Source organism: Manis pentadactyla, chromosome 3 (genome assembly GCF_030020395.1).
Source record: "Manis pentadactyla isolate mManPen7 chromosome 3, mManPen7.hap1, whole genome shotgun sequence".
Taxonomy (NCBI): Eukaryota; Metazoa; Chordata; class Mammalia; order Pholidota; family Manidae; genus Manis; species Manis pentadactyla.
This window is the reverse complement of record NC_080021.1, coordinates 40,053,715-40,197,893: the sequence shown is the minus strand read 5'-3', so window position 1 is coordinate 40,197,893 and position 144,179 is coordinate 40,053,715. Positions and strand designations below refer to the sequence as shown.

The 144,179-nt window shown below is 37.9% G+C and overlaps 4 protein-coding genes and 1 long non-coding RNA gene across 5 annotated transcripts in view; 2 read left to right on the top strand and 3 right to left on the bottom strand.

The window, feature by feature from the left end:
* The window catches only part of RGS22 (regulator of G protein signaling 22), a 168,083-nt gene extending 120,618 nt beyond the window's left edge, over positions 1 to 47,465 (bottom strand). The window contains exons 1-6 of the mRNA XM_057497863.1: positions 47,393 to 47,465; positions 46,887 to 46,915; positions 24,974 to 25,036; positions 14,562 to 14,783; positions 5,633 to 5,718; positions 4,539 to 4,707 (exon numbers count right to left, since the gene is read on the bottom strand). Coding sequence (XP_057353846.1) covers positions 4,539 to 4,707; positions 5,633 to 5,718; positions 14,562 to 14,783; positions 24,974 to 25,036; positions 46,887 to 46,915; positions 47,393 to 47,417 — 594 coding nt within the window. The 5' untranslated portion in view covers positions 47,418 to 47,465. The remainder of the gene's footprint in view (positions 1 to 4,538; positions 4,708 to 5,632; positions 5,719 to 14,561; positions 14,784 to 24,973; positions 25,037 to 46,886; positions 46,916 to 47,392) is intronic.
* A 16,464-nt stretch (positions 47,466 to 63,929) lies between these two features.
* Positions 63,930 to 74,869, bottom strand: FBXO43 (F-box protein 43). The gene is given in 6 exon segments (XM_057499429.1): positions 63,930 to 64,417; positions 64,523 to 64,726; positions 67,947 to 68,049; positions 70,475 to 71,945; positions 74,786 to 74,851; positions 74,854 to 74,869. Coding segments are annotated over 6 exon segments (2,109 nt in total). The 3' UTR covers positions 63,930 to 64,168.
* A 4,547-nt stretch (positions 74,870 to 79,416) lies between these two features.
* Positions 79,417 to 81,431, top strand: POLR2K (RNA polymerase II, I and III subunit K). Its single transcript, XM_036876286.2, has 4 exons — positions 79,417 to 79,480; positions 80,124 to 80,193; positions 80,520 to 80,612; positions 81,255 to 81,431. Exons 2-4 carry the CDS (start codon positions 80,133 to 80,135, stop codon positions 81,275 to 81,277), a joined length of 177 nt encoding a protein of 58 aa, XP_036732181.1. The 5' UTR covers positions 79,417 to 79,480; positions 80,124 to 80,132; the 3' UTR covers positions 81,278 to 81,431.
* A 2,978-nt stretch (positions 81,432 to 84,409) lies between these two features.
* Positions 84,410 to 140,632, top strand: SPAG1 (sperm associated antigen 1). The gene is made up of 19 exons (XM_036876285.2): positions 84,410 to 84,505; positions 88,048 to 88,189; positions 89,912 to 90,071; positions 93,971 to 94,096; positions 96,851 to 96,915; positions 97,395 to 97,501; positions 98,068 to 98,173; positions 102,998 to 103,128; positions 105,903 to 106,009; positions 109,073 to 109,223; positions 117,875 to 118,252; positions 118,638 to 118,737; positions 123,403 to 123,555; positions 127,629 to 127,795; positions 130,633 to 130,765; positions 132,703 to 132,829; positions 138,569 to 138,733; positions 139,714 to 140,085; positions 140,189 to 140,632. Exons 2-19 carry the CDS (start codon positions 88,050 to 88,052, stop codon positions 140,318 to 140,320), a joined length of 2,820 nt encoding a protein of 939 aa, XP_036732180.2. The 5' UTR covers positions 84,410 to 84,505; positions 88,048 to 88,049; the 3' UTR covers positions 140,321 to 140,632.
* LOC130682851 (uncharacterized) lies at positions 103,007 to 105,746 on the bottom strand. The gene is made up of 3 exons (XR_008996231.1): positions 105,576 to 105,746; positions 103,456 to 103,562; positions 103,007 to 103,113 (listed from the first exon to the last, which is right to left on the bottom strand). It is a non-coding gene; the product is annotated as an uncharacterized LOC130682851 (long non-coding RNA).
* Positions 140,633 to 144,179: the final 3,547 nt, after the last annotated feature.

Genomic DNA, 144,179 nt, shown 5'->3' with positions numbered 1-144,179 from the left:
GACAGAAAATAATTAAGGACACAGAGGGACTGAACAACACATTAGAACAGATGGACCTAACAGACATCTACAGAGCACTCCACCCAAAAACACCAGGATACACATTCTTCTCAAGTGCACATGGAACATTTTCCAAAATAGATTACATACTAGAGCACAAAAAGAGGCTCAGCAAATTGAAAGACTGAAATTGTATCAACCAACTTTCTAGATCACAAAGGTATGAAGCTAGAAATAAATTGTACAAAGAAAACAAAAAGGCTCACAAACACATGGAGGCTTAACAACATACTCCTAAATAATCAATGGATCAATGGAAAAATTAAAACAGAGATTCAGCAATAGATGGAGACAAATGAAAAAACAGCTGAATGCCCCAAATTCTGTGGGACGCAGCGAAGTCAGTTCTAAGAGGAAAGTATATAGTGATTCAGGGTTATTTAAAGAAGAAAGAACAAACCCAAATGAACAGACTAAATTCACAATTAATGAAAGTGGAAAAGAAGAACAAATGAGGACCAAACTCAGCAGAAAGAGGGACAAAATAAATATTAGAGCAGAAATAAATAAAATTGAGAAGAATAAAAAATAGAAAAAAATTAATGAAACCAAGAGTTGGTTCTTTGAGAAAAGAAACAAAATAGATAAACCCCTAGTCAGACTTATCAAGAAAAAAAGAGTCTACACACACAAACAGAATCAGAAATGAGACAAGAAAATCACTACAGACACCACATAAATACAAAGAATTATTAGAAAATACTATGAAAAATTATATGCTAACAAATTGGATAACCTAGAAGAAATGGGAATCAGTAATCAAAAAACTACCCAAGAACAGAACTCCAGATCAGATAGCTTCACCACTGAATTTCATGAAACATTTAGAGAAGACCTAATACCCATCCTCCTTAAAGTTTTCCAAAAAGTAGAAGAGGAGTGAATACTTCCAAAATCATTCTATGAAGCCAGCATCGCTCTACTACCAAAACCAGGCAAGGATACCACAAAAAAAGAAAATTGCAGACCAATATCCCTGAAGAACATAAATGCAAAAATACTCAACAAAATATTAGCAAGCCAAATTCAAAAATACATCAAAAAGATCATACATCATGATCAAGTGGGATTCATTCCAGGGATTCAGGATGGTACAATATTCAAAAACCCATCAACATCATCCACTACATCAATAAAAAGAAGGACAAAAATCACATGATCATCTCCATAGATGCTGAAAAAGCATTTGACAAATTCAACACCCAATCATGAGAAAAACTCTCAATATGGGTATAGATGGCAAGTACCTCAACATAATAAAGGCTATATATAACAAATACACAGCCAACATTATACTTAAGAGTGAAAAACTGAAAGATTTTCCTCTAAGATCGGGAACAAGACAAGGATACCCACTCTCACCACTTTAATTCAACATAGTACTGGAGGTCCTAGCCACGGTAATCAGACAACACAAAGAAATAAAAGGTATTCAGATTGGTAAGGAAGAAGTCAAACTGTCCCTGTTTGCAGATGACATGATATTGTACATAAAAGCCCTAAAGAACCCACTCCAAAACTACTAGAACTAATATCTGTATTCAGCAAAGTTGCAGGATACAAAATTAATACACAGATATCTGTTGCATTCCTATACACTAATGATGCACTAGCAGAAAGAGAAAGCAGGAAAACAACTCCATTCACAGTGAAAAAAGAATAAAATACCTAGGAATAAACCTAACCAAGAAAGTGAAAGACTTATACCATGAAAACTACAAGACACTCCTGAGAGAAATTAAAGAGGGTGCTAATAAATGGAAATACATCCCATGCTCTTGGGTAGGAAGAATTAATATTGTCAAAATGGCCATCCTGCCTAAAGCAATCTACAGGTTCAATGCAATCCCTATCAAAATACCAACAGAGTTTTTCAGTGAACTAGAACAAATAGTTTTAAATTAATATGGCACCACAAAGACCCCTTATAACCAAAGCAATCCTGAGAAGGAAGAATAAAGCTGGGTGGATTACACTCCCCAACTTCAAGCTCTACCACAAAGCCACAGTAATCAAGACAATGTGGTACTGGCACAAGAACAGAGCCATAGATCAGTGAGATAGAACAGACAGGCCAGATATAAGCACACATGTATATGGCCAATTAATATATGATAAAGGAGCCATGGACATACAAGGAAGAAATGACAGCCTCTTCAAAAACTAGTGTTGGCAAAACTGGATAGCTACATGTAAAAGAATGAAACTGGATTATTTTCTAACTCCATACACAAAAGTAAACTCAAAATGGATCAAAGACCTGAATGTAAATCATGAAACCATAAATCTTAGAAGAAAACATAGGCAACACTCTCTTGAATATAAACACGAGCAACTTTTTCATGAACACACCTCCTCAGGCAAGGGAAACAAAAGCAAAAATTAACAAGTGGGACTACATCAAACTAAAAAGCTTCTGGAGAGCAAAGGACACCATCAGTAAAACAAAAAGGCATCCTAGAGTATGGGAGAATATATTCATAAATGACTCATCTGAAAAGGGGTCAACATTCAAAATACATAAAGAGCTCACATGCCTCAACACCCAAAAAGCAAATAACCCTATTAAAAAATGGGCAGAGTATCCGAACAGACACTTCTCCAAAGAAGAAATTCAGATGGCCAACAGGCACATGAAAGATGTTCCACATTGCTAATCATCACAGAAATGCAAATTAAAAATGAGATATCACCTCACACCAGTAAGGATGGCCACCATCCAAAAGAGAAACAACAACAAATGTTGGCGAGAATGCGGAGAAAGGGGAACCCTCCTACACTGCTGGTGGGAATGTAAATTAATTTAACCATTGTGGAAAGCAATATGGAGGTTCCTCAAAAAACTAAAAATAGAAATACCATTTGACCCAGAAATTCCACTCCAAGGAATCTACCCAAAGAATAGGATCACAGATCCAAAAAGACATATGCACCCCTGTTCATCACAGCACTATTTACAATAGTCAAGACATGGAAGCAACCTAAGTGTCCATCAGTAGATGAATGGATAAAGAAGATGTGGTACATATATACAATGGAATATTACTGAGCCATAAGAATAAAACAAATTCTACCATTTGCAACAACATGGATGGTGCTAGAGGGTATTATGCTCAGTGAAATAAGCCAGAGAAAGACAAGTACCAAATGATTTCACTCATCTGTTGAGTATAACAACAAAGCAAAACTGAAGGAACAAAACAGCAGGAGACTCACAGAACCCAAAAACGGACTAGTGGTTATGAAAGGGAAAGGGAAAGGGGTTGGGGAGGGTGAGTGGGAAGGGAGGGATAAGAGGATTGAAAGGTATTATTATTAGCGCACACATAATATAGGGGAGGCACAGGGAAGGAAGTATAGCACAGAGAAGACAAGTAGTGACTCTATAGCATTTTACAATGCTGATGGACAGTGACTGTAATGGGGTATGTGGTGAGGACTTGATAATATGGGGGAATGTAGTAACCAGAATGTTGCTCTTGTGAAACTTGAGCATAAGATTGTATGTATTATCAATGATACTGTAATAAAAAAAATAGTTGTAAGAGAGAAGAAAATGTGCTTTCAGTACATCCCTAAGCATTTTCAGTAGAAATAATGTAATGGGAATAATTTAAAACATTTTTTTGCCAAATATTACTGATAGAAATACCAAACTACAAAATTAAATAGGAGCTACACATGAGAAAAATATTTACATAAGATAGGGTAAGTCTATCCATTTCAACAGAGACGGCAAACAGTCTTCCTCTTGTATGATATCTTTGATCAACTGAAGTGCCTGCCTAGATGGCTGTGTTGAAAAGAATTTGGAGCCAAGTTCCTAACTCAGCAGGAAAATTGCCATGATTGATTAGCAATGTCCGGCATGAATGGAAATTGGGGGAACAGCAACATATGGGCCACATACTTGCAACTCCTGGTTTTGTACAAAACTGTGTATTGGAAATGTGTTCCTCGAAAGAAGATCTGATAACTGGAGGCCAAAGATGAAACAACAGTTTTCACTACAACACAACTCTCCAAAATATCTGATTCTCTTCAAATGTACTCACACAATCCAACACGTCTCCAGTCACTGAGGACGAACTTATCTCATAACAAACAGTAATGCATTTTACTTCTGAGGAATAACACTGGCAACAGGGAGGAAAAGATCCAATTTGTCATCATTTTGTACAAAAATTATTGAATCTAAATAATGAACAATTAAACTATGGAGAGAATTCAAGTCACCTTGCTTCCCAGGTGACACTGATTATGTTCTTCAATCTTGTATCTGTTCCTTCATACACATGAGAAAATAATTCTAATTGCATCTCAGGTGAAAAAATGCACAGCAAATGAGCCAGCATATATTCACAAGAGAAGTATTTGAAATAATGTTCCCTATTCAAGTGGCACAAATGAAATTCATGTCCCAAAAATGAGAAGTTCCACTGAAGTGCGAAGTCAGAAAGAAAGGCTTATACTTTTACCTCGCCAAGAGAAACGTAGAACTTCTTCATAATTGCAACATTGTCTTCTTCAATGGCAGGAGGTGCTGGACTGGGTGGTTTTCTCAGGACCCAGGGAGTAAAATCTGAACCTAGAGTGATATTCATGCCTGATCCGCTCCATCTTACCTGTGAGACCAATTTGGCTAACCTGCATTTTAGAAATCATACAAACTTGAAATAAGTTTCAAATATAGTAGATTTCAGAAAAAAAAAACTATAATTTTATTTATGTATTCAAGATAATGTCCCCTCCTGATGCTGCAGGATCATTCTCTTAGGATCTGCTAAAATTAATGGCTTATTCATAGAATTAATAATTAATAATTAGTTTTAACTTATTTTATATTGATTTTTAATGGTTGTTTTAAACAAACATCAGATTTTAGTAAAATTTCAGAATGCATAAGCACTTAAACTTTAAAAGCCAGGAACATTTTGTTTTGTTTTGTTTTTATATTCTACAAATAAGTGAAATATGGGGGAGGGGTGGGGGTGAGTGGGTGGAGAGGGAGAGGGTGAAGGGGATAAAAGGAGCACAAAAATTCTCAATCATACTATAAGTTGGCCCCGGAGACAATAGTACAGGTTGGAGAATATAGTTAATGAATCTGTAACATCTTCCTATGTTGACAGATAGAAACTGCACTAGTGGGGGTGAGGATTTAATAACATGCGTAACTGCTGAACCACTGTTGTATATTTGAAACCAATATAAGATTATATATCAATGGTATGTCAATAAACAACAACAACAAAAAGCCAGGGAGCATAAAAGATAAACTTGTCCTTAGCACCGACTTAAATACCATTATCACAAGTAGATAATTTTTAAAACATAATGATTTAAGAAGCACAACTGAAGTACATTTATTAGGTATTGTTTCTGTGAAATATCTTTGGAAAAGTTATATGATTTTTACCAATGCTCTATTACTCTTATACAAATGGGGTATAAATTCAAATAAGTTTAACAGTATACAATTTTATTAATAAAGTACAGAAAAACGATTTTTGGTGAAAAAAAGTAGGCACTTAAAATTAGGTAAATACATATATTGATGGGACTACAATACCTGTATTCTAAGTAGCAATCACTTTCCAGAAATGCTGGAAGTCTTTCCTTTTTGATCCACTGAATACCTTGTTTACGACTGAGACACTATTAGAGGACAAGTGAAGAACAAAGAGCATAAAAGAAAATCACCTGTAAGAACAATTAAGCCTTAATGCATCCCTAATGACCTCTAGCTATTACCAGGAGCTATGCCTCTTTTACCTGCACAAGAGAGCACTAGCTAGAACTCTGAGTCACAAATTTGAAGACACTTCTTGCCTTCTGGTACTTCTTAATTCTCTCAACAACCCTGCATCAACCATTATCTCCATTTTACAGATTAAACAAACTGAAGGAGTGTGAGAAAAAAGTCAGTCTCAGTGTCTTTGCAGTTAACAAACTGGTTAAAAATAATCACAAACAGAAAAAGAACTAACTGGAACACTTTGTAAGGCCACTGTGGTCACTGCAGGCCCCTTGCCTTTTGAATTTAAGAAAATTTTGTTATATATTCTATTCTGGGAATACCAAATTTTTTTTTTTTTTGTGAGGGCATCTCTCATATTTATTGATCAAATGGTTGTTAACAACAATAAAATTCTGTATAGGGGAGTCAATGCTCAATGCACAATCATTAATCCACCCCAAGCCTAATTTTCGTCAGTCTCCAATCTTCTGAGGCATAACAAACAAGTTCTTACATGTAGAACAAATTCTTACATAATGAATAAGTTACATAGTGAACAGTACAAGGGCAGTCATCACAGAAACTTTCGGTTTTACTCATGCATTATGAACTCTAAACAGTCAGTTCAAATATGAATACTCATTTGGTTTTTATACTTGATTTATATGTGGATACCACAGGGAATACCAAATTTAACAAGAAAGATAAGACCCTGCCTTTAAGGAGTTTAATGATAATTCAAAAAACAATAATAATGTGCTGTAAGTGCCATTAATTCAGGCTTCTATAGGAGGTCACATGGGCACTAAAACCAGCAAAGGTTTCCCACAGAACATGCCGCTCACTCTGACCTGAAGCACAATTCGCTAGGTTGATGAGGGGATCAGTGAAGGAAACAAAGGTAACTCAGTACAACTAGATCACAGGGTGAGATTTGAGACCTGGAATCTCAGTGTCTCCAGGCTGAAGAAGGCTGCAGAAGTAGGCAGGGGCCTGATTATTAATAGTCTTTTAAATAACATGAAAGAGTTTAGATTTTATCTTGGGATTGTGAGGGCCATATAAAATTACGGAAGAGTCACTAAGTTGCTATTCAGCCTAAAATATTTGTTCACTAATGTTCTGTCTTGTTTTATATTCAGTTTTTCCAGAATGCTAAAGAATGCGAGCAACCTTGGACACTAAATAAATGCTACTGATAAGTAAAACAACCAATACAGTAAACATCTCAGCGAGGCTAACGGGTCTGCATTCATGCGGTTTCCACTGATTATCTACAGGGGCTGCAGTTGTGCTGTGTGAGATTAGTGTCTGTCCGACCACTGCTGACACCAGTGAGGGGGCCAAAGGCTCAAGGAGCAGTGCTGTCCAACTCATGTTCCTGAGGCAGCACCTGTGGTCAGCATTGCTTACGTGTGTCATGAAGTTATTCAGCTCCCCAGGACTGGAAAACTGAACAAACAATGGTTTCCTCCTGTTCAGCCAAAAACACCCATTTGACTTCACAAAGATTACCTTCTGGGTAACGAAAGAACAGAAACCTTGGAAACAGCAGTCTCATTGCTTACCATTGAGATGAAGGACATTTGCATGATATAGTTAGGAAGACTCCACACATGGCTCCACATATGCTACACATGGACAACCACTCAGGACTCAAGTTCTCACTAGCAGTGCATTCAGTGTATCACAGAAAGACACCAAACTATATGTAAAGATCAAATAAACCTTGAGGAATCTAACAAAGATGTCAGACTAGTCAGTTTATACAAAATCATTTGCCTAATCCTCTTTTGAATGTTTCTGCACCTATCTGACCTAAAAATTAAGTGAACTAAAAAGTTTAAAAGGAACTAAATCAAAATTGAAGAAAAGTCTTCAAATTGCCAAAAAATCTCAAGGTGTTTACAAGTAACTGAAATATATAAAAGACCAAAAAGATACAGAACAATTCTGTCAACCATAAAATTATAACTTAACAATGATAAGAAATACAAAAATAAGGTAAAATTATTGAATCCTTAAAATAAATAAACAACAAAAAGAAAGAAAAGCTGGTTAAGAAACAAAAAGAGATAACCAGAAGGTTGGAGGAAACTGGCTGTAGTTACATCATTTCCAGAACTATTTCCAAGTAGCCATACACAAGCTCTCTAAAATGCCTAAAGAATTAAATTAATAAAAATCATATTTAGATGTATGAGGCAACCAAAGAAAGCATGGCTATCTGCCAAGGGACCTTTTTTTTGTTTAGTCAGATTTATCAAGGTATACATTACATACAGTAAAATCTATTCTTTTTAGTATACAGTTCTACAACTTTTGACAAAAATAGTCATATAACCTTGACTACAACCAGGATATCGAATAGTTTCAACACTCCCAAACTTCCTCATGTCATTTTGTAGTTACTGACTCCCTCTAACCCAGGCCCTGGCAACCACTGATTGGTTTTCCACCTCCACAGCTTTGCCTTTTCGAGAATGTCATGTAAATGGAATCAGTACAGTACATAGCTTTTGACTCTGGCTTCTTTCATTTCACATAACACATTTGAGATTGATCTACATTCTTTCCATGGATCACTAGTTCATTCCTCTTCTTTGCTGAGTAGTGTACTCCACTATATAGATTATCCGCAGTACTTATCTGTTCCCTTGTTAAAGGAAAGTTGGATTGCTCCTAGCTTTTGGTGATTGTAAATAAAGCAACCTCAGACATTCACATACAGGTTTCTGTGTGAGCAGAACTCTTCATTTCTCTTGGGTAATATTCAAAATAGGAGAGATGGGTAGTATGCTATATGTTTAACTTAGAACTGCCAAACTGTTTTCAAAAATGGAATTCTCACCAATATGTGTTTCAGTTGTTTTGCATCCTGGCTAGCATTTTGTAATGTCAGTGTTTGTTTTACAATATTTTACTTGTTGTAATAGTATGTAGAAATAGTTCATTGTGATTTTTGTGTATGTGTGCATACACACTTTTTTTTTAATAACAGCTTTATCAAGATGTAAATACTTTCTATACAAGTCACCCATTTAAAGTGCATAACCCAATAGTTTTTAGTATATTTATAAGCCATCACCACAAATTTAGAGCATTTTCATCACTCTCCCAAAAAAACCTATACTCATTAGCAATTACTCCGTTCACTCCAGCTCCTCCACCTCCCTGCCCCCCAGCACTGAGTGCATTTCCCTTATGATTATCTTTTCATATACATATTGCTCATTTGTACATCTTCTCTGGAGAAATGTCTATTTAGATCCTTTGTCCATTTTTTAAATTCTATTGTCTTTTTATTTTGAGTTGTAAGAGTTCTTTGTACAATCTAGATACAAGTCTTTATTTTGAGTTGTAAGAGTTCTTTGTACAATCTAGATACAAGTCCTCATGATATTCATATGATTTGCAATTATTTTCTCCCATTCAGTGGGTTATATTTTTACTTTCTTGGTGTGTCCTTTGGAGCATAAAAATTTTTAATTTTATCTTTTTTTTCTTTTGTTGTTTGTGCTTTTGGTGTCCTATCTTAAAAACCAATGCCTATACAAGGTTATAAAGATTTATGTCTATGTTTTCCTCTAAAAGATGATGTTTATCTATTTTTTTGCATGCTGGATTCAATTTGCTTACTTTTTTGAGGATTTTTGTATTTATGGCTCAGGGATATAATTCATAGGTTTTTCTTTTCCTTGAAATTTCTTTATATAGTATTGGTATCTGAAAAATGCTGACATCATAAAACGAGTTGGAAATTGATCCCTCTTCTTTGTTTTTTTTTTGTGGGGGGAAGTTTTCATAAATTTAGTATTACTTAATCTCTAAATATTTGATAGAATTCAACAGTAAAGTCATTTAGGCCTGGAGTTTTCTTTCTGGGAATAGTTTTCTTTAAGACATTTTTTAGAGAAGTTTTAGGTTTACAAAATTGAGAAGGAGGTAGAGATTTCCCATATATTCCTGCCCCCACATATGTATAACCCCCATTATCAACATCACTCACCAGAATGGTACATCTTTTACCAAGGATGAACCTACGTTGACACATGACAATCACCTAATATCCATTGTTTATCTTAGGGTTCACTTTTGCTGTTGTACATTCTATAGAATTGGACAAATGTAGAATGATATATATCCATCATTATAATATCATAACAAAATATTTTCACTAACCTAAAAATCCTCTGTGCTCTGCTTAGTCATCATCTGCTCCCTGCACCCCTGGCAACCAGATTTCTTTATTATCTCCATAGTTTTGCCTTTCTTCATAATGTCATATAGTTGGAATCATACAGTATGTAGCCTTTTTCAGATTGCCTTCTTTCACTTAGTAATATGTATTAAAGTTTCCTCCATGTCTTTTCATGGCTTGAAACTCATCTCTTTTTACCACTTTATAATATTCCACTTATGGACGTACACAGTTAATTTATCCACTTACCTATGGAGGACATCTTAGTTACTTCCAAGTTTTGGCAATTATTAATAAAGCTGCTATAAAATTCATCAGCAGGTATTCATGTGGACATAAATTTTTAACTCCTCTGGTTAAATACAAAGGAATACAATTACTGGATCACATGGTAAGAGTATGTTTAGTTTTGTTAAGAAACCACCAAACTTCCAAAGTGGCTGTACCATTTTGTATTACACCAGCAATATACATGAATTTCTGTTGCTCTGCATCCTCATTAACATTTGGTGTTGTCAGTTTTCTGGATTTTGGCCATTCTAATATGTGCGTGGTGGTATCTCAATGTTGTTTAATTTGCATTTCCTTGATGACATATAATGTAGAGCATTTTTTATATGCTTATTTGCCATCTCTGTAACTTCTGTGGTGAGGTATCTGTTAAGGTTTTTGACCCATTTTTAAAATCAGGTTGGTTGTTTTCTTATTGTTGAGTTTGAAGAGATTTTTTTATATTTTTAATGACAGATCTTTGTCAGATGGGTCTCTTGCAAATATTTTCTTCAAGTCTGTGGCTTGTCTTCTAATTATATTGATGCTGTCTTTTGTAGAACAAAAGGTTTTAATTTTAATTAAGTCCAACTTATCAATGATTTCTTTCATGGATCTCTTTGGCCATATCCAAGGTCATCTAGGTTTTCTCCTTTGTTATCACCTAGGAGTCTCAGAGTCTGTGTTTTACATTGAGGACTATGATCCATTTTTTGTTAAGTTTTCTGAAGGGTTTAAGATCTGTGTATATCTAGTTGTTCCAGCACCATTTGTTGAAGTGACTATCTTTGTTCTATTGATTGCCTTGGCTCATTTTCCAAAGATCAACTGACTGTATTTATGGGGGTCTATTTCTGGGATCTCTATTCTGTTCCATTGATCTATTTGTCTATTCTTTCACCAGTACCACACTGTATTCATTATTGTAGCTTGGCAGTAAGACTTGAAGTTGGGTAGCATCAGTCCTCCAACTCTTTTGACTCTCCACAGAAACTTTAGAATCAGTTTGGGGTTTTTGATTTTGCTGGGATTTTGATTGGGACTGCATTACATCTACAGTGCAAGTTGAAAAGAAGTGATATCTTGACAATATTGAGTCTTCCTGTCCATGAACATAGAATATCTCTATTTGGTTCTTTCATTTCATTCATCAAAGTTTTCTAGTTTTCCTCATATAGATCTAGTACATGTTTTATTAGATTTATACTTAAGTATTTTATTTATGAGTGTGCTAATGGTAATATGTTTACTATTATGGTGAATGGTATTACTATGATAAATAGTATTGGGTTTTAAATTTAAAATTCCACATGTACATTATTAGTATATAGAAAAGCAACTGACTGTATATTAACCTTATATCCGATGATCTTGCTATAATTGCTGATTAGTTATGGATTTTTTTGTCAATTCCTTCAGATTTTCTATATCAATGATCAAGCCATCAGTAAACTAACACAGCTGTATGTCTTCCTTCCCAATCTGGATAACTTATATTTCCTTTTCTTGCCTTATTACATTAGCAAGGACTTAGTAATTAAGATGTTGAAAATGAGTGGGGAGAGGGGATGTCCTTGCTTTGTAATCTGGTGAGAAAACTTGAGTTTCTCATCATTATGAAGAGAATCATTATGAGAAATCAGGAGATTTTTAACTATGAATCCAATTTCTTTAATAAATTTAGGACTATTCAGATTACCTATATCCTCTTAAGTGAGCACTGGTAATTTGTGTCTTTTAAGGAATATGTCCATTTCACTTGAGTTGTTGAGTTTATGGACATAAAGTTATTTGTTTAATTCCCTATTTTCCTTTGAATGTCTGTAGTACCTGTAGTGATGTCCCCACCCTTGTGATATTAATTTATATCTTCTCTTATTATTTTCCTCATCACTCTGCCTAAAAGTTTATAAATTTCATCAGTTTTTTCCAAAGAATTAACCTTTATTTTCATGGATTTTCTCTAATTTTTCTGTCTTTAATTCATTAATATTTTCTAATATAAACATTTAATGCTATAAATTTATCTCCAAGGACTTATTTAGCCACATCCCACACATTTTGTTATGTTGTGCTTTTTTATTCAATTCAACCCTATTTCTTATTTCCCTGGGGACTTACTCTTTGACTTATGGGCTATTTAAAAGTGTATTGTTTAGTTAATTAAATATTTGGGAATTTTCCAGATATCTCTGTGTTACTAACTATAGTTTAACTTTGTTATGTTCAAAGAACATATTTTGCATGATTTCAAATATTTTAAATTTGTTGTATGGCCCAGATTCTGGTCTATTCTGGTAAATATTTCAAGTGTACTTGAAAAAGAGTATGTACTCTGCAGCTGTGGGGAGAAGTGTTCTATAAACATTAATTAGATTGACGTGGTTGCTAGTGTTGTCTAGATCTGTATCCCTACAGATCTTCTGTGTACTTTCTCTATCGATTACTGGGAAAATAATGTTTAAGTCTCCAACTATTACTGTGGATTTGTCTATTTCATCTTTCAGTGTTATCAGCTTTTGTTTCATTTTTATGAAGCTCTTTTGTTAGGTGCATACTTATGGTACACTTTCTTAGGGAGTTGATCCTTTTATCATTATGTAATGTCCTTCTTTATCCATAGCAAGATTCTTTGTTCTGAAGTCTATTTTGTCTGACATTAATATAGTCACTGTAGCTTTCTTTAAATTATTAATTGTACGGCTATCTTTTCTCATTCTTTTACTTTTTAACCTATTTATGTGTCATGTGTTATATTTGAGGTGGGTTACCTATAGACAGCAAATTGTATCTTTCCTTTTTATCCCATCTGACTCTGACATTTCCTTGGCATGGTTAGGCCATTTAAATTTAATGCAATGATTTAAGTATATTAATGTGCTACTAACTACTGACATGGTATGTTTAGAATCTGCTATCTTGTTTTCTCTTTGTTCCATATATTCTTTGTTCCATTTTATCCTTATTTTCTGTCTGTTTTGGTTTCGATACTTTCTTATTTCTTTTTATCTTATCTATTATTGTTTATACTTCTTTTTTAAAAGATATCTAAATTGCTACCTTACAGTTTACAATATGTGTACTTCATGAATCACAGTCTACCTTCAAATATATGAAATAAGGTCACATAGGTCTTTTTGAGAAACTTGTGTAAAAACACACAACTCAAGAATCTCCTTGTATAGAAATATCAAATCATTATGTTATACACCTGTAACTAATATATTGTTGTATGTCAACTATACCTTAATAAAAAAGAAGCTCCTAAATATCTTTTAACACTAAAGAAATAGGTTATAAAGGCTCCCATGAAATAAAAAATGTCTATTCACTGAGGGACATGAATAAACAAATAAATATCACTGTCATACTGAGCAAAAATTTTTCTATTTAACAATTTATATGGTGTTATGAAGTTCACAATATATTTCCTTAACTTCAAAATAATGCTGTAACTTAGTTACTATTACTATTTTAGCATTTATAGATGCTATTATTATTATTGCTAATGTGCCTAATTTGATGGAAGTAAACAAGAAAGATAGAAATACATTTGAATTTAGTTAAGAACTGAAGAACTTTCAGGTTGAAAAAGAGCTCAGTCTTGAGTGTTAGACATATTTGAGCCTAATTCTATCAGATTTTTTAATTCAATGGAGAACAGTGTTGTCAAACATGTATTATTATCTTCATTTGATCCACATAACAAACCTAAGTAGCAGGCAGTGAAGCATCCTTTGACAGACAATGAATATAAGTTCATCAAAGTTACCTGTTCAAGAACACAAACCTAGTATAAGTTGAAGAGCCAATATTAGAACCCTTTTTTTTTAACCTTATGCTCAGGAGACAAAATCCAAAAGCTGGGAGTAGAATTTGAGGCTAAGGAGGTCAATGTGACTTGAGGGTGGGAAATCTCAATTTCCAACTTTTCACTAAGCTAGAACCCAAATAAAAATAAATTCATTGTATACCCACATTTTCTAGAATGCATCTAAACTGTAAAGGACACACATATTTTTACTGCTCCACATTAACCTGATATTCTAAATATTCAAAGCAAATTACATGAACCTGTTCATACTGATAATTAAACATCAACCAAACTGCTAGACTAAATTGGACATTCAATATGAGCAAGATGATAGAGCAACTAACAACTACTACGTGTAAGTCCAAAAAAAATTTAATAAATATAGTTATACTTCAGAAAGGGAAGCCCAAGGAACATCATGCTGATCTCACCACATGTTTTATCTATTTAGCAAGATATACTCAAATATACTTTACCATGATGTTGTAGTTGACACTAATGGTCTCATCTTCATAGAGGACATTCAATTGCATAGGTTTAACATCATTCTTTCCTTTTCTTACAACATCATAGATGGGATTTCGAGGTTGCTGCTTTTGTAGAATTTTTTTCAGTTGCATTTCCAGGAGTTGAGGAGCATTGTTAACTACTTCAAAAACTGCAGAATCCACATTAAATCTAATTGCCTCTGAAAAGGTCTGCAAGAAAAAATTGTGGAAATATGTTTAAAATTTTTAAAAACTAGAAGCTCACTATCTGCAAAAAAGACTTGATTCTTACATAAATGCACACACACACACACAAAATTTTGTGTTCTTAATCGTCACCTCTTCCCCTCTTCCCTGTTGAGAGCCTGGGAAGTAAGGCAACCTACAAGTAAGGCAACCCACTGAACCGCTCGCTCCTTCCCAATGTACGTATGCCATAAGTGTCAGGGTATATTGTGGCAGAAATTTACTTTTGCATAAACACCTTATCTCTGTGCTTCATTAGAACTGGAGAAAAATACACACCTGATCTCTATTATTTTCTTAGAAAGGAGTGGATTACTAGGGAAGAATGAATAAAGGAAGAAGAAATAACACTCCTGTTATCTCTTTCAGCCCCAGGAGGCATGAAAGCTAAGGTCTCCCTTGCCCAACAGGAGAAAACTAAGTACAATGTGTTCTTCATTTAAGTCCATTTCAATACAATTCTTCTCACTATGACAAAAAAAAAAGAGTGAAAGACAATAGCATTTCTGAGCTTTTCTCAATAATTGCTAAATCCTGCAACCTTTATTTAAAGTCAGTCAGTTAATATACAGCAGTCAGGAGTCTTGAGTTGAATGCCAACTTGCCAGTAAGTAGCTCTGTGACTGGATAAATCACTGAACATGTTTGGGGCCTCCATCTCCATAACAAGTAAATGGTAGTTTGGCTATGTCTTTCCCCATTTTGCCCTACAAATCTAGAATCAGGTTTTCAGAATATTAATTTATTTTAGGATACCTTAAGTGAACTGCCTACTCATGTAGATATATATATATTTTTAGCCAGACATTAAACCCTTCCCTTTGGATCAGTAAGTATATTAGGAAGAGCAACAATTATTTCCAGTTTTACTTTTTAAGAAAATATTGCTAAATCTACTATAGTTAAAATTTAACAAATGGCAGGATGACATAAAATTGGAGTTGGAAACATATATATTGTGTGTGTATACATACATGATTTTTAATGTCAGATAATAACACATATCTGAAGTCTGATCATCTCCCCTTTGAAGGATTTAAAGTGCAGGGACAATAGAGTTCAATATGAATGTCAGTCCACAGGCCAGAGTGCCTCAGGGCTAAGATTTCCCCTCAAAAGTGACAAGTATAGCTCAATGGGTAAGTAGCAATTAGCAGTAAACTGTATATGATATTTTTTAAATAAATATGTTTCATTGGTTGTCCAATGAATCTGTCTTTCAAATATGAGACTTTCAAACAGGTGCCACTTACCTAAATATCTATTATTAACTTTGAGTTATGCTATCACTAGACTAAACAGATAAATAAGCCTGCTATCAGAGACCAGATTTGTCTTGTTGGAGAAAGGAACCAAATTAAAGTTAGTTTAATGGACATCAAATACTAACTGGGGTGGGAGAAATGGAGCAGCATAATATGAAAGGCCATCTGGAACGTATTTCTTCTGGTCTGAGTATCCACAGAACAAAAGAACAAGCCTGACCTTTATTTGTTGTTTTCCTGTCTTTTCTTTTTCTTTTTCTCCTACCCTCATACTTGGTAGCCAGAGAAACACAAAGCTGTGATCCTCCAAAATTAGTTAGTTAGTTCTATGGACAAATGAAGTATTTACTGCTAATCAAGTAAAAAATGTTCACATAAAAAAAATTTAGAGGGACTGTGACACTCTGAGACCCTCAGTAGGCAATCTTACTTAGTAATAGTTAAGGTACAGTTGGTAAAGTGACAGGAATGATAAGAACTATTGTTTACTGAACATCTACCAAGTGCCAAGCATATGTTTAAAGGCACTATTTTGAATCCTTACACATTCCTGAGATAGCTTTTTACAGAAAATGGATGCTGAGGATACTTATGTGATGGGCCCTTGACTCAGAGCTATAAAGTGCTAGACCAGGGCAATAGAAACAAGTCTATCTGGTCCCAAAGATAGCACATTATCCCTTCTTTACCATATTACCTCACATATGATAAAATTAGCATGTACTGACCACCTTCTACATTCCAGGTGCTGTGTTAAGTAATAATCCTATGAAGTTATTGGAACTGGGATTCAAGCCCAAGGTGTTTTGATTTCCAAAGTCTGTGCTCTGGTCTTATCAGTCAAGGCACAGAACCATGAAGCAGTCTGGTGTATGTGGGTAATTTTAAGCAGTCCAATGAAGTTAGAATATAACTAGAATATAGTTTAAGGAACAGAGGAAAGATGGGAGGTAGATGAGGTACACAGGACCAGATCATGGAAGGCCCTGCATGATATTTTAAGAAGCATGGGTTTATCTTGATCCTCTGAAAAATAGGGTGGAATGGGAAAATCCTAAGTAGGGGAGTTACAAAGTCCATGACTGTTTCTCCAAAAGAGGAGTCTATATCTTCTGCTCTCTAATGAGGTCTACACAATTCACAGTAGAATGAATGTCACAAACTCAGTCATTTATTGAATAACTATTTGAGTCTTTATTAAATGAGATATATCATAGTAGATAAAATATTGCTACACTAAGTGAGCCAATCCAAAGCACCCTCCACGAAGCCCCAACTGAAAGGAATGAGATAAAGATCCAACAACAGAGTATGCTAATCTAACGGAAGACAGATATGCAAGTACACGGGAACAATAAAGGCTCGTCCTCTAAGGAGAATGGACCCTACAGTCAGGACATAGGTGAACTCCTACTTAGTCAAAATTATCCACTGAAATCCTTAAAAACACCCACAAAGTACAACATTGTCCTATCTCTCAAGAGGATGATCAGTTTTTCCTCTGGCATTGAATTGGGTTACTGATTCTTCAGTTAGGGACCAGATGAAGTGGTGTTTAAACCTCATGTTATACAAGAAATGTAAGGTTAGCACTAGTCACCCTCAGCATGATAAAATGACTCACTCTGAGAGGCAAGGAGGATGAGCCCCACTGGGGGAATGGCAAATTCTCATCTCCCATCTCATGACCTCCCCCAGGATGTTCATCGGTTAGCATTGTATGTTTATGGATTGGTACAACACACAAAATTATCCTCTCTCTTTAAATCACCCTGGCTCCCTATACAGAGCACGAATAACCCATTTTAAGTACTAATGTGTGTATATTGCAACTTGACTTTAACACGTCATAACCACAATAAAAATATGTACAAAGTACAGTGATGGAACAGAAGGATTCATTAACTATCTTCAGGAAATTAAGGAAGTTGTACAGATGAAGTTGGTTTTGAAGAATGAACTGGCGTTCTCATCAGGTACACAACGGAGAGAAGGGAACTCGGCAAAAGAAAGAGCAAGTGCATCAAGACACATGAGCACCTTTATATGCAGCTTGACATTTGCAAGAGTTTGCCAGCGTTTGACATTGCATAGGTTTAATATTCAAAGGGAGAATAATAGATATAAGCCTGGAGAGAAAGGCAGAGGATGAGTTAATCAAGGATTTTGTACTCTGTGTGGTAACTCTCCAGTTACTCTCTCCAGTCTCTGGCTCTCAGCCTGTGGTGCCGGGACCAGCAGCCCCAGCAGCCCCTAGGAACCCATCAGCGACGCAGACTCTTGGGAAACGCCCCAGAATCAGAACCTCAGGGGGATCGGGCCAGTGTTCTGTGCATTAACAAGCCCTCTGGTGATTCCAAAACATGCTCAAGTTTGAGAATCACTGCTTCAGAATCTTGGGGAGCCGCTGAAGAGGTTTTAGCTGGAGAGAGACAGAACCCTGGTTAAGCCAAACATCGCTGCCCACGTTCTGATGCTGCTTCACGCTGACTTCCGTGTCCTCATATATACACGGAGGGGGTGGCCGTCTGCGTCTACACACAGGGGAAAGACCTCTGGCCTTTGTTACACAAATTTCTGTTGTTTGCTTCAAAAGAATCTCTCCCATACACCAATTCCTTTGTTTTTACCATTTCTAAGCTTATCTACAACCCCCTGAAAGTTAGTTTAGTAGTATGTGATGATAAAAGACACACTAAACAGGGAGAGATAGATGCAAAAGATGTAGGAAGTCTTTCCCCCAGAGAGCTAAGTAGGTTGATTTAGAGAACACTCAGCTTTTAATCATATGACAGGAAAAATCTTCAGTTTGAGCCTCAAATCCAATCCTCTGCAAGCTGTTAGACTGCTCTTTCCCTTACTTAATTTTTTTATTTCAAGGGTATCATTTTCCAAATGTTCTAAAATGAATTGACCCGAAAGTGGTGAAAGCTAACTTTGTAGTACCAGTTGTCCATGTGTGAAAAATTTTTTCACAGAAAAGCAAGTGCATGAAAATATTTTTACCACAATAAATTGCTGGTTCCACATTTCTTTGAAAAGAGGAGGAAAAAATAAACCTGTGAATAATTAGTGATGTGCTTAAAATGCCAGCCCAGCACCACTGAAACATACTGGGTGCCAAATTATTTAGCTGAACAGTATTTAAATTAAAAACTAATGAGTAGGTTAATTTAATACATGATCATCTCTGCTCCAACTCTGTCTCTACTAATTGAGCTCCAAAGCTATACTTTAAACATACATCCTAGTCAGTGAATGAAAAACATCTGAGTACTTGAATATAACAAGTCAGTTACCAATAACTTTTTAATCTAAGTTTTATTGTCATTTTAGATGTTTAACCATAAACTATTTACTGGACATATTCACCAACAGGATGGAAGGAATAATGTACCATGTGAAGTGCTCAGAAAATATCCTTAGCTAGTGAGAGGACTTATAGTAGGTAATTTGAGTTTTATGTCTGAGCTACAAGTCTTATCAAAACACCCATAAGCATAACACTGGAATTAACAGTACTAACTAGAGGTCAATCAATGCCTTGAAAAATCAATCTCTGAGTATTTAAATTTTGGCAGGGGAAGACCCAAGACCTTCATTCCCCTTCATCCCACTCATTCCCCAAATCTATATTGTCTTCTTTCTTTCTTCCTCTCTCTCTCCCATTACCCGACAATCCATCTAACATATAACTCTTTCATAAAGCTGCAAGAAATTATAATAGTTTACAGATTTTAAAAAAGTGTGGAGAATCAGTCCAAAAAAAGAAGTTATGGTAAAATTCCAAAGGCACATAGCTAAGCATGGTCTGGCAAACATATGACATACCTATTCTTGCAAGGAGGGTATAGAAAAGGCCACCCCTTCAGCTTCTGCAAACCATAAATGTCACAAACATTCTAAACCACCCACAGAGAACCAACCTAAATCTGTATGTGGGCTCATCTACTCAGTCCCACAACAGTCACTGAGGATAAAACAGAAAACAAAACCAAAAGGAAAAAAAATGTTTTCACACTATAGCACAGAAGAAAACTTAATAAGCAAACACTTGTCCATAAAGAGTTGACAGCAAAAAAAACCCTCCCAGACACCAAATGAAAACAATATCTGAATGTGAACCTGGCACCAGAACAAACAGAATAAAGTTATGAAAGCTGGGATTTGGAAAGTGCCATAATCATTTATAATACCAGCAACTGTCCTGGATTCCCCTCATCAAAAAATAACATGGAGACAGGCTACCAGCCATCAATTTCTGGATTTTACAGTGTGTCCCAAGGGTGTAATGGTGTAATGGAAAGAGTGCAGGAGCCAGAAAGCCTGATTCCTAGGCCCATTTCTGCCACAATCATTTTGGGAACTTGGGCATGTCTCTGTGGACATGGAAGAAGTGTCAGAAGTCTCAGAAACCTAGAGGACTTAAGAGTGCTTTTAGATGGAGCATATTATTATTATTTTTTTTTTAGATAATTATTTTTTATTGAAGGGTAGTTGACACACAGTATTACATTAGTTTCAGGTGTACAACACAGTGATTCAACATTTATATACATGATAATTCTAGGTACCAGCTATCACCATACCAAGTTGTTACAATATTTTGACTATATTCCTTATGCTATACATTACATCCCAGTTACTTATTTATTTTACAATTGGAAGTGTGTGTGTGTGTGTGTATATATATATATATTTTTTTTGTGTGTGTGTGTGTGAGGGCATCTCTCATATTTATTGATCAAATGGTTGTTAACAATAAAATTCTGTATAGGGGGGTCAATGCTCAATGCACAATCATTAATCCACCCCAAACCTAATTTTCATCAGTCTCCAATCTTCTGAAGCATAACGAACAAGTTCTTACATGGAGAACAAATTCTTACATAGTGAACAAATTACATGGTGAACATTACAAGGGCAGTCTAGATGGAGCATATTATATATCTACATTCTTGGGGTTTTTTTTGGTGGGGAGGTGAATGGAAAGGGTAGAGAAGGTGAGGCAGAAGAAAAGTTTAGGAGGTTTATTTATTTCAAGGATCTTACATGGAAGATGTGGAAATAAAAAGTCATCCTCAAGAAGCTTTGAGAGATACAAAAGAAAGGGACCTATCCTTGCCCCAGGAAATTTGCAATGTAGCTCTTGAGATCAACAGAGAAGGAATTAAATTTTCTTTAGTTGGAAAAGTCTAATATCCCACCCAATATATATTTCCCCTATAAAATATTCTCTAAAATGACTCCCCCTATACCTGAATATCTCCAATCACAGTTTACACCTTCACAAACCTGCCCTATTCTATTGTTAGAAAACTAACTTTAATAGAGTTTCTTCTAGTGAGTGAAAATCAATTTCCTCTTAAATGCTGGCCCTCATTCTGCCCCGTGGCTTCAAAGAATATGTTAACCCATCTTCCTCAATCAGCTCTTCAAATATTTGGAAAGAGCTGGTCCATTCCAGCCCTTCTACTCATTCCCCAGACAGGTTCAATACCCACACTTTTTAAAACCCTTCCTCATCTGACGTGATTTCCAGAGCATTAGTTGGCTGAGTTTCCTCAAGTCTGGTTTGGCAAAGCAATTCTTAACATATGGCATCAAGAATGGAACACACTATTTCAAATGTGGTCTGACAATTCAATACAATTCAAAAAACATTTATTGAGTGCCTTCTATGCTCTAGACTAATATTTTCCTTGATTTTAATTATACTTCTATGAATGCACCCTAAAAATATTTTAGCTTTGTTTAACCCCATTTCAGACTACCATGACAAATATGAGACCAGATTCTGTTATCCAAATGATCAGTTTATTCCTCTGCTGCCAGTTTTATAATCATTCCAGTTTAGGACAAGTTTCTGAGCTACGTGGACCTGGGTGGACCCTGTCATTTCTAGCTGAGTGACCTTAAGCTGGAAAAACACTGGTTCACTTGACAACATTTCATCCAAGTTCTTGGTAAAAATAATTTTTCAAAGTCAAAGCCATGATGTGTTTGTGTGGTACAAAAGATTAGCCTCTACACTGACAATAACCCACTGATCTAACTAAAGAGTGATTGCCCCTCATGTTTTAGGAATGGAAGACAAGATGACCTAGTTAGTGAAGGAAAAGGAAAAGCACTAATTCTGGGCCAGGCATTTAATATACATTATCTCATTTCATAACAATTTTGTATGAAAATGAGGAATTAATTAATTAATTAATGGGCTTAAGATCACATAGATCATGAGTAGAGGAGCTGGGCTCAGACACAGTTCAGTCTCATTACTGTCACTAGCCATTACACTGGGAAATGTGCAGAGAAAGAATACGTGTAGTCAAGGTGGGTGGGGAGGGTTTGGGGAGGCAGGAAAGACTATGCAGGGTGACACAAGAAATAGGAAGCTGGAGATAAAGCTAGGAAGGTTAGGTTGGGGCCAAATTGCAAAGGGTTTGGAATTTCGTACTAAGGAATGTGAATTTCAATCTAAAGGCTATTAAGAGTCAACCCCTACCAGCTATGGTTAGTGAACCCTATCAAATATCTGAAAACTAATTTCATAAAGATAAGGGCTTTGGAGACCAATAAAGCAGCTTAAGTGGAGAATGTGTTGGGTGCATTGTTTTAACCAGGGTTGGGATGGAAGGCTTAAATCAGAGAGAAAGTGATACAAATATTTCAGGGAAGAGCACTTCAGGCTGAAAGGCTTTGAACAAACTTGGCATATTCATGCTTAAGAAACATGAAGAAACCGGTTAGGCTAGAAAATAATTAATGAAGAAAGAGGTATAGGAAATAAAGACTGAGCGATAGCAAAATCCAGATCACATAGGATTTTGGATTTGATTCTTAAGTGTAATGAGAAGTCCCTGGACAGGATTTTGAGCTAGAAGTAACATGATTCAAATTATTATTATTATTATTATTACTATTACTTTTGAAATTATAATAATACATTAAATCTATGGTTCCCCAAAATACCAATTCATAACTATCCAAAAAAAGATTAGTTTGGCACACTTATTCTCAGCGAGCCCATGCTGGCTTCTAATTCTTAGCTAAGTCCTCATAAACTAAACATTAGTAATCTGTTTTAGAATTTTGCCAAGAACTTAGTTTGAGAATTCATCATTCCTTCTCCTTCCTACCTCCCAAATTTTTTTGGAAACCTGTGACAATATTTTCCCTTCTCCCATTTTGGGGTGTGAAGCTTGGGTAGTTAGTAAGAATACAGTATGGTACCAAATGTAGAGGCAAAGGAGCTAAAAAAAAACCCAAAAACAAAAAACAGAGAAAAATGAGAAAGAATATAAAAGTAGAATTTAAAGACAGAAAAGAGGGCAGATTCGGTTCCAGTGGGCACAGGAGACACATGAAAGGGTCAAACTGCAGGTATCTGCTCAGGTGGGATGAATATAGGACTGCAGGGAGTTAAACAGAAATCACACTGGCTTTTTACCGAGGGTCTTGCTGGAAAGAAAACACACAAAAATGTAACATCTACTCTGACTGGATAGCAGGACTATGGCTGAATTTTTCTCACATTTTAGTAAATTTTCTATGCTATTGTTATATTACTTCTAAAATTAAAAATTAAAATTAAAAAAAAGAAAGTTAGGCAGGGAAATTTATTTTCTGGAGCAAGTAAAAGTCAAGATAATGACAAATCTTAAAACAATGAAATATAAATCTTGAGAAACTGCAATCAGACCCCAATATAAAGATCTTTCTTTTTAAAAAGTCATGAAAACATACTTCTCTTGAAGGAAGAAAAGAGAAGGCAGAGCCTACAGGGAAGACTACATAATCTGGAAGAGCAAGATTCTGACAATTTTGTGATACTGCTCAGTTTTTTATAACATACAAGTGGATGGAGAAAGTTGAAGAGACAGATCAAACGAGAACCTACTGGTTTCTATAATATCCTGTAATGTTGCTCAGGCCTGTTAACTGGAAAGCGAGAGAGTAGTTTGGCCTCTCAACTTGACCCCCACAATGGTCCCAAAGACCTAGCTATGCCAAATGGAGGAAAGAGCACAAATTCTTTTGGATAAAGGAAAATATCACAAAACAACAAAATGCATACACAGATACATACATACAAACACTAATCTAGGCAAGAAAGTACAACTAGTACTTTCCTTTCCAAAGACATTTTCAGGGGTTAGGCTTTGCGAGATTTCACATTTTATGATCCACTCCCTTTAACAATACTTGTGACTTTTTTTTATATTCCAAATTTTTCCTGGTAAACATGGTGATGAAAAAAGTTTTCAGATTTTCATAACAATAATGAAAACTTCTTCTTCTCTTTCTTTTCTGATAAACTTTCATTCCTGATAAACTTTATTTACATACAACAGTATAAGTGCTTTTATGCACCCCCATATCAGTTACTGCAGTCTAAGGCTGAAAAGCTATCATTTGGCATCCACCTGTCTTATTTACTATTGACATAAAACTGTAGCTGATTTAAACACAAATTCCACTTTAGTATCTGTCCAATGGGATGACAGTAATTGCCTAGAGGCAAAAAATGTAGTTTCTTAAAATTCTTGTCATTCTATCCGTATCACCTCTGCTCAGACTGAAGTGATGCCAAATACAACTGTATCAGGTTTTTTAGAGAATGCTTTTGATGGTGGAAAAATCCCAGCTTTCTTTTTTTTCCCTTTTGTTTTTATTGTGCTATAACTTACCCAGCTTTTTTCAATATGAGTAATTCCTAAATATGACTCAAATGCAAAGGATTAACTCCATAAAAAGACATAAACTTTATCTAAATGCTTTAATTAATATTTTTAAAATATTATTTCTAATTAATTTGTCTCACAGGATAATTCTATGATTATAATATTTTGCTTTACTAATATATTTCATAGAACATAATATACTCACTGGAAGGCTTAGGAATTCATTAAAGTAGTCCACAAGGAAACCATCTGTTGCCAAAGAATCTTCCTGCAAAAATATAAATACAATATTGCTCTAAGATGTCTTAAAACATGTCAATATTATTCTCTAATTCTGCTACCTATAGATTACAATGTAGATTTTCAGCTCTCAATTAGTGAACAGTAAATCCTCTATAAATAGAACACAGTGCTATAATCTCTGGAAGGAAGAAATAAGAAAATAGGAATGGAACGTACTCTTAAAGGACCCTGTTATTGCACTTAGCTGGAAAACAGAACACATGAAAATATAGCATAACACTTAAATGACACATCAGTAAATATAACATACTACACATGGTAAACTTCCCAAAGCCTTACATGCATATATTTCATAAAAATAAAGGCAGAGTCAAAAAGGACATAATGAGTGTTTGGGGTTAAAATGAAATTCAAAATGTCAATTTCTTCAATTGCCTAATGGAAGTGATAAACTAAATAAAATATTATATTTCCTGTGCTTCAGAATGAGATAGTTTTAATAATGTGGGTCCTGCTTAACTTTTGCGTGAAAAAACTTTGACAATGTATGTGTTCTAAGCACAAAGATTGTATATATTTTTTCCATGACTATTTTAACCACCAACATAGTCACTTTTTAAATCGTCAGAATTGGAAAGCCACTGCCAAAAACAAATTCTCTCTTCCAAATAAAGCACCTTATTTTATTAGTAATTGTTTCCATTATGTCAAAAGCACATCGCAGAATACTCTGTTGTATAGTACATGTGTTTATTTTGTTATTCATAATTATATTTCAATTTTGCAAATCCAAAATGAAAGTTGACAATACGACACAATGCTATTATTTCCACATGGCTGATTCTTTTCTTATATCGGCCAAGTTTTAAAAATTTGTTAAAGTACAATGTTGAACTATAAGGAAGATACAATAGTATGTTAATACCTACTTTGGAAAATAGATTTTCAGGGTAACGTCTTTAAGTAATTGCAGTACTGGAATAGAGTTATAAACAATCATCTATAGAATTTTTTCAAGGAACTTATTAAAACTATGAACTGAATAAAACAACAATAAACTAAGGATTTTGCTTCCTAAAAATCTAAAGTGATTAAAACAACTTAGGCACTCATAAATCTACTATCTTCCTAGTGGCACCTCAGTAATATATTTGCAAACAAAGTTCTGACTGGCAAACGTCTAATAGAGCAGAACAAGGCAGATTACATTTGGTGGGCTGTATATTAAAATTACTTTAACTTTCTGAAGTGAACTACCTAGTTTCTGTTAGCTCTTAGGAGAAATCAACTGAATTCAATAAATACTTTAAGGATCTCCTAGGTAGAAGGCACTGTGCTACAATATGGGTGGCCAAATTTTGTACTACTAGGCACAGCTGGGAAGGGTATTTTAATTAGTAACAGTAGTAGATCAGCTCAGTTACCCTCAGAAAGTATAGTACCCTTGTTAGTTTTTCTAAAATAGGCATTTCATGTTTAAGTTTTAGCTATATAACAGAATGTATATTTCATAGAATCAGGTGGACTTTAAGTATTGGCTAGAATTTGGCTAGCCAAATTGCCAGGAATTTCTAATCTTCAGATTCATATATCTATTTCCAGATGCCTCACACTTCTGAGACTCTAACTTAATGCTTTCCAAGCTATCTGTGATGAAGCACCTGGTTTGTTTTTCTCCCCTAATCCATTTCAGACACACAAATTTTGCAACATACAATAAAGATGAATTACTAGAAAATGAAATAAAAGATATACATAATACAAGCCCAATTTTTTCATTATTAAATTAAAGAGATATAAACATACAGTCAAATTACCATAAGGTTTCTAAATGCTTTCTCTTGATTTCTGAACTCATCTTGATGCGGACTGATAAGAGTCTCAGGCAGCACCAGTCCACAGACCCTGACTGAGCAGTACTGCCCCAATCCCCTGGTGAGCAGTTTGCTTTCAGCCCCTTTCAGGCCTTCCTGAAATCCAACCACACTGATGGGGCCATTTCTGTGGCATTTAGTCACAGCCTCAGGTTTTGCATTTAAAACCATGGAAACGCAAAGTATTGTTCATATGCATCAAAATCTGTATTTCTTTTCTGAAATTGTATCTTAATTTCTACCAATATTAAACATCAGGGGCTTCTGCTTATATTAGGGCAGTTGCCAATGGAAATAAGCATAATCCCCAAGTACCATCTACTCAAGCCTCTTGTCACATTGTAATGGAAAGGACTACACATCTCTAAGTAAATGATCACATTTTCCCACTGCAGTTTCTAAACCAATGTGGTAGGATTCAGATATCCTGTCATATCAATAACAGTCTTGTGAACCAGTGAGGATCTGATAACCCCTTTACTCTCAAAACACTTAAAAAAATTTTTAAGCCTTGATCTGAAGAAGCAGCTCAATTATTCTAATAAGTTTTCACAACCCAGTCACCTAACTGTATTAAAATGAGTGAAGTCCCCATATTCTGGTTTTCCAAATAACCAGTAAAACTGGTGATGGCTAATAGTACAATCAAGAAGAAAATTGAGTTAGAATCAGTTCCTCCATTACATCATTCCATGAACCTGACTGCAAAATTTGTAATACAGATTCTCTGCTGAATGATGCAATGGAAGGTAGGAACATTTTTTCAAAATTCAACACACTCGTGAAACCTATTTTTTCATGTATTACAGGTGTACCATCTGTGAAAGTAAAGTCAGCTTTTCTGTTTTGAGTCCAGACTTCTCAAATTTCCTCCTGAAAGAGGGTTAAGCAAAATAGTTTACTTGGATTTGCTAATTACAGTAGGTAAAAAAAACTTGCTTAAAAAAATATAGTGCAGCACACTCAAAGCAGATAAACTGCCATTACTTCACAACTCTAAAAGATGCAAGATACACAAAGACCTTATAAACAAGGAAGATGAAATAAAATAAAGGCAAAAAGTATAGTCCAAGAAAGAATATAATGCATGCCATAAAAAAATTACAGTATTAAACATTTCCTCCCAAAAGAAGGAAATATATCATTTGGTAGGAAGAATCAGAAGAGACTCAAGTGAGGAAAATGGCATTTGAAATGCACTTCAAATAACTTCACATTTATATTTAGGCATATACCAAAGAGAGGAAATAATGCAGAGTACAGAGAGAAATACATGAGCAAAGAAAGGTTGGAAAGCAAAACACAGTAAAGGTTATCAGTTAGCTAATGGAACAGCTAGACAAATAATCCAACTTTCCAACTTCCTTTCAAGCCATTCACACATTAAGCCTAAGTCATTTGTCTAATATCCAATGCAGAATCCTAAACTTTAGGCTGGGGATGCTATCACCAATCACAGGATAGACATACCACTCAGGAGTCCCCCTTTATCCAAGGGGAACAGGTTCCAAATCCCCAGTGGATACCTGAAACCTTGAATAGTACTGAACCCTATATATACTATGTTTTTTCCTATATATACCTACCTATAATAAAGCTTGATTACAAATTAGGCACAGTAAGAGACTGACAGCAATAATAAAATAAAACAATTATAACATACTGGTAATAAAAGTTATGTAAATATGATCTCTTTCTCTGAAAATATATTGTACTGTACTCACCCTTCTTTGGTGATGATGTACGATGATAAAATGCCTATCTGATAAGGAAGTGAGGTGAATGATGTAGGCATTATGATGTAGCCTTAGGCTTCTACTAACCTTCTGACAGTACATCAGAAGGAGGATCATCTACTTCCAGACTTAAGTTGACTACACACAAATTAAACTGCAGAAAGCAAAACTGAGGATAAGGGGGGAACTATTGTTATTTCCAAAACTGTGTCTATTGAGATGGACCTAGTTTTGCTGCTTCTTCCTAAAGTACATATGAATTTTTCCTTTTTCCATTCTAAACAAGTCAATCACTAGACCAGAGCTTCCCACCAGGTGTGCAATGACATGCAATGTGGTGGACAGATGATGGAATTCAGTGGGTCAGTGAAGTGGACCTCCTTGGCCCTCAAGGCACTAGGCAGAGCCAGGGATGACTAGAGCTTCCAGGAGGGTGACCTCTGGTTGTGAGTAATTTGTTGGGGGCCCTCACATCCCTCTCCCTGGAGAAGGTGATTCATGAACCACATCCCACACCCACAACACCTCTGTAAGACTGAGCACAGCCAAGTTGTTGCTCTAGCCTCTGGACATGAATTTATTAGTTAGCTACAGAGCATACCACTGTCCTGTGAAACCACCAGGGGAGTTTCTGTTTGAGATGTCCAAGAATACAGTGCACAGCCAAAGGTGCTGACAGTTTGGAAGAAAGGGAGAGAGGAGATCCTGGAAGGCTACACATGATGGCCCCAATCTTTGCCTTCATAAATATAAGATATTTCTATCTACTGGAAACTTATGTATCCTTATAGTAGTATCTAAGCTAGATACAAGGTGATCACTCAAAACATGTATGCATATACTACAATATAGTTTCATTATTTTGAAATATTTGATATGAAACATTTAATTGATTTCTAAATACACTCATTTACCTAAAATTTTTTAAAATTATATTTGTCATGAAAAACAGAATGAACTATTAAATTAAAATTTTTATTTCAACTCTTGCAATTTGGAACAGTTGTAAAAATCAGTCTAAAAATTTTTGACATTTATTGGATGATACAGTTTCTCACCAATAGAGGCTATTCAAGAACTTTAAGACATCATCATGATGGATTAAAGATGGTGGCGTGAGAGGAGAGACAGAGGCTTCCTCCTAAAACTGGATACAATTAGAAAATTTAATTGGCGCAACTAATCCTGAGAGAGCAACAGGAAAGAAGACGGCGTCAGACTGCACACACCGGGAGAAAAGAGCAGACCTCAGCGAACGGGGTAACGTACCAGAGCTGTGGCTCCGCGGGACCCGAGCCCCTCCCCCACCCCAGCTTGCCAGTGGGAGGAAGACAAACGGAGCAGGGAGGGAGTGGAAGGCTTGGGACTGCTGAATACCTAGCTCCGGGGAACTGCTCTGGGAGCACAAACCTACATTTCATGGTGCTTTCATGAGACTCGCATGGAAAGTTAATACAGGCAAAGTTCCTGGGGAGACTGGGATTCCAGCTGCTTGTGGAAAGCAGGGATCCATATCTGGCTGCTCTGGGACAAAAACTTATACCTGTGTGACCGGCCCACTGGCTCAGGCAGTGGAGACAGGCACAGGAGCCAGGAGGCAGGGAACAGCTCCTTCCTCCCCGCAGGCACCAGTACCGCTCCCCTGCGACCCCCGACATTGCTTCAGGGGCTCAGCAGCTCCAGTATAGAGCTTCTGGACACTAGAGGGCACCATATACAAACATGAAACGCCAAAGGAACCTTGTCCAGAGTAAAATTGTTAATACAACTCCTGAGAAAGATTTAAATGATATGGACCTCATGACTCTTCCTGAAAGGGAGTTCAAAATAAAAATTATCAACATCCTAATGGAGGTACAAGAGACATCCAAGAACTCAGGAAGGAATTCAGGTCAGAGATCCAATCGTTAAAGAACACAATGGAGGGTATTAAAAGCAGGTTGGATACGGTGGAGGAGACAATAAATGAAATAGAAACTAGAGAAGAGGAATACAAAGAAGCTGAGGCACAGAGAGAAAAAAAAAGACATCATCATAAAAAAGTCCTGATTAGGTACTACCTAGAGTCAACATCAAGCATAAACTTGATATTAAAAAGTTATACTCATCCAAAAAAGAAATTAAAAAAATAATTCCATTTATAATAGCATTGAATATAACAACTTTACGAAGGTGGCAAAGGCTTGTAGAAATTTTGTGAAAGAAATTAGAGAAGACATAAATGGAAGACATACCATATTCATGGATTGAAACAATACTGTTACAATAACAATATTACCCAAAGGAATCTATAGACTTAAAATCTCCACCAAAATACCGGTAATATTTTTTTTTTGCAGAAATAGAAAAACTCATCCTAAAATTCATATGGAAGCTAGAGGGACCTCGAATAGCCAAAATGATGTTGAAAAAGAACAAAGTTGGAGAACTCATATATTGTAATTTTAAAACTTACTACAAAACTATAGAAATCAAAACAGTGTGGTACTGGCATAAAAACATACATACAAACTACTGGAATAGAAAAAAAGTGCAGAAATAAATCCCCTCATATATGACCAAATGATTTTCAGCAAGAATGCAAGACCATTCAGTGGGGAAATGACACTTTCAATTAATGAAAAAGAAATATCCACATGCAAAAGTATGTAGTTGGACCCTTACCTTATACCATCTACAAAAATTAACTTAAAATGGATCAGAGGCCCAAATGTCAGAGCTAAGCTATAGAAGAAAACATAAGGATAAATATTCATGACCTTGTATGTGGCAACAGTCTTAGATATGACATCAAAAGCATGAGCAACGAAAGAAAAAATAAATTGGTCTTTATGAAAATTAAAAGCTTTTGTGTATCAAAGGAATATATTAAGAAAGTGAAAAGACAACCTACAGATTGTGAGAAAATATTTGCAAATCATGTATCTGATAAGTAAGGAAAAGATAAACCCAAATTTTTCAAATAAGAAAGGGCCTCAATAGACATTTCTCCAAAGAAGATATACATGTGGTCAATAAGCACATGAAAAGATGCTCAACATCACTAGCAACAAGAGAAATGTAAATAAAAATCACAATGAGGTATCACTTTGGATCTACTAGGATGACTACAATTTTTAAAAAAATGGAAAGTACCAAGTGTTGGTGAGGATGTGGGGAAATTGGAACACTGTACATTGCTGGTGGGAATGAAAAATAGTGTAACTGCTATGGAACACAGTATGGCAGTTCCTCAAAAAATTAAACATATAATTTTCATATGATCCAAAATTTCACCATGGGTATATGGCCAAAAGAGATGAAAGGAGGGACCTGATCAGATTTTTGTACACCCAAGGTCACAGAAGCCTTATTCACAATAGCAAAAAGGTGGGAACCCAGATGTCCATTGATGTTCGAAAGGATAAACAAAATACGATATGTACAAACATAGAATATTATTCAGCCTTAAAAAGGAATGAAATTCTGATACATGCAATAACATGGATGGTCCTTGAAAATGCTATGCTAAGTGAAAGAAGCCAGACACAAAAGGACAAATAATGGATGAGTCCACTTTCATGAGGTACCTAGAGTACTTAAATCCATAAAGACATTAAGTGGAATAATGAATAATGGTAACCAGAAGCTGGTGGCAGGATTAGGCAAATTTAATTTTATGTATATTTTACCACAATAAAAAAGTATGTATATACCAGAATCATGCAACATGTATGAATCTCAAAAACATTATGAGATTCCAGCATGAGTATGATTCCATTTAAATGACATTAAATCTATAATCTATGTTACTAATCTATGGTGAAAAATAGGACAGTAGTTGTCTTTGGGAATGAGGGCAAGGATAACTGGGAAGAGGCTGGGGGATTGGATTACACAGTGGATACATTTGTCAAAATTCATCAAATAATGCTCTTAAATTTCTTTTTCAATGTGCATAAATTTTATATCAACAAAACAACCACAAACTGATAATTAACACTAGTTTCTGATATTCATGCTTAGAAATGTTTAGGAGAGATGTGTATCTTATCAATGTCTGAAACTTACTTTAAATGCATAAAAAATTGATTGATGGATGGCAAATGGGCGGGACAAAAACATGAAAAAGCAAATGTAGCAAAATGTTAATATTTGTGAAATAATACAGGTGTTTGCTATAAAATTATTTTAACTTCTTTATATGTTTAAATTTTATCATAATAAAATGGGTGTTTATTTATGTACAATGAAACAATATTAAGTTTCTCAGCACCTTGTGGATCGGCTTCTTAGCTTCCTCCATACTAAATGACAGATCCCCAATCACTATCATCACCTTTTGTAGCAATTCCTGGTCACCTGGTCATCTTCTGACCACTACCCTGAAATCCTATCCATTAAAGGTAAGCCCCCTGGTACCTCTGCCTCACCTCCTGTCCATAACATGCCAAATCTCACCTTTACAAATCCTCCTTACCCACACTACACTATGGATCAGTCTTCCTACCACACCTCAATTAATACAAGAGCCAACTCTCCTCCAATCCCCAATCCTTTTCTTCCACAAAAAGGGCTTATCATGAATGCAATCTGGCTCCTGCCCAGCTTTCTTGAAGGGCCCCCACCCATAAGATGGCGAACTTCCTGCTTCCTTCCGAGTCCTCGGTTCCCGCCGGCGCCACCTGAAGCCCAATCACCTCTCCCCCCTCCCAATCCCAGCACCTAGCCAATAGCCACCAGACCCATAGAAGTAACACCACAATCACCCCATGCCCCTTCCTATATAACCCAGCACCTTTCCCTAATAAAGCGGAATTCTCCGGTGAATTGCTGCTGTGTGTCGCTCCTTTCCTTTCATTGGTGCCGAAACCCGGTAGACGGGACACCCCAACTGGGCCCCGTCTTCCCCCGACACCAGCAGCAGCTTGCCCTCATCCTCTTTTTTCTGGGGCTGGCTCATCACACTCACCACTCCTCTCTGGCCTTTGGGTAAGTTTTCCCCCGGAGTGGGCCACTCTTCAGCGCCATTGACCGTGATCGTCCGGCAAGGCCTTGACGCTAGGGGACAAGGAGGGAACTCTCCCTGCCTTAGGCCTTCACAGCTGCGGCGGACCCTCAGGCCCCTCCTCCAACAGCCATAAACAAGGTGACTCCTTTGCGGATGAGAACGCTCCCTTCCCCCCCCCTCCATTCTTACTGCTGAAAATTCCTAGTACTAGGTACTCGTGACTCCGGCACTCTGCCTTCTTAGAGTAGTCCGGGTGACGACCCACACTTCCTAAGAAACCGACTCGTATACGAGTTTCCGCAGACCCCCAAGGATCATCGGGGACGCCCTGGTCTCCTTGCGGTCTGCTCCCAGTCCGAGGATCTCCGTTCGTCTTCCCCTGTTTGTCTCCTTCTCTGTCCTTTAGCCATGGGAGCCTCCTCATTCCTCCCTGAAAGTTCAATTCTTGAATGCCTGCTCAAGCATCTAACTACCCTCTCCCTGACACCTGATATAAAACCAAAACTTCCCCGTAAATACTGCTCCCAAGATTGGCCGACATACCCCCTAGACAATAACAACCAATGGCCCGCAGGGGGAACTCTTGATCCTAACATCACTCATGATCTCTTTAACTACTGCCAGCGCCTGAAAAAATGGAAGGAGATTCCCTACACCGAAGCTTTCTGCCTCCTAGCTCAAAATCCCAGCCTCTGCACCACCTGTTCCCCGTCCCAAGTTCTCCTAGCCTGCAAGCCGTCTCCCTCCCCTCCACACACTCCCAGTCCCTCTTCGATTACCTTTGACCCAGCTGACAAACCTCCGCTACACAGGCTTCCCCCTTCAGCCCCTCCCCCCCTACAACCCCTCCCCCCTCTTCTGCCGTCGCCGCAGCCTCCCCCTCCTCTCCTACAACAGCCCCTCCCCCTTCCTCCACCACCGCCACCTTCACCGCCACCTCCACCCCCGCAGAAGCCTCCCGTTCACTCCCTTCCCCTCCTCTCCAATAGCCCCTCCCCCTTCCTCCACCACCATCTACTCCCCCACCTCACCCCCTCCGCCTTCGTCCCCCTCACCTTCCCCCCCCTGCAGATCGAGCCTGAGCCTTTCAGCCACCCTCTAACTAAGTCCCAGGAGCCTCCTCCATCTTTGCCCCCATCACCTGTTTCTTCCCCACAGACTGAGCCAGAACCCTTCAGTCCCCCTCAGACTCGGTCCCGAGGGCCTCCCAAAATTATCGCCCCCCTCCGGGAGGTAGCAGGATCCAAAGGCATCGTGTGCGTTCACGTCCCTTTCTCCTTAGGAGATTTAGCCCAACTTGAGAAATGCCTAGGTTCCTTTTCCACTGATCCCACGACATATATCAGGGAGTTTCAATGGACCCTCCAGTCATACAGCCTCACACATCATGACATTTTCATGCTCCTGGCCAATACCCTCCTTCCTGAAGAGCGTAGACGAGTTTGGGACTTTGCCCAAACGCACGCCACCAAAACCCACAGGACTGACCCCACCCATCCCCCTGGCCCCACCACTGCCCCGAACAAGACCCACACTGGGATTATAACACCGCCGTGGGTCTCCGCTCTCAAGATATTTTCGCCTCCTGCTTAATAGCAGGTCTGAAAAAGGCAGCTCGTAAAGTAGTCAATTTTCAAAACCTCCAAGACATAATTCAAAGGAGGGAGGAAACTCCCTCTGAGTTCTTAGACAGACTCACTCAAGCCCTATTACAGTATACCAGCCTGGATCCAGAAATGCCTGACGGGAGACATGTCCTTATGACGTACTTCCTAGCTCAAAGCTACCCCGACATTAAAGCTAAACTCAAAAAGTTAGAACAGGGCCCCGCTACCCCACAGACTGAGATCCTAACAGTGGCCTTTAAAGTCTTCCATAACTGGGATGAGGAGAAAGAACGCCGTAAACAAAAGGCTGATCAGGCCAATTTCCAAATGTTGGCCCAGCTGATAAAACCAAAACCTGGGCGCCCTTCTACAAACAAGCCCCCCACAGGAGCTTGTTTCAAGTGCGGACAAGAAGGACATTGGTCAAGGGCGTGCCCCTCCCCCAGATCTCCTACCACCCCATGCCCCAGATGCCACAAAAAGGGCCACTGGGGGTCTGATTGCCCAGCCACCCGAAGGGGAGGCTGGACGAACAACCCCCATCCTAAGCCCACCGTAGTGGGGCTGGCAGAAGAAGATTGACGAGGCCCGGGGGCTTCTCGCCCAACCATTTCCATCACCAAACAGGAGCCCAGGGTTACTTAAATAGTAGACGGTCACCCCATCTCCTTCCTCCTAGATACAGGAACCACCTTCTCAGTCTTGCAAGAATACCGGGGCCCTACCACGCCTGCCATTACTCCTATAGTCGGGGTAGGAGGTAAACAGATTTTCCCATTAACACCCCCCCCTTTTATGCACAATCCAGGACAATCCCATACCTTTCACCCACTCCTTCCTGGTTATGCCCCAGTGTCCCATCCCCTCACTAGGACGGGACATCCTTTCTCTCCTCCATGTTTCCATAACTATATCCACTCCCACAGCCCCCAGTACTCCCTAATGGCCCTCATAGCCGACAACCCCCCTCTACCAATGAAAGCTCCAGTTCTGCCCTCATATACCCTATAAATCCCAAAGTTTGGGACATTACAAGCCCCTCCGTGGCTCTATGTCCTCCTGCCTCTATCAAATTATGTGACCCCTCTCAGTATATCTGTCAGGCCCAATACCCCCTAACCACTTCAGCCCTCATAGGCCTTCAACCCATCATTCAAGATCTTTTAAACAAAAATTAGGTCAGACCCACTCACTCCCCATTTAATACCCCCATATTAGCTGTTAAAAAAACCAACGGATCTTTCCGCCTTGTCCAAGACCTTCGCCTCATCAACATGGCCATCGTCTCTATCCATCCCTTAGTCCCAAATCCATACACCCTTTTATCGCAGATCCCTGCCTCGGCCTCCCACTTCTCAGTCCTAGATCTCAAGGATGCATTTTTTTCTATCCCTCTGGACCCCTCCTCCCAAGATTTTTTCGCCTTCACCTGGACGGACCCATACACAAGACATTCTGAACAACTCACTTGGACAGTTTTGCCACAAGGCTTCCGAGATAGTCCCCATATTTTTGGACAGGTCCTAGCTTAGGACCTCAAACAGTTTCATCATGATCACTCCGAGCCCACCTTATTACAATATGTGGACGATCTTCTACTCTGCAGTCCCTCGTGGGAACAGTCTCAACTTGACACTGCCTCCCTACTTAACCTTCTAGCTTCCAGAGGTTACTGGGTATCCCCCGTCAAAGCTCAAATCTCTTCCACTTCTGTCACTTACCTCGGATTCCTTCTATCTCAACAAAGAAAGTCCATTACCTTAGACAGAAAATGGCTCCTCTTTGACCTGCCCGTTCCCAAAACCAAGACAGAAATCCTTTCCTTTCTAGACCTGGCTGGGTATTTTAGAGTGTGGATCCCTAACTTCTCCCTGTTGGCAAGACCCCATACGACCTCAGCAAGGGCCCCCCTGAAGAACTATTATCCTCCTCACCCCGACACTCCTTCATTAAGCTCCGTCGAGCCCTTGTGGAAGCCCCAGCTCTCCATCTTCCTGATTTGTTGAAGCCCTTCTCAATATACATTCATGAGAAGTCCAGTCAAGCTCTAGGAGTCCTAGGCCAACATTATGGCCCATCCTTTGCCCCAGTAGCTTATCTTTCCAAGCAATTAGACCCCACAGTTCGGGGATGGGCCCCCTGCCTATGGGCATTAGCCGCTGGACAGCTCTTGCAGAAGGAAGCTCATAAACTGACATTCGGGGCGCCCCTTACCATTCTGTCCCCACATCACCTAAAGGATCTCTTAACCTACAAAAGTTTACAGACTCTCCCTCCCTCCAGACTCCTGACCTTACTGTCCTCTTTCCTCCAAAATCCAGACATTTCTTTCCTCCCCTGCCCGCCCCTGAATCCGGCCACTCTTCTTCCTCTACCCTAGTCTCCTCATACTCCCTCGCATGATTGCCTAGAAGCCCTTCACAACTTCCTTCTGTGCCACTCCAAGATCTCCGAAGGAGCCCTCTCACACTCCGACCTCATCTGGTTTACTGATGGGTCCTCCTTTAAACATGAGGGCACCCATTACGCAGGATACACAGTAGTCTCCCTCGAAGACGTCATCAAGGCACGAGCCCTACCCCCTGGTACAACCAATCAACAGGCCGAACTCATTGCGGCCACCAGAGCTTGCACTCTGGCCTGGGACACGTCTCTCACACTGTACACTGACTCCAAATACGTATTCCACATTCTCTTGTCTCACGTGGCAGTATGGAAAGAATGAGGCCTCCTCACCACAAAAGGAAATTCCATCACTAATTCAGCCTTAATTACTAAACTTCTAGAGGCTTCACAACTCCCACACCGAATGGGCATAGTCCACTGCAAATCACATCAAAAGGACAACTCCCCCATTACAAGAGGTAACAATAAAGCTGACAGAGTAGCCCAGTCGATTGCCCTATCAGAAGAAGCATCAGACAGCGATCTGTCTGCCCCTGCGGTTTTAGCCTTATCACAAGACACCCTCTGTTCCCAGGACAAAGATTCTCTCTTCCGCCTCTTACATGATCTGTTCCATCCTAGCCCCCAATCCTTAATCCATTTTTTACAATCCTTTTTTTCTCTCTCTCTTGAAGACAAAACCCTACTTGACCAAATCACCCACAGGTGCACCATTTGCCAACGCACTAACCCTAATACGCCCCTCAAGGCCCGACCCTTCCCGGCTCATCAAGCAAGGGGTAATGTCCCCACCGCAGATTGGCAAATAGACTTCACTAACATGCCCCCCGTACGGCGTACCAGATACCTACTCGTGTTAGTAGACACATTTTCAGGATGGGTCGAGGCTTTCCCCACCACTAACAAACGAGCATCCGCAGTTGCCTCTATCCTCCTCACCCAGATCTTTCCTAGGTTCGGATGCCCACTTCCCTCCAATCAGATAACGGCCCTGAGTTCACTGCCCAAATCATTCAGAACCTCTCCAAGTCGCTCTCACTCCCCTGGCATCTACACTGTCCTTATCGACCACAGGATTCGGGAAAAGTAGAAAGAGCCAATAGGACTCTAAAAGACATCCTGACCAAACTATCTCTAGAACTACACCTTGACTGGGTTCGCTTACTTCCCTTAGCTCTACTCCACATTCGGGCCCTCCCAAAAACACCTTCCTTCTTGTCACCCTTTGAGATCATGTATGGCCGCCCAATTCTACCCCCAGGGCTCCCTTCCCACAAAGGACCGTTTCCTCCCAGTATGGCCCTTCCGCTACTCTCTCTCCTCCGCACCGAATTGTGGAGGTATCAGGATTGGCTCCTTCCTGATCCATCCGCCCCCCAAAATCCTCCTGTCTTACAGCCCAGCCAACTAGTGTTTTATAAGCCGCCAGAGGATCGGCCCTCTCTCACCCCAAAATGGGAAGGTCCACACTCAGTTATTCTCTACACCCCCTCGGCCGCCAAGCTCTTACTGCCTGATAACTCTGTCACCCCTTGGATTCATATCTCCAGGTTGAAACCAAACACCCAGAACCCACCTCCTCTGGACACTCAAGACCCATAGGTCACAATCCAGAGTCCTTCAGATACAGCCCAAGACGCTATCTACTCTACCACGCCTCATCCCTCTGATCCCTTGAAACTCCGTATCTCCCGTTCACCCCCTTTGCCATCCATACCCGAAGCATGACTTTTTCCTCCTTTACTGCTCTCTCGCTTTTTTTTCTCATTCCTATTGTCTTCCCCGCCACCCTAGCCTCCTTTGTATGGCGATTCAAAGTCAGACAGACTTACACACAGCATCAAACGAAAGTTACTACCCTCATTGCCACATCAGACTGCCCTCTGAAAGGCTGCTCTGAGCCTTTATACCTCCACTTTCCTCCCTCCACCGAAGTGTTCACTAGCAGCTACCTTTATTCTCCCTACCTCTGCTTCCTCTATGACCAAAAACAAGCCTATTGCAGGTGATGGCCAGACACCTACGGGGGATTCCCTACAGGTCTTGCATCATTCACTACATGGGTAACTCCCGGTACCCACAGTATTACTCCTCCAACCGTTTCATAAAATATCCCAACAGCTCATTCTCCTTATCAATCCCAGATCCCTGGAACTCTCAATGGGCCACCGGAGTCACAGCCTCAGTTTACTATGGGGGGTCCTTGACCCCCCATGGTACCCTTCATATCTCTCAAGAGTATGTTCCCTCTCATTCCCAGATCTCTCAAGTTGCATCAGACACCGGACATTCCGAAAAAGTCATTGTCCAAACTCTTGATGGCGCCTCTTCATCTTCTTACCCCCGCTCCTACTCTTGGTTACAGCTCATTCAAGACACCACCATCTTTCTCAACCACACCCTCAACACCGCCAATTGTTTCTTGTGCACATCACTACAGCACCCACTGCTGGCCGCCGTACCCCTTAATATTTCCAACTACTCCTTCCATGCAGAAGGACAACCCTTCCGTCCCCTGGCAGACATACCCCTATGGGAACCAGAATATGCAGATAATCTCACCATCCACCACTGTGTAGGCCAAACCCCTCCCCCCTCCAGTGCACTTCACTGTCTCTCTATCTACACCCCTACCTCCGGCTCTAAGACTTTTACGCAACCAGGTCACTTCTTTTGGTGTAATGGCAGTCTTTTCAACTCACTGCCTCCCAACTACAATATACCCTGCATTCTCATCACTCTAATCCCACAGCTTACACTTTACAGCATGGCAGAATTTCTTGAGCTCCAACCTCCCTTGCCCTCGCACACAAAAAGGGCTGCTTTCCTTCCCATCATGGTCGGTATCTCTTTGACCACCTCAGCCATTGGGACAGGGTTTTCGGGAGGAGCCTTGGGTCACTCTCTATGGGCAATTAGAGATCTCAACGCCAAACTTGAGGGAGCCCTGACATCCACTGCTGATTCCCTGGCCTCTCTCCACAGACAGGTCACTTCGCTAGCTAAGGTCACCCTTCAAAACCGGCAGGCCTTAGATCTGCTTACAGCCAAGAAGGGCGGCACCTGCATCTTCCTTCGAGAGGAGTGCTGCTATTACATCAACGAATCTGGCATTGTAGAAACTGACATTACCAAACTCACCGACCTTGCCTCCAGCCTCCACTCTGCTTCCAATTCCAACCCATTCTCTTCAATACTAACAAACCCCTTCCTCACCTGGCTGTGGCCCATTGCAGCCCCATAATAATCATTCTTTTCGCCTGTCTCTTCTTGCCTTGTATAGTAAAGTTTATCAAATCCCAAGTCGGTAAAATCTCCAATCAAACTTTCAACCAGCTTTTACTCAGGAACTACCAGCTTTTAGCTACAGAAGATCCCTCACCCTCATGTAACCTCCTCACCACACGCTGAGATGGACCCCTCTCTCCGCTGGAAACTGTTCCTGGAAACAATGGCCGCAGACGCCTGGCTTCTGGCACCCGTATCCTCTTGGCACCATTGGAATCAACAAGTCCTCGACCTATGGTTACAGGGAACCTTCACTGATTTCCAACCTGAAGAAGTCCACATCTACTCGTCCTTACTGTGGGGAGTCCTATCAACCCTTTCCTCCCAGTCCTCAAGCCCTCACTCCCTTCTCCGCCCCCATTCAGCAGGAAGCAGTTAGAGAGAAAGCAATGTCCACAACCCCATAGAGGAGAAAGGGGGGAATGAAGGGCCCCCACCCATAAGATGGCAAACCTCCTGCTTCTCTTCCGAGTCCTCGGTTCCCGCCGGCGCCACCTGAAGCCCAATCACCTCTCTTCCCACTCCCAATCCCAGCACCTAGCCAATAGCCACCAGCCCCATAGAAGTAACACCACAATCACCCCATGCCCCTTCCTATATAACCAGCACCTTTCCCTAATAAAGCGGAATTCTCCGGTGAACTGCTGCTGTGTGTCGCTACTTTCCTTTCATTTCTAACCTCATACTACCATGCTCCAGTCAGGGCAATTTTCTAAAGTTCAGCACTTTTGCACATGCTGATTATTCTACCTGGAAAATCTTTTCTCCCCTTATTCACCCACCTATCCTTTTCCTTCCCCTAAAGTCTGGAGTATGGTCAGCTATGTTTCCTTATCATAACCTTTCACACTTCATATGATAACTGTCTATTTACATGTCTCACCCACTGGATTATGAACTTCTGGAGAAAAAAAGATGATTTCATATTCATTTTTTAAAATTCCAAATGCCTTTGGATAATAGATGCTTACAACATTTTTGTTGAATGAATGCTTTAATGATTACACTGAGGGCATGAAACCTGAAAAGGCTGATAACCTAATAAAGACTTTAATAAAACAATACTAATAAAATAAAAAGGAGAGATATTGCTAAAAGAGGAAAACAGAAAAAGAGAACACGAGATGAAACAAGCTCCACAAAGTGTCTCATTGAAAATACATCTTGCTTAGATCAAAGGCATTTGGGAAATTTAAGAGCCAAAAGCCCGTTTGTCAGACCTGCACAGGTTCACAAAATTGTATCGCATTCTGAATATAGTCTGTGAAGGAGGGAGAACATGAGAGTGACCCCTGCAATGAAGAGCAGAAGTGTGAAGTCTCTTCCAGTCCCAAGGGTTATCATGTATTACAATCGGCATCTACCCAGCGGTGCATTTCCATTTGACTTCTGTTCTCACCCTCCCTCTCTCCTGAAGGAAACTCTCAAAGGCCCAGGGAAAGTAAAGCAATCTCCCAACTCCCTTTCATCCAGTCAGACTCTCTAATTATACCTACTTGGCTTCAGTCACTTCATTTGGCCAAATAGCCTAAGGCTTTCTCCCTGAACAAAGGTTCTTACAACCTGATATTCTAACTTAAAAGAGAGAGTATCTCACTCTCTTTTTCACCTTTTTCTCATTCTACATCTTAACTATGGGTAAAAGCTTCTCTAAGCCTAATGCACTTTGGTTCAAAGCTAAAAATTCACACTTAAATATAAACCACTTAAACTCTTTTTTTTTGTTGTTTCACATTAAAGGTCATCTCTCCGATCAAAAGGTATCCTATTTGAGGGAATAGTGATGGACAATGTGTGTCCCCAGTAGTACATAATACAGCATATCCTTAGCTCTGAACCCTTTTAAGAAAAGGAATGGAACGGGGGAAAGTAGGAATGGTGCTTGCATCTACCTGCTCCTGCCCTCCACCATTTTCCATATACTGCACTCAGTATGACACCCGAGTGTACTCTCACAGTTCATCCAATCCAATTCATGTGCAGTTGGCCATATTTACAATTTGAAAAAATAAACACCAAGTGGTCATTAATTTTCATGTAATTAGATAGTCTTGTTCATGAGGACTGACGGAAATGGATCTTTCTGCATATTATGTTAGAATAACAGGAATATCCTCATGCTTGGGAAATGCTCTGTGAGCATTATAATTTCATTCTATCTTTACAAATAACAGAGTATGGATTTGAACAGACTAATGACTATCATTTTAAACAAGGAAAATACAATAAATGCTCCTTGGAGCCACTTTCTCCTAATTTGATCGTAAAAATAAAGGGCACCTGCTTTTTTAATTTTTTTCTTCTTAATATGGCATCTGCTTTTAAAGTTAATGAAACTGTAGATTTTAGATATCAGAAAGCCTACAACAAAATAGACCATTATACTACAAAATTTTTACTCTACAAGACTGTTTTTGAGGCATGACATACCTATTTGCATAGTTTCAATTTTCAAGGCAGAAGAAAAAAATGATTATTTTGGATTTAAGAGTCAAGCATTCTTTAATACTAATTTATTTGCTATTTTAAAGTTTAAAAGTATTTAGGAGTCACTTTCACTTGAAACCTTTTCTCAGTTTATAACACTAACACATAATCAAATCCCAACATATCATAAAACAGTCTGAACTTGACAATTCTTGCTATGATAGATTTACATTTGAGTTTTTATGCAATGTCCTAGACAACTAATATTTTATTCAAAATTAGTTATTCTCTCCTTTGAGGATGAAGACCCCAGGTAAAGTTAAAATACTGCCAAAATCCATGATAGCATTGTACTTTTTAGATGATTGATTGAGAAAATATAACATGAAAAAAGTTCCTATGAATATGGGAGCACTTTATATTAGTATGACTCTGCTGCCAATGATGGACAACCAAAACAACACTATTTTTAAAGAAGTTTATTTCTTTCATGTATTCATAAGCAGTTCAGGATTGGCATTGTGGCTTCCTAAATATCAGCAGCCCAGACTGTTTTGATCTTGGGATTCTGCTGTCCTTAAGATGCCATTTCTACCTCACTATCCAAGATGTCTGCTTCAGCTCCAGCATCACATCCTAATTCCAGCCAGCAGGAAAGAAAAAAAAGGCACATACTCTTCCTCAACACATATAAGTAACTGAGTCAGTATGACCTAGGTTCTAACTGTGGCTTGACCAGTTACTAGCTGTGTGACCTAGGGGTCAGTTATTTAACCTCTGGAAACATCAGCTTTCCAGAAGTAGGACAATACTTGGTCTACAATTGGCCAGAATTTGGTTACATGACCACATTGAGTTGCAAGGGAGACTAGAAAATGTCTTTATTCTGGAGAGCAATGTGTCTAATACATATTGTGGAAAAGAGTAGGATCGATTGGGGGGAACTGGAGATCCATGCCACACACTTTTTCCTGAGAATATTAATGAGAAAAAAATACTTTTATACTTGTGAAGAACAGAGGTAAATACATGTGTAAGACACAAATTATTTAATCTACAAATAATGCTTGGTGAGCATGTGAATCAGAGGAGCTGGTCACAAATTGGTCTCTACTGAAAGCTGCAGAGAGCAAAGGATGCAAAGGCAGTCTGGATGATTTGGGGTTGGAAAGGTTTCATGGAGGAGATGAGCTGAGCCTTGAAGAATGTACAAGATTGTGAAAGAGATGGGGGAGGGCAACTGAGACAAAACTCAACAGCAAAGGCAAGGAGGCAAGCGGGACAGTTTAGCTGGAGCAGAAGGCATGTGGAAGTACTTTATAAACCCAAAACAGTATGAACATTGTCTTTATCACACAGAAGGCATTGAGAGGTAAGGTTAAAGAATGTTGAAAAGATACCGAAAATATTTTGAATGCTAAAGTGGGGGGTCGCATTTGACATTCTGGCTCGGCCAGGTTACTAGATGTGTGGCCTCAGATGTTAGTTAACCTCTGGGAACTTCAGCTTCCTCGTGTGTGAAACAGGGGGAGGGGAGACAGGGCGGATAATAACCACCCAATAGAGTTGGTTTGAGGTTAAAGACGGCACGAAGTCAGCAATCAATAAATAGGAAGATTAATAAAAGATTAGAGCATTCGAGTAACATGGTAGTTTTTTAAAGCATTAATGACAATCTGATAGTCAGTGTATGAGTAATAGGAAACGGAAAATCTAAAGGCAGACACAGCAGAACAATAGCACCCAGCACAACTGATGCACAGGAGTTTGCACTTTATGTTTTAGGCAAAGAAAAACAGGAGTTGACAGAGGGAATATTGGAGGCAGTGACATCAGTTAAGATGACTGCCAAAGTCCAGGTCCAGAGATGAGAGCCTTAAATTAGACAGTAGCTGTGAGGATGGAGAAAAGAATTTAACTATAAAAAGAACTTGGCAAAAGACTGCAGGAGGGAGGTGAAGAAAAGGGAAAAAGGGTTCTGGCTTGGGTAACTGAATGGCCAGTGGCACCATGAACCAAAACAAGAAAAAAGAAGAAAAACTTGTGTATATGTGTGTGTGCGTGTGTGCCTTTAAGTTCAATTTAGACTGTTGAAGTGATGCAGGGACATCCACATGACAAAGGTGCCTAATAAGTGGATATAGCCCTATGGCATCAGAAAAGGTGTCTGACTAGTGGTGTGTGGATTCGGAAGTCCTGTGAAATGAGAATAGCTGAAACAGTAGGAGGAGCAAAGGAGCTCACCCAGAGAAAGCCTGTAGAACAGAATCCTGAATAAGGCCAACACTTTTGTGAGCAAAGAAAAACAGAAGCCAAAAAAGGGTACATAAAAATGAGATGGGAGAACTGGGAGAGAGTGGTATCAAAGAAACCAAGGGACTGAGGAGTGGCCAATACAGTCTCCAAACTGTTATGAGTTCCCAGACACTTGCACAGACCTGAAGACGTTAGCCGACTGCTCAAATGTTAAGGATAATGTTGTTGACTGCTCTTCAGAGAGTTTTTACTGGAACTTTATGAGAAAGCTGGCTTCAGCGATGTGGGCCTCCTCCTGGAATGAAGAACTGTCAGGAAGCAGTTTAAAGGAGGTTGCCACTACACAAAATTATATAAGGCAAGAAGAAGATGGATGGAGGTTCTGACATGTTCTTTGTGCCCCTATCTTGATCTCTCTCTCTCAGTAGTAGACCAAAGGTCTGGAAGGGTGAAAATGGAAGCTGCTGGCAGTGCAACCTTAGCCTTCTCTCACAGCCCCTGCTAGACTGAACTTTTTGAGACTTATCATCATGCACTGCACATATAGCAGCATTCTTGTTTGTTGAATAAAAAGCCAAAAACAAATAAGAGAACTGGCCAACAAGAGATGAAGTGCTGGAAAACAGAAGCAAACAATACCAAGAAGTGGTCAGAGTTAGAATCAAACTCAGACCTTAGGAATTAAGCTGTGCTACCTCGTAAGTAACTATTTAAACCTCAGGCACGTTCCTTAAATACACATAATGTATGTTCATGGTGCCACTGGTCATTTAGGAATGACAACAGAACCCACCCTAAATAATACGCACTCACCTAAATGACAATGTTTATAACATTCATGGCAAAGTACTAATCATTACTTAACTCCCCAGAAGTATGACCTGAAAACAACATTTACTACATTTTAAAAGGAATTATAACTATATTATTAACCAATGCCATCTACTAATGTTTACTGCAACCAGGAACTGCACAGCCACACCACAATAAACAATAAACCATGGAGATAAAACCTCCTTTTCATGGAGTCATTAGAGTTTATAAAGCAATTAAATGAGGTCATTCATGTAAAAGAATTCTAACAGTGAATAGCATCCACCATGAAAATCAACTGGTCCCTTCTTAAAAATGTACCTGTTAAAGAATGTAAAAACGTCTTGTACTCAGCACCATTATTACTAAGCCAAAGCTTCTATTATACTCGTTTGGCAAAAAGGAGAAAATACATAGCTTTTTGCTATTCTTAAAAAGCCAAGGGAAAAAAATAAGTAGCCCTCTAAATTGTACTTACAAATTCTTCTTCTGTAATAGCTGGTGGCTCTGAAACAAGATAAAATAGTACATTATCTCACTCAGATCTGATTTTCTCTTAAAGTAAATGAAATAATTTGAGACAGCATCTAGCCCTGCTTTATACATGGGCAAGCTCAGTAAAATATTGGCCCTCTGTTCATTTGCTGCACACAGATTGAATTTTAATTTGTAATTCAAGGTGGAAGTGGGGAGGAACGGCCCCTGGAATCCAGCTTCGTCACTAATTCACCGTGACCCAGGAGTTAACCTTAACAGACGGAGGCTTTCGTATTCCAGGTGCAAAACGGGAAATTAAGCAAGATAAAATAAGCCCGTGCTAACAAGGCAATGTAAATGGAGGGCGGAGCCGCTGAAATTCGTAAGAAAACGCTTTGAGCCGGCGGTGGGGCCAGTTTTTCGACTGTCTGGAAGAGCGGCCGCCAGGCGGGGGGAAGTTAAGTCCCGCGGCGGTGGCGGCGCAAGCTGCCCGCCCGGCCCACCTACCCGCGGTGAGCCGCAGCTCGGGCATGGCGCCGCCGGGACCCGCGCCCGGCGTCCGCGCGCGCCCTCGGGGCCCCAGCGCGCGGGCCTGGGCTGCGCCGGCGTGGGTGACCTCGCCGCGCCCAGTTGCTATGGAGCTCGGACAATGGGGGCGCAGGCGGCTGGCGGTTCCGGGCCTGCGCGCGGCGCCCGAAGCCAGGGCGGGCCGGCGCCTTTGCGGGCTTCTGCGCGGAGGACGTCACACGGGGAGACCCGGCCTCACCTAGACCCGGGCGGGCGCCGCCGTCGAGACTGGGAGACCACGCGAACTCCGACCCCGGCGCGGCCACCGCGGAGGGCCCTGCAGTCGCGCGTGCCCCTCAGGCGCCGAACTAGCCGGGGACCCGGTACAGTGGTAGCCGTGGCCCAGGCCTCTTCTCCCAAAACAAGACCGAGCCGCACTGTCCAGGACGTGTGATGTCCCGGAGCAGGAGACCCGCTGACCCGTGGGTGCAGAAAAGGGGCTCAGCCGGGCTGGTCCCGAGAGAAGAGGCTGAGAGTGATAACGGAGGGTGCATCCAGGCACAGCTCTTGAGCTCATTCCCTGTTGTCTGAAACGCCTGTATAGAAAGTTAAATACTCATGTGCTTTAGAAACCAGATCTTCCCCACATTTTTGCTCCAAAAGGTTAGGACTAGTGTCTTTTCAGGATATATCTAAGCTTTAAAAATTACCTGAGAACTCTGTTGAGGAGACAGTATATCGAGGGTGCTCACAGTCTGTGTTTTGGAAAGTTATTATAGAAAAGTATAAGTAAAAAGTGAAATTTGAAAGAAGAAATATGATAGTTCTAATATATATATATATATAATTTTTTTTGAAAAGTCACGGCCAACTCAAATTTCCAGCACAAACCCCTCTCTCCAGGGTGAGAACCCTAAATACAGTTCCTTCTGTACACAGCAGGAGCTCTTCTTTACTTTCAAACTAAAATGCCCAAAAGGAAATGTACATTTTCCCACTTCTTATTTTCAAATTTTATCTTCCTACATAAATCCCACATTCAGTAAGTGGGTACCTTCATCCAGGTTTCTGACTCAAGCCAGAAACCCCATATTCAGTTAAGCTCAAGTTCCTGCAAATTCTATCTTAAAGTATTTCTGGAATCTGAAATCATCTCTCCACTCCCACTAACAACCACAGCCTTTGCACGGGCTCCCATGTAAACTGTTGTAAAAACTTTTCCTAATTTGTCCCTCTTCAAGTCTTTGCTTCCAGTGGAGTTCCCCTTAAATCCAGTCTCCATGGTGAAAGCAAAACTATCTAAATGCAAATCTGACCTCCTTAAAACCTTCAGTAGCTCCACTTTTGCCTCCTACAGTGTGGGGGGATGCTGTAAGGCAGGCCAGGGACTTGCAGTGCGAAGGCTTATGCAAGCGAGGAGTAAGACAATGGGTGCTTGTATTGCAAAGAACAATAACACCTGCATCAATATATTGCCTTTTCAATATTACATGGACAAAGACAAAAACAGAGGGCCAAATGAAGTAAAGGAAGAGTAGTAGAAGAGAACAAAAAGGGGAGGTGTGAGAAACGAAATCCCTTGTAAGGACTCCAGCTTTTGTCCTGAGTGAAATGGAAACCATAGTTTTGAACAGAGAGGTAGCACGATTGTGCTTTTATTTGAAAAGGATCACTCTGGGTGCTGAATAGAAAATGTGGTTGGGCACAGATAGCAGCAGGCAAGAGCTGACGGTGGCTCAGACTAGGGGGGTAGCAGTAACAAGTTTGAGAAAGATTCCCATTCTGCATATATTTTAAAGGTAGAACCAAGATTTCCCGAGAAGTTGGATGTGGGAATGAAACAAAGATTTTGGCATGAGCAACTGGAAGGATGGAGTTGCCATCATCATAGATGGGGAAAGCTCTGAGTTTAAGAAGTCTAGTAGCCATCCAAGTGAAGATTTTGAGATTGCAGTTGATATAGGAGCCTGGAATTTGGGAGATGTAAATTTGAGAGTCGACATATAAACGGGGTTTTCAGGTGTTGTCTTATGCTGTTTCTACTTCCATGGAAGCTTTTCTGACTTGTATCAGGCTCAATGTTCTCATTCTTCAATACTCAACTTGAATTGCTTTCACTTGTCTCTTCTCTTGCTCTTGTATACTTGGTACAAACTTGTATCTTAAAACCACATTAATATTAAAATAATCTGTACAGGGAGGTGCACCTTCTACTTTCAGTGCCACCCACCAGACAGTAACCTCCTGGAAGGAGACTGAAGGAGATATATCTTGTTTTATCCCCCAACCCCACCTGCAGCACTCCCTACTGAGAGCCTGCCACTGCATACTTATTGCAATATCTTCTCTCCATTGCAATCATTCTGCACTGTGCCCTGCTCGCAGAAAATATTTATTTATCCCTGTTTTAGATAACTATACCAATGAGAAGCTAATAGGTTGTTTTAACATTAACGTTTGTTTTAACACTTATTGCACACTTACTATGGGCCTCTAACAATAACCCTAAGAGATTGGTATTATTATTTTCAAAAATTTAGGAAACTGAGACTTAAGAGAGGTGAGATAATTTGCTCAAAGACAAACAACTGAAAGTGTTGAAGCCACAGTTGACCCAGGTCTGTCTGATCCAAAAAGACTACTCTTTAACAACCATGCTTCGCAGTGCTTTCCTCTAAAAATAATCTCATGAGATTTAAAAACAGCACAAGAACCACAAAGACTGTAACTTGAACCCAAATACAAAGGTTATAAGCTAATGTTTTGGTGATTTTTTTGGTAAATTTTATTGAAACACAATTCATATATCATACACTTCACCTAAAGTGTATGATTCAGTAGTGTTTAGTATATTCAGAGGTCTGCAACTACCACCAGAATCAATTTTAGAACACTTGTATCACCTCAAAGAAACCCTATACACTTTAGCCATCATTCCTGATGATCCCCTCACCCATGCCAAGCAACCACTAACCTATTTTTGCCTCTATAGTTGTCTATTCTGGAGACTTCATACAAATGAAATCACACCATCTGTTGTTTTTTTGTGACTGGCTTCTTTCACTTAATGTTTTTAAGATTTATTTACCCACGTTGTAACATGAATCAGTACCTCATTCCTTTTTATTCCTGAATAATACTCCATTGTATGGTTATACCATGATTTGTTTGTTAATAGACATTTGAGTCATTTCTGCTTTTGGCTATTACAAATAATGCTGCTATGAACATTCATGTACAATTTTTTTGTTTGGGTATATTTTTTCATTTCTCTTGGATATATACTTAGGAGTGGAATTTCTGGGTCAAAAGGTAATCCTATATTTGTTTGGCAACTCTGTTTAACTTTTTGAGGAACTGCCAGACTGTTTTCCAAGTTGGGTGACCCACTTTATATCACCGCCAGCAGCAGATGAATATTCTGATTTCACCACATCCTCTTATCACTTTAATTATAGCCATCCTACTGAATGAAGTGGTTATCTCTTTGGGGTTTTTGATTTGCATTACCCTGATGACCAGATATTATTTAAAACATTTTATTCTGTCTCTGACCTCCAAACTTCCTAGTTTTTTCAAAAAGGCCTTTTTCTACAACTATTCTATATCCTTGTTGAAAAGCAATACAGTTCAAAACCAGAAGTTTATAATGGGAGATATATCTACGTAAATGGAATTAAGTTTCTGTTTATTCTCTTCTGATTCTGGACATATTGTTGGGAAACACATTGGAGGATGTGTTTGAGATGGCCTTACTTAAATACAGACTTTGTAGTACACCTGCAGTTCAATTTGGGGAAATATGGAAAGCATCTCAGACAGTCTCTCTGCAAAACTGCTAAAACTGTGAAATAATGAGCAGCTAACACAAGCATGGAACAGGTCAGAAGTGACATCATGTTAAGAAAAGTGTTATCATGTAAAATGATAGGTTGATGAAGAAAAATGATCAAGTTTCATACATGAGCCCCAAACCAAGGCTGACCTGAACTGCAAGGATTAATTTGCATTAGGGATAATCTGTAGCCAGTCAGAGTGAGAAGATGTAGGGGGTTATTTAATGATTCTCCTAAGGACTTCTGGAAACACCGGCTAATACATGTATGTGTATGTGTATTTATCTCCTTGACAATCAAGAGGAAAATTTCAGGCATCCTACTTGTTTAATGATTTTAAAATGCCAGTCCTTCCTTGATTTTGGTGTGATAAAGTCCAAGTTAAGCCCAGTTCTAAATCTTTTTGAGAAGAACGGCACCAAAGGTTGAAATTCATATCATCGTGATTTTAATTTTTGATGGTAATGGGATACTTTATATGGCTGAGAGTCTAAATATACAAATGGACAATGGATAGACCATATACAATAGAACTCTGACTCATAACCTCTGCAGCAGTCCACTTTGGAAAATCTCTGTGGCAAGAGACCCAGAATAATCAGGACTTAGTAACCAGCAGTTTCCCTATTTTTGTCCCAACTCAGGGTCAACCAGAGGAGCCAAATATGCTTTCCAAACCAATTACATAAATGCCTGCTAGATTCTGGGTAGCCTGCTTCCAGCTTCCCATGCCCACAACCTCCAAGTAGAGCATACCTGAAGGCTTCCCTTTCCCACTATATAGCTTTCCAACTCTCTTGCCAGCCTGAGTCTGTGAATAAATAGTCTTTGCTTGTTCTTATTTGGGTTGCTTTCATTTATTTCCACATAGCTAAACTATATTTTTAGTTTTTATACATGAGTGAATCAGAATGACAAGACAGCGCAGAATGTTTTTCCTAGAAGCTGGATGGCAACTCAGCATCTAATAATGTATGATACCAACTCCCTTCCAGTCCATGAGGTAACTGCAGCTGTGGCAAGGAGATCAGAAACCTAAGTTTATAAAATGTATATTCTATCTCAGGTCTCTTTTAGATAATCATTTTCTTTCCTTTTTGTGAAATTACATATCTTATCTATTTTGGGTAACAACTACACATCCGTATCACATTTAACTAGAAAACATCATTTTTTTTCTATTTCCTAACTTAACAGTTCATAATTTTTTGAAGAAGGAACATAATTAGTTTAATACATTCATTAGGCAATTTCTTAACTTATCCAAGATAACTACCATCTGGACCTTCTGGTTTAAATTTATTCTAATTGTCAATAAATTCCATTACATTACTTTGTTTCTTGCACAAACTGATGAGATAATTCAATTTTTAACCCTCTACTAGTTAAAGTTTTAAAACCTTAATACAGGCATACCTTGGAGATACTGTGGGTTCAGTTCCAGACCACTGAAGTGAAGCAAATATCAAACTAAAGTGAGTCAAATGAATTTTTTTGTTTCCCAGTGCATATAAACATTACATTTACACTTGTCTTGCCAATGGGTTTCAGCCCCGGGCAAGTTCACTATGAATTCAATGTGACCAAAGAAATGACAATAGGATGTTCTTGGGGTGAAAGGTTTATACCCAACTTTATTTCCACGGCGGCAGGTCAATCACTAGAATCCTGTTCACTCAGAGCAAGTCTGCATGCAGCAAGCCGGTCTCTGCCTCTGGGCCTTTCTGCCCACACAGCCGTCCTCTGGGCCTCTGTCCTCTGCTCTGCTCTCCTGCAGCTGTGCCACCATGTCGCCCAGAGCACTGGGCAGGGCTCTTCATTTAGAGTCAATAATGACATATTGTCCACACATGTGTAGTGAGCTAGCCAACCAGGGCCCAGGTGAGAATCCTGGCCACAGGAACCTTCATTTCACCCAGACACTACAATCTATTAAGTGTGCAATATCATTATGTCTAATAAAACAATGTGTGTATCTTAATTTAAAAATACTTTATGACTAAAAAATGCTATCCATTATCTGGGCTTTGATTGAATGTAGTCTTTTTGCTGACGGAGGGCTTTGCCTTTTTGATGGCTTCTGACTGATCAGGATGGTGGTCACTAAAGACTGAGGTGGCTATAGAAATTTCTCAAAATAGGACAGTGAAGTTTGCTGCATCAGTTGTTTCTTCCTAAGGCAAATGATTTATCCATAGCATGTGATACAGTCTGATAATGTTTTACTTACAGAACTTCTTCCAATCAATCCTCTTAAACTCTGCCACTGCTTCACCAAAGTTCATGTAATGTTTTAAATCCTTTGGTGTCATTTCAACAATCTTCACAGCATCTTCCACCAGTAGATTCCATCTCAAGAAACCACTTTCTTTATTATCCTTTCTTTATATAAAAAGCAACTCATCTGTTCATGTTTTATTCATGAGATTGCAGCAATTCAGTCACATCTTCAGACTCTGCTTCTAATTCTAGAACTTGTGCTATTTCCACCACAGCTGCAGTTACTTCCTCCACAGAAGTCTTGAACCCCTTCAAGTCATCCATGAGGGTTGGACTCATCTTCTTCAAAACTCCAGTTAATGTTGATATTTTGACCTCTTCCCATGAATCATAAACATTCTTAATGGCATCTAGAGTGGGGAATCCTTTCCAGGAGGTTTTCAATTGACTTTACCCAGATGCATCAGAGGAATCACTATTATGGCAGTTTTAGTCTTATGAAATGTATTTCTTAAATAAGACTTGAAAGTTGAGATTACTCCTTGATCCATGGACTACAGAATGTAGTAGGCATAAAAACAACATTGTACATCTCCATCAGAGCTCTTGAGTGACCAGTTACATTGTCAAAGAGCAGTAATATTTTGAAAGGAATCTTGTTTCTGAGCAGTAGGTCTCAATGGTGGGCTTAAGTATTCAGTAAACCATGTTGTATACAGATGTACTTTCATCTAGGGTTGTGTTCTGTTTATAGAGCACAGGCAGAGTAGATTTAGCATGTTTCTTAAGGGCCCTCAGATTTTTAGAATGGTAAATGAGCATTGGCTTCAACTTAAAACCACAAGTTTCATTAGCCACTAACAAAAGCCCACCCTTTGATACCCACTGACTTCTCGTCTCTAGCTATGAAAGTCCTAGTGACATCTTCTTCCAATATAAAGCTGTTTCATCTACATTCAAAATCTGTTTAGTGTAGCAACATTTATTAATGATCTTAGTAGGTCTTCTGGATAAATTGTTGCAGCTTCTACAACAGCAGTTGCTGCTTCACTTTTATACTATGGAGAAGCTTCTTTCCTTAAACCTCCTGAACCACCCTCTGCTAACTTCCAACCTTTCCTCTGCAGCTTCCTCACCTCTCTCAGCCTTCACAGAATCAAAGAGTTGGGGCCTTGCTCTGGATTAGGCTTTGGCTTCAGGGAATGTTGTAGTTGGTTTGATCTTCAGTCCAGACCACTAAAATTTTCTCTGTATCAGAAATAAGGCTGGTTCCCTTATCATTTGTGTGCTCACTGGAGTAGCACTTTTCATTTCCTTCAAAAACTTTTTCTTTGTATTCACAACTTGGTTAACTTTTTGGCACAAGAAGCCAAACTTTCAGCCTGTCTTGGCTGTTAACATGCTTTCCTCACTAAACTTAATCATTTCTACCTTTTGATTTAAAATGAGAGATGTGCAGCTCTTTCTTTCACTTGAAGACTTAGAGGCCATTGAAAATTGGCCTGATTTCAATATCGCCGTGTCTCAAGGAATAGGAAGGCCCAAGGAAAGGGCGAGAGACACGGGATGGCCAGTCAGTGGAGCAGTCAGGACACATTTATCAACTAGGATCACCATCTTAAATGGGTTTATGGTGCCCCAAAACAACTGCAATAGCAACAGCACAGATCACTGATCACAGATTACCACAACGAATGTAATAATGAAAGGTTTGAAATATTGCAAGAATTACCAAAATATTACACAAAGACACAAAGTGAGCAAATTCTGTTGGGAAAATGGCGATAAAAGACTTGGTTTATGCAGGGTTGCCACAAACCTTCAGTTTGTAAAAAATGCAATATCTGTGAAGCACACAATAAAATGAAACACAATAAAATGACGTATGCCTTACTATTCTAGGATTTGTAATTTTTTCCAGAATACATTATTTTCTTCTTCTCCTTCTCTTTTTTTCTAATGACTTTGAGTTCTAAGGGATTTTTTTTTTCTGTGTTGGTCTCTCATGTAGCCCCAGCACCTAGACCAAAGCCTGGCATGATACAGTAAATGCTCAATACATACATGTTAAATGAATGAAGTATGTTTTATGAAGAAATAAAACAAGATGCTGCTACACACCTTTTCAAATGACCAAAATATGGAGCACTGACACCACCAAATGGTGACAAGGATATAGAACAACAGAAACTCATTCATTGCTGGTGAGAATGCAAAGTGCTACAGCTACTTTAGAAAACAGTTTAGTGGTTTCTTACAAAATGAAACATACTCTTAGCATACAATCTAGCAATTATGCTCCTTGGTATTTATCCATATAAAAACACACACATGGGTGTTTATAGCACCCGTATTAATAATTGCCAAAACTTGGAAGAAACTAAGATGCTGTTCAGTAGATGAATGGATAAACTATGTTATATCCAGACAATGGAATAGTATTCAGTGCTAAAAAACAATGAGCTATCAAGGTTACTGAAAGACCTAGAGGAAACATAAATGCATATTACTAAGTGAAAAATCAATCTGAAAAAGACTGTACACTCTATGATTCCAACTATACGACATCACGTAAAAGACAAAACTATGGAGACAGTAAAAAGTTCAGGTGTCACCAAGGGTTGGGAAGTGGGGGAGGGACAAATAGGTGGAGCACAGAGGATGTTTAGGGCAGTGATATTTCTCTCTTTGACACTGTAATGGTGAAACATATCATTAGACATTTATCCAAACCCCCCGAATATACAACTTCAAGAGTAAGCCCTAAGGTAAACTAGGGACTTTGGGTGATTGTGGTGTGTCAATGTATTTTCATCAGTTGTAACAAATGTATCACTCTAGTGGGCATGTTGATAAAAGGGTGGCTAGGCAAGTGTGGGGACAAAGAATATGTAGGAAATCTTTGCTGCAAACTTGGAACTGCTCTACAAAAAATTAAACCTTTAAAAAAAAGGTTATAAAAGAACATTAGATCACTTAATTTTTAATCCCCCAATCAGGTATCAGTGGTCAGAGAAAGAACAAGTCCAACAGTTTGAATTTTCCGTCTCCTTACCTGAAGCCAAACCAACAGCAAGTGACTCTAGTAAACCAGGGAGCAGTGGAACCAGCGCTCTGCTGCTCCAGGAGACGTGCACTACTCAGGGCAGTGTGAGCAGGCAGAAAGCCAAGACTGGAGTCAAACAGCCACGTTTTAACCCCAGCCCTAAATTCACTAGTGTGACACAAAACACATTTTTAAGCTCCTCAAAGCCTTATCTAGGGGGAAAAAATACAAATAATAATGGTACCACCCTCATAATATTGCTGTTAAAATGAGATAATGTCTTTAAGATACATAGTTCACTTCCTAGCCTAGCCAAATTAAAAATTAGATACCCACAATAAGGATCGATACCTATTTTAAATTGGGGTCACTGCCTCAGGATTCAACAGCCCTTTTAGTCACCATTCACTGTGTCTCTATGACTATAGCAGCTGACACTTGAGTACCAGGCAGAGGCAAGAAAGAACAGTCCCTGCCCTTGGGATATTTACGCTCATGAAATAATTTTAGAGCACTGACAAAGTAACTTGAAAATGAATGCAAATTATCCTCTGTATAAGGAGAGAGACAGAAATGTACATTTCCCTGGTCCAGCAAATAGTAAGGAAAAAAGAGATCTTTCATGTCAGCAGTCTTGACACTACCTCATTTTTCACAGTGACACAGAATTGTTTGACTTGCCCCCTCTCTCTGCCCCCATTATGCCCCATGTATACCTGATCCCTATAATAGCAGGGGATAGGAAGAGGTAGTTGGGAAGGCTTTGGTAAACAATGAATTTCTGTTCAATGCTTAGACTAATTACTGGGGACACAGACACAAGTCAGAGGAATTCACTGTCTAATGAGGAAAACATAAACGTTCTGATACATGCTGTAGTAACCCAGGTCAAAGAGTGACATAACCAGTCTGGGTGAGGAGAATGGTGATCAGGCCAGTGTCCACCAAGCAGTCTTAAAGGCAAGGAAGAGAATGACAATCCAAGGGAGAAAGCAGCTTTGGCAAAATCCAAGTAGTGGAAGGGTTGGAACAAAGGGAGTATGAAGCTGGTGGCCCCTAAATTTTAGCTCTCTCGAAAGCAAATAACTACATTTGAAGTTCCCTATAATAGCAGCTGAAAATGTAAGGAAAGTTGAGATTTGGGTAAAATTGATATCATATGACAACCAAGTATTATTAATTCAGCAATTCAATTAGTTAGGATTTTAAACTAATGAAGGACACACTGAGATTTTTACTTCAGTAAGATCGTCTAGATCATAATTTATTCTTTACCCCTGACTTTATTATTAAAATATTTATTTTAACTATATAAGACTATTCAGCTTTTTTTAAGTGGCCCTCAAATAAACTTCAAGCATTTATATTCACCAAAAGGCATGAAACCATTCAAGAAATAAAATTACATCCAGTTATAAGATTAACAAGTTCTGAGGTTCTAATCTATAGCGTGGTGATTATAGCTAATAATATTGTATTACATACTTCAAAGTTGCTAACCAAATAGATATTAAATGTTCTTATTACCAAAAAAAAGATGGTAATTATGTGATGGGATAGAGGTGTTAGCTAATACTATGGGGGTAATCATTTTATAATACAGAAGTGTATCGAATCAACAGGTTGTACACCTTAAACTTACACAATGTTATATGTCGTTTATTTCTCAATTAAGCTGGAAAAAAAAGAAAAATACTTTTCTTTTTTTAATACTATGTCTGGAACATATATTTCCCTCTTTTGAATACCAGCACAAAAAAATACACAAAAAAGTTAATATCTTTGCCATCCTAGCACATAAAAATTTGAATGTCATATTACTTTGTGCATGTAGTTATATGCCACTTAATCATTAAGTGATGTGTATTTCACCTTTAAAGGCCAATATTCTCTGCCCCTAAATGCCTAACATAAGTAATATACACACACATACATATTTTCATTGTCATTCAATAATATTCACCATATTATATAATTCATACTATATCACATGACAAGATTAATTCAGCCTTTCAATAAATACTTGCTGTATCATCAGTCATGCACAAGACACTGCTAAATGAGGTAGAGAGGTAAATAAAACAGTTCTGCTCTTAAGGAAATTAGTAATGGTTGAAGACAAAAAGTTTAATACAAGTAAGACATGCCAGAAAAACGAGAAAGGTATAAATAAACACTAGATTCAAAGTCAGCAAAAATTTCATCTTGTTGGGGAGATCAGAAAATGACTCATGAAAACAAACTAAGGATTAGCTGGATTTGATAGGATTTAGTATGGCAAGAGAGAAAGGAAGTGGGAGAAAGTACTGGGGAAGTTTAGAAAACAGCAAGGAATCTAGTTTGGCTGGAACAAAGTATACAGAGTGGAATGGTAGGAGAGATTGTTAGAAAGTTAGGACCATTAAGATATCCTAAATTCTGCTACATTTTTAATAGGAAGCATCATAACTGGAGCCACATTTTAGTTCAAAATACCTGGTAATGGATACTTAGGACAGATTCAGATGAGGAAAAAGTAAAAGCAATGAGACCTGTTAGGAGACATTTTCAGAATCTAGGCAGGATGTAATTAGGACCAGCCACCACCTTTCTGCAGAAATGAAAATGCCACAGGGAAATAATTGGCAGCATGCCACCACCATTCATAACCAGCCCTCACCTCTACATTTCTACTGCTCCTTCCACTCTTCTGGCTTCTCAGTCCATGAGTCCTGGATGAGGGAGCCAGGAGGGAGAGCCGTTGTGCAAGTAAACACAGATGGCCAAGGCAAAGACCCGGCCACCAACAAGGTGTTCTGTTAAAAGTCATGCCAGAAAACAGTGCACTCTTGCAAGCCAGCTAAAATATTTTAATAAGCAATTCTGAGTAATAACTATTATTGAAATGTGTTCTATATACATTTTAAAAACTAAGTCAAGGAACATTTCCCCTATCTGGCAATGTCACAGTACATCAATGTCAAATATATAAAAGCCAAATTTATGTTTTTGAAGGATAGCCAAAATCACCATAAATGAGTCTTTGGTGCCTCCTTGTGGAATGTTTAATGTGAGCTTTGAAATATTTGCCCTCCTCCACACAGAAACAATAATAGGTATTTCCATGTGTGAAGACATTTTTTTAAAAGCATTTTCTATATGTTACACTATTTTTAAGAGACACAGTTTAAAATAAAGCCATTTTTATTTAATAAATGCAAACACTGCTTAATAAAGCAAACAAGGAACTTAAAGAGATCAAATGTTTAAAATGTTCAGTAAATTTTTGTGTCATAAATTTACAACAATTGAACTTTGTGTCATAAGTTAAGCAAAGGTAATGGAAAGAATTAGCTTTACACAGTGGTAAGTATCAAAGGTATTTTCTCAACAGCCCTTACATCCTTAAATTATTGGTGAGAAATCTGTAAGACTTTATTAAGTACTTAAATTTTATTAAGAATAAATTTAAATATCCATAATTGTGCTCATAAAAATGCTACTATAAAATGATCAGATAACTCTTAAAGTGTTCTCTTTATATTACTTATCATAAGTTTCTGACCATTTCTTTTCAAACTAGGGAGTCAGAAATAGGAAATACCTGTCCATCCTAGAAACAAGTATAAGTCAAATACAAAGAATATTCCTGCTTATTAGCTAGCAAGGCTGTCAAGGGAGAAGACCATAGGAAGAAAAGATAGCGGTTCTTATCCTAAAGCAATACAAGGTAAAGCATTTATTGGTCTTCCCTAGAATTAACACTCATTCTTGTCCTTATATCCTTATTAAGAATGAATCAATAAAAAAATAAAATGCCAAATTTAATCATCCCTCTTGTTTTGGAATCTTCTTGGAAACAGAGTAGACCCATCAGTACATGTCCAGTGAACTTCTTCTTATGACTTTTTCTCACCAATAATCAAAACCTGTTAAGAATGTAATTAGTAATTGCTAGAATGTGGTAATTTTCTTGTTTTCATTCCCTGAAGTCTTAAATTACAAAGACCTTGGAACTGGAGTAGTGGCCTTTGTATTAACTAGCCTCTCAGGTAATAGTACATTTATGCAATTCATTTAGTTTTTCAAATGATAAGTTTAAGCCACGCTTGAGCTAAAGAAGGTTGTAATTAGGCAGAATTGTTCTAAATTAGAATTATTTTTTTCCTTCTATACCAATAGATTTTTCTTAAATGACAAAACAATCTCTCATTTACGACATGGTAATTAATTATATGCATATTCAACTTAACAACAGGAGCTCTGCAAAGTTTTGTCATGTACAAATGGCAGACTACCCCTGCTAGAATCCTGGCTCCCCTAATGTGTTGTCTGTATGATCCTCAATTATTTAACCTGATTCTTGGTTTCCAGACATATAAAATAATAATTGCCTTATAGTGTCACTGTAAGGAATAAATTCAGTAATACATGTAAAGGACTTAGAACAGTGATGATATGTAGTAAATGCTCAATTTATGATGGCTAAACTCTTTTTTCAACCAGACATTTTTTACAAGCAAGGTAAAGGTTGACTTTATAGTTTCATTCTGCATATATGCTATGCCCACAAGTGCTATTTCACTTTATTCTATTTACATTTAGCCAAGTGTGTAGTAACAGAAATTAGTGTAACCTTTAAGAGTTTCAAGAGTGATTTTACAATACATCACCTCTTTTAATTTCTCTTATCGATAAAAGAAATAGGCTCAGAATCACTAAGTGACTTGCAGGGGCACAAGTAGTCAATAAATCAGGATACCAGTCCTGGCTTTTTGACTACTAGCTTAGCACTCTTTCCATTACACTCTACCTATATGTAGGAAGAATTAGATTAAAAGAATGAGTAAACCACACAAATCCACTGATTACATGTTGGAAGCAATTTAAGCAATCGTTTTTTAAAAAGGAAAAAAAAGGAATCATTTAGACCCCACTTTTTGTGTAATGAAGCACTAATTACTGAAATCAAACACTAATAAATTAGCAAGTTGTTAGAATTTTAGTGGTTTACTTGGATAAAAATTACTAGTAGCACTAAAAAAATCTACTCATTTAATAAATATTTATTGACCACTCTCTACTTGCCTGGCACTAGGCTATGTACTGGAGATACAATGGTATTCAAATCAAACATGATATATTCCAAGCGTTGATAGAGCTTATAGTTTCATGGGGGGAAAAAACTAAACAAGCAATTTAAATCAAGTGAACTAAATAGATATAGACTCATAAATACAGAAGACAAACTGATGGTTGCCATAGCGTAGGGGGCTGAAGGGATGGGCAAAATACGTGAAGGGGATGAAAGAGGTATAAACTTCCAGTTATAAATAAATGAGTCGGGGATGGAAAGTACAGCATAAGGAATATAGTCAATTATATGAGCCTACAGCTAGGGGAAGTGTTCCAGTCAGTTACTGTAATACATAATAATTTACAATAATTAAGATAATGTTGATTATTTTCTGGTAAGCTAGAGCCTTTGTTTAATAAAGTTGTTCATGAATACTGTATGACTTTCTTTCAGTTGTTCTACACCTAAACCCATCATAAATACAAAACCTACTAACAAGCTTACCTTTCGAATTCCTACTCTGATCTTTTTTCTTAAAAGTTATATTAAAAATTATTAAAATATGTGGCATTAAGTCTTTATCCTATTTCACTCATAACTACTTGATCATAATACTCGAATTCCAGTTAAAACCAGAAAAATAAAAAATTTGAACTACCATTGTTAACAGAACCTGTAGTAAAGAAGAATACATGCAGATTTCTGACTTCAAAAATTAATGTAGTAAAATTTGCTTTTTCACCATCAGAATGAACTAAAATATTATATGCTACAAGATGACATATGTGATCACACTGAGAGGGTGGTGGACTGCAATACATAAGACAGTAACAAAGTGCCTCATAATGAATTGGGAACAGGATTCCAGATTCCTACATTGCACTACTGACAATTTCATGTGAAAAGACATAAAAGAAACGCTTATTTTTCCTTTTCCATTATTATGTAATAAAATAAAAACTCTTAAGATATTGGGATATGTGAACATCTAAAATTATATAGAAGAGATAATCTTGCATTTCATTAAAAAAAACATATTATGGAGTTTGATCTGTGATTTTTTTAAGACCTAAAATGTCACTTCTAGAATGTCATTTAGGCCAGGCAGAAATCAAGAATATAAAACAGCAAGTGTTCATATGATAGAAGAAGATATGATTCGACCTGAGTCACAGAAAGAGAGGCCAAAGTAGTTCAGATTAAATCAAAGAGTTGACTTCATAAATTAAGAGAATCAAGACTGGAAATAAATATCCTAAAACAAGGAAACTTCTCAGATAGAGAAAAAAAAGTTAAGCCTTAACTATACAACACTAATAAGTATATTGATCCTGATATAGAAGATAACCCAGGAAATTAAATATTGAGAACTTAACTTGGTTAGAATCAAACCAGAAAATGTGATACAAAATGTATGGACTGTGTAACTTACTAAACACAACTAACAATTTACTCATATTTATATTTAGCCTACAAAAATTCTTTGTGTGATTAGAAAGATATAGGTAAAATTTAATATTTAGCAGTTAATCAAAAATTTTTAGTGAGTTAAATGACAAATTAAAATTTAGGGCAGATTTTTCTAAAAACATCTATATCTAATTCACACTTTAAATTATCTTATTAAAATAATGCATGAAAAGAGCTACATTTTAAAATCTAAGTGTATAGTGTGTATTTAGCCATATACACACATCAGTTACCTAAACACAGACAAAGAAATTATGAAACTATCTTCAAATTTTCCCCTGGTTTAGTAATTTGTCCAACAATAGAACTCATCTCTTTCTTGCTGCTGTTCTATAAAACACATCACCTCAAATCATTTTTGGAAGGAGGTACATTATAAATACTTTAGTAAATTTTCTTACTAAAAAACCAATCTTTTCCAACCAGCCCAAATTTATCACAGTACTGATACCAAGGCAGGATTAAACAAACAAAATCTTTGACTCTAGTTCTGGAATTTTAAAAAGTATTTATATGAAATGTGTGACTTATAAGGGTTTATTAACTAAGACTCCATTGTGAATAACCACATATATCTAATAATTTACTTTTTATGCTTCTTAGTTATCAATATTAAGTAATTTCATTTAACCAGAAATCTTCCCAAATATGACACTCACTAACCTAAAGAAAGATTGAAATTGTAGAATTCAATAGAATTTCTGAAAACATTTTATTTGTATTTCATTTCAGTCAAATACTCATTTTCTGAATTTATAAGGCCATCTGACCCAAATTCAAAATTTCAATATTATTTGGAAACTTTAAAAAAAGTGACTGAAAGAACATTTCAACACATAGTGATGAAATGCACAATTTTTAAATGTTACATGAAACAGTTAAATACATATATATATATAAAACATTGAAAATTCTTTATTTAAAAACACTAAGTTATTAAAATGGGTAAAAGTGACATAGTAAAATATTCTCAAAACTCACCACTTTAAAGAAAACATACAATGACATGGATTATATTTACAAAATAGGAAATAAATCATCATCTGTCATTAATGGGAAAATCTGCATGCTTTCAAAATATTCATAATTTTAAGTCAGACAAAAAAATGTTACTTAGAGGGAATGCTTCTTTTATACTTAAAGTCTCTTTAGAGGCGTTTTAAATTCTGCTTACTCCTGGCACTTCCTGGAAGAGCATCTTTTCTATTCCTTGGCTTTGCTGCTCCTCTACTACATTCTTCAGACCCATGATAAGCACATAAACATAACACACAAAAGTCAAAACCACAGGCTGTGCGGCTACAAAGTCCCCTTTTCTTATATGGCTGGTACTTAGCAGGGGATTGGCACCTTGGGCAAGGTTTTAAAGCTTCATCAATAAAAAGTGTTTTGGCGACCTGCAGTGAAAGCATACACACTAAATCTTCCAGTATCATATAGAGAATCGCTTTATTTCAATGTCCATAAATATTTATTTCTAATAACTTATGATAAATACTCACCTTAACATATTCTTCCTGTTTACTATGTAAGTGAGTAACAGAAGAGCTTGTTATAGGTGTCAAAACTTCTCCCCAAGGAGAAAATGTTGAAACTTGTTCTTTCTGAAAACCTGGTGTTCTAGCCTGAGCTTGTACAGATCTTAAGGCTGATCGATTTAAAAGATGGAGCCGAGTGGCAGCATCCTCAACATTTAATATAGCCCCCTGTGGCAAAAGATAAGAGGGGTCAATACTATAATATCAGAAGTTCTAGGACAGCTTTCTGATGTACATATATTTAAATGTTTGGCAGTGATTTCACACTCACTAGAATTTTCTCCCCAAAGTATTCCATTTTAGAAAAAAAATCATGTCATCTAACATTTAAAAGTCAAAGAAATACAAAAAAATTAAAATAATAAATGCTAGCTTTAAGTTTCCATGATTATTTTTCTGTGTAAGCTGTGGGGTCAGCAAACTTTTCCTGAAAAGGACTAGATAGTATATATTTTACACTGTGTAGGCCAGATGATCACAGCTGCTAAACTGTCAAAAGCAGCTGTAGAGATACATAAATTGAAGAGCAGGACTGTGTTCCCATGAAACTTACTTTAAAAACATAGGTGGTAGACCAGACTGGGCCCACAGACCAGAGTTTGGCAACCCCTGTTTTAACCCAACATCTAAGAAGAGGTGAATCTTCCTAAAGTTTGCTATGGGATATCATGGAATTCTTTGAGGGGTTCTTACCTTAGCCACATGTCCGAAGAAAAATGGGCCTGGTTAGACCAGGAAATCCAACTTGTTTGGTTGTTTTTTGCAATACTTGTAAATATTTGATTCATTTTTACACTTAGCTCTGATATTTTAAAAGGAGAAAAAAATGTATCTCTTATCTGAACTAGATTTTCACATTACTCAAATATTCAGCCAAAAAATATTTTCAATAAGTAATTCTTAGAGCCTTCTGTTAGGTTAGTAATAGAAAAATATAGTGTTCTTTTTTTTTTTTTTAACAAGTTGGCACTCTTAATCAATCATCAAAATAAAATGTACTAAGGGTAATTTCCTCATGTGTCTCTATTTTTCTCTCCCTTGATAGTTTCTCTTTGCCATAATTTGCTCCTAACAGTGGAGAGAGTTAAAACATAAGAAATTACAGTAGGATAAGGACAGGTAATAAGGTTAGTTGGTCATGAAAAATTCCAAGATTAACATTTTAACAACATATGCATAAGTGTAGCAGATGTATTCAGAAATTAAAATTCTCAATGTATTCAGAAACAAGAATAAATATAGTTGAACTTTTTCAAGGATTCAGCACATCTTGTATATTACATGATTTGCAGCCTAGGCCACAAGCACATGACAAAAGCGCACACTAAAATTTCGATGTATTTTGATGCAGTTGGTTACAGAGAGATTTTGCATCCACCAAAAAAATGAATACAGGTATGTTGTTGAAGCAAATTTCAGCCACAGAAGAAACATTCATTCATTTAACAAATATCTGCAGAACACCTAAAAGTGCCAAGTGAATGAAACGGTCTTATCCCTGTTTGCCTGGAGCATAAAATGTGCGCTACCACCTCTAAACAATAAGAGGCAAAGCAGTAAACAGAGGTACAAGTTTGTTAACGCCAACAATTTTCAAACCTAGTCATCATTATGTTATACCAGATAGTATTTCAATGTGAGGGTAGAGTCACTAGATGGTTGTTTATTTCCATGATATTAGAAAACAGTGAAGAATGTAATAAATCGAGAAATTCAGTGGAAAAGGTGTAGTATCCCAATTCTAATGCTCATTCTCATTGCTGCAAAGCGAAAAGATAAACTGAAATCCTAGTACACACAGCTGGTGTGTGCCTTTGTATTTTCACATGTAAGTGGCTTTCAGTGGGGTTATACAAAGGGGAGGAAAACCATCAAATGACTTTGTTTCATAATTTTCTCTTTTGGTTAATGATACACATTAGGATAGTCAGGCAGAAAGCAGCCAGTCCATGTCAGAATAGGAGGGCAAAGGGCACTAGGAAGATGTCTCTGAGGAAAAGAAGGAACTGGTAGAATACCTGAGTTGCTTGGACTTACACAGAGGAGATTTCCAGTTCTGGTAGATAATAGGAGATGAATCAGGGATCTGTATAGAGAAACACTAAGCAAAAAAGAGAAAGAAACTGGGCAATTATTAACTCTGGAAAAAAAAGTTATTTCAGAAAAAAAGTATAATCATAGTGTACTACATGTTACAGCTGTCAGAAAGTCATAGTCATCTCAACATAGTCTTAATAAGTCAGCACCTATTCTGCTCATTCCCAAGTGATGATGTGGTTATATTCATAAGAAAGGAATTCAGAGAGACAGGTAGGTAGACAGGTCCTGGTAATAGTGGTGAGACGCTAGAGAACAAATTTAATATCTCTTGAGGAAAAAAAAGTCAATAAAGAGTAGTAAAGGCATGCTATTTAGAAACATGGAACTAAATATCAGAAGGAACAACTAAGGAGTGGAGGGTGATTGCCTTGATGAGGCATGAATCAGATTAGGCAGGGATAGGGCAGGAAAATATGTGTTTTGCTACAAGCCTCATAGTCCAATTTTACTTTTGTAACCATGTACTTGTTTTACTTAGGAAAAAAAAAATTTAAAGCAAACCAAAATAAGAAAACAGTTCAAAGAAGGAAAAAAACTATAGTCCCTTAGAAACCAAGTTAAAAAAAAAGTTGTGACCAGGAAATGAAGGCAGAATATTTTATCTAGAACTACCTGAAGCGTCAAACACAACCACATGTTTCTTCCTTACAGGATATAAGGAGTGCGTGGAGCTAAACTGAAGTTTAATATTAATAGGTGCTTGGTTAAAACTTGTTTTTTAAGTCTGTCCTCAGCCTGTAGGGCAGAATTCTAAAAAAGAAGTTAGGAAGGCAATATCTTTACTATTTTAAGCTCCCAGGGCCAGCAGCTGCAGTAAGTAGCCAGGAGCAAACTAACTGAGTGTCCCCTAACACACGTGCATTGTAATCACCTATTTACCTGCATCACCAACAGGGTATGAGCTCCAAGAAAGCAGGGACCATGCTCAGAAATGTTCACCATTGTAATCTGCGCAACTGGCATGTAATATCCATGCAAAGACTGGATAGAAAATTATATATAAAGATATCTAATGATGACTACAATCCAGCATATCATTGTTATTCAAATATTGCTAACAGCACATATACTTAAATGACGACAAAACCTAACAAGATCGTCTTGATCCTCTATTATACTCTACTTACTGACTGAATACAGATGGAGTTTGGGAAAAATAAAGAGTGTGTGAGTGAATGCTAAATGGGAAAGGTTAAAAGATAGCAGGAAAACCAAATTAGGTTGCCCAACAATATGGGATTATTAGATATCAATACAAATCCATTTTAGAAACTATTATAAACATTACCTCAGATTCTGTTTTCAGTTGTGCGATGTAAAATTTCCTCCTCTGATTTGCTTTTTTATCTTGAACAATAATTTCACGCCAATTTCTGCTCACTTTCCAAACACTGTAACAAAAAGATCAGTCCTTATGTTGCATATGTTGCACAAGCTTAACATTTTTCACATATGGCAAGTAATAAGAAAAACTTGTTTTACAGAGTTTTGGAAAGTAAATTCAAACTTAAAATTTACATTAAAATGGCTTACAAGATATACATAGTTGTTTCACATCATTTCACCATATTAAAGAATTCTCATTAAAATACTAAACATATGCCAGCATTATATTAATAGATTATTATTTTTACATGGTTAAGGGAAAAAAAAGAGTTTCATTATTAAGCCTATTTGAGTCCATTGGGAAACTAGTTAAGAGAATTTAACTTCAAATGTGACACTAAAATTAAAAATTTGGAACTGACATACAGCAAATAATTATCATCTATAGTACAAAAGGTTTCTATCAATTTCACCTATTAATGTACTTAACAAATCTGTCACTTTGATTAAACAAACATAAGAACCATCAGTCCTTCACTGGAAGTACTAAGTGCTAAATAATAAATATTATTATGGGTAGGGCTACAAAGTTCCTATTTTATAAGCCTAAGTTTATGAGAATGAAGCAGCTAAAGAAAAATGTACAGTGATTGCTTATTTACCAATAACTTTGACAAAGAAAAAGTTATCCTTGAACTGTTAATCTAGTCTTTTTTTTTGTTACTCTAACTTATCACTCAAAGGGAGTAAGAACAGCTGGGGGGGGGGGGAAACAAGTCACCTATGAAGGGCGTCAGGTAATACTGATTCTTCCAGCCACCACGGCTGCTTCGGTTGCCACTGCCTCTCCCTAAGCCTTTAATGAGACTGGTGGAGAAAGTCACCCATTAATGGGAAAGAAATGAATTATATAAATGGGTGTTTGCCACAGCTATTTCAACTGATTCCAATCTCTCACATTACCAAGAATAAACACTGTTAACCTTACACATGCATTCTCCAGTACAAATATAATTTGGAGGGCTGGGCAGAAGAGGTAATTATTGGAAGATGACTGAAGATGAACTGTTCCCACAGGTGAGCACCCAAAAGTATTACCAAAGTTTTTATTTTAACTGGTCTGTATCTAAACACCCCAGCATACAAAAATAAAATTCCTATATCTCAGCCATCTCCTTAATTTAAAAAAAATCTATCTCATTTGAACATTTCTTAAAGGCACATACATACACATACATTTGAACATTTCTTAAAGGCACATGCCCAAATAGGACAATAAATTTATTTATTGTCCTTTTTGGGTCACACCAAATACATTCCCAATCAAGCCTATTTGGAAAGGCTTTAAGGCTTAATAAGAGTTTTTGGAAAATACTGGATTAGAAATCAGAGGGCTCACTGTACACCTGAATTTATTCCCACCTATCTCCTTGAGTGACTGTTGGCAGGTCACTTAACTTCTCTGCGAGCTTAGTTTCCTCACTGAAAATACGTGACTAGACTAGATATCTCAGAAGATTTTCAGATATGAGATTCTACAATTCTCTACAATAGCATATAAGTAATTTATCTGAGAAAGGTGAAGAAGAGCTTTAAAAGACGTAGTGACCATAAAACAGCAAAGACTCTATGAACCAAACTCTTAACATATCCCTGTGGAAGAAGAGGTTCACTAACTCTCCTGCATGTCCTCCACCAGCTATCACCTTGCAGAAATCCTTTTCCACATGGCTCCCCTCATTCCTGGTTACAGCATTCCCAAAGGTCTTGTCTTCTGTAAGTCCAGTAACTCCCCCAGAATTGCCAGTATAAACACAGTCTCACTTTTGTCTTTGTAACCCTAGCTCCCACCTTTGAAACTCCTAAATGTCTGACTTAGTGTCTCTTTGATTATGTAGCAGCACTCAAAATACTGAAATCTCTGTTAACACAAATTCTTCAGTTTCTAATTCCCTGAAATTCCCAAAAGTAACTTCCACTGTTGTGTTAATAATGAAAATGAAATAATCCATATTCTCTTGGTCTCTGGAAAGACCAAACCTAAAATGAAAGCTAACTATTGTTCTTGGAATCTAGAATTTAAATAACTAAATGGTGTCTTTCACATGTTGTCATTTATTAGTCACCATAATGCTTTACATTATTTATGATCAAGTGTCGTAGCTTTCATACAATTTTTGTGTAATAAAGCTTGCCATCTTGCGAATTTAAAATTCAACTTATAGAAACTGTCTTCCCAAATAACAGTGACATGACTTCATCCAGAAGACCATGTTGTTGCTTCTAAAGCAAGCTTTTAAGTAGAAGGAACTAAGCTAGTAAGCTCTATTGAAGTTCACTAAACTACCCTTGATGAAGTGTTAGACAACCAAAGACAGAGGTAATAATAATTTAAAAAAAAACAGGATGATTATTTAACTCATGGAAAAGTTTTCCAACTAAAAAAAGTGATAAAAGGCAGTTTTATTTAGGAAAAAGATTATTTCTTACCTGCATAGGCTTTCTGCAGTCAAGGAATCTAAAACCATAGCAAGAACATGCCTTAAATTTCTGTATTTTAATTCTGTTAAGATGTCCAATTTTTCTAGACCCATTTTCTTACCAATCAGTCCTGCAAGTACATACTGCAGTACAGCTATCTTCCCCCCATCCCTTTCTTCTGATAATTCACGTGACCCATTTTGCTGGAATCTTTTCCTTTTGTTCTTCAAAAAGAGCTCATGTACTAATTGCAAGGCTGGGGTCTTTGATAAATTTTCAAAGCTTAAAATCAAGTTCCCACTCTTATCATCACTGCTTGGCTGACTCTCTGAAATGTCTGAAGCAGCTGCTGGTGTTGTTTCAGAACCAGAGTGGATCTGCTTTTCCTCTTCTGTCTCAGATTGTGAGCCTTGCTCCCGAAGGGTAGACAGTCTTCTCAACCTTCCAAGACGTCTTGACTTTTTGTCCCCCATTTTGAGAGTTCCTTTGTGTTTCTGAAGTAGTTCTTGAAAAGAACCCTCCTGGTCAGATGAGGACTCTTCTGATTTATCCAAGCAAAGTGAGTTAAAACCACTGTCTTCAGGTGTTGAAATACAGCCTCTCACTTCAGTTGAAGGAGAAAACCTTTGACTTGCTTTAAATTTAATGTTTGCCACAAGATTACTTACTGGGGTCACAAATATGTCATCTGTTTCACATGTTGTTCCACAAACAGAGGAGCGCAGAAGTTCAGGATATGTATTTTCATCGTTAACACACAGACTGCTGTCGGTGAGGTCAAATGGGATAGAGTCTTTAAAACTATCCCCCTGAATTGGAGATATGCATTCAACCTCAAATAGGCTGCAGTCATCTTTGGAATCATCAATTGTGGAAGCCTTTTGTTGAGAAAAATTGAGTCTCAATTTTTGACTACTGGAAGTTGATTCTTCTGTTTTCAAAGTACTAGAAACTAAAGGACTAAAATTATTTTGTCTTGGAAAACATGAGGCACCACTTGGAATATTTTTTTCTAAGTTGAGAACTTGGCTTTTACTATTTTCTAGAGAACTCTTTTGTGATTCAAGATCCCCCTTTAGAAGAGAGAAAGATATGTCCAACCTTCTGCGCAGTAAAAACTTGTTTCCACTGACTTTAGGAGTTTCACAAAGTTCTGGGGTTTTATCTTTTTCCTTCCTGGGGAAGACAAACCTCTTTTCTTGAGTGGGAGACTCTACAGGATGTATTAAGCCCGGACTTGAGGGTTTAGAATGCTCATGGATTAATGTGGGGTCTTTTTCTTTCTTTCCCAAAAATTCTTTATCTGTATTATCAAAGCTGCAAGATTTTAACATCTCACTGTAGCCACTATCTTGAAATGATGATGTGGAACAAAAACCTCTGAAGCTGGAGTACTTGAAACTGATAGTAGGAGAGTCCACCTCATTTCCTGCTCCAGAGTGACCTTGACCTGAATGTCTTTCTGACATCTTCAAAATCTCTGTTTCTACAAAGTGAAAACAGAGTTTATTCTCCTTTTGAAATGAGTAGCCTGGAAGCTTACACCAAAATACATTATTTGTCATGAATACAAATAATAATAATAATGGAGAATTTTATGGCAGTAAAAAACAAATCTAATACTCATATATCTTATTTAAACACAAGTTTAATGAGTATCTACTCATATGTATCTTACTTAAAACAACTTTGACATAAAAACCAAAACTTTCAGGTTATAAATATTCACAGATTATTTGGCCAAGCATACTCTAAGTACCATGCACAAATATTTTTACAGTACACTTGAGAAAAAATTTGGCAATATCACTTTAAGATGATTTTATTACTTTATGATTTTTAACAGCACCTAAAATATATAATTTTAGTTTTAATATTTTAGCTTATTTGTGGTAGCCTACATCTAGTCAGTTGGGTATCTTCCTGCAAAGTTCTGGGATATTAAAAAACTTGCTTAAAAAATATATACTAATTTCTAAACATGTCTTTGCAAATGAGTGTCAATGAGTGCTGTACTAGATTTAACTGCAATGGCTAAGCAACTCCACAATCATGTATTCACACTTTGTAACACAGGTATGTCTCAGAAATCCAGTCTCCATGACCATTCAAAAGGTCCAGATTCCCAAACTTGTATACCTTTGCAAAGACTCTTTGGCTCAATGATTAATTACTAACGTATTCTTCTTGAACTAACCAAAATGAACCATTGCCCCACAGATACAGTGCCATTTCCCGTTTGGCATGTTATGCTCATTCATGTGTCATCTAATATTTTGAGACATGAGGTCCGGTTAGAGGCTTGAATCCACAGATACAGGCAACTGTTTGTGGGAAACTCACCCTTTATAAAATTCTTGGAATTGCAAAAAGAGAATTCAACTACATAAAGATGAAATATTTCTCAGCAACTGTATTTGTAAGGAATGATAGGAGAGACTTTACTTCTTAACCTTTTTAAAAGTATCATCACATTCCTTCTTTTTAGAAACAATACTTAAATATGAGAAGAAAGTTACTGTAATTTCTGACATTTCTCCAGATTATTCAAAGGATAATAAGAAAACTGTCATTGTTTCAAAGTTTTCTCCAGACTGAATGCACAATTCTCTATTAAAAGATTCCATGATATATTTTAATTGACTATATAAAGTAGTATATTTACACACAAGTTATATCAGTTAAATATATGAGTGAATAAGCTTTTAAAAAAATGAATTTCTAGTCTACAAAATGAAATAGTTTCTCTCTGGTATAATCATCATTAGAAGATCATTATTACTTGTTTTTCCAACTTTAAACCTATATTCCATCCTGGTAAATATCACACATGTTCTTTTCTAGATTCCTTCGGATTGTGAGAATTACTGCTGTCTTCTGTACATGCTTATCAAACAAGATTATCAAACTCTGCTTTCTATAATTTGTGTTAGATTTTAAAACATTTTTTTATTTCAAAATTTGAGTTAATATGATATGATGAGTTTTCACATTACACCTCCACCCGTGAATGTTTCTCCCTCTCTTAGAATCATTCTATTCAGTAACAGTTTTCACTCCGTTATTTGGTAAAATTAAGTCAAGGCAGCCTTTTTAAAAGTTAAAACAAATGTAACTATTCTGCTACTTCACCACTAGATGTCTCATCATGCGAGATTTTGGGAAAAGCAAATTGTTAGAAGTGGGGATGCAGATACCATCCTCTACCCGCTAAAAACAACAGGCCACTTGTTATAAACATTCAAAAAAGTTGCTAATTTTCTTCTGTTCATCTACACATAGGAAGCTGACCCAGCATGCTTTCTTGCTGTCATTATGTTTATCTACTACCCCAAGAAATTGGGGTCAAACTTGATTCTTCGAAACTTAATTTTTTAATTATTTAAAATTATTCATGCAATATCATGGAGTGACCATTGACATATATAATTTTACTGATTCAAAAGTTCACTGATTAATATACAAGCCTCCTTGAAAACCAGGCTCCTGATAAAGGGTTGAGAACACTTATCTTTATAGTGCTCTTAAAAAAAAAAAAGGTGAAGAGGTGGAGAAAAGGGAATGTAAACTGGTGCAGCCACTACAGAAAACAGTAGGGAGGTCCCTCAAAAAATTAAAAATAGAACTATCACATGATGCAGCAATTCCACTTGTGGGTATTTAAAGAAAATGAAAAAACTAATTGGAAAAGATGCATGTACCTCTATGTTCATTGCAGCATTATTTACAATAACTAAGATATGGAAGCAACCTAAGTGTCCATCAATAGATGAATGGATAAAGAAGACAAAGTACATGTATATAATGGAATATTTCTCAGCCATAAAAAGTATGAAATCTTGCCACTCATGACAACATGGATGGACCTAGAGGGTACTATGCTAAATGGAATTAGTCAGAGAAAGACAAATACCATACGATTTCACTTATATGTGGAATCTAAGGAACAAAACAAATGAGCAAACAGAAACAAACTCTAAATATGGGGGAAAAAAGTGGTGAATGGCAAAGGAAAGGGGGATAAAGGATGGGCAAAATAGGTGAAGGGTTTTAAGATAAAAGCTATATCTCATAAAATAAGTATTGGAATATAGTCCATGATCTTGTAATAATTATGTATTGTAACAGGTGGTAAGTAGACCTATGTGGGTGATCATTTTCTAATTTAAAAAAATATCAAGTCACTATCTTGCACACCTGAAACTCATATAATATTGTATGTCAATTATAATTCAATAAAAAAGCACTTGTCAAATCAGAGAATGACTTAAACTCTATTAAAACCTTATTTCCTCCATTGGTTAAAGTGGAAAATCTTACCATAAGTAGATCTTGAGCTCTTAGACGTCAAAGTTATGTAGGCTTCCAAACAAGAAAATCTCTCACTTTGCCTTTAAAATTCATGCCAAAGTAAAACCACTTAAAAAGAAAATTTCAGTTTTAACAATTGAAACGGGCAGCAACACAATGCTAAAATTTCAAGGGAACGTCAGGTACACGCCGTGGGGATTATTTCTAAAACTTGGAAAGGCCTAAATCATTTTTAATTTCCTTCGGGCTTTCTTGACAACAGTAATTTTAATTTCTCATTTCCTCCAGCTAGTCGTGGAAATGAGGAAACTTCCCAAATTCGGGTTTTTGAAGATGCTCGGTCAACGCGGCGCGGTCATGTACTCCGTCCGCCGAGGTGCTCTCAGAGGGCGGGTGGCTAACGGTCTCACCAGGGCGTCGTGCGGCCCGCTCGCCCCGGACCTTCCCAAGGCCAGGCTGGCTCGGCCGCCGGGGCCCAGGGCCCAGAAAGCCACCGAGAGGCCGAGGGTGCTGGGTGGGCGTCGCCCGGGGCGCGGCGCGCGTTGAAGTGAACGGCCTCTTGGAGCCTCCAGTCCCGGCACCTGGCAAGCTAAACGGGCGCGGGGCCGGCACCCACCTGGGCCCCGCTCCCGCCCACCTCAAGATCAGAGCGCGGCCGCACCGTCGGGGCGGCGGGAGGGGGAGAGGCCGCCGCGGCTGTGCTCCCGGGAGGAGCCCCGTCTTCGCCCCCAGGGAGGCCCGGCTATGGCAACCCGCACGCCCCGTGCGCGTGGGGCCGCCGCGTTTCCCTCCTTCGGTTTGAACTGCCCGCCCTGAGCAACCGCTCGGCGCCGCCCCGCCCCGCGCCGCGCCTTCCTCCGGCTCCGCGGCGCCCCCGCCGGCCGCCCCGCGCCCCGCAAGCCCCGGGCGTCGCCTTCGCCCTGGAGGTCTGGCCTCCTTTTCTCAGCCTTCCCCCCATCCAACGCGCCGCCTGGCCCTTCTTGGTTCACAGGCTCTTCCTCTCCCCAGTCTCACTTTGGGAAGCATTGTATAGAAATGCGAATAGGTCCTACTGTGGAATGCCACTTAAAATGTAGGGGAATATTCACTGGAAAATGTTTCCCAAGATAATCAAGTGTAAAAAGCAGGTTACAAGCCAAATGACGCCTTTTAGGTTAGAAGTATGGAATACACCGCATAAAGTCTGAAAAGTGTGACTAACTTGGTTACTGTATCTCTAGACGGGATTGTGCTTGGTTTTTAGGCATATAAAGGCATCTAAAAATAGATGTGTTATTTTATTTACGGCACCTAATATGCCAGGCTCCATCCTTTAGCTCTTGGCAACTTCTTCCCACTCTCCTTTTTCTGGGTCTTTTCCTCTGCCCCTTCCCTAGATGAGTCGTCCTACTTCAGCACCTGTCTTACTTTTCTCTTCTGTGCTTACATAATTCTCATTCAGAGCTTCAGCTATTACTTTTCAGCCAGTAAGAGCAGCTACCACTGCTCTCCTCTGACGGGACATTTCTCCATCTGGATGCCCCTTAGTCTTCCAAATGCCATACATCCAAAATCACAATCACTAACAATGATTAAACTCTATGTACCAATCACTGGCTAAGTACTGGGAATACAAAGATGAGTAAAACACGGTTTCTGCGCTTATGGGGTTCACTGGTATTAGTGTTATAATAGAAGAGCAGTAGTCACACAAAGGAAAGAGGGATCAACTAATTCTATGGGAGAAGAAGGGGCAGAGCTAACTTCATTAAAAGCGTGACTTGAGGTGGATTTTGAAGGACAAGTGGCAGTTTAAAAGGCAAACAGCAGATGCTCTCAATCTCAAAACAAAATGTGCAAGAGCAGAACAATGAAACACTTGGGCACGTTAGAGAAACTAATTTGTTGTAGCTGGAAACTACTTGTTTGAGGAAAAGGGCAAAACCTTGAGAAGGGGAAGAAGCGAAGTCATGGAGAGTTTGGGGTACATGTTAAGAGTATGAAGTTTATCCTCTAGGCAGACAGCAGCATTTTAGAAAGACCACTCTGGTGGTAGAATGGAGGACAGAAGGAAGAGAGGCGAGGGTAGGTGCAAGGAAGTGACTTAGGAAGCCATGGCATTGTTCTGGAAGAGAGTCGGGGTGGAGAAGAACCTGAACTCCACATATTCAGTTGGCAGAATCAGTCTCTGGAGCAGGGGGTGAGGGAGTGAATAGTACAAGGCTGGGAGAATATAAGATTAATTTACTCTAAGATTTGAGGAAACCTGTAGGACTTAAGGAATTGGTGAATTACACAATCTTAAAGACAGCACCTATCTGAAGCCTCCAGCACACCCCCAGATAGAGTAGTGCCTTCTCTAGTTCAACAAATCTCTGTTGCAGTCATTTTGCCCTTCCCCACCCAGCCCTGGAAATCCTGCTTTTTTTGCTTATTTTCTTCACATAATATATCACCTTCTAAAATACCATATTATTTACTTATTCTTTAATGTCTGCTCCCCAGTCCCACTGTAATGTAAACAGGGTAGGGAATTTTGCCTATGGTTAAATAATCCACATGTCCCCAAACACCATTTAAACATTGCCCTTTCCTCTCTTTCCCTAATTTATTTTTCCTTGGATATTTATTACAACTGAAAAGTAGAAGAGCATATTATAGCTCCCTTCTATAATTCAAAGAAAAATTTACCACCTTCCACCCCCAAATGGGCAAAAAGACACCTAGTCAGATGGGCTTGTCGTGGCTTTACTCACATACACCAAAAATAAGCCAGTGAGCCATATTTTCTTATTCTTTACCCACCACAGTCTTTGGCCCTTTTGCTTTCCTTTCTGGATTGGGTGTTATCCCATTGCTGATCTCAGAATTCTTTTGGGGACCATCTTGTAAAACATATTAGAAGACTTTTCCAATCACCATGACATTCAAGCTATGCAGATATCCTTAAATGAATATGATCAAGAAAAAAAGGAAAACAGATTCAGAAGGAAAACAGCATCTCCATGGCTATGAGGAGTTAAAAACACTAGTATCCAAGATGGAAAAATAATCACGAGGGGTAATGCAGTGATGTCTGGCACATAGTAAGTGCTCTAGAAAAGTTAGCTGTTACCCTTTAAGGTCATCCCTAGTTATCCTAAAATTATGGGTTGCTGTGGATAGAAAAAAAAGGGTGTTGAATTGGTAACTAGCATTAACATGAACTCTTGTTGAAATTCTGGATCTTCTTGCTATCACTTGTCATTACCCTACCCCTCTGTAGGGCCCCAAGATCCATTTATATTCTACATGTGTTGATCCATTCTTATCTCCACAGACTGTGTAATGTGCCAGATTTCATCTTGATACCTCAACCGGAGAGTCAGTCTCCAGGACAGTTTGCAAAGATTAAAGTTACACTCTCTGGATCACTTCATCATCTTTCTTATGATAACAATGGTTTAATCTAGTATTTCTTGTAGGAAAGCTTATTTTGACTGTTCTATTGGAGACTTCTCATTGGTTGAGAGGAGAGGCACTTTGTAAGAGAGCTGATGGTTAAAATATTTATGCTCTATGTCAGCGTGTTTTGGAAGAAAAAGCAGGAAACTCTGTCATGTTTCCCTGGAAATTTAAAAATTGGCATCTAGGAAGACTGGGATAAAGTTAAAATCTATCAAGCTAGTTTGTGGAGATGCAACCAGTTGGCACTCCTGGAAGTGAAAGGTGAAGCTCAAAGTTCTCAAGTTGCTGGATGGAACACTGGAAAGCAGTTTGGCCTGCTTACGAAGAAACCAAAGACATTGTGCATATTGGGGAGAAATAAACCTGCTTCTCCTGGGGAAAAATAAACCTGCTTCTCCCCTTAATTGTAATAATTATTAACGCTTTGTTATTTTCTAGATTTTAATAACCTCATTTTCCTCTCCCTCCTTCTGATGGAAGTAAAATACCTGTTGTGAAAGAAGCAAACGAATGTAAATGTTGTGAGCCCAGCTGATACTAATGTCACAGAAATTTTGATCTTCGAAGAACACATCTCCACGGGACAGGTCGTTTTGTTCTTCTAGGGAGGAATACAAGGGACAGAAGGAGGGACAGTGGAAAGCTACAGCTATAAATACCCTTTAGTTTTAAGTGAGAGTAATTGTAGCTCCCCTAACGCCCGCCTTTGCTTTAAAACGAGTAAAAGAAGTGGGCAATTGGGACGACAAGAGGTATGAAGGGTCGTAAAGCGATAATGAAATCATGCTCAGGGTAAGGGCCGGGTGCTCACTCCTCCAGCACAGATATCAAACGACTTGAAAAACCTAATCTGAAGACAGCCTTTCAACTTTTAAATCAGTGGTCGAGTCACTTCTTGCATGATCCTCGATGTAACGGTTTAGCCTAGGATTCCTCGGGCACTTGCCATTTGTTTCCCTTGTAACCTTCTGCCGTCCTGGAGAAGTGTTTTCTACTACCTTCATGAGTCAGAAAAACAAGCCTCCCTGGACTTGAGGAACTGTTTGAATGCTTTGCTTTCCTGAATAAAGGGAAATAATTGAGGACGAAACAAGGACTTTTCTCCAGTTCTAATACACAAAAGCCCCGTACTTTTGTGCGCTCGTGCGCAATCCGGGTACGTGGGGCACACCGGGGATGGAAGGGGCGGAGACTCCACCGTGCGTCATATGCTAGAGCCGGAAGTTGGTTGAGACGCGGCGACAGCCATAATCTGGAAGCGCGAGTAATTTTGTTCTGGTGTGTGAGTAGGGAATTTGGCGGGTTGGCTCTTGGGGTGGGTAGCTGGAACAAAACTGAAAAGACACTTGGGGTTTAAAAGGTCCGGGGTGGAGTTAGAGTTGGGAGAAGCTGGGAATAGAGTTAATGCTGTTGTCTTTTGCGTCATTTCTTTGTTTGGCTGTTAAGCTATTGGGAGTTACTTAAGTATTCTTCCCTTATTTCGGTTCTCATGTCCCCCTGTTGAGAGAGAAATTTTTGGCCACTCTCTGCCAAAGTCTGGAGAAATAGAACTTGAGTTAAATGAGAACACGAACTTTACAGTCAGATCTGAATCCCTCTGCCTCTTAACAGTTGTTGAATCCTGTGCAAATTCTCTGAAGCCTCGGCTTCTTCATGTCTAAAATAAGAGTCATACTTTCTAGGATTGTTGTAAAGATTATAATGAAATAACATGAGTAAAATATTTTATTGTGTTCAGTTTCGGTGTAAGTGCTCAACATGTGATTCTCTCCCCACCCACTCTTTTAAGCCTACCAGTAGGGGTTGAAAAAGTACAGATGGCAATTGGAACCCTTTTAGCTTTGCCTGAGAAAAATGAGGGCTGGTTGAATTTGTGAGGAGCCCGTTTTGAGATATTCAGTATTTCAGTCTGTGATTTCAGAGCCTAATAATGGACACCCAGAAGGACGTTCAGCCCCCAAAGCAGCAGCCAATGATATATATATGTGGAGGTAAGAGTAGCACTTACATAAGAGTATTTTACTTATTTTTTTTTAATTATCACATTTACCTTTGTCTTAAATGAGTCAATCACCGTTGAAGTTATAAAGCAGAACACATTGGCAACTATTAAAAAATCCTCTTATTTTCATTTTTACATCCTAGAAAAAATGCATTGCCCACAACTCTTCTTTCCCTCTTAATATATTATTAATAAAAACATACCCTCGAGATTGAGTATATTGTAGTGCTTTGGGCAAAAAAATATGGCTAAGATAATTTGCTTGTATGTAGTATTTTCCTTTTAGACATTGAATAAGCATGTTTTCTTTTCTAGAATGTCACACAGAAAATGAAATAAAATCCAGGGATCCAATCAGATGCAGAGAATGTGGATATAGAATAATGTACAAGAAAAGGACTAAAAGATGTATCCTTTTAACTATGCTTTCTAAATATGAAGTAGGAGGAAATGAAGAATAATGCCTGGGTTGATAGTGAAAGACTAGTTTCTGATAAAAATGGTTATAACTTTTGGATTACTTAAAAAAAAAAGGTATGATTAGCATTTTCATGGACCAGTATGTCAGTGTATAGGTGTATACTAAATAATCTTAATACTAATTTATTTTGGTTCTCATAAGTCTATTTTCAGGGATTCTGTAATTAAGTACTCATTCTTGAGCTTGTGTTTATGGATAAACTAAACTATGCAAGGAAAAATACAAATAGTGTGTATGTATGCTACCAAATAGAAAAAGTGAGTATTCACATTAGCCAAAAGACTAAGGTTTACTAACAATATTTTTTAAATTAATAAGTTACCACCTTTAACATTGTTATAGTGTTTTTTGGTGTGTTGGTCTTTGTATAATGGAAAGGGAACTAATAAAAACTCAAATAGTTTTTTCTTATTTCATACCCAACTGTCATAGTAACTAGTGAATTCCATTCTTTCTGTGGATTTTAGATTAAATAAACTAGCTTATTACAAAGAGAAAGTGATTTGGAAGTGTTAAATATTTTATATAATTTTAAAATACTTTTTTGTCCTTAATGTCATTTAATACAGTGGTGGTTTTTGATGCTCGATGAAAGATGGAATTAAGAAGAATATCTTCGTTTGCATTTGCTGTTAATGTGTAGCTTTTGATTGGTGTACTTAATGAATGCAACTGTATGCATATGATTTCATATTGTATTTAGGTATCTATTAATAGTTTATATAAAGAAATTATTTTTTGTTCAACTACAGGATTTATAATTTAATTTTATTGTATATGTAATCTGACACACAGAGAAGGTTAAAAGTGCTTCCCTGAACCACCCTTTTAAGCAAAAACTAGAATCATCTGGGACCCTTGTTAAAATTGAGTTTTTAGGGCCCTCTTCAGGTCTGATTAAGTTAAGTTCCTTGGAAATCATTGTTTTTTGTCACCAACTGTAAACTTCAACATCATTTTGTATAGATTATACTAGTGCACTGTCAGTGTACATACATTTTTTGAGTTGTGCTTTTCATTTGTTAGTTGGCATAGTCGTTTTTGTATTTTATATAATGCTGGATTATTTTTGAAATCTTGGGCAAGGAAGAAAAACTGTAATGGTTGTTTTCTATAAGGCAAAATCAAGCCCAAGTAAAGTGAATAAGGCAGACTGTTAAGGCTGGGCAGTTTCTCAGGTATAATTGTTCATTAACATATAAAATTCTGTTTTCAGGATACACACTGAATTATTGGATAAATGTTTAAAACTTTTGCCTTGATCTTAGGGTTATGGATACTCAGATACTCCATCTGTTCCAGGTTTCCATTATTATGGAATGACATGTCGGCCTCCCTAATTTGTTTTGAAGGTTACATATATTCCAGCTTTATTAGTAGCTGTTGTGTCTCTGACATTCAAAAACATTATGCTATTTTTTTTAAAAACCTGTATTTCTACTACCATCCTTGAATACTAAGTTCTATAAATTTATTACATGCTGTATAAAGTACTACCATGCTCAAATTCTTAAAGAGTGTTCTCTTGGTCCCGGTTTTCCTTTAGCTGTGGCGTTCATTTTTAAATTCTGCTACATTCTTCTTGATCTTGTCCTTCTTAGACAAAATAGTACCAATAAATATATCTTTTATGATAGCCCTCTAAACAAGCCCCAGCACATTGGATAATGTTGCTCATACCTGTCTAATTTCATCATAGGTCCTCTGCATATCAGTGGTTTATTGATATTGTTATTTGGTTAACTAAACAGTGGTTTAATGGAAAAAGAATTATCACTAGAACTCAAGACTACAATTTCAGTCATTCACTTAGCTGTTTCCCTTTCATCTGTAAAATGGAAGTAGTTTTACCTCTTGCCTACCTGAACAGTTTTAAGTAAAAATAGTAGAATAGATATAAAATTGCTTTAAAAAGACTCTTTTGAATAGTGTTTGCTAAATACAAAAATCATTAAATCTGAGCTTAAAGTTAACATATAAGTTATTTCTTAGTAAACTTCTTACCAATGATTATGGACTTGCAAGTCCATGAGCAAAGCATAGAAATTTGTTCAGATCTAGCCCTGCTATTCAATAAATAGCCGGTTCACTTCATTTGTTTAAAGTTCAGCTTCATTTTCAAAGTGGAAGAATGAATGATTGTCAGTACAGTGCTTCGAGACACTCAAACTATCTTCAGAGATAGAGGTTAAGAAAGTTTCAAAAATAGTAGATGAAATCAATTGACCAATCTTAAGAATAAAACATCGTGTAAGGTGAGAAAGTGTAAACTGGGAAGATGTAAAAACAAGGTGCCTCTTCACATACACAAATACATGCATATCCCCACCCCTCCTAGAATAAGTTGTGTGTAGAAAATTAGTCAAGAGGGAGTGACTACTTGAGCTGAAGGTTAAGAGGGAACCTGCCACAGTAGGACAGGGGAATGGAGCATTCCTGAAGTAGAGGAAAACAGTGTAAAGGCTCTGGGTAGAAAATAAGCTTGCCTTATTTGCACTTCAGAATAATCCCTGTGACTCAAACTTTAAGATAGGCAGAGGCCAGCTCACTTGGGGCCTTGTGATGGGAGTAAGCAGGAGAGTGACAGGTTTAAAACTTGAAAGATTACTCAGGCTGTTCTGTGAGAATGGACAATACAGGGATAGGTGACAAGGGGAAGCCAGTTAGGCTACCTGTAATAGTTCAGGCTAATAATAATTGTGTCGGCTACACTTGACGTTGAATTATCGCAAGTTGCTTTTTATCCTTCTTGTTTATTCAGCATAAATATTAATGTTCATAATGATAACCAGAAAGAAAATTAAGTGTGAGTGGGAAAAAACATGTGGAATTACAACCATTTCCCTAAATAGTGAAGGATTTCTTCCTATGCTGAAAGTAAAATGATGTGAAGTTACAGTAGGCTGAGGATGTTAGACTTAAGACCTAATTGAATGAAGTTTGCCCCATAAAAAGAGTTTAGTAAAGCAGCCTAAGGATTACTCTAAAGTTTGTATCTGTGACTGTAAATATGCAAGTTCAACATTCTCTAGCACTGGCAAAGGAAATAATATAATCAGTCGTAATTTGAGCATTAGAATATTTGCCACTATAGGTGCCCGCTAATGGATTGTAGGTCTGTAATTTAAGTGCAAAGAAGAGAGAAATACACTTATTGAACTCCGGTTATGTGTCAGGCACTGTGTTAGGGGCTTTGTTTTCTATTCTAACTAGTCTGAAATTATAAAGCTGAAATGCATTTCCCCACAAATGATCTCTACTGTTTTATTCATCTGAACTGTATTATGTCTTACTCGCCTTTGTATCCCAGCGCCCGGTACAGTGTCTGACTCATTATCAGGGCTCAGAAAATGTTGAATGCATAAAAAGGAAGATGGAATCTTTCATTTACTCTCTTGTTTATAGGGGAAGAAGTAAATCTAGGTTGCGATGTAGATATCATGAATGTTTCATTATGTTTCTATAAGTAGAAATAGTTGCCAGTTTACCTAACGGGAGTACAGCGATCCAGAACAGTAATAGCATTTTAAGTCAATGTAAAATGGATTAAAATGCAAAGGAGAAGAAAAGGGACACGCACTTTTCCACCCCTATTTATCCCGTAATGGTCTTCTGTCAGGGTGAAGCTGGGGCTGTACGGCCAATCAGCGGGGTGGCAGGTTGAGGACTAGCCAATCATCCCGCAGAGGCCCTAAGCCCTGCCCCCGGGAGTCAGCTGGTTGGTGCCCAGGCGGGCTCTAGGCCCTCCTGCACTGGTGGCGCCGCGGGGGAGGTGAGCCGCGGCCGGGTGCTTCTTGCAGCTCGGGGTCTTGGAGCCAAGGTGAGTACTCGGCGGCTGCGAATAAACTGCATTTCCCCCATCGCTGCCCCTCCCTGCGGAAGCCAGGGTGAAAGTCCGACCCCGAAGATTCGAGTGAGGGAGTGCGGTGTTGGATGAACATGTCTCTTGGAGGAAACAAACGGGGGACTTTTTGTTTCTCGCTAACGGTGGCGGATGTCGAGGCGGGGCAGCAACAAGGAGTTCCCGGAGTCCGCTGGCAGCAGCCAGTCCTGGTGACTAAAGCCGGGGGGTGGAGAGCAATTTCAGAGGGTCCTAAAGTGCTGCCTGACCGTTGTGGGTTGGCTGTAGGTCTCGCGTCTCCCGGCCAGTCCCTGACCCCCCCGCGCTCTCTAGCCGCGCTGTACATAGAAACCGTTGCTACGTCTGGAGGATGCCGTTTCCTTTCGGTTTCCGGCTGCAGGGGGCGCTCGGCCCCGTGGTTGCTAGAAAGAATATGCCTAGGTGGAAGAAAACAGGTTTTCCAGTTACTAGGCCATCGTAGTTTACATTAGGAATAATGGAAAATGGATGTGGATTAGGATGATGGATAATGAATTGAATCCAACCAGGACCAAAGGTTTTCCTAATCAAAGAAATTGTGAATAGATGTGGAAGGGTTCTAAAGAGCAAATAAAGTATGTAATTTTTTATAACTTGAGAATTAATATTTAGTGGTCTTCAGAATGTGTATCCTGCCCTCCCCACCAAAATGGTAGTTTTAAAAAGGATTCTCACAGAAATGTTAAAACAGTGTTCAGCATGAAATTAGTTTGATCAGGTAAGAGATGGCTCTACTATTTCAAATGTTTTTCACTACATTTGATTAAAGTCATCAAATTTCAGGGGTTGCAAGATAACCTCAATTCGAGGTAGTCTATTTTAATCCCATTAGATGCTTAAATTTCTACCATCAAAGATCCTCCAGCTCTTTGGGAAAACTCTCCTAAGGCAACCCATTCTATTCTGGGCAGCATTAATAATTTAAAAGTTCATCTTGCTTTCCTATAACTTCTATCCTTAAGGGCTATTCTTGTGTTGGGAGACATTCTTCATACTGGGCCCTGACAGTATGGTGTGAAAGCCACAATCTCATTTCTCAGCTGGATCTCATCTGATAGCTGATGAGCAGTCATCTCTAGTCTACATTCAAGTCAAAGCCAGCAGCAATATGGAGGAGAAGCTGACAGAGCTGTCTTTTTCTGCAGAGGTCTGATTTATGACCAGGCTCCCAGAGGGTGGGCATGCTGAATACACCCATTGCTTCTAATGAATTAGACCCATTGCTACTTCGTTTTAAAATTTATAACCCAGTATGTTTTATTGCAGTGGTCTTTTGAAAACTTTGGCCCACAATAAATGTATTTTACTTTGCAACATGTGCATTTATGTACACACATTTGTAATTTCTGTTTATGACATAAAATGAAAGTTTTTATAAAATTTATTTACTGGTATGTATCATGTAGTCAGTTTTCTGTTGTTCTATCTCATAAAACAATGCTGACTACAACTCTCTAAATTGATACAATGGGTTGCCACCTGCAATTTGAAAAGCCTGGGTATGATAGTTAAGTATATCGGTTCTGTATTGCCTACTGAGATTCAAATCCTCAGTTTGCTGTGTAAGGGCTGTATGACCTTGAGCAGTTTACTTACCTGAAACATCAACTTCTTCATCTGTAAAATGGGAGAAGTTATTAATATTCTTAGTGGTTTTAAAGATAATGTGAAATAATCCATGGTGCTTAGTAATTAAGCTCCATATATGTTAATTGTTTTAATGCTCTTTACTTAAAACCTACCTGGTTCACTATTTGAAGAATTAAATGAGTTAATATATGTAAAGTACTCAGAGCAGTACCCAGCACACATTAAGAACTATGTAACTATTAACTTTGTGTTGCTGTTATTTTTGTCATGAGCAGCTGTATCATTAGCACAAAAATGTCCATGGCCTTTGTGTTCCCATTTCTCTTCAACAAGTGTTTCTTAAGGAATATAAAGCATTATTTATTATGTTATCATTATATTATGAATATATGAAGGTGACTAAAGTAAAATCTCTTATAATCTAGAAGGGAAGACAAATGTAATTAAGAATATGTGAAATGAGGGAGGTACTTTGCAGAGTGCTGTTCATGTTACCAGGCTGAGATGCTGTTTTTTCCCAGGATCATGTCTCAGAGGTGATGAAGAATGAAGCCACCGAAGACTGAGTGAAAAAAAATAAAGCTCCTACTACTCAGGAGGGGCTCCAAGGGTGGATGCTGTCAGGACTGTGGTGTCTAGGGTTTATATTGCCTCCTGACAGAAGGAAGTCCCACCCTCCCTGGACCAAATAGATAACTTGATTGGCTGAGAGTACATTGCTTCATTTGCATAGGGCATAACCAGTCAGAGCTGAGGTCTATCTAAGTGTACTTTTGAATGGCTGAGTTTGATTGGAGCTTTTTGAGACTTGCAAGGGCCCTGAAGCTTCTTGGAACTTACAAAGGTCTTGAAGCGTCTTGAAACTTACAAGGGCCCTGAAACTTACAGAGGCCCTGAACACTATCTGCCTGCCTTCCTCTATCACCTGCCTCATTAGGACACACAGATCTGGGAGCTGTTTAATGATGTGCATGGGCAGCAGGGAATGTAAGGAAGCAGGGAATGGGGAAGAGAGTGATGTTAAGAATTACAGAGAGGATGTTTGTGCTAAATCAAGCATAGTTGGGATGTTAACAAAACAGCTAAGGGAGAAGAAAGTCATTCAGGTCATTTAAATCCACATTAAAAGATATCTTAAAAAGCAGTTTGAGCACAGAAAGGGATCAGAATATGCCATTTCAAATAGGCCATCTTAGCACCAGTGGAAGATTAACAAATAATAATTCTCTGCCCTCTCCACTTTCTGCTTAAAATCAGGACATAAATTTCCCTTTGTGAAGGTGTCCCCTCCTCTCTCCTACTACCAGGAAAACAACCCTTATCCTTCAATGAGTCTGCATAAACAAATCTTACTAACATAACCTTTATCTTCCATTATTTTCTTCCATATTTACCTTTTCTTAGAAACCAAAACCCAGTTGCCTTTGTCTAATCACTTCCCCACAATTTATCACCCTTTGTTAAAGTGGTATATAGGCTCCCAGGCTTAACAGTTCCTTTGAGTTTTTTCTTTTCTATGGAGCCTCCATGTGTGAATAAAATAAACCTTTTCTCCTATTAATATGTCTTTTGCCAGTTTAATTTGTAGGCCTCAGTGAATGGATAAAATTTTTTCCCTCTCTATAGCTCCAAAACCTGCTTTGTCATGTTCCAATTTTGCTTAGGTGGAGATTGAAACAATCTATGTATGGTACACAGTAATTTGGCTCCATGAATGTAAACTGTTAAGAGTTTAGAATTAGTAGCCTTCCTCCTTGGAAAAAACACTCCACCTCCTTTTCTGTAGAAGTGAAAAATAAATATTAAAGAATTACCTAGGTAGTTACTGCTATCTAAATTGAGTATTACAATATATATTAGATTCATAACTGTTTTCTTATACTATATTTCAGCCATGACTGCCAAAGATTATCCATCATTGTGGGGCTTTGGAACAACAAAAACATTTAAGATTCCCATTGAACATTTGGATTTCAAGTATATTGAAAAATGTTCAGATGTTAAACACTTGGAAAAAATTCTTTGTGTGCTCAGGTAAGCATTTAAAAATCATTTCATGTTTCCATATGCCAATTTTAATTACATTGTTACCTTCTAAAAGTTGAAGCGACATTAGAAATATTGGAGAAAATTTTCAAATATTGAGATTGTTATTTTGCCTATGTTAGGTTCCAAAATAGTGGTTTGGATTCTGTGGTTAATTTGGAAGGTTCTGGCTAGGTCTACTTCCAGCATATGACTTGGGCTGATTAGTATTCAAGAGAGTATTGTTCTTCCTCCACATTTTGTAGGAAGAGGTAAAGTAGCTGTGAAAGTAGCCATTGGGAGGTAAGGTTAGCTCACTAGCCTACACTGATAAAATTCTTTGACAACTTCCCACTTCATACCATTTGCCCACAAAAATGGGTGACACTGCAAAATGGTCACATGGAGAGGATGGTGGGGAGGCTAAGAGGTAGGACTAAAAGGCAGGGAATCAGGGCCTTCTCTGGGTAAGAACCTCAAGGTGGTGATTGTCAAACTTCAATATCCATCAAATAGAGTTGTTACAAATGCAAATTTGAGGGTCCCATTCCCAAAGACCCTGCTTGAGGAACATGCGTTTTTTAACAAGCACCTTGTTGACTGACATGCAGGTAGTCGAGGGAACCCACTTTAAGAAACACTGCCCATGGCATACCAATCTATGCCACTTATTTTGGATTTCTTGAGGCATTTTCATTTGGAAAGTAGCCTAATATTGCAGAAGCATTGTGAAGTATGAACTGCTCCTTTCCAGGACAGCAGTAGTGTTCCTTTTGCTCAGCAGCAGTTCATCTGTTCTCTTCCCTCAGACCCCCGTCTTTATCACTGTGTCCTTTACTTTGTCTCTCTCATCACCTTTAGGGTCCCATCCTCTCTGATCATCCCTGCCTGTCCCCAACCAGAGTTAATGTGATGACCTTATCATTTTTGAAATGGAACAATGAAATATATCATATTTTTTTGTTTTTCTTAGCAGTATAAGAACATTTTCATTTATATTTGGTCAAGGACTGAAAAAGAAAATGAGAAATTTATGGGATGAAAGAGTTTGAAAGCCACAGTAATCAGTTGGTTCTAAGAAATTCTATGAATAAACTAATTAAATAATATTGCATTGGCACTTAAAATTTTTATTTGGATATGGAATTTATTTCTATTTTTCTGAAAACTTAAAAGTAAACAGACTCAGGAGAGAAGATAGATTTTCCCTAAACAAATGAAAAAGAACCGATATCTCCATCTAATACTCTCTAAGGAAGGAATTCTGTTCCTTGAGTGGTTGAAATTAGAGGAATGTTGTTCTAAGCTGTTCCTCTGCCATTTTCTTCTTAGCCCTTTGAAAAAAAAATTGAGCTACAAAATCATTGTTGGAAAACAAGGTCTCATTTTCCACATGTTTCTAGTACTGAATTTCTATTTATAAGCTTAAAATAATCTTGTGTACAAAGAAGTTTAAGGGGAGAGAAAATGTTACTTATTCAACTTTTAAAGTGTGTGGTGTACATTGGTGTCCTTGGAGCTCCCTTTCCTCCTTCACTGCATCGCTCCACAGATTAACAGATAAAAATGGGGGCTGCATGGTTGAGGAAGGTCAGTGAGAAGCCAGCACCCTGGCCTTCATCCTTGTGCAAGGGCAGTTCTTGAATTCTCTGCAGAACCCAGCATACAAACCACTGGTCTAGATGATTTCTAAATGAAATAGTAACCCTAAAATTCCGAATATTTTTAAAGGTCTGGTGAGGAAGGATATTATCCTGAACTTACGGAATTCTGTGAAAAACGCCTTAAAGGCTTGGCTCCTGAAAGTAGAGCTTTGAGGAAAGATAAACCTGCAGCAACAGCATCTAGTTTTACAGCAGAAGAATGGGAAAGAATTGATGGTGATATAAAGGTATAGAGTAACACCAGTTTTTGTGACTGTCACATTCTATATCTGTCTACTTCACTTATTCAAAATCCAGTCTTTTTTTGTCAATAAAGGGCTTTGAGTGGAAATTACTTAGCATTGATTACTTTTTACACTCAGGAGAATTGTGAATTTATTTCTGCATGCACATACATATAGGTATTTTAAATGAATAATATTCTGTCTTATGAAAATACAATTTTCTTATACCACCCTGGTCATTTCCTTGGGATAATTATTAGAATTCAAATTGCTTGATCAAAGGATTGAATATTTTTAAGAGTTTTGAAACACATTTTCATGTTCTCAAAAAAGTTTTACCTTTTTTCTCTCCCACCAGCAGTGTATAATGTCCGTTTCAGTTACTCACTACTGGTTATTGTGTTTGGATTAGAATTGTGTTGAATTTATGGATCAATTTTGGAAAACTGACATCTTGACAATATTGAAATATTCTGATCTGTGACCATCATATATTTCTCTGTTCATTTAAGTCTTTAATTTTTTGTAACAATGTGTTGTAATTTTCAGTGTGTAGTTCTGGTATATTTTTGTTAAATTTATTCCTAAGTCATATATTTTATGCTATTGTAAAAGTTGATGTTTTTAATATTGATTTTTTTTGTCATTCTGAATCACCTTAGTTATGAAATTTAATTGGTTTTTTTCCTTTTGGTGTGGTAACATTCAAATTACATGAAATTTACCATCTTAACCATTTTTAAGTGTATAGTTCATTGGTGCATTCACACTATATTGAAGAGTACAGTTCATAAGGCTATTCACACTGTCATGCAGCTAATATCCAGAACTTTTTCATCTTGCAGAACTGAAACTCTATACCTATTAAACAGCAATTCTCCATTCCCCCTCCTCTTGGACCCTCCAAGCACAATTTGCTTTCTGTTTCTGTAAGTTTGACTAAACTAGATAACTCATGTCAGTGGAATTTTAATTTGACTTTGTATCCTCTGGTCTTATTAAATTTATAAATTGTTTCTAGTAGCTTTTTTGTAGATTCATTGGATTTTCTATATTCAGGATCAAGTCATCTGTGAATAAGAGATTTACTTCTTTTCCTGCGTCTGCCTTTTATTTCTTTTACTTGCCTTATTGTACTGGCTAGGACCTCTAACACAGTGTTTTTTTAGGGGAAATCATTCAGCCTTTTACCTGTAAGTATAATGTTAGCTTAAGATTTTGTGTAGATGACCCTTTATGAGGTTGAGGAAGGTCCCTTTTATTCCTTGTTTGATGAGAATTTTTATCATGAATGGGTGTTGAATTTTATGAAATGCTTTTCTGCATTTATTGAGAGGATAATAAGATTTTCTTTGTAGTCTGTTAAGCTACACTATTTTCAAATGTTATACCGACTTTGCTTTCTAGGATAAACCCTACTTGCTCATGATATATGTTTTTTATATATTGTTGGATATAATTTGCTAAAATCTTATGAAGGATTTTTGTGTTTATGATCACAAGAGATACTAGTCTGTAGTTTTCTTGTAACGTCATTGTCTGGTTTTGGTAGCAGTGTGATGCTGGCCTCACAGAATGAGTTGGGAAGTGTTCTATTTTCTATTTTCCAGAAAGTTTGTGTTTAATTGGCATTATTTCTTCCTTAAGTATTTTCTAGAATTCACCATTGATGCCATCTGACCTCCATTTTCTTTATAGGGAAGGATCTAACTATAAATTCAAATTCTTTTAATAGTTATAGGGCTACTCAGATTATCTTCAGAGTTCTCTCTCTGTCTGGCTCCCTCCTTCTGGATATTTTGCACACCAAATCTTATATTCTTGGCCTCCTTGAAGAACTCTGTCCTTCTGCATGTGCTGTGAGACCACAGGGATGTTGGGTTTCCTTTCCGTATGTTATAGCCTGGAAATTCCAGGCAAAAAGTTGAGGCAAATGCAGGCCTTACCTCATTTGTTTTCCTTCTTTTGAAGATCACTGTTGCATGCTATCTATTTTCCAGTGTCTGAAAACCATTATTTCTTGTATTTTATCCAATTTTCTGGAATTTAAGCAGGAGGTTAAATTCGTTCCCGCTGCTACATCAGGGCAAGGAGGAGATACCCTTTATTGATTTTTCTGATGGGTTTCCTATTTATTTGTAATAGTTCTGTTCTTCAATCTGCTATTTGCCTTTTTAATTTTGTGTCTGGTGTTTTTCATGTTAATTCATTAAAAATTTTTATTTAATCATACCTCTTGATTTTATGCTTTATGATCTTTTCTTGCTATTATATTTGAGAAAGTTTTCTCTCTACCTGATATATAGTTGCCTATGTTTCTCAGAGTTCTTTTATGGTTTCATTTTGCTTAAGAAATATTTTTTTTAAAAAGAGACTCTAGGGAAACTGTGGTTTTTTATTTGTTTTGTTTTATGTTATTTTATTCAGCACATTTTACTGGGGTGAATAATAGTGTTTGAGAACAATTTGAGGGATATGTATTCTCTAACTCAAAGTGGTACGTTTTTAAACTTTCAGCTTTCTAATTTTACCATTATATTGACTTGAATTTGAAAATCTGGTGATCTACATGTTAAAACAGCAATTTGTGTTCAGAGTTCTTTGACTTAATTTTCGGGAAGGAGGGATAGTTTTGTTTTAGTGCAAGGCCTGCTTTTCTCCTGATTGCGTTGTTCTTTCTCAGTCACTTCTTGAGCCAGTCTCCTCCTCATCTCCCTTTCTTTTACACTTCCCTGCCCCTTCTCCCTCTCTCCCCATTCTCTCTTACTCCCTTTCCTCTTATATAATTCCTTCTCTCCCTTTTTACCTTTCTTTCCTTTCTGTTTTTCTTTTTCTCCTCCTGTTTCTGTTTCTCCCCTTTCATCCTCCCTGCCTCCTATACAGATAGCACAGATTAAATAGAGTTTATTGCTGTATCCCAGTGCCTAATTTAAGAGTGTCCTAGACAGGTAATAGACATAATTAGCAATTAGATGTCAGACCCTCACTATATAGTTGCTGAATAATAAATAATAAAATTTCACAAATAACAGCTCTCTTCCTCAATTTCTCCTGGGACCCATGACAATTCAGTTTTATAAACATAATTGTGTATCTGTTATATGCCAGATATTGTGCTGTTTGAAATACAAAGATGAGATTAAGACATAGACTGTGCTGCCCTCAACAAACTTATAGCATGGTGATAGAGACAAACAACTGACCCTAGAACAACGTGGGTTTGAACTGCATGGGTCCATTTACACCTGGATTTTTTTCAGTGAATATATTGGAAAAATTTTTTTTGGAGATTTGCAACAACTTTAAAAACATTTTTTCTCTAGCTTCCTTTATTGTAAGAGTACAGTGTATGTAACACATATGACATATAAAATATGTGTTAATCGACTGTTTTTGTTACTGGCGAGGCTTCCCAGTCAATAATAGGCCATAAGTAGTTTTTGGGGAGTCAAAAATTATATGCAGATATTCGAGTACTTGGGAGTGGGCACTCCAGCCCCTACACTGTTTAAGGGTCAACTGTAGATTATTTTGAATCTTTATGCTAATACATGGAGAAGGAGCCCTTTTAATCCAACCAGGAAGTTCAGGGAAAGCTTGTTAGAAGGGATGATAAGGAAGATTCTGCAAGGTAAGTAAAAGTGGGAAGGGCAACAGTATATGGATATATATGACAATGCTGAATTGTACACTTAGAAATGGTTAAGGTGATAAATTGTATTATGTGTATTTTACCACAATTAAAAAAAATAGTAGAAAGGGCATCACAGATAAAGAATGGCATGATAAAATTGTCCCCTAAAAGATTGTCTCACAGGAAACTATGATGATGTATGATCCTCTCTAATGTGTGATAAACTACTTCAAACTGTATATTTACCTTCTTTTTTCTTTCTCCACAGAGTTGGGTATCAGAAATTAGAAAACAAGAAAATACAGTACATTTTCATGAAACTGGAACACGTCCAGCAACAGAAGATAAATTGCCTCCAGTTCGTGGTTCAGCCAGCCATCTTCGTGTTGATAGGGTAGTCCCTTTTGATGTGGGTGGTGGGTGGCAGGGGAGAATGTGGAGGTTGTTTTTTAGAGGAAGTAGCTCAGTTTCATTGGAGTAGCCACAGTGTGATGTTCTCTAGGCAATTGGGGATTTCTTTTCAGCTGGCCATGTGTTAGTACCTTCTTGAGTAGGGTGTATTTCATTACTTGAAGATCATCATGAAACAGCATTTTCCCTTAAAGACTTGCATCTTGGATTTCCTGCCTTTCCTCATTTTTTTCTTTTGTTGTTCTGTCTCTTCTACTCAGACCAGTCTGGATGAGCACATAAGATCCAATGCAGTGTGTGAGAATTTCAGTTAATAATTTTATATACCCAGTAGAGGTATAGAGGAAATAGTTTATTGCATAATAAACTATGGATTTAAAGCAGTTTATAGATAGATATCATTCCTCTGTTTAGTGTATGTATTTTTACCCTGCCCTCAGCCCCTTATGATTGTTTCTCCACGGTAGTTGCCTATTTTGTCATGCACACACAATGCAACCTCTTTTTACACCCATGGGTTGCATAAAGAAGGGGCCTGTAAACCCATTCTACTTAATTTCAAGTTGAAACTGAGCTGCTTGGTATTCCCTGGCCCTGATAGCTTAGAATATAGCCCTTATCTCCTAGACATAGGGTGTCTCTAGGTTTGCACTTGGATCACATATTCCATTCCCTCTGCTCCCCTTTTTTTCCCCTTTATTCCTGTTATTTCTGAAAGGATGGCTACCTGAGTCTCTTCATCTGGGTTAACTTGTTTTACTCTTTTCTTTGAAACCTCAATTTTATTTTAAAACATCTATAGCCCTTCATCACTCTGCTGTCTGATAATTTACCTTCCTGGATCTTTTAATTCCCCATTAGAAGTTGCCCAGGTAATTGAGGTACAAAGTAATATGGTAAGGATGCCATTTCCTGTAATCAATTAATTTGTATTTATTTCATACCCATTATGTACTAAATCTGTGCCCTGAAAATATAACAATTTATAAGACTTGGTCTCTGCCTTCAGGGAGCTTGTCATCCAGTGGGGTAGACAAAAATACAGTGGTTCTCAAAAGTATGGCCCATGGACGCTGGTTGTCCCAGAGAGCTTTCCAGGGGGTCCAGAAACTCAAGCTATTTTTAAAAATGATGCTAATGCTTTGTCTCTTTCACTGGGTTGACATTTGCACTGAGATAAAACTGCTGAGGCCTTGGCACAGATTAAGGAAGTACTAGTAGTCGTCGTTTCCCCACCGCTATTCATTGGCAGTAAAAAAATTACAATTTAACATAAAAATGTCGCTGATGAAACTAACTTATTTTGTTAAATCCTGAATCTTGAGGACACATCTTTTTAATATTCTGTGTGACAAAATGGGAAGTAAGCAGAAAGCATTTCACCGTGAAGTGGAATATGTTGGTTATCTCGAGAAAAGCACTTACATGATTGAGTTGCCAGCTTAAGTAGCCACTTTTTCCTGGAAGAATTTTTACTCAAGAGTGACTGATAGACAAACTGTGATTATTCAACTGGCTGAATACTGGAAGTGAGCAAAGTGGGCCTGTCACCTAAAGGAAAACAAGTGACAGTGTTTTTTTTTTTGCCAGTGATAAAATCTGAGCTTTAAAGTGTATAAATTTAGAGTATTTTATAATCTTACGTGGCCCTTAAATACCAGTTTGTGACAAAAAGTTTTCCGCTTTAGGAATATACATAAAGGCTTTTCCGATGAGCTCCATGAAAATATTAACATGAAATTTTTTAATCATGTAATGAAATGTATGACTGTTTGGAAGATTTGCATAATTCTAAATGATCAATGTGCAATGTTACAGAATTGTGCATGGGTAAATGCCCCATTCAAAATGGTTTCAGATTATGACTAACTTTTAAGAAACAATTTAAGAAGTACTTGTAAGCATAATGACTATTGTTTGCTTTCCTCCCACTCCCTTCTTGTGCTTGCAGTGGGCATGTGACCTATTGGGCCACTTAATAGTGCACCAAGCTAGTGCTTGGTGAGAAAGAGGCACATGGTCCAAGCTAGTCAGTCAGAGTCCTCCCTGGGATTTCTCTAACGAAAGATGGAGAGAAGGGTCACTCTTCTTTTCCTTTCTGACTGGGAGGCCTGTAAGGTTCTAATGCCAGACAATTTAACACCATGTGTCCTGCTACATGGAAAAAGCAAGTAGCCAGTGGGGAAAACAAAATCAGTAGGCAGAGAGAAGCAGACACTAGGGACAAGGGAGAGAAGGAGAACTGGAGAGGGGACATGTGAGTCCTTCATCCAGCAAGGCGCTTGCACTTTCATTAGTTTAATTACATAAGCCAATCGTTTTCTTTTTAATAAAATTAGTCCAAGTTAGGTGTCTGTCATTGCAAACAAAACAGCAAAATAGTTATTATTTCTCCAATGCCTAGGTTTTAAAAGAATGAATGATAGTTTAGTGTGTTTTTAGTATAAGAAAATCACTAATAATTATATTTAACACATGTAAGTTTTAAAATTTCATATATGTACTTAAAATCTTTAAAATTACTTCCAGGATTAAATACAAAAAAATCATTTTTACATCTGCTCTGTAGTATTATGGTAATAATTATAATACTGAAGTTGTTATAACTTCAAGGGTACCTATTTTTCTTATCTATTCAATTCATGTATCTTAATCTAATACTTCATATTACATTTATAGTAAAACGTGCTAATCTTATATTAAATTTATCTCACAAAATATGATTTTATTCTTTCAGGAAAAATCTTCTAAAAGTAGACCAGCTAAAAAGAATATTCCGAGGGATTATGCAGACTGGGATAAGTATGTTTTATATTTCTTGATATAAGATTTATCACTGAAAAAGTCTCTACCATAAAACACTGTAATAACTTCTTAATTATAAACATGAACATACCAAGAATATCAAGTTACTTCAGTAGAATACTCAGAGTATCTCATCTAAACACTTTTGAACTTGTTTTTTTCATTAAATAAAAATCCACTGCACTCTTTGGTTTATAAAAGCAACCAAACATAATTAAAATAATCCAACTAAAAAAGAACACAAATTTTAAATTGAGAGAAATTTGTCACAACTTTAATTACAAAGTTCTCAACAGTTTAAGTATAATATTTAAGTCCTCATTAAGTTGCATGGCTTCTAAGAGAGAATACAGATGACTTATAATCTAAACTTAAGCATTTTTGAAGTGTGTCTCTAAATGCAGTTATACAAACACAATATCAATGATAAATTTTATTTTCTTGCTTGTGTTGTTTTTATTATTTTTTCATTCAAGATTTGACGTGGAAAAGGAATGTTCAAAAATTGATGAAGATTACAAAGAAAAAACTGGAGTAAACAAGTCACACTTGTCTAAAATTGAGACAACTATAGTAACAGCAGGTAGCTGGGGAAAATTAATAATTTACTAGTCTTTACATTTTTAAATTATGAAAAAAGTTATCAAATTAAAAAACATTCTCTTTAAATGCTGTAGATTTCCATTAAGGGTTTATGGATTTTTCTCCTAGAGTTGACCATTTCTAATAAATTCAGTTCTGTCCTTTAACTACTTAATTTTATATGAATAGTAATCACGCTACTTAAATTTAGTAAGACTTAAAAATACAAATGTATTTTTTTTCCTGTAATTCATTTGGTTTTCATTCTTTTTTTCAAATCCTTTTTCCTCCAAATCCCTCAAATTTTTTTCTTTTTGCCTCAAAACAAAAAGATGGAGCAGTTTGCTTTCATTTGAAATCCAGATACACAGAACTTTTAAAATAAAACAAAACCAATCATAAAAAAAACTAAACCCATTAAAAATTGTGAATTAAAAAAAAAGAAAATTAGGAAAACTTATTTATTTTATAATTTTCTGCTTCTGTTAAAAAGCATTTTTGGATTAAAATTTTTTTAAATTCTATTAAGTTTTATTTTTTCTTATAGCCAATAACATTCATTTCTAGGTCTAACTGAGAAGGAAAAGGATTTTCTTGCTGCGCATGAGAAGGAAAAAGGAAATGAAGCTTTCAACTCAGGAGATTACGAAGAGGCTGTGATGTATTATACTAGGTGAACAGATTTTTGCAGTGGTTTAAACTTGTCATTTAAAAAATGATAATGTTTAAGTTTAATTCTTAGAATGATATAAATAAGGTAAAAAGTCTGTGTTGGAATCACTCAAGATATTCTACTTATGATTTTTCATAAATTTACTTGCGTTTGCCTTGGGTTTTTTTCAATACTATTTTACCCTCTAAGCTCCCACCCCAGCCCCACTTTTGACAGAAATCCTAACTTTTATACTTCACAGAGAAAATAGAAGCCATCTGAATGAAACTTGACAGAAAGTCCATATATCATAGAGGTTAAGAGCTTAGGTTCTGCAGTCAGACTGCTTGGATCTAATCCTAGTATTTATGGTGCTACGTCCACCACAGAGGCTTTCCATATGCTGGGTTCTAGAGTACTCTTTTCTTATCTCATTATCTAGTTAATTCTAGGTTATCTTTCAGATCTCAGCCTGTGCCTCGCTTCTTTGGGGATGTCTTCCGTAACCTTCCAGACTAGGTTAAATCCCCAACCCCCCCAACCCTCTAATTTTTTTTATTAAGGTATCATTGATATACAATCTTACGCTGAGGTTTCACATGAGCAACATTGTGGTTACTAGATTCCCCACATTATCAAGTCCCCACCATATACCCCATTACAGCCACTGTCCATCAGCATAGTAAGATGCTGTAGAGTCACTACTTGTCTTCTCTGTGCTATACTGCCTGCCCCGTGCTCACCCCCACATTATGTGTGCTAATCATAATGCCCCTTCCCACCCCCACCCCCCAGTCCCTTTCCCTTTGGTAACTGTTAGTCCATTCTTGGGTTCTGTGAGTCTGCTGCTGTTTTGTTCCTTTAGTTGTTGCTTTGTTGGTATACTCCACAGATGAGTGAAATCATTTCATACTTGTTTTTCTCTGCCTGGCTTATTTCACTGAGCATAATACCCTCTAGCTCCATCCATGTTGTTTCAAACAGTAGGATTTGTTTTCTTCTTATGGCTGAATAATATTCCATTGTGTATATGTACCACATCTTCTTTATCCACTCTTCTACTGATGGACACTTAGGTTGCTTCCATGTCTTGACTATTGTAAATAGTGCTGCAATGAACAGGGGTGCATATGTCTTTTTGAATCTGTGATCCTATTCTTTGAGTAGATTCCTGGGAGTGGAATTTCTGGGTCAAATGGTATTTCTATTTTTAGTTTTTTGAGGAACCTTCATATTGATTTCACAATGGTTGAACTAATTTACATTCTCACTAGTAGTGTAGGAGGGTTTCCCTTTTTCCACATCCTCGCCAACATCTGTTGTTGCTTGTTGGCCATCCTAACTGGTGTGAGGTGATATTTCATTGTGATTTTAATTTGCATTTCCCTGTGATTAGCGATGTGGAGCATCTTTTTATTTGCTTGTTGGCCATTTGTATTTCTTCTTTGGAGAAGTGTCTGTTGAGGTTCTCTGCCCATTTTTTGATCTGGTTATTTGTTGTTTGGGTGCTGAGGCTTATGAGTTCTTTATATGTTTTAGAAGTTAACCCCTTATCAGAGGAGTCATTTACGAATATATTCTCCCATACTGTAGGATGCCTTGTTGTTCTGCTGAGGGTGTCCTTTGCTGTACAGAAGCTTTTCAGTTTGATGTAGTCCCACTTGTTCATTTTTTATTTTGTTTCCCCTGCCTGAGGAGATGTGTCCAGGAGAAAGTTGCTCATACTTATGTTCAAGAGATATTTCGCTTATGTTTTCTTCTAAGAGTTTTATGGTTTCGTGTCTTAGGTCTTTGATCCATTTTCAGTTTACTTTTGTGTATTGAGTTAGGCAGTAATCCAGTCTCATTCTCTTGCATATAGCTGTCCAGTTTTGCCAACACCAGCTGTTGAAGAGGCTGTCTTTTCCCCATCGTATATTCATGGCCCCTTTATCATATATTAATTGACCATATATGTATCTAGGATCTCTCTCTATTCTGTTTCATTGATTTATGGGTCTGTTCTTGTGCCAGTACCAAATTGTTTTGATTAGTGTAGCTTTGTAGTAGAGTTTGAAGTCATGGAGCATAATCCCCCCAGCTTTGTTCTTTTTCAGGATTGCTTTGGCTATTTGGGGTCTTTGTGGTTCCATATGAATTTTAGAACTATTTGTTCTAGTTCATTGAAGAATGCCATTGGTATTTTGATAGAGATTGCATTGAATCTGTAAATTGCTTTGAGCCATTTTGACAATATTAATTCTTCCTATTCATGAGCATGGGATAATTTCCATTTTTTGGTGTCTTCTTTAATTTCTCTCATGAGTGTCTTGTCTTTGTCAGAGTAAAGGTCTTTCACCTCCTTGGTTAGGTTTATTCCTAGGTATTTTATTCTTTTGGATATAATTGTAAATGGAGTTGTTTTCCTGATTTTTCTTTCTGCTAGTTTGTTGTTAGTATATAGGAATGCAACAGATTTCTGTGTATTAATTTTGTATCCTGCAACTTTGCTGAATTCAGTTACTAGTTCTAATAGTTTTTTTTTGGTGGATTCTTTAGAATTTCCTATGTATAATATCATGTCATCTGCAAATAGCAATGATTTAACTTCTTCCTTACCAATCTGGATGCCTTTTATCTCTTTGTGTTGTCTGATTGTTGTAGCTAGGACCTCCAGTACTATGTTGAATAAAAGTGGTGAGAGTGGGCATCCTTGTATTGTTCCTGACCTTTCAGGTTTTCACTATTAAGTATAATGTTGTCTGTGGGTTTGTCATATATGGCTTTATTATGTTGTGGTACATGCCTTCTATACCCATTTTGTTGAGAGTTTTTATTATGAATCGTTGTTGAATTTTGTCGGATGCTTTTTCAGCATCTATTGAGATGATCATTTAGTTCTTATCCTTCATTTTGTTAATGTGGTGTATGATATTGATTGATTTACAACTATAGTGCCATCTTTGCATCCCTGGAATAAATTCTGCTTGGTCATGATGGATGAACTTTCTGATGTATTTTTTTGATTCAGTTTGCTAAATTTTGTTGAGGATTTTTGCATGTTAACCAGGGATATTGTTCTGTAATTTTCTGTTTTTGTGGTGTCTTTGTCTGGTTTTGGTATTAAGAGTGATGCTGGCCTCATAGGATGAGTTTGGAAGTATTCTTTCCTTTTACTTTTTGGAATATTTTAAGAAGGATAGGTTTTAGCTCTTCTTTAAATGTTTGGTAGAATTTGGCTGTGAAGCCATCTGGACCAGTGATCTTGTTTTTTGGGAGTTTTTTGATTACTAATTCAATTTCATTGCTGGTAATTGGTCTGTTCAGATTTTCTGTTTCTTTCTGTGTCAATCTTGGAATGTTATATTTTTCTAGGAAGTTATCCATTTATTCTAGGTTGTCCAATTTATTGGCATATAATTTTTCTTAGTTTTCTCTAACAATTATTTGTATTTCTGTGGTATCCATTGTTATTATTACATTTTCATTTCTGGTTCTGTTTATGTGTGTACACTCTCTTTTTTTCTTGATTAGTCTGGCTGTGTATTTATCTATTTTGTTTATTTTCTCAAAGAACCAACTCCTGGTTTCATTGATTTCTTTCTGTTGTTCTATTCTTCTCTATTTTATTAATTTCTGCTCTGATCTTTATTATGTCCCTTCTTTGACTAACTTTGGGATTCATTTCTTATTTTTTCTAGTTTCTTTAGTTGTGATTTTTGCTGCTTATTGTTAGACTTTTAGACTGTATTCAGCCTTAGTAATCTTAGTAAATTGACACTTTTTCTGGCTTCCAATTTTGTCTTCTATTCTTTTGGATTTAGAAAATTCAATGCACCAATACCATTATGTTTCCTATATGTAAGAATACATTATTTCATAGCATTCCAAATAAACTTTTTAAAATAACAGCCCAGTAGGTTTTAAGTTCTTCTTTTCATTAATTTTTTTTTATATTCATACCTTTATGTAGCAAAATTCATACTCTTAAAGTCTATTCCTCAATTACTGATACTCTCCTCTGTTTCCTTCAATTAAATTTATTTGATTAAATTATGATCATTTCCTTAGAGCTAAACTACTTTTAGATTATAAACTAATTTGTGTCTTTTGACACAATAACAGCTTAATAAAGGATATAGTTGTGTTTGATTGCTCCGTTTTTTTGGACCTAGGAAATTATCCCCAAGCAGTTAAAAAAATGTGTTTGATATTTGACATTAACTAAACTGTTTTGCTTTGTTTTTAGCAAATCTATGGTGTTTAAATTACTATGCTACATATAAAGCCAAAGGCAACATTAAACATCTCAAATGGATATTTGAATATCTGTGTAAATGTTGATTTAGTATGCCTATGGAACTGTATTTTATTACTTTTGATAATGCAGTATGTATTAGTTTGCTAGGGCTGCCAGAACAAAGTACCACAGATTGAGCAGCTTATACAGCAGAAATTTATTTCTCATAGTTCTGGAGGCTGGAAGTCTGAGATCAAGGTATTGTCTGGGTTGCTTTCTCCTGAGGCCTTTCTCGTTGGCTTCCAGGTGGCCATCATTGTGTCTTCAAGTGGTCTTCTATATGTGTCAGTGTTCTAATCTCCTCTTCTTATACAGAAGCCAGTCATAATGGAGGGCCCTCCCTCAGGACCTCATTTTAACCTAATCATCTTTTTAAAGACTATCTCCAAATATAGTTACATTCTGAGGCACTTCAGAATGTAGGGGGTTGGGGTTTCAATATATGAATTTTGGTAGATGCAATTATGTCCATAACAGGCTATAATTGTTTTACTTACAACTTCAGCTGAGTTTCTCTCTTATGTTTCCCTCGGGTCTGCTGTTGCCAATAAATGTCTTTTTTATAGGAGCATATCAGTGCTTCCTACTATAGTGGCCTACAACAACCGTGCTCAAGCAGAAATCAAACTACAGAACTGGAACAGTGCTTTTCAGGATTGTGAAAAGGTCTTGGAGTTAGAACCTGGAAATGTAAAAGGTAAAAATATTCATAGAATGCTTTTAAATTTACGGTGGAATCTGTTAAAGACCATTTGTAGACACTCATTATATTTACACTAAAACTATTTCAGATAAGCTCAGATTTCTAAGTGTGAATCATTACCTTCATAAAGTTATTTTTAGCATCAAGTTAAATTTAAATTTAAGTCCCTGATTTACACTGAAGTAGCTAATAATCCCAGATAATTAAATCATCTGTATATAAGTTTTTAAAAGAAGTATTTCAACCATGCATTTGAACTGTGGAGTTTTTTTTCTTTAAAATTTTTTTATCATGATAAAATACATATAACATAAAACTTACCATCTTAATCATTTTTAAGTGTATACGGTTCAGTGGTATTCTGTATATTCATATTGTTGCATAGATATCACTTCCATCCATCTCCGGAACATTTTTCATCTTTCAAACTGAAATTATACCCATTAAACAACAACTATTTTCCCTCCCACCACCGGCTTTCAGTGACCACCATTCTACTATGTCTCTAAGATTTTACCTTCTAGGTACTTCATACAAGTAGAATCATACAATATTAATCTTTTTGGTACTAACATATTGAATGGTGTCTTTTTACCCAAAAAATACTTGATTAAAATTTCTGATATTTATTAACATAATAGAATAACTCCATACCGGAGCTCTAGAACTTTCTACCAGTGGCTTTGTCAGCATTTCCACCTATGGATGTCCACAGACATTTTAAATTAAACATGTTCAAAACCAACTACATCTTTCTACCAAAATCTGCACTCTGTCCTGATTTCCTGTCTCAGTGATGCAAGTCAGACTCCACTCTCCTTTTCTGTTTCAAGAAGGAGTCTTTCCAAGAGGGAGTGACATAAATTATAATAGACTCATTCTAGTATTTCTTTAAATATTAGTGAATTCAGATAAATATGATCACTTCCTTTTATTTCTTCATATGGAGTGTACCCTTTTGTGCCTACAAACATGGATGTGCTGAGAGGGGGATCCTGATGAATCAGCCCTGATGTCATACTGCTCCCCTTCACCAGTAAAGTCCCTCCTATGCCTGTATTTTGTCTCTGGCAGAGTATCAGTGGGTTCCAACCCTTAGGAGATTGGAAAAAGTTTTGCAAATCTATTAATAGGGTCACATCACCACTGTGCCAGGTCCTCTGCCAAGGGCTTTACATGTATTAACTCTGTTAATTTTCACAACAGCTCAGTAGAGGTGCAGATATTATTATTAGTATACTCATTTTACAGAAGAGGAAACTGAAGCATAGAAAGGTTAAGCAGCTCACCCAAGATCACACAGTTAGCAAATGGCAGAGCCAGGACTGGACAACAGACTCCAGAACCTACATTCAACCACTATGCTATTCTTCTGCTGCTAGAATGGACTTATGTTTTCTTTCTTCCTTGTGTGAGTAATTTCTTAAGCACCAGAATTTCAGTACTTAAAAAACAAATTTGACAGAGATAAATCTGGTAATGAGTATGGCCATAAAACATTAAGAAGTCTGTGTTTGCTCAAGTAAATAAGTAGCTTCCTTTAAAACTTTATTTTTTACTCAAAGGATAATTTTTCTAAATGCAATTGTTCTAATTGTTCTAAGAATTCCATCCTGTAACAGAAAAAAATTATTAGTGGAAAAATTGGTGAAATCCAAATAAAGCCTGTAGGTAGTTAATAGTATTGTACCAATGTTATTTCTTAGTTTTGGCAAATATACCATAGTTATGTAATTTGTTAGCATGGAGGAGGAGCTGGGTGAAGGTTTATGAGAACTCTATTATTTTTGCAAATTTTTTGTAAATCTAAAATTATTTCCAAAATAGTAAGTTTAAAAAAATGATGATTGTTCTATCATACTTCTTTATGGACATTCCCTTCTGAAATCTGAGTAATAATAGTAGTAGCTAAACTTGTACTTAAGTGTAGTGATACAATTTTGATTAAACTTCTGACAAAATAATTTATTCTTAAGATTTTCATGGCTCAATGTAAGACTAAAACAAAATTGGTCAAATTTATGTTTTAAAAATAGTATATTAAAATATATCAGGTATAAATTTCTCACTTTTCAGACATATGAAGTCTGATTCTTTTCAAAATAATGACTTACTACATAAAGTTATCTCATTATATAATGGATAATGATGGGAATATAAAGGCATTCATTATCATTAGCAAATAATTATCAAATTATATGTTGAAACCTATGAAAAATTGGATGCAAATCACCAAAGTGCTTAATTTCTGAACCTAGATGACTTAATCATCAGTATTTTCTTAGTTCCCTATATGAATAACTTCAGTAACATCCTGATCATTCATATTCTGTGTCAGATGCTGGTCCGTAATACATTAAATTTGAATAAAGCATTTTCTAAGTTTTCATAAAGTAGCAGAATAATACTAGTGGTAATTATAAGAAAGAACATGTTATTACCCAGTGCAGAGCTTCCCGATATTGCAATACAGTGTGGTGCCTCTGAAGAGTTGAGGTATGGAGTCTCTCAGCTCTTGGAGGGGCTGAGGGCCTGGGACTGTCTGACGACCAGGTGGCTGGAAGGCACCCAGTTCCTGGTGCAGCCTCTTCTGTTTACCTCAGCATTATAACAGTGGATATTTATCCAGCATTATAAAAGTGGATAGTTACGCTTTGCACATTTGTATCCTAAACTATTCTGTGCTACTTATATTATTCCACTTGAAAAATGTGTTACAACCATGATGCCATATGTTAAAATATATAACTTATTTTGGTAATTTTCAGCTCTTCTGCGCCGTGCCACTACCTTTAAACATCAAAACAAGCTCCAGGAAGCTATAGAAGATTTGAGTAAAGTGCTGGATGTTGAACCTGATAATGAGTTGGCCAAAGTAAGTGCAGAAAGTGACTCCTCACCTAATCCCACAGTTTGGTATTGCTGTATTTATGTTAAAATTATACCAATCTTGCTGGATAAATGATGTTGAGAAATAGGTCACACCTTTAAACTGTAGGTATATCTCAGACACCCTGAAGTGTTAACATCTATTTGAAGTGGAAGAAATCAGGCTCTTAAATTGTCCAAAACTATAAACCTACTCTTCATGGATGAATATTTATTTATTTATTATTTAGATATAAGAGTGCATGGTAAGCTTAGCATCATTAATAGCATGTGCTGCCCAACTGAAGAGACTGACTCAGATGTACATTTGGGGGATCTGTTTTAAGGCCTAAAGAGTACAGTAAATGTTGAGAACTCTAAAGAGTGTAACACTTTATCCTACTTGAAAATCAACAAGGTGACCCAGCAGAAGGTATAAGACTCCTGGGTCAGAACAAAGGACTATGTTACTCATAGTATAGCAAGCCAGTGAGCTTCAAAGTCATGTGAATTCTCCTGGGCCCCAAGTCCCATGGGGGTGGCCCAGAGTGACCCAGACAGATGTGGCACACTCAGTGGGTTTGTATCATGGCTGAGGAATCCCAAATATAGGAAACCCCGTCTCTGATAATGGGATACAAGCAATCCTGCTCACATTTGTGCTCTGGAGGAAAGCAATTTTACTGGAGAGCAAACAAACCGGCTCTCCCCTCTGAAGGGAAATACTATCTCTATTTCCTAAGGCTGTTCTCAATACAGATTCCTTAAAAAGAGTCCAGAACAAAGGTTGTTTAAAGTCTCTGCTCACAATATTCAGAAACCCATGGAGAACTCTCTTCTAACAGTACGATGGTGTGAAAGTTGTACTATTTCCACATACACCTGCTGGGGGTTACCTATCTCATTCTGAGGAGCTGCTAATATCCCCAGTCTATCTGCTGCATTTGTCAAGTCACTATTTCAGTGGATTAGGTTCAGGATCCAGCTTAGGAACACATCTTTTCCCCATAGTATTTCCTTTTTATGATGGTATATTTATTGAAAAGTTGATGTAACAATATCCCAAAAGAAAAATTTTAAACAAGGAAAACCTTTAATTTCACTACCCAACACAATTTTAGGTTTACGTATTAACTTTTAGGCCTTAGCCAATGCATTTTTATCTTAACCATATGCCAAAGTTAACACAAAATGGATCATATACCTTAATGTAAAACCTGAAATATAAACATTCTAAAATAAAACTTAGGAGAATATCTTTATGTCCTTGGATTAGACAAGTATTCCTTAGATATGACACAGGGCACCATCCATAAAAGAGAAAGGAGACAAGTTGGATATCATCAAAATCAAATACTTTTGCTCATTGGAAGACACTATCAGAGGAATAAGAAGACAAGCCACAGACTGTTTTGAATGTGGACCTTTTCCCAGGATAGCAAAATGTAGTACTTTATGCTGCACAGTGGCAGTGAGGTGCAGCTCCTGGTTGGCCACATGGTCAGGTGGGTAAACAACCAGTACATCTGCAACCATTCTGTGCCCATACAACTATTGTTTTCACTTTCAGTACAGTAGTCAATAAATTGCATAAGATATTCAACATTTTATTATAAGAAAGGCTTTTTGTTAGATGACTTTGCCCAGCTGTAAGCTAATGTAAGTGTTCTGAACATATTGAAGTTAGGCTAAGCTAAGCTATGATGTTCAGTAGGTTCAGTGTATTAAATGATTTTTCAGCTAAGGTTATTTCAAATTCATAATGGGCTTATCAGGACTAACCCCATAGTAAGTCAAGGAAGATCTATATAAAAACCTCCCAAAATTCAATGAAAAGAAAACAAACAGGCAACTAAAAAAATAAGCAAAATATTTGGTCAGACTCCTCACCAAAAGAGATACGCAAATGGAAAATAAGCACATGAAAAGATGGTCAAGGTCATTCATCACTAGGGAAATGTAAGTTAAAATCACAAGAGATACCATTGCAAACCTGTTAGAATAGGTAAAATGAAAAAGTTTGTTCATACCAAGTATTGGTGGGGATGTGGAAGAACTGAAACTCTTAGGAATATAAAATGATACCACCCTTTTGGAAAATAGGCTGGTGATTTCTTAAAAAGTTGAACATGAAATCATAAACCTACCACATGATCCAGCCATTCCACTCCTACTTATTTAAGCAAGAGAGTTGCTAGTGTATGTCCATACAAAGATTTATCTGTGACTGTTCATAATGGGTTTATTTGTAATCGCAAAAAACTAAACACAGCCTAAAATGTCCTTCAACAGGTGAATGGGTTAAGAAAACTTGTGTTACATCTGTAAATAGAATACTTTCAGCAATAAAAAGGAATGAACTGATAGATACACACAACAACGTGGATGAATTTCAAAATAATTATGCTGAGTGAAAGAAGCCAGGCAAAGAGTACATACAGTATTATTCTGTTATATATAAAATCCTATAAAATGCAAATTAACCTAACATGGTAGAAGGAACAGTGGTTGTACAGAGAGGCAAAAGGGAGATAAAACAAAGAGACAGGAAGAAACTTTGGGAAATGAGGGGTATATATTTATTTTGTGAAAGCCTATCAACTTGTGCATTTTAAGAATGTACAGTTTGTCAATTATACCTCAGTAAGGAGGAAAGGAAAATGGCTTGATATATTTTTTTCATTCTAGTTGGCATAAAATATTAACTTCTAACATTACTTCAAAATGCATATGTAGCATGATTTATATAAAACTGTGCATCTATGTGTATATATATATATATATATGTATATAAGCACACAACTGGAAGATGATCATCAGAATGTCAGTAGTGTTACCTGAGTGGCCGGATTTCAGATTTTTTTTTATACTTGTTATGCTTTAAGTTTTTCCAGTGGACATGGATGAGTATGAGCAATGAAGCTGAAAAAGAAAGAAAACAGATCACTGTAAAAAGCCTTATCATAGATATCTTTATTAACTTTTTAATATCTTCATATTCTTACCTGAAAGAATGGTTATTTTTTTATTAAAGGAAAACATTTTCCTTAACATAGTGATTATGTTGCAGAAAACCTTGGCAGAGGTTGAAAGAGATCTGAAAAATTCTGAACCTGCATCCAAGACTCAAACCAAAGCAAGAAGGATGGTTATTCAGGAAGTAGAAAACTTGGAAGATGAAGATGGAAAGGACAATGGGGGAAAAGAAAAGGGCAGTGGAGGTAAGAGTAAACCAACTTCTCTTTTTTCGGTTAAGCAAAACACTACTTTTTTATAGGATGTACTGACTCAAATTTTGTAGGTAAGTATCAAAATTCTTAGTCTACTGAAATTTTCTAACTTAATCTTCTAAATCCACAAGCAGATTTCTTCTTAATCTTTTTCTTAGTGTGGCTCATCATTTTCTTAAATACAATCTTCCACAACCACTTTTCTTCTTAACCTGGCACCTTTCTCTAGTGTTCAGTTTGTTTCCTGATTATCACCTTTAAATGCAAATATCTGTGTCTGTGTGAAGCCAGCCATTTACAAGTTAACCTTAAATCTCTCTCTTAGATGATTTTGTATATATCTACTTGGTTGCAAACAATGGTATTGGCTACAGAGGAGCTATAGGTCTAAAATGAATGCATTGTTGGAAAATTGCTCTGTGTACCTCCCCAAAAGAATTTTTTAATATGCAAAATAAATAAGTCTAATTTTACTTTTTATATAATTAAAAAAAAGAATCTAGATTAAATAAAGATTCATATTCATAATATAAAACAACAGTTACATCAGCTTAATGGGGAAGATCTGCATACTCCCTTGACAGGGGAGAAAAAGACTTTCACCCCTTCTTAAGAACCCTAGAACAATGAAGGGGAAAATATCAATTCTGGAAATCATTCAAGGTAAAAATCAACTTGTAAGTAATTTTGAGAGAGAAATATTCAACCTAAAATTTTTTTTGTAACTTTTTTTTTTACTGTAAAATATACAGCTCAAGGTAAAATATGAACAGTTCAGATAGAGTTAAGACCTTGGTTAGATATGACTTTGCAAATATTTTTTTCCCTGTCTATAGCTTTTTTTATTCTTTTAATAGTGTCTTTCACAGAATAAAGGTTTTTCATTTTGTTGGAGTCCAATTTCTCAAAAATGTTTAATGGACCTTGTTTTTGGTATTCTAAGAATACTTTGCCTAGCCCAAAGCCATGAAGATTTTCTCCTGTTTTCTTTGAGGAATTTTATAGTTTTATATTTTACATTTAGATATATATCCATTCTGAGTTAATTTTGGAATGAAGTGTAAGGATTAGATTATCTCATTTCTTTTGTATATGGATGTCCAATTGTTCCAAAACCATTTGTTGAAAATTTTCTATACCCCTTTGAATTGCCTTTGCACCTTTGTGAAAAGTCAATTTGCCATATTTATGTGGCCAATAGAATCTAATTCTGGCCTCAGTTCTTTTCCATTGGCCCATGTGTCTATCCTTTCACCAATACACACTGTGTTAATTAATGTGGCTTTATAGTAAGTCTTAAATTCAGGTGGTGTGATTCCTTCAACTTTATTTTTCTTTTTCAAAATTGACTGTTCTACTTCCATTGCCTTTCCACATAGTTTAAATTTTCTTTTAATTTTATTTTTCATGGTCCACATTCCTCCCATTTAGCTTAATATTCAGGTATGTTTCATTACATTAAATCACTAAAAAAAAAATGACATACATTTGATCACTATTCTACCGTGAGTCTCTTTGTTATATTACTGAAACTTACATTTCTACTCACTGCAAAACCACAGGGGGTTTTCCTCAATATTTCATTATAATATACAGAGTATAATAATTGGATAGCAAATATGAAATAGTTAAATCAGTTTTTCTATATGTAAAAAAAGTCATGCTGGAAATTTGACCAGAACTGCATTGGATTTATTGACCAATCTGGGGAAAAAATGACAACAGGCAGCAGGACAAGTGTTTAAATTGATGAAAGAAAGAACTGTCAACCCAAAATTCTATATTCAGCAAAAATAGCCTTCAAAAATAAAGGCAATAAACAGGAAAGGGCTAATCATTAAAAAATCAATAGTACGACTTTTGTGATTACAAATCTGAATCAGGATTGTTGTAGTGTAATATTTCCACTCAGATCTTCAAGCCAGCCGGTGCTTTAAGAGAACCATTTCTGATCCTGTCATTCATGCCCCACAATAATTACTTTTTTTATTAGGGAATATATAAAAATAAGATTCAGAGGAAAAAAATGATAGGAGAAATGTAAAATTTAAGACCAGTTAGTTCCCTTTTATCAGGAAAGCAAATCAAGATTAGCTGAAATAAATGTCTGGAAGCTTAGAGTACACCTTCTAAGATGAAATAAAATCAGTAGAACTACTTTATGCTCACCTCTACCAAGTTCCATTGTTAGATGACATGTAAAAAGAAGTTCTGGAGCCTTGGACAAGTTAGGAGAAATCCAAGTCACTTTTAGGAAAATAATGTTAATGCTCTGAGGGAGGTTATTGCATTGGAATCTTTACATATGGTTCCCCATGCTCCCACATTCCAAGAAAGAATTCTTAGTCATTATGGGATATGATCCAAGGAGTCCTTAAGCCCTTGGAAAAATGCAGCAATTAGTATTTTGTAACTTTGACTGATAATGATGCTCCCTAATGAGCTCCTCTTACGTTGGCCAAGTCCAGTTCATCCAGATTGAGGTATAACATAAACAGTGTTTTAATTTAACAGCTGACAATAATTGAGCACCTGACGTGTATCAGGTACTTGGATAAGACAATGGATAGGTTTTCTTTACCTGTCCTTCTGCAGACTCCTATGAAGAAATACCTGCCTATCTGCCAAGCTGATGAGGTATGGAAATTTAACTTCATAGGCTTTCACAGAAACTTCCTATTTGTGTTTTCCTTCCCTAGGAGAGAGTATTTAGAAGTGGCCATCAACCTGTAGCTGTCAGAGACTAGTATTTATTCTATCTCCGTACAGAGTCTGTGAGACGAAAGTAAGCATGTAGTCTCTCTTGTAGTGCTGTTGCTTATTCCCCACTTAAAAATGAAATATAAGAAAATCAAAAGTCACTTACAAACAAAAGAATAAAATAAGATATTTCTCTTGTCCTAGAATTGGCAGGATCAGAGGGTAGAAAAGTGGAGATTACAAAGAGTTAAAACAATAAACAAAAATCATGAAGATAAAGGTAAATGATTTTGATTACGTAAAAATGAAAAACCGTAAGTGAGATACCATGTAAAAATTAAAAGGCAAATGACAAACTAGGAAAAATGGCAAGGGGTTGACAACCTTATAATATGAAAAGCTTTTACAAAACAATAAGAACAAGTTAAAGAGCCCAGTACTAAAAGGAACAGAACACGTAAACAAATAAATCACCAATGAAATTAAATGATAAATAAAAATTGTATTGCTAATAAAAAATGAAAATTAAATATAGATTCTTTTTTTCTCCCACCAAACTGGCCAAGATGCAGAGGATGGGGCTAGGTATGGGGAGAGAGGAGAAAGTATGCTTTGTTGTCAAGGTTAACGTGAAATAAACAATCTTTTTTAAAAATTGAGCTCTAATTCGTATGTCATAAAATTCAGTGGATTTTAGTATATTCACAAGATTGTACAACCATTATCACTGCTTAATTTCAGTATATTTTTATCATCACAAAAAGAAATCCCATAACCATTAGCAATCACTCCAGTCTCTCCTTCCCCTGGCAACCACTAATCTACTTTCTGTCTCTATTGATTTACCAATTCTGATGTCTCATATAAATGGAATCATACAATATGTGGCCTTTTGTGTTGGGCTTTCATTTACCATAATGTTTTCAAGGTTCATACATGTTGTAGCATGTATTAGACTTTATTCCTTTTTTGTGAATAAATAATATTCCATTGCATGGATAATTCAATGTTTTCTTTATCCATTCACCAGTTGATGGACATTTGGGTTGTTTCCACTTTGTGGTTATTATGAATAATGCTTCCATAAAATTCATGTACAAATTTTCTTATGTGTGTGTATGAACATGTTTTTAATTTTCTTGGGTATATACCTACGAGTGGAATGCTGGACTATATGGTAACTCATATGTTTAACTTCTTGAGGAACTGCCAAACTGTTTTCCAAAGTGGCTATATCACTTTATATTTCCATCAGCAATATATGAAGATTCTAATTTCTCAAATTCTTGCAAACACTTGTTATGGCTTGCCTATTTTATTATAGCCATCCTACTGGTTGTGGAGCAGTAATTTCTTATGGTTTTGATTGTATTTCCCTAATGACTTACTATGTCGACCATCTTTTCATGTGTTTATTAGTTATTTGTATATCTTTTTTGGAGTGTTTATTCAAGTCCTTTCCCATTTAAAAATTAGGCTGTGATTTTACTGTTGCATTGTAAGTGTTCTTTATATATTCTGGCTACTAGACCCTTATCAAATATATGATTTGCGCATAATTTCTTCCATTCTCTGGGTTGTCTTTCCTTTCTTGATAATACCCTTTGATCCACAAAAGTTTTTAATTTTGATGAAGTGAAGTTTATCTGTTTTTCTTTTGTTGCTTGTGCCTTTTGTGTCATACCTAAAAATCTGTTGTCAAAGCCAAGGTCATGTAGATTTACCCCTATGTTTTCTTATGATTTTATAGTTTTAACTCTCATATTTAAGTCATTGATTTGTTGATTAATTGAGGTAGAAAGGAGTCCAACTTAGCTTTTCTTTTCATTAAAAAAAAAAAGGTTTTTTTGGCATGTGGAAATCCAGTTTTCCAAACACCATTGTTAAAGAGTCTACTCTTTCCTCTTTGAATGACTTAACACCCTTGTCAAAAATTAGTTGGCTATAGACATATAGGTTTATTTCTGGACTCTCAATTCTACTCCATTGGTCTGTATGTCTATATGCCAGTGGCATATTGTTTGATTACTGTAGCTTTTAGTAAGTTTAAAAACTGAAAGTATGAGTATTTTGATTTTGTTTTTCTTTTTCAAGATTGTTTTGGCTATTCTGAGCCCCTTGCAACTCCATTTGAATTTGAGGATCAGCTTTCCCCTTTCTGCAAAAAAAGATACAGAATTTTGATAGAGATTATGTTGAATCTCTAGATTGCTTTGCATAGTATTGATATCTTAATATTAAGTCTTCCTGTGCATGATCAAAAGGTACCTTCCAATTTATTTAATTTCTTTCAGCAATGTAGTTTTTAGTGTACAAGCCTTTTACCTCCTTGGTTAAATTTATTCCTAAATACTTTATTCCTTTCAATGATGGTATAAATGGAATTGTTTTTGTAATTTCCTTTTTAGATTGGTAATTTCTAGCATGTAGAAACAACTGGTTTTTGTATATTAATCTTGTATCCTGAAACTTTGCTGAATTTGCTCATTAGCTCTAGTAGTGGTATGTGTGTGTGTGTATATGTGTATGTGTGTATTCTTAGGGGAAAAATATATAGATATAGAATTCTTTGGGATTATATAATCCCAAGGAATGTACCTATATATAATCATGTCATCTGTGAATAGAGATAGTTTTACTTCTTCCTTTTCACTATGGATACCTTTTATTTATTTTTCTTGTCTAGTTTATCAGGCTGCAACTTCCAGTACAATGTTGAATAACTGCAGTGAAGATGACATCTTTGTCTTGTTTCTCATCTTCAGGAGAAACCTTTTAGTATGATGCTAGCTCTGAGTTTTTCATAAATGTACTTTGTCATGTTGAGAAATTTCACTTCTGTTCCTAGTTTTCTACATTTTCATCATGAAAAGGTATTGGATTTTGTCAAATGCCTTTTCAGTGTCAGTTATGATCATGTGATTTTCCCCTTGTTCTATTAATGGGCTGTGTTGCACAGATTGATTTTCTACTGTTGAACTACTCTTCCATTCCTGAGATAAATCTCAGTTGGTCATGGTGTATAATACTTTTAATATGCTGCTGGATTTGGTTTTGCTAGTATCTGTGGAGGATTTTTGCATCTACCAGCTAGGCAAACTATCCGACCCGAGGTGTCTGATGTCTTTGTGGTTGTTAGATCTAACGGTTCTCTTTAGTCCTTGTGCAGTTGACACTGTTGGCCATTCCTTCCTTTGATATTTGTTATTGTTGACTCCTTTCTCCCTGAAATACTCTTTTTTCTTGGTTTCTGAGGCAGTAAACTCTCCTAGTTTTTTTTTTTTGTCATTTCTGGGTACTCCCACTCTGCTGGAGATTCTTCCTCTGATCCTTTAAGTGTTAGTGTTATTGCTGGGCAGCTGTGTCTGGGAAGGTCTCTCCCTGTGCATTAGGTGAAACCTCAGTCTGGGTGGGGGAGGGTTCTTGACTCTGATCAGGAAAGAATTCTCGATCACGTTGAACAATGCCAACAAGAAAGGAATTCATTAAAGCAAGAGTAATAGTGAGTGGCAGCAGCCATGCAGGCAGTAGAGGACAAGGAAGAACAGAGGAAAGGAAAGTTCATTGAATTCCAGCTCTGCACAAGGCAAATCCCTTGCCAATTCCTGAAGCCAGGGCCACCTGGCACCTAGTATCTGCTTGAGTCTGCATGATGTGGGAACTAAGCCCCTAACCCCAGCGTTTGGGGGAGCCGTGGAGCACTGGAGAACTCAAGATTATGTTCTGAGAACTTCCCCAAATAAAAGAAAGGAGATTTTCAGGCAGGTTCTAAAGAGCACAGTTGTAGAGCTGCAGTCACGTCTGGGCGACCCAGGTGACAGGAACTTGCAAGCCCAAGTCAGAGATCTTAGTAGTCCTTTCCTACTTGTCTGAAGTAGGACAGAGAGAATAAAGAATTGTGCTTATGTCTAGAATATTGAATGAAATAGCTAACTGACAAAGATGCTTACATTGGGAAAAGAGGCCTCTTATTAATCTCCTGAGAGGCTTGGAGGAGCATAGAGACAAAATGCACTAATTTGAGTAGCGATAAGACTTTATTTAAGACAAAGTACACACTTGAAGAAAGGGGAGTTCAGGCAGCCTGAGAGGAGGTGTACTTTAAAGGCTTAGGATTCATGTCTTTTAAGGATTTTAAGAATAGGGTAAAGGGCCAAGGGAGCATAGGCTGACATGTGATCTCTCAGGATGTCTGTTTCCAGTGAGAGACATTATGTCATCATCCACAGTCAGTCCTCTAGATATTCTGTAAGATAAATTTAACACAAGGAATATCAATCCTGTTGTTCTCCAAGATAGTGGATACCCTCAAGCAGTGGGGACATAAGCTTTAGGACGGCTTGCCCTGCCTTAAGACAAGGTAGATTGTTGGCTAATCACCATAAAATGTTAGGAATCTCACCTCCTGACTCCCTGGTTTTAACGTGGAATCTTAGCCTTATAATGAAGTCCCTTCTGTTCTTGGTACACTATTTATATCCTGGCATTTTTCATCATAAGCAGGAAAAATTAATCATAATGCTTGTCCCATGTCCCTGCTTTGCCTCAGTATTTCTCAGGTATCCTTTGGAAGATCTGAGTGATCCTAATCACACCCAAATTTCAATGATCCTTTATATGCTGGCCGCTCCCACGTCACTGTCTCTAGATAGGGGCACTCCTTTGATCTGCACTTGGAGCCATCTCCTGAGCAACTCCGCTGGAATGCCCCGCAGGTAGCACAATACCGAAGGGACTCACAGGTCTTTCATGTTTGGGCCTCTGCTTACCTTTGTAGAGCCTGGCAAAGTTGTTCAGGGACATTTCAATCTTAAGAAAAGAGGTATGGCTTTGCATTCAGTCCATTTCAGCTCACTGCATTTGAATCCCAGTTACGCTGATTCCTAATTCTCTGTACTTGAGCAAATTCCTTAGCTTCTTCCTGTGTCTCTGTTGCCTCATTTGTAAAGTGGAATGATAATACTTGATATGAGGCTTAATAATAATCGAAAATGATAATGTGTGTAAAGGTCTTGACCCATATTAAGTTCTAATAGTATGAAATTCCCTCTGTCTTTATAATTCATTAAGCAGAATGGAAAATATATACATTACAACTCAGATTAAAATGTGTTAAAAGAGAAAGCTTGGAAGTCTGTATTTAAATGCTTTTTGACAGTGCTTTGAAGTGATGAATTGCTTTGACAAGCCACCCATCAATGAATATATTTATACATTACTTTCATATTTAAAAATAATATTCAATTATTGAAGCTATAATTAATATAAAAATCTTTCAATCAATATCAGAGGAATTTTTAAGTTCGAATAAGACATTGCAATGAAAATTTTACTGTCTTTTTTAAGTAAGGCTAACTCTAAGACCTAGGTGTTTACTTCATGTACTTCTTTGATAATGACTTAAAAATCACTTGGAATTTATTTTTCTTTCACATTATCTTTTTTGCCCAGTCTTGTAACCTAAGGAAAGAGTACCCTAATCTTGGGTGCAATTATTGTAACCAAGTTTTGGTAACCTCACTTGTTCCTAAGTTGTAAGTGGAAGCGGGGAGAAAAGTACGTGTTGCTTTTTTTTTTTTAAGTACGCATTTTGTAAGATATACCTCGACGCATATACTTTGATGAAGGGAATGATTTTGAAATGCCCATTTTCACATCACAAGGTCTTCCGCATGTAGTTAAATACGGGCTGGTTGGCCTCCGTCCGAAGCCGGGGAAGCGCGGGCACTCGCGGTCCCGGCTCTGCGGTGAACACCGCGGGGAGGACGCGCCCCGGGAGCGCAGGGAGCCGCCCGGCTCCGCCCGCGGGGGCGGTGCCCGCCCGGCGTCCGCGCGAACCCGCCCCTGGGAGCGGCGGTCGCCCCTGCGCCGGTTCCCGGCGGCCTCCGCCGTGGGTTCTCCCGGTGATGCAAACGCTCTCTTCCCGCATCCGCTCCCCACAGAGGCCCCGGAGCCGGCAGGAGCCGGCGGCGCCACCGGGCCGCGCGCCATGGGCAACATCCAGAAGAAGCTGACCGGCAAAGGCGAGGGCGGCAGGCGGCCGGAGCGAGGCGCGCCGCGGCGGGCGAGGGCGCCAGGGGCCCGCACGGACAGGCGGGGCCGGGCGCGGGCCTCGGCAGCGGCGGGCAGTGCCCTCGGACACCAGGGCTGCGGAGGCGGCGCCGGGGACCCCGCTGCCACCCGCGCGCCCCCCGAGCCCGTCACCCTGCCGCTAGGCCCCGCCGGCCTGAAGAGCCGGGGCAACGAGCTCTTCAAAACCGGGCAGTTCTCGGAGGCGGCCCTCAAGTACTCGGCGGCGATCGCACAGCTGGAGCCTGCAGGTAGGTGAGCGGCGCCCCGCGGGCTCCCGACCCAGGGCGCTGCGGCTCACAGGACGCACACCACCGCAGGAGAGGCGCAGGCCACCTCCTGAACGACAGGCGCTTGCGTCCGTACGTTCCTTCCTGGTGACTGGGGGCGGTGTGTGACCTGACCTGCGTGAGCAGTTCCTTGGAATGCGTAGCATGTGCCCGGGCCAGGCGTGTTTGCGTGTGTCTTTTAAAGGCTTTCCCTTTGTGGCCCTTGCGGGCACAGACAGCTTGGAGCTCTGCATTCTCAGCAGTCTGCAGGACTGCATTGTCATTGGAGACCCCAGTTGCTTGTAATTCTGGTGACCTGTGATTTTGCTAATGGATTTTAACAGTATCTAATTAAATGTGATTTTAGGAAGTGGAAGTGCAGATGATCTGAGTATCTTATATTCAAATAGAGCAGCATGTTACCTAAAAGAAGGAAACTGCAGTGGATGCATTCAAGATTGTAACAGGTAAACTGCCCCTTTTCAGGTTTGTCAAGCGATGGTTATTTTAATGCGCTGAATGCAATGTTTAATATCTTTCTAAATTTTCTGCGTAAGAGTATTTTTCAACACACTTTTAAGGTATGTTAGTTAATACCTAAAAAAACACAAATTCTCCTCTTTCACATGCATGAAGACAGTTATAGGAGACTGTACAATCTCTCTTCATTTCGACTGCTAACCACCTAAAGTTCACGCTCTTTTCACATCAATCCTAGGCTACTGGAGAAGCCACCTAACTAGTCTCTCTGCCTCGTCCAATCCACTGTACATCAGAATTATTTTTCCTGGAGCATTATTATGTCCAGACTGTTTCAAACAGGTATTCAATGGCTTGATATGGTCTTCCAGATAATTACACACTCCTGAATATTAAAAACTGTCACCACAGTGCCTCCAGAATGAGCTCTCTGCTGCCAGTGGGTGCACTGTCTGTAAGGCCCTCTGCACATCTTTACTTCTTTCTGAAACACCTGCTCAGCTGCCCTTCCAGATCACCTCAAACTCTCTGGTCATTTGCCAGCTATAACACTGGTGCTGGCACTCTCACACCTGTAAGTATTGGTGTCATCCACTGCATTGGGTTTTAAGCTCTATGAGGTCAGGAACCATGTTTTATACAGCTTTGCATCCCTCAGGCACAATAGTCACCCGTGGTACTCAATAAGCTATGTGCTGAGATGGATAAATATATTTACATGAATAAAAACGATTGTTTTCTTTTACCATTAAGTAATACTCCTGCTTCAGAAGTCCTCTGGAAAGAAGCTACTGTTGGTGCATCTGCAAAATAAGTTGTATGTGCTGATTTGACCTTCCCAGTCTTGGTTACTCCTGCTGTTTGGTCTAATTATTAGTATCACCCCCTTTCCCTCTCAGAAACCGTAGTTTGAACACTAACTTATGTAGACAACCTGATTATTTTTCTCATAGGCATAATCAGTTTATTGATATGGATTCAAATTTTCCTAATATCTATGCCTAAAATTTAAAAACAAGGCCTTGAAGCACTTGGACTTTTTGCCAATTTGACATATTCAAATTTAAAATAAATAATACAGTTGTTCACTTTGGCTGGATTGTAGACCATGTCCACTGTTGTGCTAGCTCACACTAGCTAATTGCTGCATTTTCAGGATTTTGTAGGCTGGTGGAAATCAAATTGGTAGCTTGAAATCTGGCATGTTGGAGTACTAATAGCATGAAAACTGGCAGATGCCACAAACCTGGGCTTTTCCCACAGGAGAGCTGGTTAAACTTTTATCATTGTCCATAACTAACTGACAAGACTACATGAATTTGTGGAGTATTAGGTAAGTTGTGATTTGCAGACCAGAACTTTTCAGCTCAAGTGTCTGTTGTTAAACACTCTTCAGACTTGTCTTAGGTATTTCTACAGGGAGCGTTAGGATTCTAGTTAAAATTTGGGACTTCGACACTTAAGTCTACTGCAAAGCAGTGGATTAATTTAGTCCTTAAGTGAAATTGTTTAAGGCAAAATTTGCTAAAATTCATTGTGTTTTAGTGTAGACCAAGGAGGAAGTCAAATGGGTCTCCAGCCTGGGTGTCCAGTGAAGCGGGAACAGAGGTTGTCTTGTTGGGGAGAGCAGGAAATGGCCTGCAGGGGAGGGATGTGGGTGGTGGTTTAGGTAAACTGCCCTTATGTAAGACCTGTGTTCCAGGTCAAGGAATCCAGCTCTGCTGGTCAGTACTGACTTGGACAGAGACTGATCTACTTAGATGTTTTCTTTGATGACTGGCATATGAATCCCAGCATAAGAGGCATGGGGTGATGTTACTCCAAAGCAATGATTTGCAAAACTCACTTTTTAAAGACCATGATTTACTTTTGTGAACATTGTTGAAATATAGACATATTTAAATCTGTATGAAGCAGGAATCACTTATCAGAAATATGACTATATTTTCTCTCCACAAAAAGACTGTGTATATTTTAAAGGAAATCTATTTTTTAGTTTTTCAGTTCTCTTTGCTCCTTAGAGAATTGTTTTGTGTTCCATGAGGCCCTTACTATAAGATAAGTGGTAGCAGGTGTCAAAACATTGAAAAAGAAAAAAAACTCATGGGGGCAAAATTTAAAATAGGAGGAAGTGGGGCAGGACCTGTGACAATAACTTCCTATGCATTTTGGGGAAAATGTATTTGATTTTAAGTGTCTGACCTCCTGGGGCCTGCTTGGAAGCACTTGCTCGGAGGGGAGCTTAAGGAAAGTGTGAGGAACTCAAGGGGTCCCCAGACCTGTCCCCTCCTCCCCACTACATCTTCATGTTTCTATTTTAGGCTTCCATTTAAAACTATTATCCTAGAAACTACTTTTTATTCTCATAGTTTTAATTAGGTGAAAAAGAATCTTTTTTTCCCATCTGTCAGAGAACCTTTTTGGTTTTCTAAACCACACCAAAAATCTCTCAGTGACTTTCCAGTGAGGATATTTTGACAGACTCAGTACAAACGAATGTCTCCTTGTTATTCTCTACATTTGTTCATCTTTACTGCTGTCTGACACACTTGAAATTAGAAGACTCTTTAGGGTCTAAACTAGCTTGAGTTAGTTAGGCTTTTGTAAGCTCTGGTTTAAAAGTGCTCTGTGTCTGTTTTTAGGCGTACATGCTTTTCCCCCTTTTTTTTATGGAATTTCCATTCATAAGGTCATATTCATTTTCAGAATTGTGGTTAAAGAGAAAAAACTTGCATTTCAGGCTTAGGAGTGGTAAAAATTAAACGAATCATCTCACTCAATTTTAGATTCCTCACCTACTTTAGTCCATCTTGAGTGGATAAATAAAATAGCACCTTAGATGTTGGAAGTCTGTGGTGAATCAGTTAGTCATGTGGCTGTGACATATTTACAATCTCTGTGTTGTTAATATCCCTTAAGAATTCAACTAAACTAGATTTAATGCATTGTTACAGGTGATAGATAGGTCCTGAAGCCTAGAAATATGTTTTCCAGTGTGTAAATGTTTTTACTTGATTTTAATTTTATTTTTTAAAATAACTTTACTGGTTAAAAAAGTAACACATATCTATTACAGAAAAAAATGTTAAAACCGAGTATAGCACAAGGGAGATCATTAAAATCACCAAAAACCTAGCACCTAAGCAGAGCAAAATTGGTTATTTTTCAGAAAAATGAAGCTAATTAGGTATAATGACATTTCTTGAACAGCTTCTGTGGTACATTGTCCAAGAGCATACCCCACATGCAGTTGAGTAGCTGTACAATGTGGAGAATTGTGAAGAATTCCGAGTGGCAAAAGACTCCCAAGTTTGTAGTGTTTTCATTTGTGTTTGTGGAAGAAAGAGTGTAGGCTCTGAAGGTTCATTCAGGAGGTGTCTGCTGAGTGCCTCTCATGGCCTCAGCATTGATCTAAGCCCTGGGAAAATGTAGTGGTGCTCAAGACAGGTAATGCCCTTGCCTTCCTGAAGCTTAAATGCAAAAGAATTGACATGGGCATATCGTCCCATGTGTCTCACCATTTCCTCACCTGCAAAATGAACACATTACCAGTTGACCTCACAGTCTTGCGTGATTCAGTGAGAACAGCCGCTGTGACGAGCCCGCAGCAAGGGTTGTATCAGAGCGCCTCCTCAGCAGATCGCTGCAGACAGCAATAGGAAACAGATCTCCAAGACTGGTGGGGAAAAAGTAAAGTGGCCCTTGGTCACGCTTTCCCTCCAGCAAGTTAAGTATCTGATATGTAAGCTGCTTGTAGCATAAGACTTAACCAGAAGAGCATATGTGCAATTCCTGGTGTGGGCAGTCTGGTGTAGATGCTCATTAGTGGACTATATAGAAAGAACACTTCATAGGATCTCTGCACTTCACAGTTTCAGTTCATTTTGTTAAAACTGAGGGTTCAATAGTCTTCACTCATGACTATAATGTTTTGATTATCTCTTTTGTATGCTTTATTTCAGAATATAATGAAACACATTAAATAGTGAAGTAACTTTAAACAGTTACTTCAAACTAAGTCAAGGAACATAACAATCAAGTACATCTCTGGTGACACTGGAAATAATTTGTAGACTAAAAAGTGCAAGATGAAAATTCTTGACTTGCAAGAAATCATTGTATGCTTATTTCTTAGATTCTCCATGGTCTGTTTTGAAGCCTTTTGGCAACAAGTAAATCATAGTAAACTGGTATTAAGTTTTACAGAGCTGATTTTCAAAATGTAATGCAAGTTTTTGTGGTTCTATGTTAAGGTGCCTTATTAAATACATAGGAGCAAATAAAATTTTTCCTTTTAATCCATCAATAACTAGAGTCTGTTGAAAGCCAGCTCTGTGCCTGGTGCCATGGTGAGCTCTGGTAGGGCATAGGGAAGGCTGAGGTTCACTGCCTGCTGCCAGGGAGCTCAGTCTTGGGGCGGAAAGGAGAAAATGCCAAAGTGCTTTGGCACTGGTTTAAAAGAAAGGAAATAACCAGAGATTTGATTGCTCTGCTGCTCTGGGTTTGTCTTTCTACTATGTTGCCAGGCCCCCAAGAGGAAATATCAGCTGTGTATGAATTTGAGAGTCCAGCACTGCAGTGTACATTCACTTAGTAAAAGTTAAAGAGTAATATTCAAAACAAGTGACCTATAATATTTTTGTCTTCTTTAGGGCTCTGGAACTTCATCCATTCTCAATCAAACCTCTTCTTCGACGAGCAATGGCCTCTGAAACTTTAGAGCAGTATCAGAAAGCTTATGTGGATTATAAAACAGTGTTGCAAATAGACTGTGGAATCCAGCTAGCAAATGACAGTATTAACAGGTAACCTGATCTGAGGCCACCACCTAAGGGCTAGTTATTTTATAACAGAATTAGATCTTTTTCCCCCTTCCTTCAAGAATGATGCCACAGTGCATATGCGTTCTCTGTTGCTTACTCTACATGAATGATTGCCTTCTTTCACTCCATCAAAACCAAATCATTCTAACTTAATTCCTAACTGTCCTATAATACATTTTGTCCTCTAATACCTTTGTATTTGTTTTCTGATCCATTTATACCGTTCAGTGAATATTCTTTCTTTTTTAAGAGCACAAGGTTTAGCTTTTTGTGATGCAAAATGTGCAGAATTTATTTTTAGTATTTGTAAATATCTGTGGGATTAGGAAATGTTTTCAGTAATGTCATGATTCAGTAGTAATTATAGGACAAGACCCAAAACTGTAGCGAAAACTGCCATGTTAAATCTTCTCCTACAGGATTTGCACATGTTCATTGGCACCACATCTGTCAGTGGAAACATATCTGTTGTTTCTCCTCAGGAGAGTGGATGTCTCCATGAGCCTGCTAGATATTTGTGTTATATGCCCTTTAAATAGACACTCATCTAGGATGAGTATTAATTTATAATGCTGAAATAGCAAAGAATTTGGATCTAATTTATATTATGACCTATGTTTACCCCCTGAGTGAGAATGGGAAGGTAAGAATATTTCCAGACTTCATATATTACTTGCAGATGAAATTTGAAAACTACTAGTTGGATAACATTTCTAGTTACATATAATATTGTCTAATCCCATTTGTCCATGGTATAACTTCTTAAGTATTTGTGTGTTACACTGTGCCCTGTGTGGTCTAGGGTACCATGTCCCACTGCCCCCAAAAAGGGAAAAAAATGATCATCTCTGTCTTTAAGCAAACTAGAATATAGCTAGGGGGAAAACTTAACAGGAGACAGATTTTCCCCAAATGTGGATACTTGTTAGTAAGGGAGGGGGATCACAGAGAGGTCAGGCCACCTTTGCTGCGTGGGCTACAGTCGTTGGACAGAGAGAGAGCGCTTGACGTGGTCTTTGAAGGACACTGGTAGAGCATGAGGTGGCCTTAAGTAAAACTGTAGAAAATGAGAATAGCACGTTTTAGATTCTTTTTTTTTAAATCATGCCTTACTTCTCCATGTGGTCCCACTGCATGTTGGAGAAACTTGTTGGAAAGATCTGTATGTATGGCCAACAGCCATTCCTGTCTCCCACTCAGACTTCCACTCTGGGTCACACAGAACCTCTTTGATCCCAGCCTGACTGGAAGACAAAGTCATCTGTTGGTTATTGTCTCTGGAGTGGGACTAGATGGAACCGTGGGCATTCATCGCCTCTGAGATCTTGAGCTTGTAAAATCAGGCAGTGCCACCTGGGAGCTCTCCAAGCCATTTGCCCTGCTGCCCAGCTGCCCCGCTGCATGGCATCTGCTGCTGCCTCCTGTGTGCCTGAAGACCCTTTCCCCTTTCTGTGTGGTTCATTCCTGTCATCCTTGAGGAGAGGACTCGCTTCCTGTAGGAAACAGCTTTCCCTGATCCACCCGTTTCCCCCAGCCTGCATGTGCTTCGGCTCTGCCACCCAAGCCCCAGCCCTCTGCCTTCATTAATGCCCAGTCTCTATGTTGTTCGCAGATCTCTGTCCCTCTCTTTCTATAAAATTCTTTTTCTCTTGTTCTACAAGGAGTTCCTTGAGGTCAGGAATTGTGTTTTATCCATCTTTGTAGTTGCAGTACCTTGTCTCGTAGATACCCTCAGTAAAAATGTGTTGAATGGCTGCATTCTCCAGCAGAAAGTATAGTTCACTTCTCTGCTCGGGGCTCCGCTTGTAATTTGCCCTTCCTCTGTCCATTGGTCTCTGAAACAGTTGGGGAAAGCAGGATCTTCTTGCAGTTAGGGGCCCTCTTGAAACACAGCAGGGAGACAACTGAAGCATCTGACGGTGAGGCGGGGCCTGTTGGAAAGGTGTTTTAGGAAGTCTAGTTCATAGCACTAGGCTGAGGTCTGAAGGGAGATACGTAGTTTGGAGAGACTGTGGTTACTCACATTTCTGAGTCTTCTGTGTTACACTTTTTTAGTAAAAACTTGACGTAAACTTCAAGTTTATATAAATATAAAGTTATGTAAAGGGTACAATTGAGTGGCCTGTAGTACATTCATAGTGTGCGAACCAGCTCTGTCTACTTCCAAAACATTTCACCCCCAGCGGGGAACTGTCCCCGTGAGCGGCCGCTCCCCGTTCTCCCTCCCCAGCCACGGCACCCGCCCGTCTGTGGGCTTACTTGTTACAGATATTCTGTGTAAGTGGAATCATAGAGCATGTGCCTTTTGAGTTTGGTTTCTTTCACTTAGCACACACAGTGTTTTCAAGGGTCACCTCTGGTGTAGCATGTGTGAGTACTTCATTTCTTTTTATGGCTGAATAATTTTCTGTTGTATGTATGCATCACATTTTGTTTATCCACTCTTCCTGAGGGACATTTGGGTTGTTTTCACTTTGGCTGTTGTGAGTAATGCTGTTGTGAACATCCATGTACGAGTTTGGGTGTGCATACCTATTTCAGGCTCTTCTGGGATACCCTCTTCGGGTGAACCTGGGAGTGGAATTGTGGGACCATATGGTAATTCTACATTTAGCTTTTGAGGATTGTGTTACACCTTTTATATGTACTCAAGAAGCTTCTTTTATATAAATTGGCTGTTAAGACTTTTTAAATGAATGATTCTTACTGATATATTGTTGTATAAGAAGATGAGGAAGCTTTGGCGTTGCCATATAGATTTTTCTATAAAATATCCATTTTTAAAGTTTCACTGTTTCTTTTTATGGATCCCATATTTATGCTTGCTTTTCCACCTAAACAAGACAAGTGAAACATCTGTGCTTATTTTGTTTCTTTCTTCCATTAACCATATTCCTCTCTGCCTCTCCAGGAATCTGTATATATTAAATTCCCCTGCATATGCTTATTTTCTCCCTGGCAACACATCTCTTTTCAGCGGCTTCCTCTCTGCTGGTAATGAAAGTTTTGCTTGAAAATTCTTTTTCCTACAGCTTTATTTTCTTCTGCAGTTTTGAGTGGTTATACATTACTTTTCAAATTTATTTTTCACACTAAAATGTATGAAATTTGGTTTTCATAACAAACAATCATTATTGAAATTTCAGTTTGAGAAACTGTAGGGGGAGTATGTGTATTATCTTTGTCTCCATATAAATACAAAAAAATTTCACATAAAAAGTACTACTGAGTCAACTCCAGTGTGTTCTACGAATCACCGTTAAACCTCAATCTTGGGGAGCTGTTTCTAAACCAGTTTCATCCCAAAGACATAATTCAATTTTGTTTTTAAATGTAAGTTTGATATTTTATATGTTTAAAATGATTAGAAAGTGATAATCAAGGATGTGAATCTGGATTTTAATGATGGCCATCAGTAAATGTCAGGAGTACAAGGGCCCTCATCATCAACTCCAATATCCTGTTCTTTCATCTTTGGGCATATGAGAAAAAAATATGTGGTTAATTTTAGAGAGGAAGAAAATACAAGGTAAGAGTGTCTTAACCACATGTAAATATTTTAAGAACAAGCAGTGTTCCATGTGACAGCTAGTCCTCATCAGTTTGAACAGCCAGTCTTGTACACCCTGTCTTTAGTATACAGTTTAGGCATCAAAATTCTGAAGCACTTCTGATGGTCTCAGGAGTAATACATTATCAATTTAGTAACTGTATTAAATATTATGCAGGACATTTCTTCTAGGCCTCCAAAATTTTATTTTTATATTTCACTTCTTTAAAAATTGAAACTTTATTGCATATATATTAAAAGAAAATTTTTAACCAGTTAGAAATCTCTTAAGTTTTTCTTTTGATATGAAAAGGATTTGGAGTTTCATAGGTTTTGGCAACTCGTAAGGCATTTTTAAGACAGCTTATGTGGACAGCAAATAGCTCAAGACTGTGTTTTCTACAGGGAAATACACAAATGCATAGCATTTGGAAATCTTACTATTGATAAGATCTTTTTAAAAGCACATTACCTGATCAACAGAGAAAACTTATTTTCATTTTAGAATAACAAGAATTTTAATGGATCTGGATGGACCAAGCTGGAGGGAGAAGCTATTGCCCATTCCTGCTGTGCCCTCTTCTGTGCAGCTGCGGGCTTGGCAGCCTACAGCAGAGACACCCCCAGACCAAGTGGGAGATGCCTGCAGCCACCACCAAGAAGGCACCACAGGTGGGGGAAGCGAAGCCTACAGTCATTTCTTCTGAGGGGCACCTTGAGCCATGTCTGTATTTTCACAGTGAGGCAGAAGTGTAGGTGCATGAACTCAGACGTCAGTACTGGGTTTAAGTTAAGACCCTGTTCTCCCTCTTTCTGACCACCGATTCTTATAAAGTCACTTCACACCTCCAGTGTCCTAGTCTATATGAAAGGGGAAAATGTGAAAAACTGTCTCATGTAGTTTTCTCAGGAATAAATAGAAGTGTGCATGTAAAATACTCAGCACATGTGCTGACCAGGTACGCTTATAGGAGTCTCTTAATAAAGGTTAATTAGCATTATTATTAGAGGTAAAAGAAGTTAACATATAGTTCTCTTCATCATGTATGTGGCAAGGCTAAAGTAATAAGATTGATGTATTTGAAATAATAAGACAAGCAAAACCCTACAACATAAATCTAGTAGGTACCCCCTTCTGCATTATATCATAGCTGTTAATATATCTGCATTCTTATAGTGCCTACCTCATTGCCTTGTGTGGAGTGTTTAATAAATGTGACTTCACTCTTGCTTTCTGTGTGAAAGCCAGTTGAGGTCCCATTTCTCCTGCCTGAATAGGAACTCGTGTGTGTCCTGGATTGAACTTCATTTTGCAGACACCCTGACATTCCTGAGCTGTGATGTCCCAGTAGCTTATGTTAGACTCTCATCTTCTTCATTGCCTAGAAAGGCGATGCAGGGAACATTGACCAAGGCTTTTAGATGATGTAGCTGTCTAGGCAAATCATGAAGAGTTCTAGTTTTCCAGAGTCCCATATTAATGGGACCTGGCACAAGGCATTTGCTGAATAAAGGGGAGCTATTTATTATTAACAAAGTGCATATACTAACTATACTATAGATATGTGACAGGAAATCTTAAGCACAAGTATATCCTGCTCTTTGTGCTCATATTTATATACTGATTATTAATGAGAATGAGTGCCAAAGGCTTAAAGACATTAAGGGAAGAAGAGCTTGAGGAAAGTTTTCAGCAAGTTGTGGGGGAAAAAGTCCTCGTAATACTCTGTTTCAGGACTTACACACCAGGATTTATGGGGAGTGTCATTTGGTCCCATTGTGTGAGATCTTTTGAAACATGAAACATTAGGTAGAAATATTTGTGATTTACAATAAAAGATGGAAAATTAATATCTCATGCCATTTGTGCAGAAGGACAAATAAGATAATTGTTTATATTCCAAGCTTACACTATAAATTCAGTACATCAAGATTTTCAGATGGCAAATTCAAAGGTATGTTTTAAATTTTAAGTTATAAATTTTAATTTTATTTCAGGCTACTCCATATTAAATCATTAAATTTTAATACTTTTATGTGTATTAAAAATCTTTGGTTGCACGTTACAAAAAATCTGCTGACTTAAATTGTAAGGAATGGTTTTGGATCACATAACTGAAAGGGCCCAGGCAGGCTCTAAAATCAGGCGCACCTCATCAGGGCTCAGGCTCTGGTGGGAAACAACGGAACCAGAGCAGTTGTAGGCCCCATGTCTGCACACACCAATGGCCAAAGCGAGAGACACACCCATTGCTTTTGGTTGCCCTGATTTAACAGTGAGGAAATGTGTTGCTCCAAAGCCTTAGATTTTTTATTCTGTTTTTCTTTTGGCTCAAACTCTGTTGGTACCTTTTTCTAATGGGTCATGTGCCCATTCCTGAACCAGTCCCTATGATGAAGAAATGCAATACCCTGACTGACTTAGGCCTAGATTCCTCATCAGTGGGGAAACCTTCCTCTGAACACATGGGCTGAATATGAAAGGGGTGATAGCTGAGTAAGTATCAGGATACCCTTAGGAAGGGAAAAATGTGTCCTGAGCAGGGAGTCAGCCATGATCACTGCAAGATGATGGGTGATAGTAATAGTTCAGACTGATTGCAGATGACAGAAAATGCAACCCTTAATGGCATAAGCAAAAAAGTTGTTTATTGGCTCCTACCACAGAAAAGTCTCCCAGATAGAGTAGCCACAAGGCTGGGTTCAGGACTCAGAGTCTCCTTTAGCTCTTGTTCTCTTGGCCCCATTGTCAGACAGACTCTCCCCTTGCATCACAAGACGGCAAAATAGATCCACCTTCCCTCGTCATGTTCCTTGGGAAAGAGCAAGAATTACTTTACCAGAAACTGCCACAAAAATCCTGCTGTATTGAATCGGCTTTCATAGGCCTATCCCTGACCAATTTAGGTTATTGTGGCCAGGGGAATATAATGTGCTAGTTAATAAAAGAAAGATTACCCCAAAAGGGTGGAGTTTACTTTACCTAAACCACAGGAGTAGAGAATAGAGGAGGTGTAATATTCCAAGGAAACTTGGGGTGGTGGACAGATATCTATTTCAGGCTTTAACAGGGTTGTTCATTCATCTTTCATAAATTTGTTAGCTATTAAACCAAACAGGCTTGAAACCAGAATCTTCATTTACCTGTATAAATTGCAGCTTTGAACAAATCATGTAGTTTTTATAAACATAAATCTTGGGATTATGTATCTTGGGATATTTGTATTTCCAGCAGAGAGAAGAAAACATACCAACATGGATAAAATAATACAACTAGCTGTATTTTATTTTCTTATTTGAAAAAAGAGTGTCATGATTATATTATTATTTTTACTTATAGCCAGTTTGTCTTCTTAATTTATATACAAAATTTTGTTCTGTTAAGACTTTTGCTCTGCATGGTGTGTGGGAAAGTTAATCTGCAATAGGAATTTACTTACAGGTATATTAAATATATTTAAGATTTTGCAGAGGTGCTTATATGAATATGTCCCCATTTTTGGCCATAGATGAAAAAATGTTTAAAATTCTTAAAGAAGAAGGAAATCAATGTGTAAAGGATAAAAACTATAAAGATGCCCTCAGTAAATACAGTGAATGCTTAAACATTAACAACAAGCAATGTGCTATCTACACAAACAGGTAAGTTCTTTGTAACTCTATATGATTTCTCATGTTGATTTTTTCTATTGAAAAATGTAGACTAATTAATTGCCAAAGTTTTTTACAGTTGTTCTGAGATTTATATAACAAATTGTCCTGAGTGTTTTTCAAAGACTCGAGGCCATCGGGGCCCCAGAGAGAGTGAGAACATGAGTGGCGGTGGGCTGGCTGGTGTGATGTGGTCCGTTACAGGCTCCAGCAGCTGCCATTGTCGCCCTGACTGGTGCTGCTCAGACCCTTCCTGCCATCCGGCCTCTGTGCAGCTGGCCAGGCCTGAGCATTGTCTCCGTGGCAGGAGCAGGAATCAGTTGCCTTGCGAACTAGTGTCTTAAGTGCCCTTTTTCTCTTCAAGAGCTAAGGGAAAGGACGGGCATCTTTTGTTGTACAGTTGGAATGGTCAGATTGTTCTAGAATGCTGTTCCAGTGCCATCTTTACCACATTTATGGTAAAAGATAGTTATCTAGAATATGGTGATATGGGGATTTTTAGGCAGTAGGCAGAGTCAAAGTTATAGTTCCTAAAAATGAACAGAGACTTAAGCATGAGTTTTCCTAGCCTATTTCAGATAAATTATGTTTAGCTTAACTTCTCACTGCTTTTTATTTTTGTTTTTTTAGAATATTTTCCTCCATTGGCAGCTTTTTTGCCAAAAATTTTGTTACTAAATCCAACAGTCATTTTTCTACCCTTCTCCTGCTCAGCCTCTCCAGGATTGTGCATTAATGGCCACTCAGTTTTCCCTGGAGACCACCTCTCACTGGCTGCAGTGCAGGCAGACTTGCCTTGCTCTCCTCTCCTCTCCCTCTGCAAAGCTGGAACAAAACTTTGTATTCAAATTAATACTTCTCTTTCCCTGGTATTTTCAGGGTTCTAAAGATGTAGATCTCTTTTTTTGCTCTACATGCTCTCTGGGCCAAATCATCCTTTCCCCAGCTCTATTTACCACCTCCCAGTTATGCTCCCCAATTCTCTGTCTCAGAGCCCTGGGCCTGAGCATCTTCTCCCTTCTGCACTCGTGACTGGTTACCATCCCTGAGCGGCTCCTCCCTCTCCCAGTCTGTGAGCAGGAGCAGGTGTCCTACCTTCTAAGTGCCTCTTCAGCATGAGCCTTTCCATGCACCCCCACCCCCGGTGCTGGGCCACCATTGTCCTCTTGATGTCCGCAACACCCTGCACAGTGTTCTTACAGTCTTGTCCCCTCTCATCTCATTCTCCAAGTTGCAGCTAGAGTGATCTTCCTGAAACATGGTGAACACGTCAGCTGCTATTTCAAAACCCATCAGTGGACTCCCATGAAGCTCAGGATAAAGCTTAACCCCTTTGCCATGTTTTTTACAAGGCCTTTGGTGATCTGGCCTGCCCGCTTTTCCAGCCTCATACCTGCACTCTTGCCATATGGTGCTTGTCTTAGTCCATTAAGAGCACTGTGTTCTCTCTACCATAGGACTTTGGCATATGCCAAGCCCTTGGCCTCCACTCCTCTCCCTACATCTCAGCCCATTTCCTTCACACTGGATAATGCTCACTTCATACTCTGGGTATAAACTTAAATGTCACTTTTCCAGGAAGTCTTTTCTGACTACTGCCCTTGCCTCAGTCCCACCAGATCTGATGAGATTCTCAGCTGTGTGCTCCCAGAGCATCCTGTACAGATTCTATTGTGTTTCTTTGTTTTGTCTGTCTCTTCTACTAGACCAAAGCCTCCTTGAATTGTATTTTGTCTGCAGTTGTATTCCTAATGCCATAATTATATGGACTGCAAGAAAATGCCATAATTGGGATAAAATAATTAGGTTTCAGTTGTAGTATAGAAAACAGACTTATTGAACAATTTTCTAATTTTTATTATCTGTCTAAATTTATAGATACGTTGTCTTTACCTTTCATAATACTGAGTTCTGTTACATTATTCCAGAGCTCTCTGTTACTTGAAACTGTGCCAGTTTGAAGAGGCAAAGCAGGACTGTGATCAGGCACTGCAGATAGATAGCAAGAATGTGAAAGCTTGCTACAGACGAGCTCTTGCTCATAAAGGACTCAAGGTGAGGAAATCTTCATTTACTATAAATTTCTGCTTTGAACAAATTGTGGTTTTCATGAACATAAATCTTGGGATCCCTGAATGGGAGTGAGATTATCCTGGGATTTAATCCTAGTTCTATGATAACCACTTCTGAAATGTTGGAATAGGCCTCAGACTTCCCCTAACTATAATGTGGAACTAGATAATTTCTAATATTTCTTCCAGTTCATTATGATTTATTTCCTGGTGTTCTAAGGAGTGTTTTTAATTATAATAGGCCCACTTTCAGGGACAGGAACATTTGTTACTGAATTACTGAAGGCTGTCAGCAGTGCCACTGGGTTCCTCCAGCAGAGGATCACGGTGTCTGTGGGTGGGAGGATGGCATCAGAACGGAAGGTGGGCTCACCAACAGAGACGTCAGAGATTGGGAAGCTCGTGGTGATTGGGCCTTAAACTGGCTGATGGTCAATGTGAGACTAAAGGATGGCAGTCTTCTCTAAAAAAACTGTTATTTTCAAATCAAGTATTCTATTATTATGCTGTTCTTTGTGCTCATTCTTCTGCATGGAAAACTTGAATGAGTGTTCACATTTGTAGAAAATAGCCTCACATGAAAAATTAGAACATACTGGGAAATGGCGTTTCCTGAAATGATATTTTTAAAAAGACAATTCTATTAGGGTCTAATACTGTGAAATTCATACATTTAAGTGTTTAAGCCATTGACTATTTTTCTCTTCAAAGATTTTTAAAAATTGAGATATAATTGACATATAAACATTGCTAAGACTGACATCAAGTTATTACCTCCTGTTATTTTCTTCTAGGAGTTTTATGGTTTGGGGTTTTATATTCAAGTCTTTAATCATTTTTAAATTGATTTTTGTGTGTGGTACAAGACAGTGATATAATTTCATTCTTTTGCATGTTGTCCAGTTTTCCCAGCATCATTTATTGAAAAGACTGTCCTTTCCCCATTGAGAATTCTTGTCCCCTTTGTCATAAATTAATTGGTCATATAAGCATGGGTTTGTTTCTAGTCTTTATTCGGTTCCATTGATCTGTGTGTTTTTATGCTAATACCATACTGTTTGATTACTGTTACTTTGTAGTATAGTTTTAAATCAGGACATGTTCACACTTCCAGCTTTTTCAAGATTGCTCTGGCTTTTTGGGGTGTTTTGAGGTTCCATACAAATTTTAAGATTCTCTATTTCTGTGAAAAATGCCATTGGTATTTTGATAGGGACTGCATTGAATCTGTAGATTGCTTAGGGATAGGATTAATTCTTCCTATCCATCAGCATGGAACATCTTTCCATTTATTTTTTGTCTTCAATTTCTTTCATCAGTGTCTTATACTCTTCAGCATACAGGTCTTTCACCTTCCTGGTTAAATTTATTCCTAGGTACTTTATTCTTTTTCATGCAATTGTAAATGGGATTGTTTTCTTGATTTGGTCATTGGCTTTTTAATAACATAGATCCCCAAGTAGCCAGCACCCAATCAAGTTAACATTTCCATCTCTCTGGAAAGTTCCTTATGCGCATTGCTCATAATCTTCCTCCTTCCACCCCACCTCCCCATGACCTTCAGGCAACTACTCATCTAATTTCTATCACTCTAGGTTAATGTTGCTTTTTTATTTCTGAGCCATACCACAACTTGTTTTCTATATTCACCAGTTAATGATATGTAGGTGCTTCCAATTTGGGGCTGTTACAAATAAAGCTGCTGTGACATTCTTGTGCATATTTTTTGTGGACTCGTTCATGAACTGGTATAGCTGGAGGCCAGGGGTGAGTGGGAGTGGGGATGAAGAGAGATGGTTGTATCATAAGGGGCCTGGGAGGCCTTGCTGTGGAGGCTAGGCTTGATCCTGAATGAGATGGGAGTCCCCAAAGGGTGGTAAAAGGCAGCATTTTGGATCAGATTTGGGGACAGTATGAAAGGTGGATCAGAGGGCCCCAGCATGGTGTGGGGAGATAGGTGAGAAGCCACCAGAGTGAGAAGCAGATGCTTAAAGGTAATGGCAGAGGGAAGACAGAAGGTCTATTCATTTGCTAGGGCTACTGTGACATGGCAGGAGAGATGGTGGCTTAGACAACAGAAATTTATTTTCTCATGCTTCTGAAAGCTAGAAGTCTGAGATCAAGGTGTCAGCCAGGCTGGCTCCTTCTGAGGCCTGTGAAGGAAGGGTGTGTTCCAGACTCATCTCCTTGCCTTATAGAGGCCTGTCTTCCCCCTGTGACTTCGGTGCATCTTCCCTCTGTACATCTCTCTGTCCAAATTTCCTTTCTTTATAGGGTCACCAGGCATACTGGATTAGGGTCCACCCTAATGACTCCATTTTAACATGATTATCTCTTTAATAGTGAAGAACATATGTTAGCGTGGCTGCATCCAATGTACTGTGGGTTAAGACTTAAACATGAATTTTCAGAGGCGGGGGCAACACAGTTCAGCCCTAACAGAAGGTGAAGGATTAATTGAAGGGTGTTTGAAGGTAAAGTTGACAGGACATACAGAGCAGTAAAATACATGGGGGAGGCAACAAAGGAGGGGCCTCCCAGGTTTCTGGCTTGTGTGGCTGAGTGGTGTAGTGTGATAATGGAGGAGGGAAGGTCTGAGGAAGGAGGGGAGTTTGGTTTTGACCTTACTGAGTTTGAGATAGTTCTTTTAATTCCATGCCTATCATTGAAAGGGAAATACCTAAAAATATATTCTGTGAAAGTTAAGTTTTGCTGGGAGAGGGCAGTTGTTTTTGCATAGTATATCAAATGAGCACAATCTGTGTGCACTGAGCCATTAGGCTTTTCTAGGTCACAGATCCACTCAGATTGTGGGAGAGCCACACCTGTGCAGGTGCTGTGCCCTGACCCTGGGCCAGTGGAGCCACGGCTGCATGCCTGCCCTCCCTTCCCCGTGGTTTTAAAGGATACTGATGAAAAGCCAGTGAAGAGGTACATGGGGCGAGGTCTAGAAGGGAGCTCCCGTCCCTCTAGCGTGGGGGTGTTCCCGGCCTCCCAGCCTGGGGATGGCAGTCCACAGCTGTGCTGTATTCACTTGGTCGCGGTGCCCACGTGACCTGCCTTGTTACCAGCACATTTGTAAACCTCGGGTAAAGATTTCCTAGATGCTGAATTACATGAAGCTTCTTCAGAATTTACTCAACTCTTTGAGTTTAATGGATTGGGTCCTTGAGGGTAGATCTGTATGACTCATGAATTATGTATGTCCAGACATTTAAAGCAGGTGTACTTCATACTTGCTGCCTGACTCTGAGAGCTTGTTTACAGTGTCCCTAATGAAAGACCAGAATTTAATACTTCTTGGAATGAACTCTAGAAATTGTATTATGCTGAAAGATAATCCCCAATTTGAGTAATCCTGTCCCACTAGATTATGAGGCTGGCAGCTTGTTTTTCTGGTTTGACTCATTATGGCTTGATTTATATATCCTGTAGTTATGTACCAAGTGTATTTAATTTCAGGATTTTTAAAGTGTAATTCTGATGTTTGTGCAATGCCTCAGAACTCACTCCTGGATCCACTTCCTCAGTGTGACTGTCATGAGGAAGGGCCCAGGGGCCCGCAGCGAGCAGGTGCCCTGCCTGTAGTTCTTAGCTAAACACTCTGCTTTCTTGGATCTTTGGGATGTTTTGTTTCCTAGCTAGTTTTAACTTTTTTTTTTCTGTGTGCCAGTTATGAAAAATACAGGGCTTTCCTTAATGTACAGTTGTTCTTCACAAAAAATAATTGAACATTGCTTTTACTTACAATTTAATTCTTTAATTGAATGCCACTTATGTGCTAAGTTTTAGGAGTACAGAGGTGAATAAGACATGGTCCTTGCCATAAAAAATTTATAGCTAATTGGGCATGCTACAGGCCAAAAATATCAAAAAGAGCAGTATCTTGTCATTGTTAATATTATAGCTTAAGCACATCTGTTAATGCTAAATACCCCAGACACATGTGAATATATATATATATATTTAGGATCTGATGAGATCACTAGCAGCTTAAATGTCCTTTATGCCAAAGGCATATTTCTCTTTGTATGAGCTCTGCCCTTCCCTCCATTCTGCATGGTTGGTTTCTCTTCAGGTCATCAAAAGGAGAATCCCTCCTTCAGTATCCACTCAACCCTTGGTTCTCCTCATTGCATTAATGACAGGGCACACTTTTTCTTTTGTATACTTGTGGTTTTTATTGTTTTCCTTCCTAAATGTAAGCGTCCACGAGGCCATGGCTGTCCTCTCCCCCTTGCTGCTCCCCCCTCCAACCATGCAGATGCATTCAGTGGCCATCTGTCCAGCTGAGTGAACCTTGCCTGACCACTGTGGATCCTTCCTCTTCCACTGCCTCCTGTTGGATGCTGTCCTGCCCTCCCCTCACACTTGCCTGCCTCTGTTTGAATGCTTATCAAAGTGTATTTCCTTTTTTAGGTAGCTTTCAACCAGACTATCCTTTAGGCACAGACTTTTCTTAAATGGTGAAAAAAAAAATCCTATCAATTCCTGTAGTGTTTGACTTCCATTTCCAAGGCTATAGCTCAAAAAAAAAATCTCTTTCTAGGCATCTCAGTTGAGCTCCACAGATGTATTACCATTCATCTTCTGGTCATTGCTGCTTCAACTGATCATCCCCAAAGTACCCATGCCTCAGTTCCTCACCTTTAAAGTGGGGACAGTAAAAGTTGGTACTCATAGGGCTATTGTGAAAGTAAAATAATAATAATTGCAAAATGCTGAGAACAGTAAGAATATTATTATTACTCTCTCACCTTCCCTGCTGCCCCACTTCCTTGCCTTTCAGTATGGCTCCGCATCTGAAGCACTTAGGAGAGAATACAGTGTCATTTGCTTATTTGTAGCATGTTCCATCTGTGCTGTTGTGACATAGTGGTATGTGGAGATTTGTTACTAATAGTACATAATATACTGTAGTTTTTAAATAACCTTAAATCTCTAATTTAAAAAATAAAAGGTAATCTCTTTAAACATACCACTCTTGCGCTAGTGTGCTGCTGGGTGGAGGGGGAAGTGATGTGGCATTACAGGCAGGCCTCCAGGAATGTCACCTACTGACAAGCTTATCTTACCTGCGCCTCAGCCTCCAGCGTATGCTGTTATGATATGGCATAAATCCTTAGAGAGCTTAATGTCATTGGAATTCTTCACCTTGTCACAGAATTAATCAAATTTGGGTCTAGTCTGTAGTTCTAGAATATGGCCTATCAAGTGGACTCTGGGTTTCTGCTACCAGATTCTGTCTGTGTTTTAAGTTTAGATTCCTTTTCTTTCACTTCAGCCTCTCCAGTATATTGTCTGGAGAGGCTTTTCTTATGTGTATTTTAAAGAGGAGAAAACTGAAGCTCAGTAAGGTTAAGTAGGATCCTGTGACAGTTTCAAAGTGCTAAGATGAGGCTGTTCATTCTTTCTATGGTTCATTTAGCAGGCAACAGATGCCACCATGGAGTAGGTGGAGGCTGTGATGATACAGAATTGCACTTGAGTCTTCCAACTCCAGATCCTGTGCTCACTCTTCTGTAGAGATGCTCGCTGTGCGAAGGATTGTACTGTGCTAGCCTGAGACTTACCTGAGAGGCTTGGCTCGATGGTCACAGCGCTGTGGGGAGCCTGCTGCCTGCTCTGTACTGCTCAGCCATGACTCACTCCCCTTCCAGCTGACTTGTGCGCCTTCTCCTTTTATGTATGAAAATTATTTCCTCTGCCTTTCTACTTTCAGAACTACCAGAAAAGTTTAAATGATCTCCATAAAGTTCTTCTACTAGACTCAAGTATTGTTGAGGCAAAGATTGAACTGGAAGAAGTAACCAGATTCCTTAATATTAAAGATAATACAGCATCACTCAATAAAGACAAGGAGAGAAGGAAAATCGAGATTCAAGAGGTATTGTATTTGGTTATCTTTGACAGTACTCTTTTTGGGAATCATAGTGGATTCTAAAGTCATACCTCTGAGTTCTACAAAATCTTTAAAAATTTTTGGTTTTTATTCTCATGCACAATTTAGAAATTTTAACCAGACAGCATGTTTCCTTTGTTGTGATGATCAGCCATTGTCTTTCCCAGCCCGCACCCATGAATGGTATCAGGAGACTGCACCATGGAGGCTTCCTTTCTTTGCCCCACGCCCCTTCTTACCTGTGGCTTGTCTTACTTCCACTCCAGATTGCTCTGGAAGCCTGTGGCCATTGAACTTTGTATCTGGGTAGACCTGAAGAATCCTGACAGGACTGATTCAGTAGCCCTTCTAGCTATACCCCATGGAGATTTCCCAGATTGATTCAGGTCTTTTTTAGCACTCTGAAATAAGCCTGGTCTGCCTCATCAGATCTTGGACTACCCCAGAATCAAAACTCCCTTTGTGAGTTCAGATAATTTTCTTATGCCTTAGCTTTCCACTTTGCCTGTAGTTTATTCATGAATTCTTGTGTATTCATGAATGCTAATATCATCCCACTTATCTTACATTTACGCTAAGAGGCTGGTATGTGAGAGAAGCTAGGAAGTTTTTTCCTTCTAAGGAGGAATTAACATTGGAAAATGTAAGTTCACTTCTCTCTTAAATGTAAGGACATAAGTAAATTTAAAATTTATCATGAAAAAAAGTTGTCATAGGTTTTCTTTTATACTGTAGCTTTATGGAAAATTATGAAAATCAAATTGTCACATTTTCACTGTCGTTAAGTTTTTCTAAACTGTAAGAATACTTTCATGAATAGACAATCCTTAAAACTTCTCTTCTTAAACAAAATAGATTTTATGATTTTCACTTAAAACTTGGCACTTCCTTCCCACTTTAATAAATGTAACTTGAGATGCATGCAGTGGCAGCTGTTTGTGACAGTGATTTTTTCCCCCATGAAGGTGAGTGCAGGCCATGAAGAGGAGCCCGAAACGACCTCAGAGGAGGTCGCCACAGCCAGCCTTGCTCCTGAAGAGGGAGACCCAAGCGATGCACCACCGGAACACCATGAAAAGCTACTGATCACTAAGCCTAACAATGCCTATGAATTTGGTCAGGTTATAAATGCTCTCAGTACTAGGAAAGATAAAGAAGCCTGTGCACACCTTTTAGCCGTCACTGAACCAAAAGATTTGCCAATGTTGTTGAGTAACAAACTTGAAGGCGATATATTCCTCCTCCTCATTCAGTGTCTGAAAAACAATCTTATCGATAAAGATCCCTCATTGGTGTATCAGCATCTTTTCTATCTGAGCAAAGCAGAAAGGTTTAAGGTAAGTGATAAAATACCTTAATAGAGAGAGTTTTTTTTTAGGTTTCTATAACTTTGAAATGGTAATTTTTTATGCTGATAGTTTTTCTCCTTCTTCCATTTAGATGATGTTGACACTAATTAGAAAGAGCCAAAAGGAGCAAATTGAACAGCTCTTTGATGACCTGTCAGACACACCAAATGAACATTTTACTTTACAAGATGTACAGGCGCTAAAGTTGCAATATGAGCTTTAAATCAAGATTATTGTTAGATTTCTTCCATGCTTCTATGTGTCCCAGTAATGCCAATGAGACGGTATTATAATAGAGTTGCATGGATAACCTGGCTTAGAAAATATCCTTTGGACTATAAAATATTTTACTTATTTTTATACATAGAACATGTATATTCTACAATCCACTTTTTTATTAGTTGTAAATATTTTTTTATGTACCAGAGCTAACATCTTTATATTTAATAATTATATTTACAACTGTTAAAATACATTTTAATTTATATTCTGCATTTTCTTTTAGTAACATTAAAAATTTGTTAATTTCTTTGAACTGAATGTGTCCTCAAGTGTGACAGAAATATATTTCTATAAAATTCATTTTTAAAAGTAAAAATCATTAACAGTAATTTCTACACCACCTATATTTCATGCTAAGACATATATATATAAATCACATTTTATACTAGTACGGATTACAGTCTGCTAAGATGAAATCCAACATTTAAGTCTATAATATGAAATGATTATTAAATAAATTGTGATTATCAATTTAGAACTATAAGAGGAACATATTTTTTCTAATATGAAAGCATTGCTTAACAATTAGGAAAAATTGCTAAAAATTTCTACCACTTTTTACTAGATTTTAAAAAGCTACTTTCCCATATATAATGCTTATATAAGCAGTAACAAAAGAGCCACTATATAGAAAAATAAACTAAGCCTGGGTTTCTGTTTTAAGTGTCATCCCCTACATTTCCCCAAACATTTTAATATCTTCTCCTACAAGCATGACCATATTTATTCCCTTAATGTAAAAGGGAAAAGTGAAGAACTCTTATTATATTGAAAGCTCCTTTTTGTTAACTGGGTCGAAATAAAGATCTTTCTTAAAATAAACATTCAAGTCTCTTAGTATTCTGTCATTTTTCTTGTAGTCATTAGTTATTTTTCTAGAGCATTTTTCTTGTTCTTTAGAAGTGAAGATGAAAGTTGACTATCACTTTCATTATTTCCATATACATTATTATTTTATATGATCTTTTATGATTATAGAATGTTTAAAAAATAATTGTGGGTAAATGGTACCTTGGAAACTGTCATTTTTTCTTTTAAACTGCTCTTTGTTCATAAATGAAAATCTATAATGGGTGTTTGTTAGTGTTTAAACAAAAACGTTTTCTCCTTTTTAATGTTATTAAATTTTTGGTAAAAAGTAATTGATGGACGCCCACTCTCCCCACTGTTATTCAACATAGTACTGGACATCCTAGCCACTGCAGTCAGAAAAAAACAAAGAAATACAAGGAATCCAGATTGGTAAAGAAGAAGTCAAACTGTCACTATTTGCGGATGACATGATATTGTACATAAAAAACCCTAAAGACTCCACTCCAAAACTACTAGAACTAATATCTGAATTCAGCAAAGTTGCAGGATACAAAACTAATACACAGAAATCTGTTGCTTTCCTATACACTAACGATGAAATAACAGAAAGAGAAATCGGGAAAACAATTCCATTCACAATTGCATCAAAAAGAATAAAATACCTAGGAATAAACCTAACCAAGGAAGTGAAAGACCTATACCCTGAAAACTATAAGACACTCTTAAGAGAAATTAAAGAGGACACTAACAAATGGAAACTCATCCCATGCTCTTAGCTCAGAAGAATTAATATTGTCAAAATGGCCATCCTGCCCAAAGCAATATTCAGATTCAAAGCAATGCCTATCTAAATACCAACAGCATTCTTCAATGAACTGGAACAAATAGTTTTAGAATTCATATGGAACCACAAAAGATCCCAAATAGCCAAAGCAATCCTGAGAAGGAAGAATAAAGCAGGCGGATCTCGCTTCCCAACTTCAAGCTCTACTACAAAGCCACAGTAATCAAGACAGTCTGGTACAGGCACAAGAACAGACCCACAGACCAGTGGAACAGAATAGAGAGTCCAGATATTAACCCAAACATATATGGTCAATTAATATATGATGAAGGAGCCATGGACATACAATGGGGAAATGACAGCCTCTTCAACAGCTGGTGTTGGCAAAACTGGACAGCTACATACAAGAGAATGAAACCGGATCATTGTGTAACCCCAAACACAAAAGTAAATTCGAAATGGATCAAAGACCTGAATGTAAGCCATGAAACCATAGAACTCTTAGAAAAAAACATAGCAAAAGTCTCTTGGACATAAACATGAGCGACTTTTTCGTGAACATATCTTCCCAGGCAAGGGAAACAAAAGTAAAAATGAAGAAGTGGGACCACATCAAGCTGAAAAGCTGCTGTACAGCAAAGGACACTACCAACAGAAGAAAAAGGCATCCTACAGTATGGGAAAATATATTCATAAATGACAGATCCGATAAAGGGTTGACATCCAAAATATATAAAGAGCTCATGCACCTCAACAAACAAAAAGCAAATAATCCAATCAAAAAAATGATCAGAGGAACTGAACAGACAGTTCTCCAAAGAAGAAATTCAGATGGCCAACAGACACATGAAAAGATGCTCCACATCACTAGTCATCAGAGAAATGCAAATTAAAACCACAATGAGATATCACCTCACACCAGTAAGGATTGCCACCATCCAAAAGACAAACAACAACAAATGTTGGTGAGGATGTGGAGAAAGGGGGACCCTCCTACTCTGCTGGTGGGAATCTAAATTAGTTCAACCATTGTGGAAAGCAATACGGAAATTCCTCAAAAAACTCAAAATAGAAATACCATTTGACCCAGGAATGCCACTCCCAGGAATTTACCCTATGAATGCAGCAGCCCAGTTTGAAAAAGACAGATGCACCCCTATGTTTATCGCTGCACTATTTACAATAGCCAAGAAATGGAAGCAACCTAAGTGTCCATCAGTAGATGAATGGATAAAGAAGAGGTGGTACATATACACAATGGAATATTATTCAGCCACAGGAAGAAAACAAATCCTACTATTTGCAACAGCTTGGATGGAGGTAGAGGGTATTATGCTCAGTGAAATAAGCCAGGTGGAGAAAGACAAGTTCCAAATGATTTCAGTCATATGTGGAGTATAAGAACAAAAGAAAAACTGAAGGAACAAACAGCAGCAGACTCACAGAACCCAAGAATGGACTAACAGTTACCAAAGGGAAAGGGACTGGGGAGGATGGGTGGGAAGGGAGGGATAAGGTGGAGTGGGGGGAAGAAGGGGCATTACGATTAGCATGCATAATGTTGGGGGGGCGGGGGCACGGGGAGAGCTGTATAGCACCGAGAGGACCGGTAGTGATTCTACAGCATCTTACTACGCTGATGGACAGTGACTGCAATGGGGTATGTGGGGGGACCTTGGTGATGGGGGGAGTCTAGTAAACATATTGTTCCTCATGTAATTGTAGATTAATGATACCAAAATATAAAAAAAAAAGAAGGACAAATAATACTGTATGACTGCACAGAGAGAGGAAGCAGAATGATGGCTGCTGGGGAAGGAGGAAATGGAGTTGTTAATGGGTACGGCATTTCATTTTTGCAAGATGAAATTGCTGTGGAGATTGGCTGCCCAATAATATGAATGTGCTTAAGACTACTGCACTGCACACTTACACAGCGTGAAGATGGGAAACTCCCTGTTATGTGTTTCTTATCACAATTAAATTTTTCTTAAAAGTAAGTGATGGAGTGTGTTGCTGACTTTATAGTAGAGACAGAAGGGAATGTTCTCTGTTGGTAGCTACATGGCCAGCGCCTCGCTGCAAAGGCTAAGCTGTGCACGGCGGCAGCCTCTCGTGCAGAGAAGGTGGAAAGTAGTGACTGAGGGCTGGGCTATCCCGCTTGTGTGAGTTGGCAACTGGAGAAATCCATTTCTTTCCAGCA

Bases quoted from the DNA above. Each gene is read 5' to 3' on its own strand.
- POLR2K (XM_036876286.2), top strand. From the start codon at position 80,133: ATGGACACCCAGAAGGACGTTCAGCCCCCAAAGCAGCAGCCAATGATA. The intron at 80,194-80,519 runs GTAAGAGTAGCA...TTTCTTTTCTAG, and splicing joins AATGATATATATATGTGGAG to AATGTCACACAGAAAATGAA. The intron at 80,613-81,254 runs GTATCCTTTTAA...CATTTAATACAG, and splicing joins CAAGAAAAGGACTAAAAGAT to TGGTGGTTTTTGATGCTCGA.
- SPAG1 (XM_036876285.2), top strand. From the start codon at position 88,050: ATGACTGCCAAAGATTATCCATCATTGTGGGGCTTTGGAACAACAAAA. The intron at 118,253-118,637 runs GTAGGTGAGCGG...ATGTGATTTTAG, and splicing joins CGCACAGCTGGAGCCTGCAG to GAAGTGGAAGTGCAGATGAT. The intron at 130,766-132,702 runs GTAAGTTCTTTG...ACATTATTCCAG, and splicing joins TGTGCTATCTACACAAACAG to AGCTCTCTGTTACTTGAAAC.